We start from the raw sequence: 144179 nt of genomic DNA, 5'->3' as shown, positions 1-144179 counted from the left end.
TAGACAGTATAAATATAACCTAAAAGAAATGTATCCACTCCTTAATGTTGAATAACTCAAATCCAAAATGTTACATATGCATTTGCATAGATGTAAAATAAAATGTTGCTCTGTTATAACACAAATCCTTTTAATATTGTCAGGTTAAGAAACCCACATTACTCCATCAATCGATTAAACTATCCAAGTGAATACAGAAAAATATCATTTTATATCTATCAATTTGCTGGTTTTCTGGAAGGCTAACTTTAGCATACTTACCCCCGTGCTTGGTGTCAAAGCGATTATTTTTTTTCCATTTTAAAAAATGACCAAGGCTTGCCCTCAATGTGGCGAGGTACTTTCGAGGGTCCCTTGGCCCCCCTTTATTTATTTATGCATTTATTTGTTTGTTTTGCATCCCTCCATCCCTATTTTACACACTGCTTGTATCTATTATTTGTGCAATATTTACATTTATTTTATACATCCTCCAGAATAACCTGCTCCTTTACTGTGCACCTGCTATTTCTCTGCACAGGGCATTTCTTTTATTTCTCTTTCATATTTCTTATGTTATTTTTTTCTGTTTATATTGTACATCCTCTTGGATTGTATTTTGATCCTTGCATTTTTTTTTTATTTTTTTATTTTTTTTTGATATTACTACAAAAAATGTCCTTGTTGTGCTTGCAAGCTAGGCTATAAAACCCAACTGACACAAACACCTACCAACACAACACATTTCACTACCAGTATGGTTGTAGAATGGATTTTATCCCAGTAGATTTCGTATGATTATATTTGTATTATTATTTGCATTTTGATCATAAAATCATAATGCATCTTTGATATTGTTTGGGGGCGGCATCCGGTCCCCGGGCCGTAGTTTCGGGACTACCGCTTTAGATAGTGCCGGGATTTTACAAACTATTTTAATTGTGTGTTCCCTCCGTCCAAAATTTTGAGATCCTAAATCATCCAGACGAGTGAATGGAGGGTGAACGGTTCCACACGTTTATATGATAAGATCAATTTTATTGTAATTCTTTAGTCACAACAGCATCACGTTTGTTACCGTGGTCCACTATCTAGCAAATAATGCTATTTTTCTATACGACTTGTGATTGACAGATTTAGTCTGGACACGCTCAATTCACAGCGACACTTTTACCCAACTTTTAACATTTTTGGGGGCTTTTTTCCCCCCCCCCCACGGAAAATCAACAACGTCAAACAGTTCCACCGCGGCTTGTGTCGAGAAAAACGCCAACCGCCCGCTGCGCCAGCAGTGCCCCTTCGCCGACGGCGTCCCTTTGATTGCCTTTTGTCCTCCGGGAAGCAGCTGCTCACCACGACAGCAGAGCGTCACTGGTGCAGACAAATATCTGTAATTACGGCCCACATCCGCGCTCCACCTGGCACGCTTGAAGAAAAACAAATCTCGGCCACCGGGCCAGCTGGCAAACACTGAAAATGTGAACGCTGGTTTGCTTCGCTGGCTGCACGCGGAGAGCATGTTTTGTTTTTTTTTTGCTTTTTTTTTTTTTTTTTTTTTTTTTTTCCCCAAAGAGCCTTAAAAGCTATCAATGAAATATTCAAATGAAACCTTGAAATGTCTGCGGGCGGAGAAAGTGTCTCATAATGAGGACGATGCCCGATGTGAGGAGCTCACGTCCAGGTGGTGTAAAATTGCCTGCATAAAAATTTGTTTTGCATATGAATAATTCCCAACACCGAGGCTGAAAGTAAACGCAAAAGTTTGGATAGAATTCGCTTTTTTTGTTTCTCCCTCGGGTTCCTTTTGAGAGGAAAGTGCCAGCAAACCCATTTGCTATATTTTTGGATGCAAACTATGTCCCTGCCACTAACATACTTAGTAGACCTATATCATGCTGCATGTTTGGTTTTTTTTTTGTTAAAAGGAACAGATTTTTTTTTTTTTTTTTTTTGGTGCACAAACCGATATGTAGAAATTGTAGTAGATTTTAATTTTCATATAAAACCTGAGCCACATCAATCCACTGTTGCGTCTCTGAGTAGCAAAAATGGCTTATTTCCAGCAGGGAGATATTTTATTTTAGCATTCCTTCAGTATCAAGTCTATCCCAGCTGTAATTTGGCGAACATGCTACGCTAGTCAACTTTTTTTTAAATTTCATTCAATTCATGGAAACACACTAATAAGTCAGTCCTTTGGAGCACGTGACAAACTCAAGGCTCGCGGGCCAAATGTGGCCCACGAGAACGTCTTAAAAGGTCTGATTGTCTTGAAATAAAGACGTCAAACGCGTGCATCGACCATAAACTACATTTCCGACAACTCGCGCTGATCACGTTACCCCCAAGTTGACGGCAATACATGTATGTTCTTCAGGGGGAAAAAAAGCGGTATGTCTTTTGTGTTGCAAAAGACGGTTGTCAAAGAGTACAATCTACGTCGGCATTTTGCCACCATTTTGCCTAAGTATGCTAAAGTTAAAATCCAAGTTTCTTTCATCACTTGGATTGTCCGAGAACGAATATTATACTGTCACATGTGGCCCTTTGAGGGCAACCATGATGCTGACTTGGTGCAAACGGGTCCGACACCCGTGCTTTAGACTAACTGGTAATGATCACTCAACAGCCAACTATACATTGTCGTGGAGCTACAAGTCATTTCAATGGAGATGTAAGAGCAACCTCGGTCACTGGAGGCTTAATGAAACCGGATTTGTCCCAATAAGGGGTCACAACCTGCGCTGATTAAGTCATCAATCAAGCTTTACAGAGCAGGTCGGCACTCATTCATTACCGACTGTCATATCCGATATCGAGTGATTTATAACCGCACATCTTGAATGGGAAAAGGTTGGAGAATCCTTGCCGGACGGCAGGGAGTGACGCTGGATGGACGACCTCAACCTGATGAGGTTTCATTTTTTTGAATCACTTTAGACGGTTAATGTCGTCACCTCCGATCCACCAGCACGGCAATAATACATTTAATGACTTCGTTTTATGTGCAGGGAATCCATGACGATCTCTGAAAGATCACCCAATCTGGGTTTGAAGCCGTACAGTGAGGAGTTCAATCGTTTAAATGCATTTATAATAAGGTCAACTGGACGCCAATGCTTTCACTGTTTAAAGATGTTACTTTTATTACTCGCCGATTCATCACAAGGCCACATATCGAGACACACAACCGCATGTTCGGATGAATATTCTGACGGCGCAAGGTTGACGGCTTTAGAGAGAATCCCTAAAATCAGTCCAAAAACAAGCGAGAGCTTTAAGATTCTTTTTTGTCTTTGAAAACTCAGAACTGATCAAATCTCCGCCCGAGCCGACGGATGTAACGAGAGATGAGCTCGCGTCAAAACGAATCTTGAGGAATGTTCAGCGGCGGGTTTTTACATTCCCTATCTAACCGATTCTCCCGCTTGTATAACCTTCACTGTGTCATTATTGATTCGGATCACATTTGTATGCAGCCGCAGACGCCAACCTCAAACACCCATCTTTAATCCCGATCTATAGCGGAACATGCCGTCGTCACGAAAAGTCACCGGCGGTGGCACCGGTCAACAAATTGAGCACGGACGCCAACGGCTTTCAAAGGTCACTTCAATCCTGGAAGTTTAGCATTTGCAGATTCGGACGGTTTCAACCCAACCGGCGACGGCGGCGGATTTGCCGTACGTGAAGACTCGGGAGTTTCGGCGTCTTGCCCGGGAATTATTGTGCGATATTGTGACAATCTCCACACTTTTCGCCATTTTTTTTTTTCTTTAATATTTTTGACAGTCATTTCAAGTTCAGACTTCTTAATGGAAATAGAGCTGCGTCAAGCATGAGCACTGCTGGATTTGTTTTTTTTTTTTTAAAGCATTATACTATTATACTACACAAATTTGACCACTAGATGATGCATGAACACAGATAATAAAGAGTGTAACTGACTTGGTGTGCAACCATTCACATTATCAAGTAGTATATTTCTGGGAAGCATTTAGGCCTTTTTTTCTGATATTTCGTTGTTTTTTTCCTACGGGTCAAAAATGACCCATTGGACAATCTTCGTACCCTAGTGGTGTACAGCCTACATGAAAACATAAACAAAAAAAAAGTATCGCTTTTTCTGATTTTGGGGTCTCTTTAGGAAAAGTCATAAAATTTCAAGTTGGAAAAAATTAGGTTAAGGTGTTTTTTTTCTACTGCTAAACATGGTAATGGGTCACTTTTGACCCGCAAGACAACACAAGGGTTAAATGCAATGGTCAAATTTCTCTCAATCTATAACGGCGTTTCTTCTTCTACTTCGGTACAGCGAGAAGGTTCGTGGTTCAATTCCGACAGAAGGGCGTTTTCTGGTTTCCTCCCATTGAAGATCCTGGATTTTGCCCAGAAGTGCGAATGGCAAGATGACCGGTTGTAATATACTGCTCAAAAAAATAAAGGGAACACTTGAACAACACAATGTAACTCCAAGTCAATCCCACTTGTGTGAAATCATAGTGTCCACTCAGGAAGCAACACAGATTTATTTTGACTTGTTTTAAGGACATTACATCAAAGTTGGATCAGCCTGGAGTTTGTTTTTACACTTTAATTTTGAGTGTGATTCCTAATCCAGACCTCCATGGGTTGATACAATTGATTTCCATTGATCATTTTTGTGTGATTTTGTTGTCAGCACATTCAACTGTGTAAAGAGCAAAGTAATTCATGAGAATATTTCATTCATTTAGATCTAGGATGTGTTTTTTAAGTGTTCCCTTTATTTTTTTGAGCAGTGTATTTTTAAACCGCGCCTCTCACACAATGACGTCTGGGATCGGTTTCGGCACCCCGAGATCGATGATGTAGATAATGAATGAATGAATGCATACGTGTTGTAACGTCATTTAAAAACACTGAACATTTAGGTGGGTTAAAGGAAATGTAGCGTTTGGGAATTCAAATTTCTGAATCAGAGGCAGGAAAACTCAAAAAAAAAAAAAAAAAAAAGTTAAAGTGAAGTAAAAAACACTAAAATAAAAAAAAAATAAATAAAAAGAGACAAAAAGAATAATATTGTGATAATCTCACTTTTCTCAATTTTTTTTTTTTTTTTTATATTTTTAAGTCATCTCAAGTTCAGACTTCTGTATACGAATTAAGTTCATCGGCTAACGTGTTTGAAATTTAATAGAAATAGAGCTGTGTCAAACATGAACACTGCTGGATTTTTTTTTTTTTTTTTTAAAGCATTATACTATAATACTACACAAATTTGACCACTAGATGACGCATGAACACAATTAATAAAGAGTGTAACTGACTTGGTGTGCAACCATTCACATTATCAAGTAGTACATTTTTGGGAAGCTTTTAGGCTTTTTTTTCCTGATATTTCGTTGTTTTTTTTTTTTTCACTTTGTTTCAGTTCTCTGGGGTTTTAAAACTTGAACCCAACTTTCTGTGCTGAGGGAAAGTCAGCATTTCAAACCTCAAACGCCGCATCTATTTGCTTGAAAAACACGTCCCGCTTTGAAGAGCATTTCTTAATCCTCAAAACAAGCAGCTTAACATGATATGTCGTGCGTCAGCTCGGCTTCTTCTGACGTTTTTCGAAATGCTTTTTCATTCACCGCGAAGAAATACAGGTTTATTCAGATACCGCAAAGTTTCTGAAGTAGCCCGGGTACCGAAACTGAACTGTGACCAGTTAAGACCAAAGAAAAACTTTGCACATGGCTCTCTAAGTCGGGACAATTGTTCCAACATGAAACAAAAAGTTTTCGTGTGAGATTAGCCGTCAGAATTCAAAAACAACATAATATTGCAGTGTTCACGTATGCGCTTTTTCGGTCATAAGGCGGCCGTATTGTGACTGCTCCGCTCTCCGAGTCGTTAAACTCCTCTAATAAGGTTTATGTAATTTAGAAAAGCCGACTTGGATCGGATCATTTCGGGCGGCTTTACTGGATCAGTTTGCATGCGAGGATTAAACTGCTGGAATATTCCTCATAATTTACTGTATTAGCGCCAACGCGGGGCCCTTCCTTACACAAACACGAATCGTGAGATGGTACGGAAAGGGGAAAAAAAAAAAAAAGGAAAGCGTGTTTAAAGAAATACTGCGTGTCCCCGTTGACCTCGACAGTCCTGCGGCATGAAATAGTTGAATGTTTCATGCAAAAGCATTTACGGTTTTACACAAAAGCAGAGAATCTTCACGTTGTCGAGTCGCCGACTAATCGAACCTCAACCGAATGGACTCGGTGTGTTGATGAGTTTCATTTTACCCTGTAACTTTGACACTCATTTGAATGTCTCCCATTTAACAATATGATGAAAATGAGGTTTTTAATGGTATTGTATGAGGAAGTCTGGAGTGGCAGAGAAGTATGTTAGACTGGTGCAGGACATGTATGCTAGCTGTGAGACACTGGTACGGTGTGCTGTAGGGGTAACCGAGAAGTTCAAGGTGGAGGTGGGACTCCATCAGGGATCAGCTCTGAGGCCCTTCTTGTTCGCAATGGTGATGGACAGGCTGACAGATGAGGTTAGACAGGAATCCCCATGGACCATGATGTTTGCGGATGACATTGTGATCTGTAGTGGGAGCAGACAACGGGTAGAGGAAAATCTAGAGAGGTGGAGGTATGCTCTGGAAAGGAGAGGAATGAAAGTTAGTCGCAGCAAGACAGAATATATGTGTGTGACTGAGAGGAACTCGGGTGGAGCGGTGAGGCTACAGGGAGTGGAGATCAAAAAGCTGGAGGATTTCAGGTACTTAGAGTGTGGAAAGAGGTGGTTGGAATGGGTGGAGAAAAGTGTCAGGGGTGCTATATGATAGAAGACTATCAGCCAGAATAAAAGGAAAGGTGTACAAGACAGTGGTGAGACCAGCGATGATGTTTGGACTAGAAACTGTTCCAATGACCAAAAGACAGCAGGCAGAACTAGAGGTTGCAGAGATGAAGATGTTGAGGTTCTCTTTGGGAGTGACCAGGATGGAGAGGATTAGGAATGAGTCTATCAGAGGGACGGCACATGTTCGATGTTTTGGAGAGAAGGTCAGAGAAGCCAGACTGAGATGGTTGGGTCATGTACAGAGAAGAGATAGTGAATATATTGGTAGACGGATGCTGGAGTTGGAGCTGCCAGGCAAGAGGTCTGGAGGAAGACCAAAGAGAAGATTTATGGACGTCTTGAGAGAAGATATGAAGGTAGTTGGTGTGAGAGAGGAAGATACAGAGAATAGGGTTAGATGGAGAAAGTTGACTCGCTGTGGCGACACCTGACGGGAAAAAGCCGAAAGAAGAAGAAGAGGAAGTATACCCTTGTTTTTCGCGGGGGTTACGTTCCAAAAAGATAGGCAAAATCCATGAAGTGGAAACCTTTTTTTTTATTTTTACAATTATTACACAATTAAATACTGTATTATACATTGAAAAGAAAGAAACCATTTTACAGGCTCAATCATTTGTTTCACAAATAAAAGTACTGTACTTTAGAAACATTTTTTTCAACAAATAACTTCTGCACTGTACTGTCAAATAATAATTTTAATCATCAATGTGAACAGAAGGCTTCAAATTGCGGAGATTAGCACCGTCCACCGCGACCCGAATAATTGGATTAAATGGGAGAAAATTAAAAATGATGATGAAAAAAATTGCGGACACTTGCAACCCTTTTTGCATCCTTATTAAAACATATCGCTGCTGTCGTCCTTATGTTTTTTTTCTTCCTTCTTTATGGAACGAACGGAAGATTCATTGATTCCGTAATGCCGACCTACAGCCGCTTAGCTTTTAGCTTCCCTTAGCATGTCCAGAAGTTTAACTTTATCTGCGATAGATAGCATCTTCCGCTGCCTTTTGGGCCCTTTTGTCGCTCCAGAGCGTTTTGTCAACATTATGGGTTTTAGAGAAACTCAAAATTGCAAGACAATTTGCACGTAGGTCATGTAAATTTGGCAAGCTGTTTTACGTACGTGTACATATTAAACTGCAACGTTATTGACGCACAGGTAGAGAAGAAGCGGAGTGACTTTTTAGCCAATCAGAATGCAGAACACAATGCACGATGCAAATCCGTGAAGTAGCGAAACCGTGAAAAGTAAACCACGTTACAGCGAGGGATCGCTGTATGTTGAAATATAGAAGTGTCAGGGATACAAAGAGATCCAAGACTATCAGCCGGGATGTGAGGAAAGGTGGACAAAACTGTTTGTATGCCAGGGGTGCTAACACTTTTTAGCATGCGAGCTATTTCCAAAAAGTCCAAAGGATCTACCCACAACAAAAAAGCAAAACATTCTTTATATGTATAATACATGTTGATGTACCTTGCATAAATTGCACTACACCAAATAATGATGTACATTTTTTGTCATGACCCAAGTTCACTCTGATGACTTGCACTGAATTGAATCGTAGTCTGGACAGTTCTTGCTTCCAGCTCGTCTTATCAACCTTGACGTGACTCACTCGGAATGATGCTTCGGTCGCAGCTTTCGCTTTTGAAGTATGTTGTGTGAAAAGTGACTCCGGACAACTGAGATTTTAGTTCCTTTCTCTTTCTCCGCTCACTTCCTGGCAGGATGTCCATGTTGTATTTTCAAATAAACGACTCCAAAAATGCCGCTTCTTCGGTATTGCGTTGTTAGATCGGCAGATGAGGCGAACGCACTTCCAAAATATCATCGTGGAAAAAAAAGTCCTCCTCCCATTCGGTATGAAAGTGATACGTTTTTATCTTCGTACTTGGTCCGACTCCCCCACTCATTTTATACCCTTTCTAAAGTTTAAGAGAAAAAACCGAGGGCTAAACATTGGAGGTAACTTGCTGAGCCGCTTGTTAGTTTTGCTGCACTTCACGCCGTTGTTTGTATATCGGTATATCAGTCAAGTGACGGGATGTCATGAGATCTACCAATATTACCTTTGCGATCGACGTGTTGTGCACCCCTGTTTTATGCTCTAGAAACAGTGACAATGACCAACAGATAGATAGAGATGCAGAGATGAAGATGTTGAGGTTCTCTTTGGGAGTTACCAGGATAGATAGGATCAGGAATGAGTCCATCAGAGGAACGGCAGATGTTTCGGAGAGAAGGTCCGACTGAGATGGTTGGGTAACGTACAGAGGAGGGATAGGGAATATTTTGGGTGACGGATGCTGGAATTGGAGGTCTGGATGAAGACCAAAGAGAAGATTTATGGACGTCGGGAATAGGGTTAGACGGAGAAGGTTGAGTCGCTGTGGAGACCTGAAGGGAAAAGCCTTTTGGAGAAGAAGAAGATACTATGAGTTGAAATACTGTCATGTCAATTTTTGATGATGTTTCATTCATTACTTATATCGTTTATCCTGCCCTCGGGGTCGCAGGTGGGCTGGAGCCGATCCCAGCCGTCATTGGCCGAGAGGCGAGGTTCACCCTGGATCCGTCACGGGGCCACGTCCAAAGACGAAACAAGAAAAAGAAAAAAAACTTCCAGGGATGGAAGCTGGAGCCAAAATGTAGACTAAGTCGAGTTTGGGAAAAATCCGCACACCAAATATGCTCCAAAAAGAAAGATAATTTATCTTATATATGACACAAAAAAAACATATTTTGGCGTGATGTTTCGAGCAAACACAGGACCTCTTGCTGCGAGGCAGCGAAGCTAACAATCCTGCCGCCACATGTAATCCATGTTTAGAAATCACTTTTCCGGCTCTCCCTTTGCTTCTCTTTTTACAGACTTTGGGTACATACATGCTTTGGGGACAAACTTTCAGAAGAAAAATCGTGTTCGCTGCTGGCAGGCTGAGGCTTTAACTTTTCACCCAACTTCAAAATAATTAGACTGACCTGGTTACTGGCGACATGCGTGGCCGACACTTCTGAGGGTTCTGATGCAAAAAAGCCTGTCACTGCAGAACCAGGCAGAGGGCGACCGTTGGGCTGACAATCCCCGGGGTCCCTCACCTGTGGAATTGGAGATAAAATATGTATTTCAGAGAAAAAGACATATTTGGACCCTTTTTCTTCACCGGTTTCATTTTGTAATTTATTTAAAATTTTAAAGGTTCGTGAGCAGTAAGCACATAATGTAAATTATTATTATTATTATTATCATTATATTTTTTTTCTCCTTTATTTAACCAGGAAAGTCCCATTGGGATTAAAAGCCTCTTTTTCAAGGGAGTCCTGAACTTATTATTATTATTATTATTATTATTATTATTATTATCATTATATTGTTATTATTATTATTGTTGTTACTATTTTTATTATTATATTATCATTATTATTATCATTATCATTTAATATTGTTGTTGTTGTTAGCATTATCATCTTTATTATTGTTGCTGTTGTTATCATTGTTATTATCATAAAGTGAAAGCGGAGAGGCAAAGGGTAAATTAGAATTGATCATTTCTGGGCAGGCATACTCTGGACGCTGAGGATTCAGCCAAGATTTAGAAAAAAAAAAAAAGGAAAGCAAATTTTCAAATTTGGCCGGTGAAAAACCCACCAACTTGACAAATGGTGAGAGTGTCGCGTCGGATGGGGCTCGAATCCAAAGAAGCAAGATCGGCTCGCAGGAAAGTGGACCCTGCGGACACGCTGGACAAAAACGTGAAGAAATTGATGATTTGCGGAACGTAGCCGAAAATCCCTCAAGCGTCTTCCCACCATTACACGTTCCCAATGGCAACGATGTCAGCGTTATGCGTAAGAAACTGTCGTCCATCATGGACAACCCCGACCTCCGCCTCACACTGGAGAGACAGCGGAGCAGCTTCTCCAGCAGACTCTGTCCAATGGAAAGACAGGAAATCTTTCCTACCTCATCCCATAACTTTAAACAATAGCTCACTCAAATCTGTTATTGCGCTACTTCCTTCACATTGCCACTTTGCTCATTATTTATTCCTGTATATTAGTTAATATAGAGACATTTTTTTTTCGATCATTTTATTTAGGCGGTGATTTTAACTTGTCTGGTACTTGTATGTCTTGCTGCTGCTGCAAAACAATTTCCCAAGCATGGATCATTGAAGTACACTATATGGACAAAAGTATTCACTCGCATTTGAACTCGAGCGACATCCGCTAATCCATAGGGTTCAACATGACCTTTGCTGTTGGAGCAACTGCAACTCTTCCGGGAAGGCTGTCCACATGCTTCAGGAGTGCGTTTATGGCAATTTTTCACCATTCTTCCACAAGTGCATTTGCATGGTCACTCACTCGCCCATGTTGGACAAGAAGGCCTGGCTCTCAGTCTTTGCTCGGCATCATTTCCGAAGAGCCGCGCGGCACTGAAAGTGACTCTGACAGTGAAGAAAGTGAACCTGGCATGTTGATGGAGATTTAGCGCAGCTGTTCAAATCAGAAACAGAGGATGAGGACTTCCATGGGTTTGATTGATGACGATTACCGGTAAAAAAAATGTGAATACCAAACTCGGTTTTTCTCCTGCTCTATTTTTAAATGCGCACACTTGTATGCTTGTGTGTGTTGTTGTTGATGTAAGGCGGACGTAGTAGAGGACACCATGAGAACGTTAAAAAGGGGAAGTGTGGGCGTGGATTGTATATAAAACCCGCGCCTTATAATCAGGTGCGCCTTATGTGTGAGTTAAATACAATGATGGCACACATGGCTGCACCTTTTAGTACGGTGCGCCTCATGGTCGGGAAAATAGGGTAATCTCCAGGAGCCATAATCTTGAAGGTGGTCTTGTAACTTTCCCTTTTTTTTTTTGACTGATTCACTTTCAGCCTTTGCACCCCTTTACATGCTACATGGAGAAAAAATAAAGAAAGTCATAGTTGACCTCTTGAGAGAACGTATTCCATGTATTTCGGGACTTTGGGCAGTTTTCCATCGCAACTGCAATCGTCCAAACTCACGGGTGACGCCTGAGCTCACGGGCTCGTCTTTTGATCGCCCTCGCAAATTGACGCCTCCATCCCGAACACCTGACCAAGTCTCATGTCGGGTTTTCATTCTACGCCGCGCCTCCGAATCCTCCGTGAGACGAAACCACTAAAACCAGCCCCGCAGACGAATTATACAGATGAGCGCTATTGTGTCCCGCGTGACCAAAAAAATACGATGTCTTCCAGATGTCGTCTGCAGAAACCCGCAAGTACTTTGTGATCAAAAAACGAACATCTGTTTAACATCTAAATATCGATGTCCGCGCAGAAATGATAGTCGTCCTTCAGTACTACTTTTCTCCGGGAACCTCTTTTCATTTCTAATAACCGCTCTGAGCGACCGGCGATCTGAATCCTGTGCAGACCTGTCACGGCTGCCTTCTGTAGAGCAAAGCACGTTCATCTTCACCCGATACTTTGGTGACGATATTAACCAATTTCAATACAGCTGGTCTCGAAGACGTCAGATTGAGATCCATAGGTCCGTGCTAGGTGCTAAGTCGGTCCGGCGCCGTGTTTTCCAAGTCCCAACCGTTGGAAAGAACGACAGATGACGACTCGCGACGTCTTTTCTTTGGGATAACATGCCGGATCCACTGAGAGAAACAAGTGTCGAGTCAAAAATTCCAAACTGCTGAACCGACGGGTTGCGAGTCCGACAAACGACAGTGGACGAGGGCCAGATCGCAAAGTATCTTCTCCAAAAGACGCTTTCGAATGAAAACATACCGATCGCCCAATGGACGCCGGACTCGGGGTCCCAAATTCACATCTGTTTATATAAAATTCAAGAAGACATTATCGGAATAATGATCCGTTTCATAAGCGTCGGGTCTGAGCAGACCTCCAACCTACACCTAAATATTAGCGTTGCGTAATACAAGGATCTAAATTAGCAGGTCTTTCATGTTCCTTGTAATCGCCATTCTTCGCATGAGAGGGGAAGCAAATATTCCCGTAAACACCCTCGCTTTTTCATCTCTTCAGCGGGCAAACAGACGGTCGGCGGCGAAATTATTGAGCCGGCTTCAAGTTGTATCGACCAAACGGACGCTGGCATTTCTTGCGGTATCTTTGAAGAGAAGCGTGAGGAGCCGGCGGTTTGACGCTGGAAGTTTCCATGCTAATAAACAAACGTTCCCTCTCAGAGGCGACGCTAGAAATGCGTTAAGACTAAATCTATATCTTTCTATCTATTCATTTATTTTTGTTTGTTTATTTTGTTCATTGCTATGTATTTTGGTCGATCTATTTATATTATTGTTTCGTTCTAGTTGTGTATTTTTGTTCCTTGATGTTGCCTATTGTCATCCCTGATGTTGTTGTTGTTGTGGATTTTTCATTTTTCTTACTATCTTCTGTTTTCTACCTTTCTATTCATAGTTAAATTGATATTTATATTCATATGTTTTTCTTTTTTTGACACAACTGTTACGCTGCTGTGATAAAGGAATTTCCCTTATGGGGATCGATCGATCTATCTATCTATCTATCTATCTATCTATCTATCTATCTATCTATCTATCTATCTATCTATCTATCTATCTATCTATCTATCTATCTATCTATCTATCTATCTATCTATCTATCTATCTATCTATCTATCTATCTATCTATCTATCTATCTATCTATCTATCCATCCATCCATCCATCCATCCATCCATCCATCCATCCATCCATCCATCCATCCATCCATCCATCCATCCATCCATCCATCCATCGGTCAATCAATCATCTATCTATCTGTCTATCATTTCTAGGAATGCAGCTTCTGCCTCTGATGAATTTGAGATGCAAGTCCTCTTTTTCTGGTTGTTTCTCCTAACAATTTAATTTTCCTCCAATTTTTTTTTTCCAAAAAAAGCACAATAAATCAAGAAGAAAATCAGGCAAACATAATAATACCGTAAGAATACTTTATTTTGGGATTTGTCCTTTTGCACCAGCGTCGCTATCTGAGGCGACGGTGCAGGAAACGTTCCTTTTCCGTGGGGTTTGGATGATGGCGTTGTGCCACCCAGTGGCTCCGAACGTCACACCAACCTCTATCTTTCTCCCCTCAGCCCTGCAGAGTAATGTGATTACTTTCCACAAACACATTTCAGCTCCGCTAAAAGGACAAAATCTGCGGTTTCTATTTTACAAATAGTCAGAATCACATTTCACAGTCTCTCTCTCTCTTTTGACCGGAACGAACCGAACACTCCAGAGGTCTAGAGTGTGTTTTATTTTTTTTTCTGTCTTCTCGTCTGACAAAGAAGGAATTTCTCATATGCAGCGTATAAAGATGCTTGATAAATATAAATATAATAAATGACCCAAATTCAGACGCAGGTCGAGCGAAGCCCCCGGCAACAGTCCGAAAACATGTAGTGGGTTCAATGGATGAACTAAATTGTCCAGATGTGAATGAATAAGTGAATACTTGTATGTCTCTGGAATAAAATAAAATAAAATAAAATAAAATAAAATAATAAAATAAAATAAAATAAAATAAAATAAAATAAAATAAAATAAATAAATTATAATTAGGCTCCAGCACCCTGAGTGCAGGATAAACATTATAGATAATGAATGAATAACATTGAGGAGCGATGTTTCGGCCAGATGTTTTGTTTTTTTTACCAAAACAGAAGAAATGAGGGTTTAAAATAATAGCCTAGGTCATTTTGTCAAGGCCTTCAGAAAGCATAAAAAACTGAGCGATACGTTGAGGAATAATTTGATTTAAGACCAAAAAAAAAAAAAAATCGACTTAAATGCATGGGTGAATGGTTGTGTCTCTATATGACGTACACGAAAAAATAAAAAATAAATATATTTATATAATATTTACATATTTATATAAAAATAATCATTAATAATCATTTGAATAATTTATATTAATATTAATTTATATAACTAGATATTTTATACATAATAAAAAGTGATTAAAAAAAAAGAATAAATTGAAATAAATTAAAATGAAAAAATAAAATAAAAAAGGCAACCAGGCTGGGATTGGCTCCAGCATGACGCGCCACCCGGAGTGCACGATAAGCGGCAGAAGATGGATGGATGGAAAATAAAATGAAATAAAATGTTCTTATTAAATTCGTTCACTCACAGTCATGTACTGTCATAAAACCATTCACCCTCTCATTCACGCATTATAAAGTCGCCTGCTGAAAATAACAGCCGGTCATTTATTTCAAGGTTTTTGAAAGCATAAAAAACAGAGCCATATGTTTAAGAATTATAGAATTAATATTTGATTTAGAACAATAATAAAATTCAATGTGAATAAGTGAGTGAATGGTTGTTTCTCTATATGACGTATACATGACAAAAAATAAATTAAAAAATAAATTAAATTGTATTTTTACAGTCAATCACTCTCTCATTCACATGTCAAATCGTCACCTGCTGAAATTAATGGCCTCTGTCATTTTTTACAAGGTTTTTAGAAAACACTAAAAATACTGAGCCAAATGTTAAAAAATGAGTTCATTTAGGACAAAAAAAATGTCAAAATATGACTTTGGCCATTATTTTATGAAGGTGTTGACATGGAAACACACAACACATGCAGAAAATCGGAACTCAACCGGCGACCCTATTGCCGCTTTATATTATATAACTGTATATACGTTCCGAATATAAGATCTATTCCAATATGTAACCGCATTAATCCAGTGTAGCTGACCATTATTACTGGAAAACAACTTTTAATAATATCTATCATTGTCAGACTCAAATGGCTTGTAATATTAGAACTCAAAATTAACCAACCAACGTGTAATTTGAGTACCCTAAAAATAAAAATTATAAATAGAAAAATAAATAAAAAAAAAAAAACAGGAATATATTCCAAAAAATGAGAAAAATAATTTTTCAGCAAATATTTTCAATGTTTTATATAAATGCATCCTTTTTTTTAAAAACATATATATATCTTTTTTATAGATATATTTTTTTTTTTTTCAGGGAGCTCATCCATTTTCCCTGCAACATCCGGCGCTCCAACACACTCTTACGTTTTATAATTTACGCTGTTTTCTTTTGCAATAACAGGTTTCAAAACCCTGCCAGCACCGCTTTGTAAATCAGTGTCTACCTTGCACCCTGAATCTGACAGCACCAAAGTTGCGGTGGGAGTTTTAATTTGTTTAAAATCATCAAACCCGTAAAGCTGATTTTAACAGCCTCGCGCTGCTTCCATCGGCCCAGTGTGTGTGTGTGTGTGTGTGTGGAGGTCATTGCCGCCTCTGCTCGACACACAGTTCCCGTCGTGCCCGGGCCTTTTTTGCATGTGACATGTTGGGCGACGGTCACTGACGGCGTGCTAATGATCGACTGGCACGCAAACCGGTCGTTAGCCGGCCCGGACGAATTAGCGTCTTGCATGCAAGAGAACTTGGGATCAGGCCAGATCGCAAAATAGTTGAGTCATTTTCATTCTTCCTCTCTTTCCCCCCGGGAGGAAAGTGCCAACGCAGATAATCTCATTAGTAAAACATAACTTTAATTTAAGAGCCTTAGAGTTACGCTCCCCCTCCCTCCATGTGAACACACTGCGGAGTCTCATTTAAAACAATAAAATAAACTTTTTATGCTTCCTCATACAGTTCACGTCATATAATCATATCTTTATTTTTTGTCACAGTGTGTTAAAAAATGTACTGGACCCCTGTATGAGAATAAGAATAAGAATGACTTTATTTATCCTGAAGGAAATTGTTGTGCCAGAGTTTCAAGTAAAACATGACAATAATAAATAATAGTAGGAAATTGTATAAACAGTATAAAAAAAAGGGGGGGGGTTAAGAAATACAAATAGAACTATAAAGTGTCAAAGTAACAAGTCAAGGCTATAAAGTGCCTTAAGTACAAAGATTTTGATTTGATGAGAAAAATTTGCGTGTCAACACAAATAGATAGCTTGAGTGTATATAACTAAAATGAATTGTTTTTGTTTACCGTGCAACCCACGTGTTTATTTTTGTCATCGTTATTATCACTGTTTTCTTTTTTCAGTCTGTTATCTATTTCTATCCTATTGTTCATTTTTTGTGGATGTTTTGCCATCTTTCAATCATCTCTCTTATTTATATTTATGCCTACATTTATTGATTTTGTCATCAATAAATGACACGCGTCAAACTCCAGGCCTGCGGGCCAAATATGGCCCGCCACGTTAGTTTTTGTGGGCCTCGAAAACGTCTTAAAAGGTCTGATCGTCTTAAAATAAATATGTCAGCTATATTTCCCATAATTCTTGCCGATCAATGTTACCCGCAAAGCGGAAGTGCAATGCTATTTTTAATACGTGGATCCTTAAATGAAGAGAAAAGTTGATGCACATGGAAGGCTGTTTCAAGAAAGATGGAAATATATGTTTGCGCTTCAAGGAGAAAAAGCGGTATGTCTTTTTATGTTTTGAGGCGGTTCAAATGTCAAACAGTACAATCTCAAAAAAAAAGGTTCTTAATCTCAATGGGACTTTCCTGGTTAAATAGAGGAGAAATGAAAAATAAATAAAAAATCTACGTCGGCATTTTGACACCGAACACGGAGCTAAGTATGCTAAAGTTAGCCTTCCATAAAAACAACAAATTAATCTTGATAATAAGAATAAGATCAACTTTATTTATCGCGAAGGAAATTGTGCCAGAGTTACAAGAAAAACATCACAATAATAAATAATTATAGAAAAAATAAGAATAGAATAGATATAGATATATAATAGATATAATTCTTTATTCACATAGTTAGGTCATTAATTGATGGAGTAATGTTGTGTTTCTATACCTGACAATATAAATGGATTCATGTTGTAACGGAGCAACTAGTAAACATTTTTTTTTACATCCATGCAAATGCATATGTAACATTTATTTCACATTAAGGAGTCGTTATACTGATTTTACATTTACATTTGGTTACATTTAGCTCTATTTACACTGTTACCGTCACATGTGGGCCTTTAAGTGCAACCGTTATGCCGACGTGGCCCCGGTTTTCTACCTTAACACGGAGCCCATCTCGGCCTCGCAGACGAACGGGGGACAAATTCAGCTCTTAATTGTGTTTGACATTCATAACCTTGGAATGTTCTGGTCAACTGCCGAGAAAAAAATCTGGGTGGTCTTGAGAGTCGATGTGCCGCCGAAGGTAAAATCCTCTTAGCAGGATTCAAGCTCTTGCTGCAAAGTCTCCAGGGTGCAGGAAGGGGGGCGGGATTGAGGCTTCCAGTGGCCAGCGGAGGGCGCCGCTCGCCGTCCTCGCAACCCCTGGCGCCGCCTCGGACCGTTGATTCCCAGAGTTCAGGTGGCGTTCATGAAAGTATTTTTTTTCAAATTGTAATATTTTCCTGGGGATTGCAATGTAATATTTATAATATTATTTTAATATAAAAATATTATTATAATATTATTGTTTCTAATAATATAAATATTATTAGAATATTATTAGAATTTATAATATTTTGTATTTATATATAGTTTTTCAACATTGTAATGTATATATAAACAGTATAATGTTGTATTGTTATATTATACTTTATTGATCCCCATACAGGAAATTCTTTTGTCACAGCCCTTGCAACAATGACAGCGTCAATAAATATAAATATAAATATAAATATAAATATAAGGGGCAATTAAAAGATATCAAAAGATATTCACAAATAAATAGACAGCAGAGAGTGAACAACAAGGATATAAATAGACAACAAAATGTAAAAAAATAAGAAAAAAAACAGCAAGGGCGAGTTTAGGCAACCAAAATGACAACAAGGATATGAAAAGAAACGGAGAGACAATGACAAAAATAAAAATGATGCAAGTGGCTAGACAGTAACAGGGATAAAGAAATAGAAATTAAAAATAAAATACAATACAAAGCAAAAAAATAAAAATATAAATAAAAAAAGATAGAACAATATAACACAATCAAAAAAAATACAAATACAAATGACAGTATCAATAAATATAAATATGAATAATAGAGGCAATTAAAAGATAGCAAAAGACATTCACAAGGATACAAATAGACAACAGAATGAAAAAAAAAAACAATGGCAGCAAATTGAAAAAAAACAAATACAAATTAAAATATAAATTAGAAATACAATACAATACAAAAAATACTAATACAAATCAAAAAAAAGAAAAATACAATACAATACAAAAAAATAACGCAATGCCCCAATGGAGTTAAGACATGACATGTGCAACCTTATACAACTGTAACAGGTACGACCAGAAAAAATTAATTTGTTAATGAGATGAAAATATTCCCGCCTAATTTCATATTTATTCATGAATGTCTTCCAACTGTCTCAATATTTATATTTATTTGAATTTTTTTACAATTATTATTTATTTATTTTTCTTTTTAAATTTCCGATATTATAATTGTTATGCTGCTGTGGCAAAGGAATTGTTGACGTGTTGACGCCGATGCAAAGAATAAGAATAAGAACAACTTTATTTATCCCGAAGGAAATTGTTGTGCCAGAGTTTCAAGTAAACCATAACAATAATTAATAATAGTAGGAAGGTGGGAGAATAAGAATAAAATACAAATAAAATAAAACAAATAAAGACGATGCCAATGGAAAGCTAATTCGGACCCTTTGTCGTGACGCTCACGCAAAGTAACGTCGCTAAAACTCCAGACGGTCCGTGCCGGAAGGCGGGAACGGGGTCGGTAGGTGAGTTTCAACAAACAGCGAGCAGCAGCGGGAGGCCGGAGCCGGAGTTCCCGTCGAATCCGATACCGAGTTACGCGGGTTCGATTCCAAGCCGCGAGGTTTTTCTTGCCCTGTCCACGTGTTTTTTTGTGCCAGAAGCGAGCCAACACCAACCACACTGAGCCGCTGCGAATTCAATCAAAACGGCCGATACGGCGGACGCTTTTTTTTTTTTTTTAAAACAAAAACACGACGGCCTCCTCGCTGCGTGACGCGAGCGAACTGGTGAATTTGCGCGTCTCCGGCGGGACAAAAGGATCCCGACCGACTTTAACGCTGTTTTCCATTTTCGCCGACACCGGTCTTCATCCGACACCAACAAGTCTGTTATGTGTATTTGTAATTGATATGGTTTTTCTCCTCGGCTCATGTTTGTTTTCACGAACTGTTTTATGGATTTCGGTGTCAGGAAATGCTTGTAAAAAAAAAAATTGCAAAATAGATGAGCGCCGATTCACACGAGACCCAATTAACATTAGGTTTATTTCTAAGGGCCGGTCCGTCTAAACTGTGACATCTGCTGTCCCGTGAAGCTACAGCTGGATCCAATATCTTGCGAGACCTCAGAAGCGATGCGGATAAATGGAATTTACGCGGGAGTTGGCGCCTCTGCCTCACAGGAAGAAGGTCTCTGGTTCAAATCTGACAGCGGGCCTTTCGTTTTTTGGCGTTTGTCCCCGTGTCTGCATGGGTTTCCTCCAGGTTCTTCAGGTTCCCTCCAACAGAAAACATACAGACGAACAAATTGTGTCCCTATATGACGTTTACATGGGAGAGAAAAAAAAAATAATAATAAAATGTGATAAAAACAAATGAGATAAAATCAAATAAAATGAAATAAAATAAAATAAAATAAAATAAAATAAAATAAAATAAAATGAAATAGAATAGAATAAAATAAAATAAAATAAAATAGGGTCAGCCCTTTGTCTCACCTGATGATAAAACCCTGCAGGATAAGCTGAAAAAGTTGCATGGAAAATGAATTAAAATGTAATTGCCGTAATTTCCGGACTATTAAGCGCACCACAATATAAGTCGCACCGGCTAGCCGATCGCTATCTCGGGCTTCCTCCTGCGCGCTAAATTCGTTAAAGTCGTCTTCTTCGGTGTCGGAAGTGAACGGATTCAGAATTTCCCGGTCATTTCATCGGTTCGATTGTGACGAGGATAAAGCTCGTTAGCTCCCACACCAAAAAAAAAACATATATTAGCCGCATCGTTGTTTAAGTGGAAATAAGCCGCGGCTTATAGTCCGAAAATTACGGTAATTGATAAAATGAATAAAATAAAATGAAATCGGCAGCCGGTCCAGGGTCAGCCCTGCGTCTCGCCCAATGACAGCCTTGATAGGCTCCACTACAACACTATAGATAACAAATAAATAACATGGAAAAATGACGACCGACAACATTTTGTGGCTACGTCGCAATCTCCGATAATTTTATCAAGAAAATCTTGTTCCATTATAGTGACGTAAAAGAAATGAAAAGAAAATGTAAAGCGAAGTGGACGAATATGTCACCACGTGGCGTCGTACGAGGAAGACGCCTTTGTTTACGTTCGCCGATTGTACGCCATATTGGTTTGCGCTCTATTCGCTTTCTTTCATTTGTTTTTGTGGAAACTTTTTGCCCTTTATTATGGCTCCCAAGCGTAAATCTTTTTTTTATTCATGTCTTATTTTCACTGTACCGTGTTTTTAGGTCCTAAATTATGATTTTTAGTCAGTGATTTCCAACTTATGGGGAAAATGGTGTTACGGCGCAACATGGGAACAGAATTCCTATGTAAGTCAAAAAACCTCCTGTATTCTGATTTTCCCATTTATTTATTTTACATTAGTCCTCGCCTTTATTGTAAAAAAAAAAAAATAGAATAATAAATTATAACAAAATTATAAATTTCCTTGACGCCCAATGCTGTAGTTCAAAGGAGAAAAAAAAAAAACAAGATGCTGATTGATTCTGTTGTTAAATGGGAAGGAAAAAAAGAACTAAAAAGAATGGAAAAACTGACTGGCACTGGGGTTTGCGGTCCACGAAACACCACATACCAGCTCGGGGCCCCAGCTGGTGTCGAGCTCCGCTCCAGCTCCCATCGCTTGTCATGTCGGGATGCTAGCGCCCGTCTGATGTGGTGAAGCTCATGAAGGGTGTTCGAATTTGAAGTGCTATATACAGATTTATAATTCCATGCTTGGAGAATGTGTTGGAAGTCACGTGGTGACTTTTCCCAAACGTCTCACATGATTTCTGACTGCATCTGAACTCCAAAATGCTGGCGTGCGTCAAAAAGCCATATGTTGTATAACGCATTCCGAGGAATGTCCTGTTAGCGAAGAGTCGCTCCAGAAATGCTCAGCTCTCGGTTGGCCACTGCCAGCCTTTCATACCGCGCACACACACACACACACACACACACACACACACAACCGGGCATCTTTTCCGGTCGGTGGATTACACAGGAGCCGAGGTGCTGAGTAATAATTTGCGGTTTGAGTGATTCAACGTCGCCTTCTTAAAACAATCACTATTGTTTCAAGTTTTTAAGAAATCACAAAAAAGCTGTGGTTGAATAAGGAGTTGACTTAGGGGGAAAAATGTGGTCAAGTGATGACCGAGGTGATCATTTTAAGAAGGTGATGATATAGGAAATGCTTGCAGAATCGGTAATACGTGCACATAGGAGCACTGATCAGTGCTTTGTTTACTCAAAAAAAATGACTGGCCTTTTTAAGATGCCCCCTGAAGTGTCGACACAAGTTGATAGAATGTTTGTGCGATGCATTGCTTGTTAGAAGTAAAACATAATTAAGTACAAAATAACAGTAATTCATTCATTCATTTGTTCATTAGCTAAACTGCTTCGCATGTCCTTAGCCTTAGCATGTCCAAGCTGTCATTATGGGGTATGTTATGATCAACAAATCTGTCGTGATTTAATTGAAAGTACCTGACCCGGATGCAAGGTGTTTTAAGGGGTTTATTTAAAAAAGTAAGTGAGCCGGTGATTTGGCTGGATCCGGGTTGCCTCTGGGGTCGCATCATGGGAGTCTCAGGAACTTGCGAGGAAAGGTGATTCATAGACTGGGAGTGATTGGAGTCTCAGGAACTAACAAGGAAAGGCAGTCGGAGTCGTGGGAGTCTCAGGAAAGAGGAACTTGCGAGAAAGGGCGATCAGAGTTGCGTGAGTCTCGGGAACTACGAACTCACAAGGAAAGGCAATCGGAGTCACAGGAGTCTCGGGAACTAGGAACTTGTGAGGAAAGGCAATCAGAGTCCCAGGACTCTCAGGAGGAACTTGCAAGGACAGGTGATTGGAGTTGTGGGAGTCTCTGGGACTTGAATTTTGCAAGGAAAGGCAATCGAAGTTGCGGAAGTCTCAGGCACAAAGACCTTGCAAGGAAAGACAATTGGAGTTGCAGGAGTCTCAGGAACTAGGAACTCGCAAGGAAAGGCGATCAAAGTCATGGGAGACTCAGGAACGAGGAACTAACAAGGAAAGGATATTGGAGTCAAAGGAGTCTCAGGAACTAGGAAAGGCAATCAGAGTCGCGGGAGTCTCAGGAACTGGGAACTAACAAGGAAAGGCAATTGGAGTCACAGGAGTCTCGGGAACTAGGAACTTGTGAGGAAAGGCAATCAGAGTCCCAGGACTCTCAGGAGGAACTTGCAAGGACAGGTGATTGGAGTTGTGGGAGTCTCTGGGACTTGAATTTTGCAAGGAAAGGCAATCGAAGTTGCGGAAGTCTCAGGCACAAAGAACTTGCAAGGAAAGACAATCGGAGTTGCAGGAGTCTCAGGAACTAGGAACTCGCAAGGAAAGGCGATCAAAGTCATGGGAGACTCAGGAACTAGGAACTAACAAGGAAAGGATATTGGAGTCAAAGGAGTCTCAGGAACTAGGAAAGGCAATCAGAGTCGCGGGAGTCTCAGGAACTGGGAACTAACAAGGAAAGGCAATTGGAGTCACAGGAGTCTCGAGAACTAGGAACTTGCGAGAAAAGGCGATCGGAGTGGCAGGAGTCTCAGGAACGATGGGGGAAATACAGAATTCTGGAGAGAATAATGTGGAGAAGATGGGGATCCACCCAGAAGAGATGAACAGTAACTGTAGAGGCCGGAGGAAACCTATGCAGACACGGGGAGAACATGGAGACTCCACATAGGGAGGCCCTCTGTCGGAATGGAACCACGGTACTTCTTGCGGTGAGGCTAAGGTACGGAAACAAAATGGCCAGATCACAACTATCAACCGATTTGGATATAAAATCATTTTTATATCTAATATTCAATATTGGACTTGAGTAGCTACTGCTTTTAGGATTTCAAGTGTCCATGGAGTTATTGTTTTTTAAGGGTCAGATGTGTAACACCCCTCCATCGCCATCCAGAAGACAGCGAATTCCTGTAAAACACCCTTTTTTTTTACTCACAGTGTATAAACAACGAGTCCAATATAAACAACGATTGCAAAATGTCTCGAGCAGTAGAATGGACTCAGAAAAAAAAGACCAACGGCGGAGAGTCACATTCTTGCTTCCTACTTCGCGATCGCTCATAAATAGTCCTACCGGAGAGCGGATTCTTTATCCGAACAAATATTAGCTAACGTGTCAAGCCGACACAGAGTGGCAGGTCCCGAAGGCCTCGTCCGCTCCGGGGTCACCGAGTCCGACCAACCGGTGTTCAGAAAATTCCCCGCAATTTCTCCTGTTTCCTCAAAGTGCTTGCAGTCCAAAAAAAAAAAAAAAAAACAAGTTAGCATCTGGCAGCCTTCATGGTTGGTATTTTCCCCTCCTTCAAGAAAAGGGACCCGACGACCTCCTGATCCCTTGATCCCTGGGAAAGGTCGCTTACATAAGAAGCAACCCGCCATCAGATTCAAGGCAAAGACGCGTCGCCTCGTTTTGGAAAAAATTAGCTTACCCGCTAAAATTCCAACGGCAGCGCCTGCCCGCCGATACCTCGCACATTTGACTGTTTCACCTCCTCATGCTTCATTCATATTCCTCCTCCAGGGAACTATAAAATGTAGCATTCTGCTTTGAGTTATTCAGTCATCAGAGGTTTCTCCATCCAGACATCGACTCCGTTTCGTATTGTTCGCCGTTAAATCTCCTGGTAGATCTAATGTTGATCCTGGTGCATTCCAGGCCGCCGTCCAAGACATTCTCCATGTTAAAGGGGGCGGGGGGTTGAAGGGAGCCAGGGCTCCTCGGCGCTAACGGTGATTGACAATCCAGTTAAAAAAGTCCGAGCCGTTGTATTGCTTTACTCCCCACAGCGTCCGATGGAAACGAGATGAATTTCGCAGACGTGTTTTTCAGGTGGGAGCACAAGGCGACCCTTGAGAGCGGGAAAAGGCGTCACGGCGTTATGAGAACATCGTCGATGCTATTCACACCTCTTTTTTTTTTCTAAGATAGAACATCCGCGATGCGTGTTGTTGCTCCACTTTACTACCGCCGTGCTAAAGATCCTCCAAACAAAGCATAAAACGAACATCTGCCAGCTGCTGTTTCTTTTTAGGGGCCAGAAAGAGAAAGAAATTTCCCTCAGATGTGATCGCATGACTGGCTGGTGACAACGTTTAGAAAGGAGGCTCCGGAGGGAACACGGCGAATCCCCTTCCGAACCTCCCGGGAGGCCGAGGAGTCATGCCTGCACGGGGATGCAGACACCAGAGTGGGGTCTTACCTTAAAAGGCAGGATCCTGGAGGCTCTAGGCCACCGTGGCAGGAATGCAGGTCTCTGACCTCGACGTTCGGTGCATTCATGCACTCCCGCTTTCTCCGAGCCGTTTCGCCCCATGCTGGTCCAAAACAGCGGATCAGGGTAAAGTTATTCACCTTTTTTTTAATAAGACAGGGTCGGAGAACTGTTGCACGGGATGGCGCTGAAGCGGTTAAAGTCTTCAATCCAAACAACATCTTCTTCTCTTCTTTTGGGCTTTTCCCTTGAAGGGTCGCCACAGCGAATCAACCTTCTCCATCTAACCCTTCCTTCTCACACCAGCTACCTTCATGTCCTCTCTCACTATGTCCACAAATCCTCTAGAAGTCCAATTCCAGCATCCGTCTACTGACACTATACCTCCTCTGACCCAACCGTCTCAGTCTGGCTTCTCTGACCTTCTCTCCGAAACATCTAACATCTCCTGTTCCTCGGATGGACTCATTCCTGATCCTATCCATCCTGGTCACTCCCATGGAGAACATCAACATCTTCATATCTGCGACCTCCAGCTCTGCCTCCTGCCTTTTTGTCATTGTCACTGTCTTGTCTACCTTTTCTTTCATTCTGGCGGATAGTCTTCTATCGCATAGTGTCCCTGACACTTTTCTCCACCCATTCCAACCTGCTTGGACCAGTTTATTTACCTCTTTTCCACACTCTCTGATGCTCTGGACTGTTGACCATATGGACCTGAAGTCTTACCCCTTCTTGTTCTCCACCCCCTGTAGCCTCACCGTTCCACTTGGGTTCCTCTTATTCACACACATATATTCTGTCTCGCTGTATCGAACCATCATTCCGTTCCAGAGCATACCTCCACCTCTCAAGGTTTTCTTCTCAACATGTTCCCTGCTCTCACGATAGATCACAATGTCATCTGCAAACATCATGGTTCATGGAGATTCCTGTCTCACCTCATCTGTCACCACTGCAAACAAGTGGAGGCTCAGAGATCCCTGATGGAGTCCCACCTCCACCTTGAACTTCTCTGTTACCCCTACAGCACACCGCACCACTGTCTCACAGCGAGCATACATGTCCTGCACCATACTTCTCTGCCACTCCAGAATTCCTCATGCAATACCCCAGTTCTTCTCTTGGCACCCTGTCAGCTGCTTTTTCTAGGTCTACAAAAGCGCAATGCAGCTCCCTCTGACCTTCTCTGTACTCCTCTGCCAGCATTCTCAAAGCAAATACTGCATCTGTGGTACTCTTTGAATCCAAACAACATCCGTGGACATTATTATATGATTTGGCTTGGATTAGATCCATTCATCCAGTCATTCATCATCCCACATCCTGTGCTCAAGCTGGACCAGTTGTGATTGGACAAGAGGCGGCGGTCACTCTGGACCGGTCGTCGGTCGATCACACTTGGGACCGTCAATTTCAGTTCGATTATTTAGCTAAGTACATCAATCGGAAATTTTATTTCAAAATGAACTGTGCTGTGGTTCTTCACGTCTATTTTCATTTTCACTCGCTTTAAATTACGCTTGGACATTTATCAGTGTTTTACCAGAGACACTTTAACTCCAGCAAGGTTAAAGTTTTATAAATGTATCCAGCGGAATAAAATATGAGCAAATCCCTGGATATTGAAACCACATTACTGTGATCAACTACTGTAAAGTCTCGGCGAGGTCAGCATTGAGTCATTCCCGTTGTAATAAATAAGGCAGTCGGGAATTCGTTGCGTTATCAACAGACCAGACACAGTTCCATTGAAAAAGAACAGGAGGCTAACGTTTGAGAGCCAAGGTATTTTTCTTGCAAAGTAGATGAGTCATCCAATGAAATCTGTTGGGTTTGTAGGACGTAACCAAGAACAACGTTCACTTTTCACAGACATAAGTATTGAATAAATGAACTTAATGATGTCAGAAAGTCCACTCATTTTACTGTAAATACTCAAGTATCTATTTTTGAGGTTGTACAATGTGATAAAAATTGTCAACTCTGAACTTCAAGTTTTGAGGAGGTCACTGTGGCAACTGTTCTGACGGTCCTTTCGTACAGACCAAGAAATACTGTACTTTTAAATGTAGTAGTATCGACTTGTCCATTCATATGTACAACCTTTATCCTGAACTCGGGGATGCCGGAGCCTATCGGCGGCCGTCGTTGGGCGAGAGGCAGAATAAACCCTGGATTGGCCACCAGGCCGTTTGCAGAGACTTTCAAGCATTTACACGTCTGGGCATCATAAGGTCTCCGGTGAACCTTCTAGTTTTGACACTGATGGAGGAAACACATGCAGACATGGGGAGAACATGCAAACTCTTCACAGAGTCCAACCAGGGACCTTCGACTTTCTGCCCATCACCACCGCCATAGAAAACCAAGATTGTGATACATGTCTCTTCAAGTATTATTGTCTGCTTCATAGATGCCATTGAATTGTGGGTAATACTGACTTATTGGTGATTGAAAATGAATGAAATCTGAGAAATTCGGGGTCTCTGATGAACCTTCTGGACTGCAGCAAGTCCTACCTGTCAGAATCCAACCAGGGACCTTCTTGCCGTGAGGTTATAAGGTTGAAAAAGATACAACCGCCCTCGGGTTTGCAGATTGTCGATTTTGGGTCATCCAAGTCCGCATGAGCCTCATTTCCTGGATCCAATAACCATTTGTTTAACTTTAGCTTTTTACATTGCAGTCCGGGTAATCCCACAAAGTTGCCCCGACGAACGACGCCCCCGATAGCATAACAACACCCCTTACACATAGTTTCTGCAGGTCAACTCTTCCGTTTACGCAACAAGCCACCATAACCTAGACCCGCCCAAAACCCTGGCACTTATATCCGGAAATTTCCCATAGTTCATGAGAAGCCTCTGGGAGGAGGGATGAAACGTCTTCAAGGGAAGAAACTCGAGTCCAATTGCCCCGACGAGAAGATTTCGATAAGAATTCACCACGACCTGGATTGCTGAGAACCTCCACAGACATTCATCCAAGTCAACTCTTAAACAGTTTGGTGACGATGGAGTTTTTTTTATTAATTTGTTGAATTTGAAAACCGGTTCAGTGCATCGGGAGGTTTTGGAAGTCCTGGTTGCCTAGTTTTTTTGGGCGTGATTATGACAGACAACTGTAAACGGCAAATTATATATCCCATCTCTTCAGGTAACGTAGCTCCTCGGAATCAGACGACCGCGCTACGAACAGACGACGGCGGTTCACATTTTAAGAAAGAGCTATTCAGCAGAGGAATTACTCAGCACTCAAGTTCCAGTGACCCTTAAAAATTCCACATCGCTAAAGAGAGAATATTCAGCAACTTGGGCACTATTCATAGCCATGGCATGCATCCGCCAATAAACGCCACTCCCAGGACAACTCAGTGACCTGGCCTTGTGACTGGATCCAAGAGGTAGACTACATCTCATTAGGGTACCAGAGATGTTGTTGATCCACGGGAGGAGAAAAAAAAAAGGTGGGAGGTGATGTCACCCTTTACTATAAGGGGATATACCCCCTCGACCCCGAGCCCCTCCTTCTGCATGGCATCGGAGGAATTCGCAGAGGGGTGTTTGGAGGAAATGCTGCAAAGAGCAGATGTATAAATACCTCCTATTGGTGAATATAGACCGTCTAGGACACATTAATGGGCAGTTGCTACCCCGAGTTGGGGGGATGCCATTTGAACATAGACGCAAAATAGACGGGGGTGATTTAAGAATGACTCAAGTCATCCGAGCTTTTGGTTTTGCCTTGCACTCCCTTAGAAGGACGCAAAGAGAAAATATTACCGGCCAATAGCGGGATTAGTCACAGCCTCATTCTTCCCTGACAGGAGTCAAAATGAATAAATATAAATAACAAGGCGGGCGGTATATTTACGAATGTCGAACCGCGGCGAAGCGTCCGTTTGGAAAATTTACAGCGCCGACGATCGCACGTTGAATTCCCGGGTTAAATTAGCTTCATAGTTCATCGAAGTGTCCGACGCCACCACGTTGAATGATTCACCCTAAATACCCGGATTAGTCCGATCATCAGAGGCTGTTTGTCGGTGGAAACAAAGTCGGAGCGTAGAAAGCCGACACTTTCGGACGAATGTGGCTCCGCCGATTTTTTTAAAAAGAGCTAAGCACTGATTACCGGGTATAACTTCGAGGATACCGGCGGCTTTGTGGCGATTATGGTTAAATAGAGAATATATTCAGGGCTACGACAGCTGCTTCGCCACCCTGATTAAAAACGTGCCTGGGTTTTGTCACGGTGGTATTCCGGCGCCTGCGAGGTGACACCGCTCTGTTTAACTCTCGCCCCAGTTTCGGCACGTGCCGGAGATACAAACTTCCCCTCGCTATGGCAACCGTCAGCCCAACAACAGTCAACATTGCGCCGGACCCAAAGAGTTCCCGCCGGCTGCCGAATCGCTCGCGGACTTTCAATCGTATCTGCACTGCGTCAAACCCCTGTTGGGGTTCATTTTATCCAGGCGTCGAGAAGAAGCGCTCGCGCTCTCCTGTTGTCTTTAGCGGCGCCGGCGTTGCTAAATCAGCACATCTGAAGAACAGTTGAGTCCAAAATTCACGCTCGGCAACCCAAAGTAAACGTTCCCAAGAAAAAGTCTACAACTCGGGCCGTAGCTGTCACGGTCTTGGTATTCGATTTTGGAACCGGCGGCGGATTGATCGACACTAAATCATTTTTTTTTTTTTTCGCCAGCAAAAGAGACATTTTACCGTTATATTTCCAGGAGGGGTTCGTTTGTCACGGGCATCCCCGTGAATATTACCCTCGTTCCGTTCGGGCTCACTTTCTGGCAGAGCATTTACAGCAGGTAACTACAACAGGACCTTTATCTTGCACCCCCCCCCGTCCCCATTCGGGGGGAAATGTCTTATTAACTTTTCCCCTCTCATCCGCCCGACGGCGCTTTCGTCGGTCCTACCGGAGGGCTCCTTCGCCGACACCTCCGTGTGAAAGACAGTGCGAGCATTATGCGCCTCCGTCGTGAAGCTCGGGTGGAAAAATTTTGACGGCTCCGAGCCGTGCTTTCTTTGGCAGGCCGGCCTCCGGGCTGAAGCTTATTCATCTGTGAACTGACAACTTCACCTTAGCCGGGGAAACCGGATCACTGACCTGATGGAGTGCGGCGCTGAAATGTTTTTGAATGATTTATCCGCACCATAAAGACATATGCTCTCTGTCTGGATTATTTACTTATTATATGCATAGTTATTCGCTTCACATAAAGGTACATTTACATTGGCCGCTTACTTAATCATGATAAAACGTTTGAATATTTTGAATGTTCTTTTTAAGCCGCGTCACCGTGTTTTTATAGCGTAGCATAACAGCTCGTAATTTCTGAAATGATTACATTTTTTTATGTTTCCGGTCGTACGGCGTTTTCGCGGGAGGCGGCGTCAGACGGGGTCGTGACCGAGGACGCCGCGGCATCGAACCGCCGACCTTCACGTCGACGTCTGGAAAGCGTCCGCAAAATAACCACGACGTCATCGGAGGTTCGTCACGGGTTTTTCTGACCGGCCGCTTCGACTTCACGGGCGAGGATTCGAGAAACGGATATGAATAAAAAACGGCGGGTGAACAGAGAAAGACCGATCGTAGTAAAACAGGCGATTTATAATTCTCCGAGCCGTCGGACCGTGTTTCCGTCCGAACCCGTCTTTGGACGTCTGAGTTAAAGTTTCTTTAAACTTCAGGACGGCGGCGAGGGGGAAAAAAAAAAAAAAAACAAAGGGAGGAGAGAAAGCGGGAAACACTTCGCATGCGGCCCCTCCGGAATCCCGTGGAAACGAAAGAACCCGAGGCGTTTGTAAGGACAGGAAGTGTTCGTAAGGCAAAATTTAGCGGTGTAATAATAAAAAAATAATAAGAAAATTCCACCCTTCACTTTAAATTAGCCAAAATGTGCTGACCTCACGCGCGCCGATCGCGGCGGCGGCGGCGGCGGCGTTCGCGGAGTAGCATATGTTCGGTATTTGTATTGGGTTTCTGAAAATGCTGGAATTTCCTGGTGTGTGTGTGTGTGTGTTTTCCCGAGCCAGAGATCTTTGGCAACCCCCAGCAGAAACGCTCATATGTTACACAACGCGCAAAAGCTGCGGCGCTCGTCGTTTCTTTTGTAATCCGAAGGGAGTTTCGCTCGGGCTTCTCTCCCGACAGACGAAGCCTGTCATCAAGTCGATGATGTACGATTGCAGGTATAAGAACTGTAATTATCTTGACGGCGAAGGTTTTCATTACTCAGGTTGTCGTGTAGGTGCTACGCGAACTAAATACCGGGATTTTCCGACGGCGGGGGAGCCGTTACGTGGATTATCTCGCGACATCTGTTTTCACGACGGTCGGCGATATCGGGGAAAAATCCGCGCGGCTCCAGACGGTTTCGGGCTTCCAGGCGGGACACGGTGGCGCGTGGCGTCGGACGTTTCGAGGGTCTGGTTTGACTTACGCCTAAATGTGTCTGAGCCGACGGGCCCCGCGGGGGTTCGGAGGAGGGTCGGGTTCAAGAGAACTGAACGTTCGGGTAACCGCTCCTGCTCTTTAACACCGCTGGGTAAACATGTCTTATTTGTAACAAGACAGAAGGAAAGGGACGCATCAATCTCTCAGCGCCGAACAAAGTTTGCCTTTGGGTTTCAAGTGTGTGGTTCACACACACACACACACACACACGAGGAGGGAGGATATCGTGTCTCTAAGACCGAAGCCCTCCCTCTTCGGTCCGAACAGCTGATTTATGTCTGGTCGTGGACACTTGTGCTCTGTGGCTGGAATGCAGGGAATTCCAAAGACCGCCCTCCTCCCGTCCGCTAGCTTGTCCCATCCGCAAACAAATGTGGCCGGCGCCTGGCGGGGGCAGACGAAGGCCCACCGGTGCTCCCACTGCAGGGCAAGGAGGCAGAATGCGAGGAATGTCAGAGGCGAGAAAATAAATCCATTCTATCCTTCTTTCTGTGGCGCTTTTTTTTTTTTTTTTTTTTTTTTTTTTTTCTTCCCTCCCCTCTCGTTCCGGCGGACCCTTTTTTTTTTTTTTTTTTTTTTTTCTTCGCAAAAACTGATCCCTTGCAAGAAATCGTGCGGGATGGACCAATTTTACGAATTTATTCGTGTTACATTTTTGAAAAAAAAAAAAAAAAAAAAAAAAAAAAAAAAAACACAAATATGCATAGTGTTGAGTCAAACGCAGATGACAAACGACAAAACAAAAAAAAAAAAATAGTGCTTTGTTAAACCCGAAGGCCGCAAAACGTAACGTGTTTTCGAGGGAAGCCTGAGAATAAAAGTCCGTGTAGATAAAAAAAAAAAAAAAAAAAAAGGCAAAAGTCTCATCGAATGTCACGCGGAGGTCGACGCATAAATCTACCGCCTAGCGTATTTACAGAAATGAAAAAAAAAAAAAAGAAAAGGCACGACGGCGATGTGCTCTGGCTGTAACTCAATACTACATGCAGTTAGACATGAGAAAATAAAAAAAAAAAAAAAAAAAAAAGAAGACACTCCATAGAAGCTAGGATAGTTATATGTTTTGACAATAAAAACATAAGCAGCTCTCGCTCATCACAATGATATAACCGGACACCATTTTGATTGTTTTCTTGGATACTTGGATAATCCCCCCCCCCCTTCCTCCGGCTCCTCGCTGCAGCTCAAGGCCTGCTCTTCGCTGCGGGTTTATCCATTATGTTGAGCACGTCGTCCAGGATGGACGGTCCCAGATCGAGTTGGAGGGAGAGGAACGACCCCGCGACCTGGGCGAGGGAATCCTGCGAGGCGCTCTTCTCTTTGGAGAACTCCAACTCGAAATCGCAGATGCGGCCCTCCTCCACCCCGCTGTCCCGGTCCACCCACTCGCCGTTACACTTGGAGAGCTCCCGCTTAAATCCCGCGCTGAAGTCATCGTCCGAGACCCCGTACCCGTCGCAGTTGCCGGCGAGGCTTCCGCTACCGTCGCAGATTTTGTTGCCGAAGTCGCAGCTGTCGAAGCTGTTGCTGCTGGCGTTGCTGTTCAAGCTCCCGCCGCCGTCGATACGATGAGACGACGGCTCGTCCGTCCTCGTCTGGCTTTCGTTTATCCCGTTCGCCTCGTCCGTCGCTTCGGGCTTCTCCAGGAGATCCAGAAGCACGTCGGGCTTCGACCGGATCCCCGCGGAGGGTTCGCCGCCGAAGACGTCTATGGAGCGCAGCAAAGCGTCCATCTGAAGGATCTCCACCTCCTGGACGCTGTCGGATTTGGCGGGGGAAGCCGCGTCTCCGAGGGGCTCGGCGGGCACGGAGAAGACGGTGGCGGTCAGCAAGGGAAGGGTCAGCGCCTGACAGCCGCCGATGGTCGGGAGGGAGATGGCGTTCTTCAGAACCGGGGAAGGGGTTTCGGCAAAGGAGGCGTCGCCGGTGCTGTGCGCCCGCAAAAACTCGCCGTACTGGTGTTGGACGTCCCCCTTTCCGGGAAGGAGCTCGTACTTCCCCTGCAGAAAGGACATGTCCCCGAAGGCGTCCCTTTCCCCGCCCCTGCCGATGTGAATGGTGTGCCGAAAATCCCCGAGCGGCGGGCTGATCATGTCCGGGGAAAGGATGTCTCTCAGGCGGCACTTCTTGCCCTTCTTGTTGTTGGTCGGTTTTAGGTAAATGGGCGCTTTCGCTGGCATGGCTGCGGCGGCGGAAGCTCGGGTATGCTTGGGAGAACAGACGGACGGCGGTCTACGGGTTCTGGAAGTTACAGTTCCGCAGGGGGGGGAGGGGGGGGAGGCTCAAGTTACATTCTCGGTCGTACACGACTCCAAAGACTACGGCGGCGACTGCGGCATAAATCAGGTAAGACGACTCCAAAAAGGGGGATCGGCGGCGAGAGGTCTGCCGGGCGCTTCTCTGAAATCACAAACAAGACGGTATGTCAGTATCCTTTCGGGGGAAAACAAGACTTCTGACGAATGCCTTTCGTTTTTTTCGCCGCTGCTTCGAACTACCGGCCAAGGTCACTAACACAAGTCCCAGAAATAAACTCCTGGAAGAAAAAAAAAAAAAAATGCATCCCTTTTTTTTTTTTTTTTTGGGCGATCTTAGAAGGCAGAAAGCTGTTGCTCTATTCGCATGAGCGTCCTTTGGCCTCCGCAAATCTGGATGTGCTAATGTGGAACAGCTGGATTGCAGATCGGGAGAGGAGAAGCAAAGGGCGGGAGGGGGGGGGACTTTAGTGGGATCAACGTGGGGCGGCCTGTTTTAGAAAAGAGCTACCGCTCAGACACGCACACGATGGACGAGGAGAAAGGGGCTTTTTTTTGGGGGTTGGTGGGTCAAGGAGATCGGGCGGGAGAGATAAAGCCGAAGGATTACAGAGCAAGTGGATTCGGAGAGAAAAAGCGATGCGGACTTCGAATCGACTCGGCGGAAAAACTAGCTTTTCGCGACACCCCGCAAAACCAACCGGTTTGACCGAAACGGTGACCGGAGGAAGGGAAAGAGAGAGTGAGACGGGGGGTACGAGCGAAGAGATCTTGCCCATTTATAGACATATTTACTCGTGAGTGGTCCGTCAGGAGCGACCATCTGAGCATACCGCCGCCGAGGAAGCCACCGATAGAAAAACCGAGACGAGAAAACATCCACATTCCTGCTTCGGCCTTATCAGAGACACTTTAAGTAGGGTATGTTTATTCAGCGGTAACATTAGCGCGGTGCCGGCCTTCCCTTTTTTTCAGCCTACTTACTTCCAGGGAATGCCCTTTCTTTTTTTGTTTTTGGGGACTCTCAATCAACCCGTCACGATGGATGCGGGATACGTGCGAGTCCGAGGAGAAAATAAAAAATTTTAAAAAAGCGGCGGATAGAGGAGAGGGTTCGAATGCACGGCACATGGGTGAAGGAAGGAGCGAGTGTTTGTTTGCAAATAGTAATGAAGAGAAGGAACTGGGAGGGAGCGGAGGAGAAGGAGCTGCAGTGTTTAATGAAAAGCTGGGGGCGAAGTCAAATCCCGCACTTGTTTAGCTTAAGCTTTCCGCCCGAGTTTTTTTTTTTTTTTTTTTTTTTTTTTCCATTTCACATCTTCCCACTCGTTCTTTTCCCTTTTTTTTTTTTTTTTTTTTAATTTTTTTTCCTCCCTGCCGCTCCTCAATCCTCCCCGACCTCGACAGCTGATGTTGGAAACCGGACGTCGGATCGAAGAGGCGAGACGAATTTCGCCCGACGAGCCAAAACCTTCTTCCTGTGTGTTTTCGATCCGCCGGTTACCGCTGAATCATTTTGTAATCATGTATACTTATTGATTATTGATGGATCTATAAGCGGTGGGAGCGCATCCTACTCAAGGTCGACCTTTACGGAGGACATAAAGGTCGACCGGGCTACTTTTTGGCAAAGGATAGTGGAATTCCCAGAAGCTTCCAGCAGAAAAAGGTTGAAATAACACAACGCCGACTCGAAACACCTGCGCGGGCAAAATGTGTTGACTCCAGAATCTAAAACCTGAGCCGACCCGAGGAAATTAGTCGATTATACCACTTTCCGCCACGGCTAGCAAGTCTAAGACGGTTTTTATTGGCTGACCCGGGGCACGCCGTTTTTTTTTTTTTTCCCCCCCGGTGTGTCGTGCGTGACGTCAACAACGCCGCTTTGCGCTGGAAGGCAGCCAGGAAGAACTATATGGAGGTTAACGCTTTACACGTTTCTATCTGGACGTTTTCGAGGCGAATTCGGGAAAGTAAAGATGCCGATCGAAGGAAACGTGGGCCGATAAATACCCGCGGTGACTGCAGAGTCCATGGATCCCGGAGTTAATTCCGATAAAACATATTTCCACCGGAGGGAAAAAGCCAGATGTTATCAGGCGGCGGGGGCGCCTTTCAGATGCTTTCGGGTATCCTGGGAGGGAAGTTTATGGGATGCCGGCTTAATAAATCCACACGTGAAGAGTCGAGCAGGTGGATTCTGGGGGCGACGGCAAAGATCCGTTCCTTTTCCGAACCCGGCCCGGCACGTGAAAGCTTTTTCCCGGTTGTCGTTTACACCTCCGTCCAAAGTGGGTGTCTGACGGCGTCCCCTTAAAACGGCTCGCCGTCCAGCAGGAACGTGCACGCTCCCAGATAAAACCCACGTGTCCGCGGGCTATCAGACTCCGGGGACACTTCAAAAATGGAAGCACTGCTTCATCAGTCTGGAAGGTCGGGGGCGGTTATTTCAGGGACGCCAATAAGGTGATGAAAGTTCGGGGGCAGATAAACGCAACGTCGGTATCTCGTAATTAAACTAATGGCTCGTGATTCGTCCCGGTATTTCTGGGGCGCCTCGGGGAGTCACGTGCGATATAAATGGGTCAGTGTATTCTTAGCGGCGGCGCGACAGAAAACGCCGGCGCTGTTTTTGACCCGTACATGACTTCTCCCCATTTTTCCCCGCTAAATATTCCTACCGTCGGCGTGCTGACATTTCACTTTAACCCAGTTGGAAAGAAGTAAACTACCGGTGTCACGTCAAGTCCGGCCGTCAACGCGTGGGAGACGAACTTCCATTCCTCCCGCCGCTGCGGTCGAGGAAGTTTGCTCGAATGTCTAAACCGTGGCCTCCATTTTTGTCACGTTTCGGTACCGAAGACGGTAAACGGCAGCTTCGATCGTCGTATTAAAAAAAAAAGCCTCGATTACAACCGAAAGGCCGTCGCTTTCCGCGTCGGCACCGGAACGACGGCAAACAGCAGGGTGGAGTGTTTGTTCTGTCCTTTTTTTTCTTTCTTTCTTTGGCGTCCCCTCCTCCCTTTACCACCCGCAAGCATGGCAAATACTCCCCAACGTTATCCTTGGCAGAGACCGGGCGGAAAGCAAACAAAAGCACATGAAACGCGAAGGGAATGTCGGGATAAACGCACGGCGAGACGAAAAAAAAAAAAAGAGGTTCAAAATTAAGATAAAGGTGAAAATTAAAAGTTGTTTTTTTTACAAGCGCAGAGGTACCGGATCTTGTTTTGCTCCTCGCAGTTCGGCTTCGCACCCCCAGAGAATGTATCGTCCGGAAAAGGATAAAAGAAAACCAAGAAAAAAAAAAAAAAAATCACCTCACCTCAGATAAATCTTGACTCTCGCACAGGTTGCACGGCAACGGCTGCAGCCCTCGATCGATGCGTGTGTGTGTGTGTGTGTGTGTGTGTGTGTGTGTGTGTTCTGGGAGCTGCGGCGTTGCTCCTATGGCTTGTTGACACTGCACCGCCTTCTGCCTTCTGCCTCGGGGCTGCACTTCTGTCAAGCGGGACGTCTGCCGGACAGCTGTTTTTGAATTGCTCTTCGACTCCTATTCGCCTCTGAAGCAAAGTCTCCTCCTTCCTCACCCTTCCCCCTCTTCCTCTCTCTCTCTCTCTCTCTTCTCACCCAGCTTTCCTCTCTCTCTTCCTCTCTCCCAGCACCTGTGCACGTCCGTCCTCCCTCCGTCTTTTCCAGGCAGATCCGTGATGTCTGAGGATCCGTCTCGCTTCCCGCGACTCGGTAGAGTTGCGGCGGTGAGTGACGGCAAGCTCGCAGTAACCCGCGCTGCAAAGACACCGCCACGCGCCTCGTGTCGGGCTACCCAATGTGTGTGTGTGTGTGTGTGTGTTTGTGTGTGTCATTCTCCCTGCCTCACCCTGTCTGACTTTGCGACATCTGATAAGAGCTATCCAAAATATTGAGTCAGCAGAGTCGACCCGACTGCCTCACGATTGTTTGTCAGTCACACACACACACACACACACACACACACATGCGTCGACCGAATTATTTTTGTACATCTGGAAATCTTTCCAACTGCGTTCATCTTGTAGACGGTCCCTTTTTTTGGAGTAGGGGGGGGTTAAATCTGTAGAAGGCTGGTGCAACCAGAGCAGACTGAAGACTGCAGTGCGCTGCGGCACTGCAGCATCGGCGGAGGGACGGTGTCAGATATGCTAATATAAATATAGAAATATAGAAATATAAATATATAAAAAGGCAGCTGCGACTAATCCTGACATCCTCTCTCTCCCTTCCTTCGTGATTTCCGGCGCATGCACGGATATGTACGTAAGGCCCGAGAGTCTAGAGCGTTCCGAGTCTCGCCTCTGCATTCAATTTTATTTCAGTTTAGTTCCAGTATTAAAAAAAAAAAAAAAAAAAAAAATCATCACCTTGGTAACCGCTGCTCTGCGGTGATGATGATGATTCCCCTGAAGAGGTTTTTTTTTTTTTTTTAAAGGGGGGGGGCGGTGAGGGAAGAGGCGTGCATAACAAAGGTTACTTGTATTTCAATCAAAAATGTACAAAAATAAGAATACGTGTCCCAAAAAAGTCCCAATAATATAAAGCAACAAGCAGATACAACATGTTCCTTCTTTCCAGGGGAAGGTTTAGCCTGGCTCGCCCCCATCTTCCTAATCCACCTTCTCCCCCAAACTCTTATATTTCATGTGACAGATGCACCGCAGTAATAAGTAGCCATGTAATGATTTGCAGAGTCTTCCACTTGGATCCAATGGGAGTCTGTTTGCGCGACAACTTACGGTCGCCCCAGACGCCCTCTATTTAACTCACATAGGTGTTATTTAGCACCGGTTAAACAGCGGTGGTGAGGAAAGCGCTTTTAGCGTTTTTGTTGCGTCGCCCCCGTCGTGATCTCATCGTCGAGCTCACGCCGGGACTGGTATGCGATCTGCAAGCGGAGCGCAAACTACTATCTTCTCATTCGGGAAGACCGCTAAACCTCGGAAACTCCAGAATTTTAAATCCAGACAAAAAAAAAAAAAAAAAAAAAAAATGGAGGGTGGGAGTAGGGGGGCATCGGGAAAATAAGCCAGGAATAATTTCACAAAAAAAGATGTTGCACAATGCATTGGATTCGGGGATTGCTTAAGCCATCGGTATGTCGTGGAGTTAATTGAAGACATGTATGCTCTGGGATTCGCTAGTTGGCCCCCTGCAATGGAAGCCCTTGAGCGACACGCTTTGACACCGGCGAGCCTTTTTCGGAAGCGGACGACGCAACGTGGCAAAGCTAATGCAATGTCGGATTTTTTTTTTTTTTTTTTTTTTTTTTTGGCACCACTGCTACTTTGCGCTGTCATAGAGAAAACTGTCATGCTGCTATTGCACCATATACCGTTATGGTACTACTTACTGACCTTTGTGCTAAACTGTACAAAAAACAGACAAACAAAAAAAAAAAAAAAAACCTCTGCTGTTACTATCTCACGTCATATACTATATTCACTATTATTATTATTACTATTTTGTTTTGTCACTGTGGGATTGTGAGAAACGTGTTCTTGCCCAATTCATGTGTAGAAATTAACAGTAAAGCTGACTTTGACTTCGATATTTCCCAATATTGGTCTTTCATACCGACCACGACGCCATGAGCTTCCTCGGAAATCCGTCCAGCGGAATCTAAATTGTTTCTCCACTCCGCCATGACCGTAGATCCAATCCTCGGTTTTGATGCTGTTAAAATATCGTCTTTCTGAGGTGTTTAACACGTCTACGGCTGAATCAAAAAACGAATCGTATTCTGTGGCTTCCTTCTGGACACGTGAAGCTTGCAAGTGCTTCGCACTTCCGCCTCGCAGCGAGAAGGTCCCCGGTTCGTTTTCAGACGTTTTTTTTGGGATGGACTTTGTATGTTTTCCCCATATTTACATGAGTTTCCTCAAATTTCTCCAGTTATCCACAAGCATACCACCACAGCGTACCGCTGCTGCTAAGTTTTTTTGGATGCGGCTTCGATAAACACGTTCTGCTGCCATCGTAATTTGGCTTTTAATTCTTAGACAATTTGTTGTTTTTCTGGAAGGCTAACTTTAGCATACTTAGCTCCGCGTTTGGTGTCATAATGCTGACATTGATTGTACTCTTTGACAGCCGACGCAAAAGACATACCGCTTTTTCTCCTTGAAGCAAAGCCGTGCATCATCTTTTGCGTCTTTCTTGAAACAGCCTTCCATCTGCATCAACTTTTCTCTTCCTGGACATTCACAGTTTACGGTCAATGCATGCGTTTGACTTTTATTTTAAGACATTTTTGCGGGCCACATAAAATGACGTGGCGTTGCCTCATTTGGCCCTTAGGCCTTGAGTTTGACCTTGAGTGTCCTCTACCCTATATTGTCCAGACATGGGAATGAACAAGGAAATGTTTGTTTATTGATATATGTGAATGAATGAATGAATGAATGAATGAATGAATGAATGAATTTTTTTTCATGGAACTGGGTGACAATGTGCCCATCAGCAGTAAGATTCTCCCAAAATAAGGGACGATTTTGGGAGAATCTCCATAAAACATCTCATCTGGAGGACGTTAGGAACCCAAACACCTCAGTGTTTTGTTTTGCGGACCTTTTGAAATGTCCACAACAGAGAAAATCCACCCTAGTTCGGTCATCTTTAAACGGTCATACTAATCACCCAAATAAAACAAAATAAAATAAAATAAAATGATATAAAATAAAATAAAATAAAATAACAGGAAATAAAATAAAATTAAAAAAAATAAAATAAAGTTAAATTAAATTAAATTAAATTAAATTAAATTAAATTAAATTAAATTAAATGTCTGTGCTACTTGTCATACTCACATGTTGAAAATTCCAATTTTTCAAACACTGACGTCCCGGTCCAGGTCACTTAACAAAGTTGTAAAACAAAATAAAATAAAATAAAATAAAATAAAATAAAATAAAATAAAATAAAATAAAATAAAATAAAGTTAAAATAAAATAAAATAAAAATAAAATAAAATAAAGTTAAATTAAATTAAATTAAATTAAATTAAATTAAATTAAATGTCTGTGCTACTTGTCATACTCACATGTTGAAAATTCCAATTTTTCAAACACTGACGTCCCGGTCCAGGTCACTTAACAAAGTTGTGGTTGAAATGGTAACGCTCACAGTGATGCTTTCTCATACCACCACCAAGAGTTTGGTTTTGCATCCCGAAGGCAATTACAGGTTTGTCATCGTCAACAAGTCAGCCGTGGCATGTACTTACCAGCAATGAGTCAGGACTGCTAACAGTAACTGCCAGCATTCGGTATCAATTCTGCATTCAAAGTCAGGTATGTTGTTAAAAAACGAACAGCAGATGAAGCTGCGGGGCCGGAGTTAAAAAAGGCACGTTTTACCAATGTGGCAAACGCCAGGAGTCTTTGTGTTGAAGGTTTTCCACATCGATATAAGCAAGACATTGTTTTGGACTCCGAAGCAGTAAAAAAATGGAAGTCGGACATAATTTATTCCATGTATTACACAAGTGGTTTTGCCAGTTTCTGGCTCTTCAACATGTGATTTTTTTTTTTTTTCGTTAAAATGCTCATGAAGAGATTCATGCAAAAGAAACAAAAAAAAAAAAAAAAAAAGTTTTTCCTGAATAAAAAAAAAAAAAATTCTCAAGAAATGCATCCTTGTGTGTCCACCGGCTGAACGCAGAGGGTTGCGATTACATTAACTATTGTTTTTCAAACAAACTGCGGCGTAAAATTAAACAACACAATTCGGCAGCCGTGAGTCAGGCAGAAAAGTGCGCAAGATCGAGTGCAACGTTAATAACGGACGGTAAAACCTTCGTGTCATCGCCTACTTTGTGTGAAACGGTTATGAAAGAGCTCTCTGCTTTGGACGCGGAGCTACATCTCATTTTCGCCCCCCTCGATTTTGGAAACCTCATGATAGAGAGCTACGTTCGATGTAACGACTGTGTAAATATAGCTGCCCGATTTACCCAAATATTTTCTTTGGCATCGTGTCGCACACTTGGACAAAAGAACGGGGCATCCAGGCGTGCGGAGGCCCGAAATTATTTCTTTAATCTGGATTTACGGGAACGTCCGCCTGGACCCTGGAGGTGATTCGCAGTCAATTTCAACTTCAGTTCAAGACATCAACCCAGCAAAAATACAATATTTCACCTTCTGTACCGCTTATCCTGCACTTTGGGATCACATATAGAGAAATACAACCATTCACTCCGAATCACCATGTTAGAGCGACTTTAGGTATTTAGGTTTTTGGGGAAAAAAAGAAACAAAAATGATAAAAAAGAAATGTAGCTGTACTCTTCTCATCCTCCCTACTCTTCCTATCCCGTTACTTACATCCCTTCATCATTGCTTGATGGTCTCCTCATATCTTCTTCACTCTTGTTTATTTTGGTGTCATGATTTTTAGCAGGGAAGCTAACCTGAATGCAAAAACACTCTGAGGAGGGAAGGCGTTTTAAGGGGTTTATTTACAGGGGAAGTGAACGGATGCCGGATCCAGGTTGCCTTTGGGGTTGTGTCTCGGGAGACTCAGGAACTTGTGGTGAAAGGTGAGTCGTAGACTTCTGGACTCCGGAGTGATCGAAGTCTCAGGAACTAACAAGGGAAGGCGATCAGAGTTGGGGGAGTCTTGAACAAGGAACTTGTGAGGAGAGGCGAGATGTCAAATTCTGGAACAAGGGACCTACAAGGAGAGGGGAATCAGACTTCTGGACTTGGGAGCGATCGAAGTCTCAGGAACTAACAAGGAAAGGCGATCGGGGTCGAGGGACTCACGGGAACGAGGAACAAGGAAAAGACGAGACATTGAATATTGGAACGAGTAACTTGCGAGAAGAGGTGAGATGTCGAATTCTGGAATGAGGAACTTGCGTGGAAAGGCGAATCGTAGACTTTTGGACTTGGGAGCGATCGCAGTCTCAGGAACCAACAAGGGAAGGCGGCCAGAGTCGTGGGAGTCTCGAACAAGGAACTTGCGAGGAAAGGCGAGATGTCGAATTTCTGGAACGAGGAACTTGCAAGGAAAGGCGACTCATAGACTTCCGGCTTTCGGAGCGATCGGAGTCTCAGGAACTAACAAGGAAAGGCGATCGGGGTCGTGGGAGTCTCAGGAACAAGGAACTTGTGAGAGGAGGCAAAACATAGAATTCTGGAACGAGGAACTTGTGAGGAAAAGTGAGTTGTAGACTTCTGGAATTGGGAGCGATCGGAGTCTTAGGAACTAACAAGGAAAGGCGATCGGGGTCGTGGGAGTCTCGGGAATGAGGAACTTGCAAGGAAAGGCGGATGGTAGACCTCTGGGCTTGGGAGCGATCGGAGTCTCAGGAACTAACAAGGAAATGCGCTCGGAGTTGTAGGAGTCTCAGGAACCAGTAACTTGCGAAGAGTGGCGAGACGTCAAAATCTGGACCCAGGAACAAAACAGAAATAAGAGATCTTACTCTGGAGATGAAGACCGACCAGGAAGGTAGGACTGGGATCCAGGAGAGGGTTCTGTGTGGAGGTAGACTAGCAATCTAGCCCCAAAGGCACCGATGAGAATCTTTGGGGTTCAAGTGAGCGATGGCTTCCTTCAGGTTGTCAAGCGAGCGCCCTCTTTCATAAATGTTTCGCTGATCGGCCCACGACATCTCCAGAGGGTTCAGCAGTGAAGCGTCCCAGGTTCACTCCCTAGATGCCATCAGCTCACTTGAAGGCCCAAGTTGGATCTTCTCTCTTCAACCACAGCCACTGGCTCCCGTTCTCAGCAGAGGTCCTTGACCGCCTGTCTGTGGACCTTTTAGATATATCGTGCCCGTCCTGACCCTCGTCCTCTTGCTTTCTCCACCGACCGGTCGAGGCTGAAGAGCCGCCGACATCGAGCTGGAATCCGCCCGAAAGGTCCGCCCGGTAGCAGCTTGCGGTCCGGGCTCGCTCTACGTGTCGTGACACCACACGCAATTTGCCGGAATAAAACCGGATTCAATCGGAAAAACTGTTTAAACAAGTTAAACGTGTCTGACGCGCAGGTTCGGCTTTAAATATATCCCGGTATTTATTTTTTCAATCAATTATTTTGGACTATTTATGAAAACGTAAATTTCCCCGCCGAGAGACACGTCCAAGTATATCCCAAAAAAAAGAAGAATAAAATGACTGTGAGGTGCATTCTGCCTCCTTCGGTTCTGCCGGGAATACGCCTGTTTTTGTGTTGTTTCGTGTTGTTTTTTCCATCGGATCTCTCCGAATTTAGACATTTTCCTCGGGTTTACGCGCCGTCGCTCCAACAAGGGTGCGCTGTGTTCGCCGTCCTGTCTAAACTATTCCACTGAGGTCACTTTCCTCCCGCCACACACTGAGTTACAGGTCAGGTAAACAAGCTCGCCGGAGCCTCCTGAAGAAAAACAGGATTTCAGAATCATACATTACCCCTCCCCTTTTCTTACTTGTCGTAACCCATAAGTTGCTTTTACGGCTCTTTCCACCGTCTCGCAGATTTAGATTTAATCTCACGCCTCGCTCAGTCAACACGTCGGCCAAATACACCCTTCCTCCCCCGCGTTATGACATGCGTTCACACCCATTACGGAGCGAGCTACATCATTATCGCTCCCTCGCCCAGGGAGGCCGGGCGAGGCCGGGCCGGGAACGCGAGACACCAGTTTGAGCCGTTGTTTAAAAAAAAAAAAACGGCGATACCGTAATGGAGGTTTGCCCGGGCTTTTTGCGCTGCGCTCCATCTATCATGACATTGACGGATGGCCGGAGGATGTGGAACAATATATTTCAGCCGCTCTAATGACGGCAGCCATCACTTGCCGAAGCCATTTTCTGGGCCAAGTGCAGACATGGTGTAAATCATGTTTTTTGAATAAACCTTAGAAGGCCGACGGGTTTCAGCGTGGAACAATAAAGAGATACGTCGCAGTTGCAACAGAATTCCTCCCAGAAGGGAGGCGGCTCATGGCATTTGTCGACATGCATACATTTTAGAGCAGGGGTGTCAAGACTCATTTTCACCGTAGGCTACATCAACATCACGGTTGCCCTCAAAGGGACACGTGAAACGGCAACGGTATAAATGGAAGGACATACAACCAAATGTAATGTGAAATGAACATAACTACTCCTTCATGTTAAATACTCCAAAATGTAACATTTGCATAGATGTAAAAAAACATTGTTTGCTAGTTGCTCTGCTCCAAAGCTAGCTTTCACCGCTGCAGTGTTTTTTTTTTTTTGTTGTTTTTTTTTTGGTGCACACATTCTGCTGTTGTCATCTATTGGCTTTTAATTCTTGGAAAATTTGTTGTTTTTTATTTGCATAAAAACAATGTTTGCTTGTTGCTTAAATACTCCAAAATTTAACATTTGTTTAGATGTATAAAAACAATGTTTGCTAGTTGCTTAAATACTCCAAAATTTAGCATTTGCATAGGTGTATAAAAACAATGTTTGCTAGTTGCTCTCTTCCAAAGCTAGCTTTCACCGCAGCAGTGTTTTGTTTTGTTTTTTTTATTTGGGTGCAAACATTCTGCTGTTGTTATCTATTGGCTTTTAATTCTTGGAAAATGTGTTGTTTTTTATTTGCATAAAAACAATGTTTGCTCGTTGCTTAAATACTCCAAAATTTAACATTTGCATAGATGTAAAAAAAACATTGTTTGCTAGTTGCTCTGCTCCAAAGCTAGCTTTCACCGCTGCAGTGTTTTTTTTTTTTGTTGTTTTTTTTTTGGTGCACACATTCTGCTGTTGTCATCTATTGGCTTTTAATTCTTGGAAAATTTGTTGTTTTTTATTTGCATAAAAACAATGTTTGCTTGTTGCTTAAATACTCCAAAATTTAACATTTGTTTAGATGTATAAAAACAATGTTTGCTAGTTGCTTAAATACTCCAAAATTTAGCATTTGCATAGGTGTATAAAAACAATGTGTGCTAGTTGCTCTCTTCCAAAGCTAGCTTTCACCGCAGCAGTGTTTTGTTTTTGTTTTTTTTTTTTTTGGTGCAAACATTCTGCTGTTGTTATCTATTGGCTTTTAATTCTTGGAAAATTTGTTGTTTTTTATTTGCATAAAAACAATGTTTGCTCGTTGCTTAAATACTCCAAAATTTAACATTTGCATAGATGTAAAAAAACATTGTTTGCTAGTTGCTTAAATACTCCAAAATTTAACATTTGCATAGATGTAAAAAACATTGTTTGCTAGTTGCTTAAATACTCCAAAATTTAACATTTGCATAGATGTATAAAAACAATGTTTGCTCGTTGCTTAAATACTCCAAAATTTAACATTTGCATAGATGTAAAAAAACATTGTTTGCTAGTTGCTTAAATGCTCCAAAATTTAACATTTGCATAGATGTAAAAAAACATTGTTTGCTAGTTGCTTAAATACTCCAAAATTTAACATTTGCATAGATGTATAAAAACAATGTTTGCTAGTTGCTTAAATACTCCAAAAATTTAACATTTGCATAGATGTAAAAGAACATTGTTTGCTAGTTGCTCTGTTCCAAAGTTAGCTTTCACCGCTGCAGTGTTTTGTTTTGGTTTTTTTTTTGGTGAACGCATTCTGCTGTTTTCGTCTTTTGGCTTTTAATTCTCGGACAATTTGTTGTTTTTCTGGAAAGCTAACTTTAGCATACTTAGCTACATGTTTGGTATCAAAACCCCGACGTAGACTTTACTCTTTGACAAGCGACGCAAAAGACATAATGCTTTTTCTCCTTCAAGAACAACATGTTTTTTCAAACTTCCATCTGCAGCAACTTTTCTCTTCCTGGACATTTCGGGATTATTTGTAATTCTCAATTCCACTTGTTGAAAATAGCGTTGACGTGGATCCACTGCGATGCCGTTACGTGATCGGCATGAATCGTGGGGAAATGTAGTTTACGGTTAAGATTCAAAGAGTTTATCGTCACTATTGTTTCTACTTTGCTGTCCGAAGTGGGATATGCGCCAGTAGAAGAGTGTAAACATTATTATAAGTATGATTATAGATATGACTGTCGATGCACGCGTTTGACTTATATATTTTAACAAAATCAGACCTTTTAAGACGTCCTCGCGGGCCACATTTGGCCCGCCGACCTCGAGTTTGACGCCGACAGGTTTGTCTACGACGCTAATCGCAGATTTCTCCTGAGCCGAGCCGATTGCGGCCGGTCTAAACAGCGTCCTGCTCTGCGGCTCTACCCAAGTGTGTTTTTTAGCATCTGCTGGCGGGTAACATTACAGCAGACCACACACACCAGACTTAGCGCCTCGGCTTCGGCGTCTATTTTAACGACTGAACAGAATAAACTTGACAAATGGTCGTAGGTGGAGTTCAAGAGGAAGGACGGCGAGGGGTCGACGCTCTCGGTCGAAAATTCGGGATTTTAAAACTGTTATTTGCTGGTGGGCCTGAGCAGGACACCTTCCCGAGTCGTTTGTTTTATTAGTTTTGATTTTTTATTTTAATTTAACTCCTTTAAAACTTTAATTCCTCTTCCTTCAGCCGAAGGGAATATTCAAATCTTTGTGCTTTTTAAGACCTTAAAACACTTTATAGCCTTGACTTTGACACTTTATAGTTTTATTTTGTATTTCTTATTCTCCCTCCTTCCTACTATTATTTATTATTGTTATGTTTAAGTACGTAAAAAGATAAACTTATTGATCCCCATAAGGGAAATTCCTTTGCCACAGCAGCGTAACAATTATAATATCAGAATTTCAATGATAACAATAATAATAATAACAGTAAAAAAATAAAAATAAATATAAATATTGAGACAGTTAGAAGACACTCATGAATAAATATGAAATTAGGTGAAAATATTTTCATCTCATTTACAAATTTATTTTTTCTGGTAGTACCTGTTACAGTAGTATAAGGTTGCACATGTTATGTCTGAAGTCCATTGTGTTTTGGTTTTTTTTTTGTATTGTATTGTATTTTCCTTTTTTTTTTAATTTGTATTAGTATTTTTTTTGTATTGTATTGTATATTTAAATTTGTTTTTGTATTTTTTTTTTTTGTATTTTATTTTATTACTTATTACTAATTTTATTTTATACTTAATTGAATCATTTTTAATTAAATATGGGAAAAACTACCTCGGGTGTGTGTAAAATGTGATTTATTTTTTTTAATTTATTTTTTTTAAATAAGTTAAAGATCTGCCTTAAAAAAAATGCAATACTGTCACAATTCCTCTCAAACCCACGTTTATTATTTGCCATAGGGAAATAATTGTCCATAGGCTGCGGCTGCATGTTTATGTCTCAAGTTGGAAATTACAACAGAACCGTCGATTGTCTGGGGTTTTAGAGTGTAAACCGGGGTTGAAGCTGCAGCAGACCTTTTCAAACCGGCTGCCAGGCAGACTTCCTTTATTTTATACCTTCGGACGAATATATGTGATGTTTATTATTAAGCAGGAGACGATGCGGTCGGTACGATTGTTAAGTTTCACACTTATCTTGCAGAGCCGGGATGGATAAAACCCTCGGTTGGAAAAACGCACAAGCATTTTTTTTTTAATCTTTTTTTTTTCTTTTCGGATTTTGGCACCGCAGTTGTGTCGTAACTCTGCCGGACAGACAAAAACATACGAGACCATGTTTGAACAGGGATTGTTCCGAAAGCAAGGAAGGTTAAAGAAAGGTGCGACTTTGCGGCAAGATTACAAAAAATCCACACGGTGAAATCCACGGAAAGGAAATTAAATTGTAAATAAATTGTCCACATGTGTGAATGAGACCGTAAATATCTGTGAAAGTCGTATATTTTTTTACACAATATGCAATATTGCTCTGTAATATTACTCTTCCCTTTTCAATTTTGAAGGCGGCCAGTGCAAGAATTTTCAGAATTAACAATAATCTTACCTTGTCTTATCATATTTGAGATTTCGTGGACGCAAAGAAACAGTCAAAGTTGTTTAAAATGTATTTTATTTTCATTAATCTTCCCAGTTTTTTCATTTTTCAAAAAAAAAAAATTAAAAAAATGACACTTTGAGCAAACAACAGGAGGGACTCCAAGTACCGGCAAATAGATTTAAAAGTAAATACAAAGAATCCAATTATAAAATTAAAAATAAAAAAAATAAAAAAAAAACAGATCCTGCATGATGGTGAGTAGATATTGGTTTGATAATCATTTAGCAGATATAAAATTGCAAAATAGAAGGAGGGATTACTTACATTTTTCTTTTTTTAAGATAGATAGATAGATAGATAGATAGATAGATAGATAGATAGATAGATAGATAGATAGATAGATAGATAGATAGATAGATAGATAGATGGCAAATCAATGAAATTATCGAGATCATGAATGAATGAATGAATGAATATAACATCTTGAAAGAAATGAGCAAAACAAAATTGTTTATTAAAAATTGTTTTTTATTATAGATAGATAGATAGATAGATAGATAGATAGATAGATAGATAGATAGATAGATAGATAGATAGGAAATCAATGAAATTATCAAGAGAATGAATGAATGAATGAATGAATGAATGAATGAATGAATGAATGTAACATCTTGAAAGAAATGAGCAAAACTCAATTGTTTTGTTTTTATAACTTAAGGAAGACAAAATTCCGATCTTGGTTTCGCGTCATGCTGGTCGTGTTCGATATGTTTCGAGCCAATCGGGCCCTGAACCTTGTGTAACCTATGGAAACTGATTATCCACTTAACTCTGTTGTTACAAAGTTAATGGCCAGCTAAAGTCAATCTGCGGTTCTCGCTGGTGGAAAAGAGCCGTCTTGCCAAAACGCAGTCAGCTGACCAGGACGGACGATAATTACGGTCGTTTCGTATCAGTCGGACGCCAGATGTCGGAGCGTGTTGGAGGACGTCGGATCATCAGATACGACGTTACGTAAGCAAACAACTGGAAGTCTTCATGTAAACATCATCCTCATAACAACATGTGCAACTGAGCGCAACTTTTCTTCTCATCAATTGCTTCATTTGGATTGAAATTGGATTTCTGACAAAAAAAAATAAAAAATCGCGTGTATCGGTATGTTGTCTGAAAAAGAGGGCTTTAAAAAATGAATTAAAAGAGGTGACATGAAAATAAAAACTGACAAAAATTAAGATAAATGCTACTTTTTTTTACAGTTACTTTCAGTTGCACTTTGGTCATTACACCAAATAGTCAATCATGTTAAAAACACAAAACAAAAAATAATCTACTTATTGATTCATTATCTATAACGCTTATCCTGAGGGTCTACGTTTAAACGAGTTGGTTTTGCATTGGTTTAGGATGAGTTTATTTAGTTTCAAACTAACTAAATGGAACTACTCCTTCATGATAAATACTCATTCAAATCCAAAATGTCACAAATGCATAGATGTAAAAAAAAATGATGTTTAGTAGTTGCCGTTCTTCTGCCATCGTAGTTTAGCTTTTAATTCTTGGACAATTTGTCGTTTAGCTTTAGCATACTTAGCTCCGTGTTTGGGGTCAAAATCTCTCTGTCAATCGACGAAAAAGACATACCGTTTTTTTTTTTGCTGGTAACATGATCGTCATGAATGGTGGGAAATGTAGTTTATGGTCAATACATGTGTTGGACTTATTTATTTCAAGACAATCAGACCTTTTAAGACACCGGTGGGCAATTATTTTAGCTGGCGGACCACATTTCCTATTAAATTTTTATCTGCAGGCCAACTCGGCATCATGTAAATTGAACATTATGAAAATTGCAATTTATTAATAATATTTTTAAATTTTTTTTTCATTTTATTTCAACTTTAAAATCATTACCGATCATATAAATGTAGCAACATTATTTTGTATGTCATCATCCATACAAAATGAAACAAAAGGAAAAAAATAAAGGGTTTGGAAATTCAATATGGATTGAAAATACGTGTTAAAATATTCAAAGAAAATAGTTTGACGAACCGATAAAAAAGTAAAATGCGTTTAAGATGTTCTGGCGTGCTACATTTGGCCCGCGAGCCTTGAGTTTGATCAAACAAAAAAATCAAACGAAAAGAAAAAAATAAGGAGTTTGGAAAATTCAATATGGATTGAAAACACTTGTTAAAATATTCAAAGAAAATAGTTTGACGAACCGATAAAAAAGTAAAATGCGTTTAAGACGTTCTGGCGTGCCACATTTGGCCCGCGAGCCTTGAGTTTGATCAAACGAAAAGAAAAAAATAAGGAGTTTGGAAATTCAATATGGATTGAAAATACTTGTTAAAATATTCAAAGAAAATAGTTTGACGAACCGATAAAAAAGTAAAATGCGTGCCACATTTGGCCCGCGAGCCTTGAGTTTGACACGTGGACTCTAATAGTGAGACTTTACATTCATTCACCAGCCGTCGTCGGGCGAGAGGTGAACTTTCGGACGTTCTCACGTCTGAAAAGCAGAATCCAACCCGCAAAACAAGATTTTTATTGTTTTATTGTTCTATTGGTTTTGTCCGCTTCATTGATGCCATCGAACTGCAGGTGATACCGAGTTACAGGCGATCGAGAACGAATTTGGATTCACCGGAATTCGGGTCGACGCGTCCGCCGGCGTTACACGCTTGCGCTAAGAGGTCGCGATCACGTCAAGTATTTCTGAGCGATTGTGTTGACTTTTCCACTGACAGCCTCGATTTACCGAGATGCAACGCACGCGGATCATTACGAAGAAGTTTCCAGCGCTCGCTCCTTAATGTCACCGCTCGCTATCATTACCGCTATTCCTCTCCGCAACGACGTGATTTCCATGTTCAAACCGCAACGGCTGCAAATTAAAAAAAGATGGAAACAGCCGGCTTTGACGGAAAATGTACGACGAGCGAAAGACGGCTAACGTAACATCTCATCGGAGAATAACTCGAGGAATGCGTCTCGCGGTGGGAGAATACACCAGGACGGCTTTTTTTTTTTTTTTCCTGAACTCGCAGAAACAAACTCTCGCTTCTACAATTAGACCATCCGACCGCATCCGCGCTAGCGTGTCGACGTCTGGCGCGCCGCCTTTTTTTTTTTCGAAAGACGACGGCCGATGCGACGGAATTCCAGTAGCCGTTCGGCGGGGCCCGTCCTCGTGCGAAACACGCCGCGGTTTCTCCGTTTCCACCGGCCTCCGCAACCGGAGCGCCATCGTGTCAAGAGGGAGTTGGCGTTCTGCCGACGCCCCGTATCACCGAGGAAGAAAACCAGCAGGCCGGGAGCAGCCGGAGGCCCCCGGACCTCGGGAGGAACCGAAATGACCGATGGCGCCGATAGATCTTTCGATAGCGTGTACTGTACAAGGGGTCTCCTTAGAAGATTGATTATTTTTCTACCGCCGGCGGTGTCTGTTTTTCATTAGAAGTGTTTTTCAGGCAACGTGTTCTACCGGGTCGGAATGCGGAGAATGTACACAGCGGCGGCGGCGGCGGCGGCGGCGGGGGGGGGTTATATAATGCATGATGTTAGCGGACGTTGGGAATCCGCGCAATTAACGTCCGGGAACGTGGATGCCGCCGGATTTTCGAATTCGATGCAGAATATTCAATTCGCAAATCAAACGGCGTGTTTTCGGCATCGCCGCCGATACGATCTCGTGATTACTTCCTGTTTCTCGTCATGCCGGGGGTCCAAAGGGAATTCGCGTCACATCGGTTTTAGTTTATAAATAAACTATCGGTTAAGGACGGGAGGAATTCCTTCGGGGGGGTGCAAACATTTCCACACTTTATATTTAGTTTTACAGCTCCGGGAATTAGCGCAGAAAATGATAATTTACCGTCCGAAAAGGCTTTTCATCTCATTTACCCGTAGTTATGTGACAACGTTCAGAACAATAAAGTTATTTACGGTATCTGGAACTGTTTTGCGCCACTTGACATTATCAGGCTCGGGAAATTTGTTGGAAACCTTCTGCGGCTTTAGTTAGAAGCATGTGTGGGTTTTTAATTTCCAGCGACTGCTACGCGCTCCGCAACATCTGGCCAGATTATCTCCGAAATCTCGGGTCATTAGAAGCGGCGGAGGCTTCCAGCGGGCCGGCCGGGGTTTGATTGCGTTTTCGTTAGTGCTTTGAAAAATTGCTTAATTGCGTTTCTTTTTGAAACGAGAGACATTCTCCGGGATTTATTCGCGTATTGTTGTTCATTGAAGTGGCAGCTCAATGAATGACAGGCGTCCCGCGGATGAAAATATGATTGGTTTCAAAAAAACAAAAAAAAAAAAAGGACAGACTTTTTTAAAAAACATTCGAACGCCATCTGTTGTGATTTTGGAAATTTGCAAAGTGTGCATTTGACTGGCTTTGCATCGCCTATATTTCAACGGATCCCCATTAATCCTCTCCATGTCACCTCGGATCCAGCTGGCGCCGGATGAAGCCTTGCGGATGTTCCAAAATGAGCTGTTTGACAAAAAAAAAATAAAAAATAGCTGGTAATCTATCGCCCGCATAGTCAGGATTTAAGATTTCATATTTGTCACAAACGTATTTCCCGTGATATATGACGAGATTGATAGGCGGACACAACATTAATAAAAAAAATAGATAGGATGTGAAATAAAAGCGATGTAAGAGCGAGGGAACAACAGAGAAGAATGATGGAAGAAAAGTGAATGGATTTTGAGCGATAAATCTGAATGAACTTGAAAAAAAAATAAAAAACATAATAGAAAAACTAGGAGCACTAACTCAAGGATTTTTTATGTCATTATGCAAGGGTGACAACAATTTGTAGGATATCTCAGCAAAACAAGAATTACTATAATTATTATTATTATTATTATTATTATTATTATATATTATATATATTATATTATATTATTATATATTATTATTATTATTATTATTATTATTATTATTATTATTATTATTATTATTATTCATACAGGCATTATTATTATTATTACTATTATCAGTAGTTTAATTTATAATATTATTAACAATAACAATAATAAAAGCATTATCATTATTATTCATAATAAGATCATTATTATTGTTATTATTATTACTACTTTCATTCATAACAATAGTAACAATAATTTTAATTCAAGCATTATTATCACTGTAATTATTATTATTGTTGTTGTTGTTGTTGTTGTTGTTGTTATTGTTATCAATAATGATAATGACAAAAATGATATTAGCATTATTTTTATTATTAGTATTAGAAGTAGTATTAGTGGTAGTAGTATTCATAATAATAATAAAAATAACATTATTATTATTATTAGTAGTAGTAGTAGTAGTAGTAGTCGTAGTAATAATAATAATAATAATAATAATAATAATAATAATAATAATAATAATAATAATCACAATAAACTTGCACTTTATGAAGTGGTTGCAGCATGAAAAATGATTTGAAAAAAAAAAAAAACACAGATACAGGATAATAAATTTGTTGAAAACAACCTCCCCTAGTTGCCTTAATTTGCTCTTAAGTTGAACTTAATTTCGTTCAAAGATGCAGAGCACATTCACATTTTCCAATATTTTCTTGGTTGAAGGTTCTGTGTTTTTAATATCAGGTGAGAAGAAAAATAAGGTGTATGTTGAGCCTCATTCAAGCCTGGTAACGTTACACTTGCAGGAATCGGAGGCAAAACAAGAAGTAACCACTTTGCAATTACGTCCTACTGAAAAAATTCTATATAAGGATCCTTTAAAAACATATTTCAAATGTACCTCCCTTTTAATTGTAAGGTCACATCCACCCACGACCCCAACCTTAAATACATTTAAAAAAAAATTTAATTTTGCCACGCAAGAAGTCTGTAAACCGTAAAAGAAATGTCCGCAGTGGGGTCTTTAAATATTTTGAAAAGAATCGGGGGAAAAATGTCCGGATTATTTCACTGAGGGCCCTTGTGAAACCTCCGGCGAAATTAATGAAATCCAGTAGACGGACAGAACGCAAGGAAAACACAGACTTCCTCGGCAGACGGCTGGAATGAAACGGCTGCGCGCTGGGACTGTTTTTAGAATCTCAAGTCATATTTTATAACCTTGTATTTGCCTTCATAAACAGACCTCTGGCCTGTAATGAGATAAAATTTGTTTACTTACATTACACCATGATATATATATACACACAGCAGCTGATATTATCTTTCAGCTTGCGCTTGAAAAGTGATGATGAATAGGAAGCTTTGACCTACTATATTATTCAAAATAATATATATATGCTGTGCTAAAATGTAATATTCTGGAATCTAAAACCAGAACAATCATCAATCAGGAAATCATTTTCTTTGTTTTTTAAAGCTAATACATATATATTATAATAAGTATGAATACTATGTAGCATAAATATGTAATGAATTAAATACCCTTTAAGCATCAGAAATAAATGTATCAAAAGTAAACAATGCCTTTGAGTTAGTAAAGAACATTATGATTAACTTGCAAAATAATTGTACATATTTAGATGATTTTCATATCCCCTTTTTTTGTTTTCACACATTAAAGAAAACAAAGAGCAAAAAAACTTTTTTTTTTATTTTTATTTTATCTGATAATTTTTATTTATTTTATTTTAGCACATTTTATTCATATCTATATCACAGCATTTCACTATAAAGTTGTCTTATGACGCTCACTTTTTATGACTCACTTCTTTAAAAACGATGACATAATTTTTATAAGTGAGGGTGCAACATGTTTGTACATATTCTGATGATTTGCATATATATATATCAAGTAAGTTTATCTTATCTTATCCTATATTATATTATCTTATATCCCCTTTTTGTCTTCACACAGAAAACAAAGATTTTATTGTTGCAATCTATTTATATTCTATTTATTTCTATCATTTTTTTATTTTATTTTAACATATCCATATCTATAGAGCACCATTTCACTCCAGAGTTGTCTTATGACGCTTTATATAGAAGTCCAGAAGTCACTCTTTGAAAATCATTATATAATTATTATATAATGAAAATACATATAATTTTCCCAAAAATCAAGGAGATGTTTGTGATAGATAGATAGATAGATAGATAGATAGATAGATAGATAGATAGATAGATAGATAGATAGATAGATAGATAGATAGATAGATAGATAGATAGATAGATAGATAGAAATGCAATTAAATGAATTTTCCGTTGTTTCTTGATTTACGTTCTCCCGGTTTATCATAATCAAGTGATTATTCTGACCATTATTTTATCCATAATTTCCAACTCCCAGCTGTAGCAACTTGAGTGCTTATTGGATCGAACATCATGTGATGTGTATTTGTGTAACGAGGGTGCGGCTTGAGGAGATCAAGGTGTGTATGATTATTTGGCGGCTTCTTCCAAAAAGGAGATTTAACTGATTCTGAATATTTGTAAAAAAGTCTTTCGGAGGGATGCAGCGTTCTTGAAATTTCTAAAATATTGGTGCGCGATCACAGAACCATCAAATGTTTTGTTGTAAATAGTCAACAAGGTCGCGAGAAACGTGTCTAGGAGAAAATAAACCGAAGAATCCAACATGGAGCTTCAATTAAGACGTTATCGTGACGTTTTCCACGGCCGAGAAGGACGACGTGTTGGCTTCTCAGACGCAAGGCCGAGGTAAGAAACCTCGGAACAAGACGCTTGTTGTTGAAACGTCAAGAATGAGCTAAGAAACATGTGAAGACGGATTTTTTACAAAGGTTTTTGTGGACTGATGAAAATGGTTGGGTTGAAAATAGACTCAAAATCATCTCTCAGCCAATTTTTTATAATAATGATAATCAATTAATTCGTTAATTTGTAAGATAATTAATGAATTGGTTAGTTAGTTAGTTGATTGATTAATAAATTAATTATAAAATGTCCATATGGATATTCTTTTCAAGCCAAAACTTGACCAAGAGCGCTGTAGTTGGACAATAAAAAAAAAATGAAACCAGAAAAATACAACTTTCCGAATAATTGTGCCTGGAGTGTGTGCCTGGAGTTATCATAATCAGCAAATGGTTCAAGTTAGTCCGGTGAAAAAAATGTTTTTATTTTTTATCATTTCCAAAGCGCAAAATTTAAGCTAAAATATTAGGAATAATTTATACTTGGCTAAGAATGCTATTTCTAACTGTGATAAAACACCATTATCTGTTTTGTGAGATAAGTGTCACAACAAATGAATGCGTTTTGAAAAAAGCTTAACCATAAGGACATTTTTATTGCTTCAGTGTCTGAAGAAGAAACTTTACTTATATACAATATTTAACATAAAAATAAAAGGAATTAAAATCCAAAATTTGTGTTAATCTGTGTAAATGGCCGCACAAGTGCTTATTATCATAAGCTACTTGTATTCACCATTTTTCGCTTTTCGGTGAAACGTATTCATCAAATTTAAGTGCTTGATTGATATCTTTAAAAACATGTTTTTTTTTTTTTTTTGGAAAACAAGGTCAGGAGTTAAACATCAATGAATCCATTCTTGTCGTTTGAAAATAATTCAATTCGAGGTTGGAAAAGGGGATAATAGGTGTAGTTATTCTAATAAGTGCAGCAAAAACATATGGTGGTGTTTCATGAACAATGCTTTCTTTACTTGCTGTCATTTAGCACAAATTATGAGGTCCTGAAGGGGGAAAACTTCTTTTTTTTTTCCACAGTGCATCTGAACTTTGACTGCAAATCAGAGGTATTTATCAGCTGCGAAAGGTCCCGTCGGCTAACTTCTGCAGCTCTTCCCTTCCTCCACCTCATCCATCTCCGTCCTGCTAAACTGCTAAACTGCTAAACGTTCCTGCTTAGCAGAGCCTTTAATGGCTGCTGACGTTGAAAGAGCATCTGAAGTTCAAATATGTCGGTCGGTGAGCCTCCACAAACTCACTCGTGATGATGAGGCTGCGACGCAGAACGTGCGCGCTGGCATTTGGTGAACTTAATGTGTCGTAGATCTGAGAGTTTGATATCTCAGCCGGAGCAGAAGAGAGACAGAAGAAATGAAAGTATAGAACGCGATTCATAAAGTCGCTACTTCTATAAACTTCTATGCAGTTCGTTCAGAACAATTGGTTCAAATAACATGGATATACATTTACAAAGCAAAACTGCATGTACTGTCAGGATGGATGGATGGATGGATGGATGGATGGATGGATGGATGGATGGAAAAATAGAAAAAGTTGACAGATGGATGGAAAAATTATGGATGGATGGAAAAAAAGATGGATGGGTGAGTAGATGGATGGATAGAAAAATAGGAACAATGGATGGATGGATGGATGGATGGATGGATGGATGGATGGATGAACAGACAGACGGATGGACGGATGGATGGATGGATGGCCGATCGATCGAAAAATAGGAAAGATAGACTGATGGATGGATGGATGGATGGATGGATGGATGGATGGATGGATGGATGGATGGATGGATGGACAAAGAGACAGATGGATGGATGGGCAGATAGATGGATGACTGGAAAAATAGGAAAGATAGACTGATGGACGGATGGATGGATGGATGGATGGATGAACAGACAGACGGATGGATGGCTCGATCGATCGAAAAATAGGAAAGATAGACTGATGGATGGATGGATGGATGGATGGATGGAAAAATAGAAAAAATTGACAGATGGATGGAAAAATTATGGATGGATGGAAAAAAAGATGGATGGGTGAGTTGATGGATGGATAGAAAAATAGGAACAATGGATGGATGGATGCATGGATGGATGGATGGATGGATGGATGGATGGATGGATGGATGGATGAACAGACAGACGGATGGACGGATGGATGGATGGCCGATCGATCGAAAAATAGGAAAGATAGACTGATGGATGGATGGATGGATGGATGGATGGATGGACAAAGAGACAGATGGATGGATGGGCAGATAGATGGATGACTGGAAAAATAGGAAAGATAGACTGATGGACGGATGGATGGATGGATGGATGGATGGATGGATGGATGGATGGATGGATGGATGGAAAGAACAATATGAAGGATGGAAGGATATACAAAAAATAGGAAAGATAGTGGATAGATGGAAAAATAGTAAAATGGACGGATGGATGGAAAAAAGGAAGAAATTGATGGATGAATAAATTGATGGATGGATGGATGGACAGAAAAATAGGAGAGATAGATGGATGAGTGAGTAGATGGGATGGAAAAAGGAAAAAATGAATGGATGGATGGGAAAATTAGAAAAAAAAATAAAGGGATGGATTTATTGATGGATGGAGAGCCAGGAAAGATGGATGAAACAATGTAGATGGATAGATAGACTGAATAACAGGACATATAGATGGAAAAATGGATGGACGGACAGAAAAATCAGAAAAATAGATTTAAATAGAAAAAGAAATCCAATATAATATATAGAAAAACAGTAATTTTGATGTTTATTCAACACCGTAGCCACAAAAGCGTTTATGATAAAGACAAATAAAAAGAGTTAGTCGGGAAAAACGAAGAAGATCCAGCGTCTCACGGTGAATCCGTGCACCTTTGAAGGACCCAGAGATTATTTTATATCTCTTTATATTGTATATTTTAGTATTTCTTTACGCGGCCACCGACCTTCCCAGTGTTTCCAGCGCTCAAGAACAGAAGCCGTCCAGTTTCCGTGGGAGAGAAAGAGCGAAACGAAGGGAGGCGTCCGGCTTTTCTCTCCCCTTCGCTCGGCGTGTTTGGGCTTCGCCAGGTGTCGGAATGGATCTGGACATATTTCACCCTCGCCGTTTTTTTTTTTGTTTTGAACGCGGCGCATTTAAGTCAAGAAAGAAAGATGGAGGACAGAAACGTGGACGGCGGGCCTCCCTAAAATAACACATCCATGCGTCTGCGGAATCCCCCCCCCCCCCCCTCCGATAGCCCGTTATTGCGCTCGGCTCGGATTATATTTCCCAGCGGGGCCGTTTGCTGACGCGTCCAGATACCAGGCGGGAGGAATGTCTCGCATTAATTTCAGATTACGCCGCCCGGCCCAAACATCCATTAGAAACCCGTTCAGACTTAATCATCTGCACTTATTTGTGCAATTATGAGCGGTAACGACTCAGGAATGTCAGTGTGTTAGTGTTACCATCAAGACTGCGCTTGACACCAATGACGGGCACCCGGCACACACACTCTTACGGTTTAACACACTCTTGCTGTTTAACACACTCTTGCTGTTTAACACAATCTTACAGTTTAACACACTCTTAGGGTTTACACTCGGACATCTCCACTTGTGTTTCAACATCAGTTCATAGGTGCATCCATGCATGCAAAGATGGATGGATGGACTCACAGATGGTGGGTAGATGGATGGATGGATGGATGGATGGATGGATGGATGGATGGATGGATGGATGGATGGATGGACAAAGAGACAGATGGATGGATGGGCAGATAGATGGATGACTGGAAAAATGTGGGATGGATGAATGGATGGATGATAGAAAAATAGGAACAATGGATGGATGGATGGATGAATGGACAGAAAATGGCAATGATGGATGGATTTAGGGACGAATGATAGATGAGTGAATGGATGGATGGATGGATGGATGGATGGATGGATGGAAAAAAAGGAAAAAGATCAATGGATGGATGGATGGATGGATGGATGGATGGATGGATGGATGGATGGATGGATGGATGGATGGATGGAAAAAAAGGAAAAAGATCAATGGATGATGGATGGATGGATGGATGAACAAATATGTAGCTGGATGTGTAGATAGATAGATAGATAGATAGATAGATAGATAGATAGATAGATAGATTCCTCCAGGTTTACACCATTTTTCAATCTTCTTCGTGTTACCAAAACTAATTGTAACAAAAGTAATATCAATGTTTTTGCCCTTTTTTCCTCAGTTTTTATGATTTTACAAGTCCAGACAATAATCCATTTCGATTTGCCCAAAAATCCAATTTCAATTAGCAGATAAGCGGTATAGATTATAAATGAATGTTCTGTCCATACGACAGTTTCCCATCCTACATAATGCTTGCTTCACAAAAATAATATCACAGCGATACATTAAAAGTGCCTGATATATCAAGAACTATATAAAGTTTACTTGTGTTTTATTTAATTCCACTTCCTCTGCCGACAGAAAAAGCTATTAATGTTATTCTCTATCCCGAGCAATAATATTACATGTTTAAAGAGACACGGATTTCACATTGTACGCCTTAACAGTGTGTGTGTGTGTGTGTGTGTGTCCGTCAGTAGCTATATTAGTGTAAGTGTGATGCTTTATAACCCAATAGATAAAAACTGAAGTGACAAGTTATAGATTTATGATTACATTATCTCTGTTTTTATGGTTTTTGCCTAAACCGCTAATGCTATTTCCAGATCGTAATGTCACATTCGTTTATCACACAAAGCGCAATAACGCGTCTTAACATTAGCATTCCGTGTCACGACTACAAACAAAGACGCGAGTTTCCGAAGGGAAAACACAAACATTTTTGTTTTGTGGGCGTTTTTGTTTTGTCTGTAACTCCCTTTTCTGGAATTACAGCTGAATAAAGGCCAACATATATCATCCATTTCCAAAAAAGAGAAAAATGAGCATCGCTACTCCTCCTCCTTTCATCTCGCTGCGTGCCTCCCCTTGAATTTCCAAATATTTTCACGATGCTAAAAGGCAGCTGCACGAGGAAAGAAAAAAGGTAGAGAAAGAGAGAGAGAGAGGGACGAAAATAGTTGAGGGCGTGAAGGCGCGTCTGCGACCACCGGCATGCATGAGGAAGCAGCCTCCTTGGTTTGGGAGTCCGCAGCTCAGAAGCCCACATGCAAGTCCGCCGTCCTTCCCCGCCCTCTGCTATTCTGGGGCCCAAACGGCGGCTTTTCGCTGGCCGACCGCACCAGAAAACCCAAAAAAAAGAGTGAGACAACATGAGAAACTGAAGAGGAGCCCGAGTATTGTTTACTTGTTTTTTTTTTTTTTTTTTTTTTTTTTTTTTACTACATCTTGTCATGGGGTTTGTTTTTGTCGAGTTGCTTTATGGCAGCCATTTTTTTTTTTTTTTTTTTTTTTTTTTTTGTTTTTTTGTTGTTGTTTTTTTTTCGCTTATTACGTCTCCGTCACTTCCACTGGTTGTGGCGAATTTTTTTTTTTTTTTTGAGATCTGGGAAAAATCAAAAGTAAGTGCAAACACATTGCCAAAGATCCCCCCCCCCCCCCCCCTGCAGAGGTCCAAGGAGGGTCAAAGCTGGAAGGCATTTTTAAAGGTTTTAAATTACATTTTAATGTTTACTCTCATATCTCAGTGCAGATTTACCCAAACTAAACGCTGACTTGCTATATTTTTATTATGTTTTTTTTTTTTTTTTTTTGTGTGTGTGTGTGTGTGTGTGTGTGTGTGTGCATCCCACATAGCATTGTCCATTTCGCCGGCATCTGGTCACGGTTCAGTTCCCTTGCGGCCCACGTTCAGTCTGGAATAATGGCGGCGACCCAGCAGGGCGAGCGCCGCCGCCGCCGCCGCCGCCACCGGCCCGGCTCGCTTTATTACAAGGCCGACATCTGGCCGAGTCGAGCCCCGGTCATTACGTTCGGGCAACATCTGCGCCGCAAACGCTGGAACCGGCGCCTCAATCCGTGAGACAGAGGCCGCTGATTTTTTTTAGAAATTATTTTTCAATTACAACTGATTAGTTGTGTTTAAAGATAGAAATGACCTGAAGATGAACAATAAATCACCCAAAAAAAATCAGCAAATATTTATCCAAGAATGAACAGGAAGTTGTTCCAAATGTTGGATTGGACGACTTATGAATAATAATGACCGCTTTCCAGATTTCAGCGGCTTTTGTCGCGTGGTTATCGAAAACCTTGGATGCCGAAACCGAGGCGTAGTAATCCACCGCGACCCGTCGAGGAAGCACCGCCCAGACTTAAATACCCGCTGGACTAAAATAACGCAGCACGTTGTGGTTTCCTGTGGGGGGACGGTAAGAAAAGTTTTAAACGTAGGATCTAAAGATACTCACCTGGAACCCCGCAAAATGAGAGTGGACGCCCAAAGGGTTTTAAGACGGTTTTCGTAGAGGTTTTGAAAGAAATACAGGTCGTCCTCACTTGATGACGACTCGGAGGTACGACGGGTTTTGCGACAATATTAAAATAGCGGAGTTTTGATTGAGTTTGTTTTGTACACGCTTAAAAGTGGCTTATATTCGTGCAAATATGAAAATGTCTGATATGTATGCAAATACTGGATGGAAGAAACGGTGTTTCGATTAACGACTAACTCGCTTTTCCTCCAAAAAAAAACCAATGCAGATCCCAAATTTCAAGAAATCTGTGAACGAAATTTTGTCCAACCATGAGAGCAGGAAAAGCGCTCGCTAATGAATGAATGATCACAAAAACAAGATGGAGCATTTTAACTTTTATTTGACATCACGGTTAGCGCAACTGTCACAGCAATGCTTGAATTATGATTTACTCTAATAATCCAAATGCTATTTTATGAAGTTTGCTTTGTCTCAAAGTTGTGGAGCCTTTCAGAGCTATTGAATGTTTCAAAGGAGCATTTTTGAATTGAAACTTTGGTTAAAAAAAAAAAAATATATATATATATATATACCGTATTTTCCGCACCATAAGACTCACCAGATTATAAGGTGCACCTTTAATGAATGGCCTACTTTAAAAAAAATTAATATATAAGGCGCACTGCATTATAAGGCGCATATCATAGAAGCTACAGCAGTGGCTGGGGTTGCGTTTAGCATCCACTGCGCAAAACACTCAGATTAGTGCATTCACAATTTGGCACCGTACGTATCGGTAGCTCTTACCGGTATTTACGCCGCCTTCATTGACACCAATGTATTTCCAGTGTTCACGTCGCTAGCTAGCGCTGTTGCCGTCATTGGAATTTGATCCATATATAAGGCGCACCCGATTATAAGGCGCACTGTCGGTTTTTGAGAAGATTTAAGGCTTTTGCGTGCGCCTTATAGTGCGGAAAACACGGTATATATGGAAAAACAAACATAAAACAAAAAAAAAAACAGCAGAAGGTTCGTGCAAATACATGAAAACATGACAAAAGGCATAATTGGCGGCCGTGAGTCATCGTTTGCTGCCGGCCTGGACCTGCTTCCTGCGTCTGGGATCTTCTGATGACGTCATTTAAACATTTTTTTTCCAATTAAATGATCATGATTACATCTGGAATACCACAAGCAGCACGAAACAGTTTTTTGGAGGGAAATCCTTTGCTTTCAAAACGCTTTTCTTTATTATTGAATAAAAACATGAGAGCTGCTGATGAAGAATCAGCTTTCAACATATTTTCTTTGCCACTGAAAATGTATTGTATTGAGTATTTTGAGGAATATGAGTTTTTTTGTTTTTTTTGTGGGGGTTTAATTTTGTTGTTTTACAACTACAAAATGAACATTTAAGTCATAAAAAAGTTTGGCTTTCTGAAGAGAGTATCTATTAGTGTGCAGAATTATTATACAACTAAATGAAAAAACAAATGTTTTCCCATCTCACCTGTTTATTTTCATCTGTTAAAAAGGGAGAATAATAAACAAACTCAGATTTTACAAATAAACATTTCTGAAATTTAAAAAAAAAAAAAAAAAAAAATCAGAGAAGTCTCAAGCCTCCCATTCGCAGAGTTCCAGTTTTTTAATCTGGTCTGAATCAACTTTTTGTGCAGCTGCAAACCCTCAGTAGGGTGAAGAAGGCGGCCGTGTTAATCATTTTTTTGTTGCCCTGCATAAAAATTCAAAGCTTCTTGAAAGATGCCGACATTTTCCCAAAAAAATAGTCTTCTAAATATCAGCAGTCGGTCTTAGAGTCGATTTTGAGTCCATTTTCAACCCGAAAGGTCCAACTAGCTCATTTTTAATAATACCAGTACCCCACCTCCACCTTGCAAGAGTGATGCAACCGTCTGAAAGACTTTGTTTTTACAATTTTTCACTTCTCAGAGTCACTTAAAATCTCTTTTTTTGGCCCATTTTTCCTGAGGAGAAGAATCTGCCCCGTAATTATGCATCATCTGATATGCATTAAATCCAATAAGCAATCAAGGCTCTGCAGCTCAGAGTCGGAAATAATGGATAAAATGATGATATTGTCAAAATAATAACGAAACACAGTGCATGTGATTGACAGGATCTGCAAGCAGATTCTCAAAATGAAAATGTTGAAACTAGGTTTTTCCCGTTCTGCACACTGACATGTCCTTGGGTGAGACACTGAACTTCCATGTTCCGTGTGTGTGTGTGTGTGTGTGTGTGTGTGTGAATGTATAGCGCTTTACAGCAGTATATAAGTAGACTATTTACAATGACTATCAAATCTTATATGAGAATCCCAGCAATGTTTATAGAGCTGTTTGAATACAAATTAAGATTTATAAGTCGGAAAAATGTTTTTTTGTTTTTTTTTTTAACTGAGGTTTTAACGGGTTACCTTTGGTATTATTAAAAATCATTTACGTTTGCGGTAAAGACTAGAATCTTGACTCATCGCAGTGGTTAACGCTTTTGCCCTCGCAGCAAAAACAGCCAAATTTCTTATTTAATTTTTATACACCGGCCAACTAGGTATCATGTGAATTAATGAAAATTGCAATTAAAATATTCCAGTTTTTTGGCATTTTATTTCAATGTTAAAATCACTCATGGTCATATAAATGTACCAACATTATTCCGTATGTAATCATCAATATAAAATTAAACAAAAGGAAAAAAAATAAGGAGCTTCAACATTTAATATCAATTGAAAATACTTGTCAAATATTCAAAGAAAATAGTTTGGCGAGATGGATAAAAAGGCAAAATTTGTCCTTTGACTTTTTCTGGCTCCGAAAAACACAATGCACTTTTTGGATTTTTTTTAATGGGTTTATTTGTGGAAAAAATACAGAAAGAAATGAAAGATAATCCTTTTTATTACTGTGTTTCTGCTGCTCTTTCCTTCTTTCTTTGTTCTTTGTAGTTTCACCATGTTGTCACGTTAAGTGATTACAGGACTGTCTCAGAAAATGAGAATATTGCGATAAAGTTCTTTATCTTCTGTAATGCAGTTACAAAAACTAAAATGTCATACGTTCTGGATTCATTACAAATCAACTGAAATATTGCAAGCCTTTTATTATTTTAATATTGCTGATTATGGCTCACATCTTAAGAATAAACAAAAACCCTATCTCAAAATATTAGAATATCATGAAAAAGTAATTTTTGTTTCTTTCATTGAATTGCAGAAGATAAAGAACTTTATCACAATATTCTAATTTTCTGAGAGGGTCCTGTATTTCCATCTTCAGATCCACTCTCATTCTTAACTTATTTTTATTTTTTTTATTTTATTTTTTTATTTTTATTTTTTTATTTTCTTAATGTCGCTAGCACTCTTAATTTTTGATAGCCATGATGAGGGATAACTTACTGGAAAAATTAATAAAAATTAATATTGTGTTATAAATAATAATAATATAAATAGATAATAAATAAGCAATAAATAATAAATAATAATAAATAAATAATAAGAATAAGAATAAGAATAAGAATAAGAACAACTTTATTAATCCCGAAGGAAATTGCAGTGCCAGAGTTACAGAATATAAAACAGTAATAAATAATAAAAGAAAGGCAGAATTAGAAATAAAAATAAACTATAAACTATAAAGTGTTTCAGTGAAACTATAAAGTGTCTTAGTTAGCAGTGATAAACCTATAAGTGTCTTAACATTATAATGTAGCAGTTATGAGATGAGATGAAATATTGCACAGTGTAGCTGTTATGAGATGAAATAATGCACAGTTCCGAATATTGCACAGAAATGAGATATTGCACATTTTGTTTGTTTTTAAGTTAAAGATAGGTTGTTATGGTTGCCGGCGGCTGAATGGAGAGGAATTAAAAAGTCTGATCGCCTCGGGGAGGAAAGACCTCCTGTGGCGTTCAGTGGAGCTCCTCGGTGGTATCAGTCTACAGCTGAAAGAGCTCTTACAGGACGTCAGTGTGGCATGCAGGGGGTGATGGATGTTGTCCATGATGCTGAGGAGCTTCTTCAGCATCCTCCTCTCTGACACCTGCACCACAGACTCCAGCTCCACGCCCAGGACAGACCCAGCTCTAATAAATAATATAAATATAAATATAAATATTAATTATTGTGTTATTATTAATTACGGCATAATAAAATAATGAATATAGTCTTATATTATCAGACATGCAATCATTATAATAAATAATGAAAATGAATGAATAAATTATATTTTAAAAGCATACGTTAAACATGCACTGATTCAACACTAAGGATAGATACAAATCCAAGCATTAGTCATAATTTGTGGACATTATTACCCCTCCATTATATATAAGTATACACAGTATTATGTTTTCCATTGTTTAACGCTGGTTAAATGTCATCTAGCAACACATGCTTTCTACTTTCCACCTTGTAAAGCCATAAAGAGTGAATGCGTGACATGTTATGCGAAACAATAAATAGATGTTTTCCGTTGAGCGGTAAAGGTTTTGTTTTTTTTTGTTGTTTTTTTTTTTTACATTATTACCTCCATATGCTCGCCGGCAGCTTTTATTGTCTGACGCGATGGAAACTGCAAAACGCTTTTTCCTCTCAGACAGAAAACGTGCTTCGGACGCTCGTCGAAGGCCGAAAGTGTCACGAACAGAAAAGCGGCTTCGCAAACTCCCTCCGTGTTCTGAAGAGCATCATCATCATCGTTCTGTTAAATCCATTTCTTATTTTTCGACCGCAGACACCGACAATGGTAGTTGATTTTCCTGCCTTACTACCTTTCAGAGCCGCTGAAACATTGATCAAAAAAAAGCGAGAGAACAAACAAATTCCCATTCTGTTTGAAGATGATGGATGTTCTGCGGCGCCGCCTCCTGGGATGCGTCCCACAATTCACGCTCTCCAGACACAGAAGTGCTCATTTCGTGTATTTTTGAAAGGAAGGTGGGTTATTTCAGAGACAATGCTGGTTTACTCGCTTTATTTTTCCCTTTGGGTTCTTACCCTTAAATAGTTAATGGGATTTTGTGATTTTTGTGGGGGATTTTTATGATTAATGGGGGAATTTTGTAATTCTATTATAGATAGATAGATAGATAGATAGATAGATAGATAGATAGATAGATAGATAGATAGATTTATCATGTGTAAATATTTTTTTATGTATTTTTATATTTATATTTATATTATATAAATATATTTTATAAATATATTCATGATGTATTTATGCAATATAAATATATTATATATAATATAAAAACTACAACTATTTATAATATTGTATATATATATATACATATCGTATATCAATATTTTTTATATATTTCCAAATATATAATTATATCATATAAATATATTATATATATACAAATCACAACTATATAATATATATACATATAGAAATATGTAGAAATATATTCTGATTTCTATTTTATATATATATATATATATATACTTATTTTTTTTTAATTATTAATTCTTTTTATTTATTTTTATTTTATTCTTGATGCTCAAATTTGATGCTGCTACCCCATAAGACCCCCGATCGCCACTCGAGGGAAAAGTCATTTTTCTTCTGATTCTTCTGATTTTAAATTGAGACGTGTAAAAACCATCACTAACACCTTCCGTTAGACCACCGGGTCGCTGAAAGCACGCCAATCTTCCATTCTCGGCATTGATTATTTTTCTTCTCATTATTCTACATAATGTTGAGCTTTATCATTTTTCCCGTTGCAATGTGACTTTTTTTTTTTTTTCATTTTCTGCTGATTTAATTTTATTTCATCATTTATTTCTTTTCAAATCGATCCCGTACTTTTTTTATCTTTTTTTTTTTTTTTCATTTTTTTATATCCTTTTTTTTTTTTCCACACTTTCTCCCGGCGTTTTGGAGTCAACGGTGTGCAAACAACGGGACGTGACTCACGTTTCCTTAGGATGCAACCCAGGCAGCGTGTCTGGAGACGTCCACATCGAGCAGACGTGATTGTGATGTTTTAAAGCTTCATGCACACACACACACACACACACACACACGCACACACACACACAATTTTTTTTTTCTTCTTTTTCATTTTCTTCTTCAAGGAGGATGCTAAGAGTGACAGCTCCATCCAGTGAGAAGGTCTTGTGTGTCTGCTCACATCTGACATGGATAATAATTGTTGAGGTGCCTCCTGCTGGACAAGAAGTGTAAGCTGTGAAAATAACGCAAAAAAAGTATTGCGTTCTTGCTGGAGGTTTTTTTTTTTTTTTTTAATTGGAAGGTTCATATTAATGGCTCTGGAAACCCAAATGTACCCTAGTTTGTGGTTGGATTGCAAGCGGTGAGAAATGAAGGTTAAAGTCAGCCGAGTTTGTCGTGTAATCCTTTATTTTGTTGATTTTTTTTTTCTTAAATCCTTATTTGTTGAGAAAGCGATGCGTATCTGAGGAATGCCCAACGTCCGATGGAATGACAGATTGTGTCGCAAAGTCCCAAAGAGGGGAAAGAGAAAAAAAAAAAGCCAGAGAGGAAGAAACCATCATCTTCGTTCCCGGAGTCGCAGAAAGGTCACTGATGTAATCACGCGGTTTTGAATTTTCCCAGGTCTTGTTATGTTATCGGAAAAAAACCCATTTAACAGTAAAACTTTCAATTTTTCCAACCATATTTTGCTATCAAACTGTCAACTGGTGTTTTGTTTTTTTTTTTTTTCCTCCTAATTTTACGACAGCCCTATATTATCAAGTAAAAAAAATCAATGAGAAAAATAAAAATAAAACACACGCTGTAATGCTGGGGGCGTCGTTTGTTTCGAGATTTGGCTGAAGATCGGGAAACACGGAAAAATGCGGTGGACACACACACACACACACACACACACACACACAGACAGGGTGTGGCCCCTCCGATGCTGCAGAGAGCGAGGCCGCAAGGTTCCCGAGGGATGTTTGTCGCCGATAAACAAAATATTTGAATACTTTGACGTTTCCGGCCAATCGCATGTCTCGATGCAGCGTCTCGCCGCTGTTTCAGATGAATCTGTTATTAGTTCAAGGATCTAAAACCGGCAGTTCAGCACGTGTGTTTTAGGAAGAAAAACAAAAAAAAAAGGTTGTTTGGTGTGTTTGCTCCTTTTTGGAGTCAACTGTGACTCAACTGTTAAGATTATCCGGGGACAAATATTGTAACTTTGTGAACCAACGGACATCAAACTCGGTAAATTTTAGGGCTGAAAAAACAAAAAGTTTGGTGTAAATATGATGAAAACAATGTATAGATAAATAAACATAAATGTTTCTCATTGTATTTGATATATTGTTTCAAAGGGACCCCAAGAAGGTCTTAGGTTCTCCATATTCTTCCCTGGATCCAAAAATTATTATAATTTCTTTATAATTTTGCCTTGAGATGGCTGACAGTGGCCGCCCACTGAGTTTGCTTCATTTATTTTTTTTAATTTCCCCTTTATATATTATTGATATCGCAATACATTGCAAAGTCAGACGAGAAAAGTAAAAAAAAAAACAAATGATGTGTTTATATATCTATATCCATATACACTGCTCAAAAAAAATAAATAAAGGAAACACTAAAATAACACATCCTAAATCTGAATAAATGAATTATTCTTATAAAATACTTTGTTCTTTACATCCTCAAATGTGCTGACGACAAAATCACACAGAAATTATCAATGGAAATCACATTTATTAACTTTGGTATCAGTATTTTGAATAAAGTGTTCAAGCAGAGATTTATATGTATTTTAAAGCTGCATCTGAAAAATGCAGAAAAAATGAAAGCAAAAATCAACCATTTGTTCGGAGACTGCAACCACAATCCAAAATACTGACCTTTTTGTCTCTTGTCACTACATTAATAATAACATTATACTGTTAAAAAAAATAAAGGGAACACTTAAACAACACCATGTAACTCCAAGTCAATCACACTTGTGTGAAATCAAACTGTCCACTGATTCATTTTGACTTGTTTTAAGGACTTTATATCAACGTTTTTGTGTTTTTCCACTTTCATTTGGAGTGTGACTCCAAATCCAGACCTTTATGGGTTCACACATTTGATTTCCATTTAAAATTTAGTGTAATTTTGTTGCCAGCACATTCAACGATAGAAAGGACAAATTATTTAAGAAGAATATTTAATTCATTTGGATCTAGGATGTGTTATTTTAGTGTTCCCTTTATTTTTTGGAGCATTATGTATCTATGTGTGTGTGTGTGTGTGTGTGTGTGTGCAGCTTTTATCTGTGTATCCAGCATGGCCACCATTGTTGACATGTTGATGGTTATTTTAAATAGACTGAAACTGATCAGTAGATTATTGAGAGTCGAGTGGTTCATTGAATTCCATTCATCTTTTTAAGCGACGCCTCCCGATCAATAACCTGAGTCGCTGAAACTTCAGCTTCTGAATGTTGCCCCGCCTGAACCTCCGGCCCCCAGGCTTCATCTCACACACACACACACACACACACACAAATACTTCAGATTCCTTTCATGAAACCATTTGACCGCAGAAAATACTGTGTTATCATCGTACCATATTAGTTTTGTTTTTGCTGTATTCATAATTTTTGCTTGGTTGTTTGTTTATTTGTATCTTTGCATTATGCCAAGTGCCAAGTTAAAGAAAGAAAAAAAAAATGGATTTTTTTTCTTATTATTTTTCCTATTTTTCTCTTCTTATATTTTTCTTATCCTTTCCTTCTTTGTTTTTGGTAAATTCCACAATCACCCTTTTCGTTCTTCTTTTAAATCGATAATCACTGATTTTGTAAAAAAAAAAAAAGTAAAAAGAAAAACTTTAATATTGTACCTTGAAATAAGAAATGTGTCAGAATTAATTTAAATACCTGAAAAAAGCTAACCTGAAATCAAATAGAAATTAGCCAATAATTATCCGAAAAATTAAAATAAAAAAACACCAAGATATTTTCAACAAAATTGGAGAAAACATCCTGAAAAACTGGTAAATTTGCTGGAAAAAAAAGACAGAATAAAACAAAATAGCAAACAAAAGACGCAAACATTCAGCATTTCAATAATTACTGCCGCTTCAAATATTTCAAGCGAGCTGCACATTTTGCCGTTCATATATTTACAAAAGTTAAGAAATTAAAAATAAAAAGTAAAGCTGGCGTGGGCCCGCAAAAGGCTGTAATCAACCTTGAGATTCATCTTGTTGAAATGTGATTATCTCAACAAGATACACAGTTAGTGGAAATTGCGTCTGGCAGGGCGTTGACAGGACCGTCTGTTGATTTTTCACTGCAGTTTTGGTTTCCTTGGCGACACACCCTAAAACATCAACTCTGCGAGAGCCTCTGGAGGCCCGGGGGGGACAAAAACAGTCAGTCCCTGCAACTTGGATTGACATGAAGGAAGTGAGTAGCCCCGCGAGTCGGACTTCCCCGCCTGATATTACATCTCCTGTTACACAACGATTACCACATCATTTTTGGCTGGTTTTTTTTTTTTTTTGGAGATATTCGTAAACAGAAAACAACTGAAACAGATGTCGAGTTTTCCTCCCGCTTGGGTTCGCAATGAGGCTTTACAGCAATGCTTTATTTTCACCTTGATTCTCCTCGTACGCCTTGTTTACAATAATAACGGGGCTGGTTTTCGGGGTTTTTTTTTTTTTTTTTTTTTTTTGGACTCAGAAGCCATGTGCGGTGGGATGATAGAACGACAAGGTTGTCGTCGTAATCTATCCGGCACTGACCTGATGAGAGCGGGGTCACGGCTGGATGCGTCTCCCTTATCGTCACATCTCTGACCGCCGGGCCAAAACCAAAGGGGTCGACACCCGAGTTGTTCCGCCTCCTGCTTTTTTGGACGGGTTTCTGTGCTGGCGGATTAGAGGTTGTGGTGGAAAAATGCTGCATTCAGGGAGCAAGGGGGAGAAACAGCAACCTCTCGATCCACCGATGTAAATAAGTGTCTTATTTACGTTGCGTAATTTGGTTTGCCGCGTTCAAGAATATGCACAATTTTTTGATTTTTTTTTTTTTTTTTTTTTGTATTTTTGTTTTTCCTCCAAGCCATATTTGATCCCTTTTATGTGTGGATTTACATGCAAGTGTTTTAACTGAAAAAAAAAAAAAGAAAGATATGTATCAGTGTAAGATTTGCGTCACCGCGGCAACCACTTGCAGGTTCTGCAAGCTGCTTGAAATATCTCTCTCATCCATCTTGTCAGTTAAAAAAAATAATAGATGCACTTTTAAAAATGATAAGAACGTCAAGCTATACAACCAGATTTGCTTCATTATTATCACCAGCCGGTCTAGTCAAGTCAAAACTAATATACTGTCTCTCACTTGATGGATTCAAGTTACTTAAACTTCAAGTTACTTAAACTTCATGTCTTTGTATCAATTTGAATCTTTTTCAGAATTATCTTTGCTATTTTTCATGTGGCTCACATATTGAATAAAAAAGAAAAAGAAAAAATAATTAATTAGATTTAAATGTAATGTAATTAATTGTTTAATTCATTAAAAAACTGACACTTTTAGGTTCTTTCCACTTTTAGCAGCTGTTCTAAGAAACTAGTAGTACAGTTTTAAAATGTTCACAGCTTTTCTGTGTTTGAAAGATGTTTTAAATTGGTAGCAGTGGGTCTAACATGCTAAAAAAAAGTAAAATCCAAGGTGGAAAATAAAAAGTGTTTCAGTAAACATTGACAGTATACTAGTAAATGTTGATCGGAGACACGCAGAGTTGTAACATCCTGTAAAGGCCCAGCGAGGACAGGATGTCGTCAGTGACGACGAGTCCAAGGTTGATGTGGTAATGTGTGCAATCGCTAATGTTTTAAAGTCAAAGTTTGCAGGGACACGTTTGTCCGAGGAGCAAATCTGCAAGGTCTCCAACGTGAGTGTTTGTTTGCAGCTTTTAGTTTTGTGCTATTTTAATAGAAAAGCATGGAATTCAAATTTTGAAACTAAATGCACGCTGAGATCATTTTTGATGATCTGTTTTATTGTCTAGCTGATTATAATATTTGATAATATTTGTGTAAACCTGTTGTTTGCTGCCCAGATCGGTCATTGGCGTTTTCCCATACGGTGCATTTGAACTTCACCCATTTATTCCAGAAGGTGTTTTCTGTTAATTCATTTGATATTCTGTGAATAAAAAAAAACACTCATTTACGATAACAGGAATACAACGGACGTTTCCTTCTTGTTATGCACATATCCTTGAAAAGAAGCACCGAAAGAGGAAGCAGTGGATATTTAAACATGTAAAAGATATGCAGAGTAGTTTGAAGGTGACAAAAGGCACTATTGCTATGACACATCACACATCCCGCGGCTGCCTCAAGGTATTTTGCAGGTTGAATCTGCAAAGTTTTTTAAAAAGTGCTCCTTCTTGCATGTAAAACTCTCAATATCCATCTGATCAAACTCATTTTAATGTGAATTTTCCACAATATCCTCCATGCATTTTTAGTCTGTTTTTTTTCTGTCAATGTTCAAATTTTTTTTAAAGTGCCATACGAAGAAAAATGCAGAATATGTCCACGAATTATAAGCAAACAAACGTGCAAAACGGATATTCGTCTTGCAGGAACGGACCTTCGTGGAGTCTGAATTCACACGGAATGGTTTAATAGTTGCACCAAAAGACCTGTCAGACCACCTCCAGCCAGGTGCCTCCTCCTTAAACAGCTGCAGTAAGGTCATTTTTATAATGTAAAGTTTAATAATAGTGTTGCGAGTGAGGCATTTGCATGTTATATTCGTGACGCTGATGGATTTATCGTGTTTTAAACCGTGTCGCCTCGGCGGCTAACTTTGTTTTGATTCTTGCTGCTGCTGCTGCTGCTGCACTGGACCCACAGATAGCAGGGCTAATAGTGTCATTTGCGTGTTGACAGTCAATAAAACCTTTTATTTCTGCTTTTTTGGGAACCAGTTTGCTTGAGACACACAGTCACACACACGCACTGCACGTTTCAGGTTGCATATTTCGTCCCAGCATCTGAGCGAAGACACTTGCTAACGAAATGTGTTAATCCAATTTTCCGAGCAGGCTAGCTTGGAAAAGCTAGCTAGCTAACAAGCTAGCTTGCCCCACCTGATAAGCTGTCCGTAATCACAAAGCGTCTGACCTTAAATAGATATGTTTTATACCGACTGACTCAATCATATCGATCTAGATCGATAATATTTATCCTGGAGAGATGTCTTTCTCACAAGCATTGCAAACTATTTAGGTAGAATGAACCCCCCAGCTTGTATATGGTTTATGTCTGTTTATGCAGCTTAGTATTTGACTTCCTTCTAGATCCAGCACTGACACTTGCAGGGCTGGATCTACAAGTCAACATAAGTTTCCTCTCCAGGTGCTTTGGCCAAACCCGCTATCTAGTTTAAAGCAGCTCCGTTGTAGAAACTCTTTGCGTTTCGGACGGTCCCACTTGTGCTGTACGATGTCTCAATGTTTAAACTTGAAGACGTGGTTGAAGGACTATCAGGTCAGTGATCAATGATTCGCCGCCGGGTCGACAGACTGACTGGATGATTATTTCCTCATTCAGCTTTTCTGCAAATGTCTGTTTTTAGTTAAAGATTGCGAATATTTTCCTTCAAGATGAGAATCATTGCTAGAATTGTACAAACCTTATATGACATGCTTTTATTGGCGCTTGGATTCCTGATGTTCTGTGTATTTTACTGGTTTGAATGGCGTCGTCAGCCAGTGTTTTTAAAAATGACTTTTTGTCTACGATACATAAATGGGCTTTTAGATTTAAATATGGATTTTTATTTTCTCTGTAATCTGTGCATCATTCGCTCGCGCCCGAGTACGTTGTTGATGATAATAAGCGTATTGCTGTATCTGGTACGACAAATGTAACCTGCATTTTCTACTTAATAAACGGAAATAGTGAATGCTTGTAAATTGTAAATGGATGGGAGTCAGAGTCCAGTTGGGGGAGGATATTTCTGGCCGAGCCACAAGTTGCTCATGCCAAGAGCAGTACAAAGTACATTCCTTTTGTCAAAACATTGAACACTGACTGCACATCCTCTGTAACCGCAAGCCATTTGAGTACAATGTATGAAAATGTAGTATGTATGCAGAAGATACGGCATCGTGTGTTTGCAGCAGTGAAATTAAGAGCCACTTTTGTCGTCCAGATCGGGGCGGGCAATCATTTTGGCCGTCAGGACGCATTTTTAATTTAATTTTAATGCGGGGGCCAACTAGATATCGTGTGAATTGAACAAAATGAAAATTGCAATTTTCATATTTCAATATTTGGGGGCATTTTATTTCAACTTTGAAATCATTTGTGATGGTATAAATGTACCAACATTATTTTGTATGTAATCATCCACACAAAATGAAACAAGGGAAAATTAAGGAGTTTTGAAATTCAATATCGATTGAAAATATTTGTTAAGATATTTAAAGAAAATAGTTTGGCGGGCCGGATAAAAAAGCAAAACGGGTCGGATGCGGCCCGCGAGATTTAAAATGCCCAGGCCTGCAGTAGAACCTCAGCTTACAAATTAGATTTGTTCTTTGACTCCGTTTGCAAACTGAATCTGTTTTCCCCGTTGATGATAAGAGTAAGAATAAGAATAAGAATAAGAATAAGAACAACTTTATTTATCCCAAAGGAAATTGTTGTGCCAGAGTTTCAAGTAAAACATAAGAATAATAAACAATAGTAAGAAATTGTATAAACAGTATAAAAAAAAAGGGGGGGGAAATGACAAATACAAATAAAACTATGAAGTGCCTAAGTAACAAGTCAAGGCTATAAAGTGTCTTAAGTACAAAGATGATGATGAGCCTTTAGCTGTATCTGGTACGATAAATGTAACCTGCATTTTCTACGAAATAAAAGAAAACGTGATCCGTTTTCCGTCCACGAAAAACACTTTGCACTTTTCCTCTTTTCCTTCATTTTGAGTTTCTCAAGTGTTTTGATCACCATTAGCTGCACAGTTATTATTTGTTCCAAACGAATCATTACGTTCCTTGTGATAAATCCTATAGATGTAAATTCTTGGATATCGCTGTCTGTAATCTTTGATACAGTAAACCTTTGTTTTTCGCGGGCGTTACGTTCCAAAAACAATCCGTGATAGGCAAAATCCGTGAAGTAGAAACCTTTATTTTTTTTTTACAATTATTATACAATTAATCAATCATTTGTTTCACTAATAAAAGTACTGTACTTTAGAAACCTTTTTTTCAACAAATAACTTCTGTACTGTACTGTCAAATAATAATTTTAATAATCAATGTGAACAGAGGGTTTCAAATTGCGGAGATTAGCACCGCCCACTGGGACCCGAATAATTGGATAAAATGGGAGAAAATTAAAAATGATGATGAAAAAAATTGCAGACCCTTTTTGCATCCTTATTAAAACTTATTGCTGCTGTCGTCCTTATGTTTTTTTCTTCCTTCTTTATGGAACGAACGGAAGATTCATTAATTCCGTAACCTACAGCCGCATAGCTTTTACCTTCCCTTAGCATGTCCAGAAGTTTAACTTTATCTGCAATAAATAGCATCTTCCGCTGCCTTTTGGGCCCTTTTGTCGCTCCAGAGCGTTTTGTCAACATTTTGGGTTTTAGAGAAACTCAAAATTGCAAGACAATTTGCACGTAGGTAACGTAAATTCGGCAAGCTGTTTTACGTACGTGTACATATAAAACTGCAATGTTATTGACGCACAGGTAGAGAAGAAGCAGAGTGACTTTTTTAGCCAATCAGAATGCAGAACACAATGCACGACGCAAATCCGTGAAGTAGCGAAACCGTGAAAAGTAAACCGCGTTATAGCGAGGGATCGCTGTATTTGATACAACACCTGCAAATGCAGTTTAGACGCATGTATGTTATGTTCATTATTCATGAAACCTGTGAAATTAGGCTAAATATTCCGATGCTGTTTTTCCTTTCCAGGCCTCTAAGATGGCCCACGCTGATGGTAAGGTGCTGGTGCTGGGTGCTTTCGTCGGTGTGGCGGGTCTTGGCCTGGCTTTCTCTTGGTACCGGGATCAGAGGTCCCGACGGCGGCGATCCTACCCCGGTTCCTACCTCAACCGCACCAATGAGCAGACGGCAAGCGTCGTGTTGGCGGACGTCCCGAACCTGCCGAGGGGCCAGGCGGAGGTGCTGGAGCGCCTGGAGGCGCTGATCCAGAGCGTTTCGGAGTTGAAGGATGAGATGAAGGCTTTGAAGAACGCCCTTCCGGCCCTGCAGGGTCAGGTCAGGGAAGAACTCGGGGGACGGGACGGGGCGGAGGCACGCAGAGGGAGCCCCCACAGCAGGAGCACCCCGACCCGCAGGAAAAGGCCCGCCGGCAGCGCCTCGGGGACCAGAGCTGCACATCCAAGCTCAGAGGAAGCAGAGAGTGAGGGAGGGTGAGTAATAATGATTAAAAAAAAAAAAAACAATTCTACACAAACAGTTTCCCGTTTTAAACCAAAATGATTACATATCATACAGACGTGGCGTCACTTTTCTAAATCGGACAGCTTTGTTTTTATTTCCCTTTCGTGAATATACCGCGATTTACACCAGTGTCCCCCCGTGCAAACCTTTTTCGTCCATTTGAACCCACTCGTCTCACAGATACTCGTTCCGTTCTGAGAGCTTCGTATCAATGTTGGCCACATTGATCACATCCCGTCACTCAGCTACGATAGACGGGGTATGAAAATATTGTTAAACGCCACTTAAGTCCGAGCCGGTTCGACATTTTGCATTGCAATACCCTGAAGGGGGGCAACTCGTGTTGACTCTCAGATCCGGCTGCGCAGTTTGCAGTTATAATAACTTAACTATGCCTATATAGATATGTTAAGGACTGTCTCAGAAAATTAGAATATTGTGATAAAGTTCTTTATCTTCTGTAATGCAATTAAAAAAACAAAAATTACTTTTTCATGATATTCCAATATTTTGAGATAGGATTTTTGAGTTTTCTTAAGATGTAAGCCATAATCAGCAATATTGAAATAATAAAAGGCTTGCAATATTTCATTTGATTTGTAATGACCCAGATTGTATGACGTTTTTGTAATTAAAAAAACTAAAATTACTTTTTCATGATATTCTAATATTTTGAGATAGGATTTTTGAGTTTTCTTTAGATGTAAGCCTTAATCAGCAATATTAGAATAATAAAAGGCTTGCAATATTTCAGTGGATTTGTAATGAATCCAGAATGTACGACATTTTTGTTTTTGTAATTGCATTACAGAAGATAAAGAACTTTATCACAATATTCTAATTTTCTGAGACAGTCCTATACGCCAGTATATCTCCATGTCTTTCTATACATACTAAATATATGTATGCATGTGTGTATGATAAATCGACATCACCTACTTTTATTAAGCCAGCACCGGCCAGAAACATAAACATTTCAAATGTAAGAATGCGGACGCTGATGTTGTCAAGGTCACCGAGATCATTCAGTTCCCTTTATCAACTTATTGGGGGAAGCAAAAAAAAAAAAAACTCTTAAGACTATGACGTGATGACATCTTTACTGTTATTCACTAATGTGTTGAACACACTTGATCCACGGCTGACGCAATTCATTTTCCACGACGGACGTTTTCTTTGTCGCTAATTCTTTCTAAAATGAAAATACTTTGAAACTCTACTATTCCGATACCAAGCAAATAAATAGAGAGGTTACACACATGATGTCGATGCAATATACCTGTCTATTTATTATCCTGTATATACACCGAGCCGGGAGTTCTCACTGCAAAATTTCACTGTTCCTGCACAATGAGAATTAAAAATCTTGAATCTTATCAGGTCAGCAGCAGGTCAAGTTCCTGCACACTTGAGCAGCGCTCTCTGGTGGAGGACGATGCACATTACATTTTCTGGTCGAAACTCGTCAATCCAGCGCTCACGGCCACGCTGCACACTTTTCAGTTTCCAAAATGCACGCTTTTGAATGACTGAGGCCACAATTACAGGCTGCATTTTTTCATGGAGTCTGAGAAAATACTGCTCGACATAATTGCAAGTTAAAAGGGAAACTATAGATTTTACATTGATTTGCCGCAAAGGGAAACGAGCAGAAACTTAATAACTGAGCCCGGGTTAAGCTGGCAGGAAGAGTGTGTCGAAATACTACCCGTGGTTAAATGGCTATTGTAAATAGCCATTTATAGTAAATATTTGAATATAACTAAAGAAATAACAAAAAAGAAAAGAAATTTGTCAGTGAACAGTTGATTTTCTGAGGGAAGAGAAGGAAAAGAATGAGGCAAGAATTTTTAATAATCCTTTTTGTGACTATACTCTGTTGTGAGAGTGGTGTAAATTAATGTTTTCATCGTAGTTTTTTTTTTCTTTCATATTAACATTGTCTTTTGAAAATTAATTTATCAGATTTTAAAAATCACTGTCTATCTTGGCCCGTAGAACACTCCAAAAGTACCCAACAAAAACAAATAAACCAAAAGTGAGAAATAACCTGCGAAATCTGCAAGAAAATACCTTTAAAAAAAAAAATGAAAAAAAAAACACTGGGATTCATTTATTTGATTATGTATCCTAGTAAATGCATTGCTATCACTATTTGTTGCTATATTAGTCAGCGGTGTGACAGTGCACTTAAAAAAAATACCTTAAAATACCTTAAAAAAAAATAAACTAGGATTCATTTATTTGATTATGTATCCTAGTAAATGCATTGCTATCACTATTTGTTGCTATATTAGTCAGCGGTGTGACAGTGCACTTAAAAAAAATACCTTAAAATACCTTAAAAAAAAAAATAAATAAACTAGGATTCATTTATTTGATAATGTATCCTAATAAATCCATTGCTATCACTATTTGTTGCTATATTAGTCAGCGGTGTGACAGTGCACTTAAAAAAAATACCTTAAAATACCTTAAAAAAAAATAAACTAGGATTCATTTATTTGATTATGTATCCTAGTAAATGCATTGCTATCACTATTTGTTGCTATATTAGTCAGCAGTGTGACAGTGCACTTAGTTGTGCAATGTTCCTCTTCAGTTTCAATGTGACACATTGTAGGTCTGTCTCCATGCGGAATCGCTTTCCTCACTTTCTTTTGTGGTAAACGCTACGCACTGAAATATATTTCCGGTTTTCCGTGCCTGCGGTGCGGTGATGAACAGCTGACTAATGGAGGACCACATGCCCAGTCATTCACCTCCCTCCCCAGCCCATCCCTTGAACTCTCGCCAACCCGAGCTAACATAAACAACAGATGTGTCTGTTGAATGGGCTACCATTTGAATCTCCGCTTATAAAAACAAATATTTCCAGTTAATTGACGATGATTAAGAAAAGATTTTCTAGCGTTCAGCCGCCAGGGTGGACTTTTTTTTTTTTTTCTTGGACTCGATAGATTCGAAGATCTGTCTTGAATCCGGCGATCAAGGAAGAGAATCGCAACTTGAAATAGTTTAGATATTTGTAGATTTCAGATGTCGCTGAAATCTCATCTTGTCGTTCGTACTTAAAGTCCTGACATTGTTTGCATTTCTGCAGAGTCTGCAAAATTGCCAAAACGTGTGAATGAGACTGTGAATAGATTAACATCTCTATGTGACGTGAGTGAAAGAATGAACGCTTGTAAGCGAATAGGAGAGTGAGTGGTTGTTTGTCTCGATTTAGTAGTTTTGAAAAAATCCACATACCAAAAATGCCCCAAAAAGAAAAGATGATATATTTTACATATAACACACACAAAAAAAAAAAAAAAAAAAAACGTATTCGAGCAATATGATGTTTGTTTACCGGCGATACCAGATGAAGAGCCTAGTTTTTTGCTCGGAATGTCACGCATGTGAGGATGCATTTTTTTTGTGTTGTATTCAAAATAAATCAGCATTTCTGGTGCACAGATTTTTTCAATCCGTACACTAATTTCAATTTATTTATTTTTTTGATCCAGAACCCATCCCTAACTGGGTAGCAGATATGCATGGGTTTTTCTTTTCTAATAATAATAATAATAATAATAATACATCGGATTTGTATAGCGCTTTTCATGGTACTCAAAGACGCTTTACATGTGAAAGACAGAAGAAACATACACACAGTTTTCTAGTTATTTGACATGTGAATGATGCATGTCTATGTGATGCGTAAATTAAATGTTGCGTCTCTAAATGCCACGTGGACGAGAGAGTGAAAAGTTATGTTTATATCAGTGAATGGTTGCACGTCTATTGATGAAATGCATGACCATCATGCTGTTATTGGACCAATAAACCATCATGGTATTACTTACTGACCTTTTCCACAAAAAAAAAAAAACTCATCCCATCCGTCATCTCCTCATCTTATCAGCAGTTTGTATCTGCATGCACTTTATACTTTATAGTTTAACATGACTTTTTAATTTACTGTTAATTAATTTAATTACTGTAATTTACTGTTTAATTTGCACTCTTAATATTTGCATTTTCTTCATTTCATGTCTTTGGGAATGTGAGAAATGTTTTCTCAATTCTTCTGTACGTCCAGTACATGTGGAGAAATGAAAGCAAATTCAAAAACCTGTAGTTCACCTCAAATGAAACATCTGTGTCGTTCTGTACTCTGTGTTCTCTTAGAATCATTTACAGCGCATTGATTGGAAATTATTTTCAGCAACAAACAAACCTTACTTACAATCGCGGTGAGAACAGTTTTTTTGATATATGTGCGCTTTATATAAAATCACTTATCCGTGCAGAAACCAGCGAATGCGGCTTTCCCATAATTTCTCACCGTTTGAATTTTTTCAATTCATTTATCAGGCGTCTTGAAAATAAAAATAAAACGAAAGTTAGCAATAAATAAAACAAACAGCAGAAAGTCCAGCCCAACCTTTTATCAGAAACTAAAATTACCCGTCACAGCTTTAAAATAAGGATACAAATCCATCATTTATAGATTATAATGGGATGCAACCTGTCTTCAGACATTAGGAATAAGCATTTCAGTTTATTTTCCGCAGGTGTTACCAGCGCCTCCTATTGGTCAGGAAAAAGCTTTTCCGGCTTCCCTCTAGCACAGGGGCGGGCAATTATTTTTTCCATGGGGCCACATAAGAAACATAAGATATTGTGGAGGGCCGGGCCAAAAGGCTGAACTCAATTCTGCATAATATTAATTGTATTTCTTTATAAAAAGCATTAAATAGCACTGTTTTGAAAAGCTGGCAAGAGTATATGTTAAAGTTAAGCAATGAAAAAATGAGGTTGCCTTACAAAAATGTATTCATTCAAATTTCTCAACACAATGGTAGACAAAATTTTAACATTTTTTACTATTTGTGACTCATTAGTGAACATTTTCAGTCACATTCACTTCAAAACACATTTTGAGTTCCATATACTGTTGGATAGTTGTGTAAAGGTTCTGAGCATTTTAAAGACATCACAATATCGTCTTTGTGCACCAAACATTAAGTAAGATACAACATATTGACTGTCACTGAACTGTGATTTTGAGAAAAAGTGTCCCAGTTCACTGTTATCTGGTGCCTTAACATGCCTACATTTGTGGTCTGACTACCTCATTTGGTGTTTTAAAGTTCTTTTTTCTTGTTCAGTGAGAGAAATCTGATCTCTGCTGGGCTTTAACGAGTGCATCAAAGTCAGGTTGAATGTCTGAAGTGGAGATGCGAAGCACAGCTGACAGATGATCATCAGTGAGAGAGGATCTATACCTGGATCTATACATCTGCTAGAGTCTAGCAGATGTGCCGCGCAGTCTTTGAGACTGTCGGCTGCATCGAATGTTCATAATTACTGCGAAGGTTATGATTCATAAAAATCACGTCACACCACCTGTAATTAGAGAGCCTTTCCTGATTTTTTTTTTTTTTTTTTTTTTCTATTTTGAGAAGAAGGGCAAGAAATTCATGGCCCTTCACCGATCACAGTGTTTCACTTATGGAATTTTGATTTATGGATGGGGCTCATTTTATCTTGAAATTAAAATGTTGATTTATTAAGTTATCATACGGAACTCAGTGAATGTGTGCGAAAAACGATATCACTCCTGCTTGGACGCCGGGTCTCGTCATGTACTTTTTTCCCGGGATGTCATTCTAGAAAAACTAATCTTTTCAAAGTAGTTGTGCAGAGTCTTTTTTTTTTTTATTATTATGGAATCAGAGCAATAACAAGACAGGTTTAAAAAAAAGAAAAAAATATTTGCAGAGATCTTTCAGTCGGGACCAGTGTTGGCATGTTATCTATCTTGGTATTCTCACCCTCGCCGGAGAGCATACTTTCTGCAGAAATGCTCACCGGCTGCACGGAACACGGCGTGGCGTGACATCCCACGTCGTGGAGCGTGACAGCGTCCATCTAAACCCCTCAGACGCTCGAACCCACCGAGTGAAAAGGTTAAGAGTTCGAGCCGTTCCGTAAACTCCTTATGCCTCGTATCAGCTCCTTTTTCGAGCTGCGTCTCTCCAGGTAAGACCCATCAATCAGCCCACCGGTGTGCCAAGCTGTCAGAGGCCTCATTTCAAAGTGTCTTGTCGGAACTTGTAATTCCTCGAACAGTATCCACTGGCTTTTTTTCACATCTCTTGCGTGTAGCTCAAGGATATTACCGCTTCCCATCCCTTTTACAAAAAAATTGCATTTACAGCTATGGATCAAGTTGTTGATTTAAGCGGCGGTTTAGTTTGGTCGGTGACGGGCAAGCCCGATCAACACACGTACGGATTTTTTTTTTTTTTTTTTTTTTCAAAGGCGAGCCAAAGAGGTCCATTGTCTGCGTTGCGATTAAGAGCTTTAGTTCAACATCCCTCCGACGTCTTGGGAGGCTTTGCTCCACGGCTCTCGATACCCGTGTCATTCACATCTATGTCCTCAAATTCGTGTTTTGGGTGAGAGGCAGCGAGACGGACGGCTTGGTTCACTTGGGTTTCAGTGGGCAGTGATTTGCATTACAGTCGTTTGGCAGACGCTTTTATCCAAAACGACTTACAAAAAGTGCAATTCAGTCACCGAAGATCTGAAGCACCAGTAGTCGGGAGTCAGAAGTGACCACTCAGCCAAGGAGCCATCTCAGAACCATATACATACATTCATTTCATCGTTCATTTCTTTTTTCTGGGGTGGTTTGGGGGCTAAGTGCGATTAGTAGGGTAGTGCTTGGTGAAGAGGTATGTTTTCGGTTCTGACCTCTGTTCCGCCGCCGAGGAGCCGAGCTCTGAGTGTTGGGGTGGACGGTCGCCCAGAGGTGGCAGATCGGAGGGGACGGGTTGGGACATGTGGCTCGACCATACCCTGGAGATAAGACCGGGCTGTCCGGTTGGCGAGCACCAGGGTCTTGAACTTGATGCGGGCGGCTACCGGGAGCCAGTGTTGGGACAAAAGAAGGGGAGTTGCGTGGAAGACTTCGGGATAGCTGAACACCAGGAGGACTGCCGCTTTCTGAATGAGCTCCAGAGGCCTGATGGTCAACCGCTTGGGCGCCGGCAAGGAGGGAGTTGCAGTCGTCCAAACAAGAGATGACGAGAGCCTGGATGAGTATCTGCGCTAGATTTAGATGTTGGATCTGGATTCATGGAGTTCCCCTTTGACTTGTCCTGCACAACTTTATCCGAGGAGGCTAATTGAAATGTCTATCTTCAGTCATTCATTATCTGTCAGGTGTCAAACTCGAGGCCCGCGGGCCAAATGTGGCCCGCCATGTTATTTTAAGTGGTCCCGGAGAACGTCTTAAAAGGTCTGATTGTCCTAAAATAAATCAGTCAGACGTATGCATCGACTACAAACTACAATTCCCGCCATTAGATTGCAGTGTATTGATATCAACAAGTGGAATTGAGAAATACAAATAATCCCTAAATGTCCAGGAAGAGAAAAGTCGATGCAGATGGAAGGCTGTTTCAAGAAAGATGGAAATGCATAAGAAATATTTTGGATTTGAATGAGTAATAAAATCAGAGTTATTTAACATTAAGGAGTAGTTATACTTATTTTACATTGCGGGCAATTTATGGTAACGCTAGCCGTTGCTTTATTGGGCTTGTGTTCGTTTTCTCAGCCATTTGAGCAATTCTGGGAAAATATGAACTGGGAAAGTATCTGTTTGTCACATTTCTGATTAATCATTTTGTTTAACACACTCTGTATCCAAGGAGCAGATCGGGAACCACAGCATTTCTACGCTTACATTTAGAATATCAGCTCTTGTCACTTTCTTAATTATTAAGCTGTCATCATTTGGCATCTTTGTACTTGCATTGGCATCACATCATACGTCAGTGTTGACATGAGCTTGTATTTCCGTTAGAAACGTTCAATCAGCTGAAATTACATTTTAACATTGAATTCATTTTTGTTTTCTTTGACGACGATACGCGGTCGAGTTTATCGTTGGCTTATTTTGGGTCGTTTTACCAATCAGCCTCTTCGTGAACCAGTGTGAGTGCAAGAGCACCACCGAGATCATTATGTGATAAATTAGTGACATGCTATTTTTCCTCCCAAGTTTTATTTTTGTTTTTTTCCCCTCCTTTGGCTCTTCAGAAACCAAGCGGAGCAGCATCGGCGAGGTGGTTCGGTAGCCGATCGGTGGGAAAGTTCACCTTAATATGGAGTGAATCAGTCCCAGCCAAGCCTTTGGGGCAGGGGGGGGGGGTTTAAAAAAAACAAAAAACAAAAACTGAACTCTGTTGTCCTTTCGCTACTGCTGTAAAAGAAGGCTCTCATTGGTCCTGTCGGTAGAGCAACACTTTGATTAAGCTGCATGCTCCGAGGGACGGCTGCGTTGGGATAGTAACTGGCTTTTTTTTTTTTTTGTTTTCAAACGGCGTAACCGAGGAGACTGCTTTTGCTAAAGACTTGAGAACTCCCTTCATAGCCCCTTGGGTTCCCTTTTTTTGAATAGACGATTTCCTCTTGGGAGCTGCTGAAAAGGAAGGTTAGAACCTTGGAGACTCGGATAGATTTACACTGTTTAGAGAGTGTTTCAGGATGACTTTGCATCAGAAGAAGCACTACGTTACGAGTACACAACGGCAGTCCTTAAAGTCCATAAAGATGACTTTTATAGTACAACTTAGCTCAGCCAGAATTAAAAAAAAATCATTATTGATGTTCTGACAATAAGATAATGTCACAGCTTAAAAAAAAAAAACCTTCATGCCTCAGAAAATACACAGTGTCCCTTTTTTCAATAAAAAGTAAATCAAAGTAAAAGCCAAAGGCATTACAGCTGAGCATCAAGACACGTATGATTTTATATATTTATATTAAAAATCATATATGTCTAGATATACACACATACATACGTATGCATATATATATATGTGTACACATATAAACATGTGTATGTCTATATACATAAATATGTGTATATGTATGTACGTATGCATATAGGAGTATGTATGTACGGATATATGTTTATACATATATATGAATATATATATACATATATGTGTATGTATTTATACATACATATATATATATATATATACACACACACACATATGATTCGTTGTGGCAACCCCTGAAGGGAAAAGCCAAAAGAAGACACATATGTGTGTGTGTGTGTGTGTGTACGTGTGTGCGTGCGTGTGTATTCTGCCATTGCATGCACTTACTTTCAGTTTTTAACTATGTACATATTCATATTCCAGTGTCACTTGCAGATTCATGAAGAATGGCAAATGGTCTCCTCCTATATCGTGCTTTACTTTGATTTTTGAGCATTTAATAGTCATTTTCTAATTTCATCTGTCCTCTTTTAAAACATTCGATCACATTATCATTTTTCAATCAACCATTTTTTCCATTCTTTGCAGCAGGATATTATATATATCGTATACTATTGATCAAGGTATCGCCGTCCCATTCAGTTTCATCCGTGTTGAAATGACAATATGACGCTCAGCGTGTAATATTGTTATGATAACGCCGGTTCTCGCGGAGGCCTAAGTATATGTCGCATAAACGCTTGCAGTGAGACGGAGAATTCGAGCGTCCTTCGTCTTTCAAGTGATTGATGAGCCATGGAATGGCGTGACAGGAATGTGCTGATCACTCAGTGCTGCGCCGCCTGACTCTCGAGCTCCGCAAAGTAAATAAGTGCAGAGAGGCAGGTAAAACGCACCGCTGAATGAATAAACGGACAAAAGAATGAATGAATTAGGGAATGAATGAATGACACAAGTCCAATAGTATGACTGTCATAACGAAGCCCAGCCCTGTTTTTTTTCGCCGGCGTGTCTCTGTTTTAAGCTGTAGGCAGACAAGGAGGAAGATCATACTCGTCAGAGTAAACACACCAGAACATCCATTCAGGGTTTTTTAAGCCACGGCACAATGGCCAATAAGACGTTTAAGCCTCGCGCGCAGCTTCCGAGGTTTACTCAGGGGTTAGAGTGGAGAGGGTTTTAGAGCTTTGGCCAAACATCTTGAAACGAAGGTTTAAAAAAAAAAAAAAAAAAAAAAACAGGTTCAGATTATAAATGCTGAAATGCCAAACGCTGGATTTGAATCGTTTGCTCCTGGAATTGCTCTTAACCGTTATTATCGTTAGGCCGTTTATTAGTAGAAAATATTGTTATAAGCTTGAAATGCATGATTTCTGTCGCAAATGCAGAGGTGTAGTATAGTTATATGTGTAATGTTTACATTATATATCGCTTGGACATCATGGTAAGAATGCAAAATTATGACTTTATAAGATAGGATAAGATAAGAACAACTCTATTAATCCTGAAGGAAATTGTTGTGCCAGAGTTACAGAAAATATAACAGTAATAAATAATAAAAAGAAAAAGGCAGAATTAGAAATAAAAATAAACTATAAACTATAAAGTGTCTCAGTGAAACTATAAAGTGTTTCACTGAGTGTTTATGGTCTGTGCGTCAGATGAAAAATAAAAAATCAATCTTTGAATGATAGTGCATATCCAAAATTTGTGCAGACCTCATATGCATGTTCCTATGCATCGTGTATTTGCAAGTGTATTTGCAGTCCCTATGTCCTCTATTGTAAGTCGCTTTGGATAAAAGCGTCTGCCAAATGTAACATAATGTAATATGCACATGCGGTTGTGCGTCTCAACCGCGCATTACGTCCTGACGGCTGCGCTTCTGACCGGTGGAGAATCTCTGCAGCTCAAAAGCCCTCATGTCACTCATCTAATCACTCGGGGTTGAAGGTGTGTGTGGCGGGGCGGAGTCATGCATTGCCCTGCGGCGCGAGGCACCTGTTGGCTCTGTTGTGTTTGTGTCTGTGGCTCGCTCCAACACATCCCTGCAAAACCATGGCTCACAGCTCAAAATATTCCCCCCCTAACCGCCGGTGACGCACACGCAACCGCCGCCAACTGGCTGTTCATATTTTCACCCCTTGTCCGTTTTTCATTTCTGACCGTTGGCTTAATATTGTATTTTTTTACTGCCGTTTCCTAAACGTCGCCACGAGGTGTGTTAGTACATATTTACAGAAGTCGAAAGAGCATCATAAAAAGTTTCAAAGCAAGCGCTGGCGTGCCTCGCCCTGGGAAAACAAGCCTTCATGTGTTTTTGTAAAAAAAAAAAAGCCTTCAAGTGTCCACGTTGAGATGTCAGAAGTCTCTTAAAAGCTAGTATTTATAAACAACCCGATGACCAACTGGTGCAAACAGACGAAGCGCTGTTAATCCCTTTACAATCAGCACCTGGAAAACAAAAAAAATTCACCCCTAAAACATCGCGCTTTGCAATTATCTTCAATGCTGGGTGGTTTTGCACAAGCAGGAAACGGTACCATCTAATTGTCTAATTCGTTTTTCCATCTCCGTGTTATTCATTTACTTGCTTTTTAAACTTTATTCTGCAGCAGTCAGTAGCAATGACATATCTCTGATTATAACACAACACCGCGATGTTAACTTCCACCCACAGCCGCTACAGGACACGCCACACCCTGCAGACTGTTATTCTTGTGTCTGCCATTAAACAGAAAAAAGTTGTTTATTATTACTTTTTTGAATGTTTTCCAGGGAGCGGTGGAACTGTTAAATATGTACCAAGCGATGTCGGCCAAAGAGAGCAGAAAGGAAGCCAAGGAAGCGCCATTTACAGTGTGTGGGGGGGTGTTTTTTGCATTTAAAGGGGAGATTATGCAAGGAGCGCTGCTGATCTGGTTTTTATGAATTTGGGAAGGAATAAATTGGAAAAAATACGTGAAAAACATCTCACTGCTTTCCAACCACTGTGACATCGCCCCCCCCCCCAAAAAATTCAATTTAATAAGCTGTTTTCTTGACATGTCCGTTGGTTTCATGGAGAAGATAGGAAAATATAAAAGGAGAGGTGTTAGCATACAGGAATATGTTTAGGCCCATTTGTGAAAGCTGGATGTGTGTGTGTCAAAGGTTGTTTTTGTTTTTCAAAGAAGTTAAAAACAACACACATAAATACTTATACGCATCGATAATCTCCCTCTCATTCCGTCCACGTGTGCACAAATCAGCGGGAAACGAGGATCATGTCGAAACCAGCGACACGGTGACGCTTCCAGTACGGTTGAATACGTCAACAGCGATGGCGGAGGAACGGGGGCCGGGTGAAGCTTACTGGAGCTGCTTCATCTGCATCTGTGCTTTCAGGTACATGACCGCCCTGACAGACTCGGAGGAAGGAGAGAAAAGCGAGTCGGAGGAAAGCGGCGACGCTCTGCGGACCCCCGACGAGCTATCGGCGCTCCTGGAGAGGATCGATCTCCTGCATCGGGGCACCGAATCGGACAAAAGGGAGAGTCTCAGCATCCTGCAAGAACAGCGAGAGGAGGTGCGTTAAATCGGGTGTTTAACCCCCCCCCCCCCCCCCCCTTGTTTTTTTTGTTTTTTTTTTTTTCTTTTTTACATTGAATATTTCCTGTTTGCGATCCCTCGCCGCTGAGCGCAGAGCCGTGCAGCTTAACACATGTACTTTTCTAGTTTGGACAGAACTCAACATTTCTTTGGCGGCTAATCAGAGCTCATTGTGATGTTCATGACATCAGTTCTGCTTTGGAGGAAAAGAAGACGCATGCAGCAACAGGTAATGTACGACTATCGCCTTCATTTTGTAGTATTGCTCATCCACCGACCTGCTCATTCTTAATTTACGGCATGAGCCCGTCCTAAAAATGACAGTATTTAAGATTGCACAGATATGCGCGACCCATGCTTAATTTTTAATGCGCACACATTATTTTTTAAAATGAAGGGATGAATACGAGCAAACTAAATGTATGAGTTTCCATGTATAGCAGTTTGGGGAAATAATTAAAATACAATCATTTGCTCCATCAGCCCCCATTTTGGCCATTTTTCATAAAGATACAATTACATCGCATGAAATCTTCTCGTAGCTCGCTTCAAAAGGCGTGAAATGGCATTTCTTAAGAAATGACCTGAAACCCGAGATGCTATTTTCATAGAGGGATGCCCGACTGTTAGAAAACAACACAAACACCACCAATTGCATTTTTAATATGTTTGTTTCAAACATCCTCAATAACTCTTTTACTCTTTCGAAAGGCATTATTCTCGTTGTGTAAAGAAACAAATGTGATTATTTTCCAATTGATTTTCAAACCCAGTTTCAGTCACTCTTCCTATTTCACACTTCCTATTTTTTACTAAGTAGCATATAATCTGTTTTCCTCTCAGAGGCCGCAAAACGCTCCCAGTTAAATGATGTTTTCTCTGTCACCCTTCCCCGTAAGCGTGACAGGAAATGCAAAGCACAGGACGTGCAGAACATATTGAACATTCACTTCATCGCTAACAGAGCGGAGGAATAAATAGACCTCGACCTCCTTCTGAGTTACATGTCGTTCCTCTGCCGCAAATTAACGCATTATGTTTTCGTTGTGAACGAACTCCCCGGCTAATTTTCCCCTTTCTCCTTTTGTCGCTCGGGTTTTGGGTTTCACTCATGCCATCAGTGCAGATTTCCTATCTCTTTTTTTTTTGTTTTTTTTTTTTCAGGAAAAAAGGTCGGCGAGGAGGCGGTAACGCTGAACCCGAGATGCGCGGAGAGCCATCAGTGGTAGGTTGGAACCGTCGGCGCTTTTTTTTTTTGTTTTTGTTTTGTTGAGCTGAAAGTTTGACTTTCAGCTAAAGCCGTGAGATGTGATAAAAAAACGCAATCGCGGGTACTTTCCCCAGATTGACACCGGCGTTTGTTCTGAGCGGCACATAAGCCCTGCAGCGTCAGACACACAAGTGCATTTTTCCTTCGAAAGGTCGAATGTTTTCAGTCTCCGGAAAGCGCGGCAGAAAATAGTGGCTTTCAGCGGAGCGATGAGGCGCGCTCCGTAGGCATGCACATTTGTGAGATAACAGGTTACCTCATAAATATCTTCCACTCGCACCGCGCCCCCTCATCCACCTCGTAGTGTCACATCCAGTTTCAGGAATGTAAACAAAGCCTAGTGTAGCCTCCCTCTGGTAGAATGACAGCTATATAAGCGCCGTTGCGCGTCTCCTCTGTCGGTGGTTGCCTAACAGCCGCCGCTCTCATTCACAAAAATTGGCCTTTTTTGCAGAATAACAAGTACGCGGAGCCGTGGCGCTTGTTATTATTTTCACATAGCGTCAAATCTGAAGAGTTGATGCAAAATCCCGAGGCGGCCCTCTGCCTCAATCGGCTGACGTAGAAGGAGAGATGGGAAGGCACAAAAAACATACATATAACAACGGCAGTGCTAACAGCTACAAAGTTGTGGCGCTAATATAATATTGAAATAATGACGGCCGCCAGGCACGGCCGCTGCAGTGGATCAAGCTACGCTCACCTGGAATCTGCGAAAATGCATTGGTTTATGGAAGAGTGAAAGGAATTAGAGAAGTGGGCGGTAGGGTTCTGAGAGTTTTTAAAGATATATGGGGCGTCTGGATATTTAGGGCTTCATTGGCAAGGAGAATGATGTTTAAATTCCACTCTGAATTATTATTATTATTAATAATAATTACACAGGGAGCCAGTGCTGGGAAGCCTATACAGCAAAGACGTGATCAATCCCTCATGTCAATCAAACCTCAGTCGTTCCTCAGCGGGGAAAAATGATTATTTTTAGAGCCAAAAGCCAATTCTAAGTTAAATTAAAAGGCAAACCAGCAGAGATTTTTTTTTTTTTTTTTTTTTTTTTTTTTCTTTATTTTCCCGTTTTCCTTCCTGGTAGCTTGTGAAATCCCCGTGTTTTTTTAATTAGTCGTGCAGAGTGGGCCTGGTGGCATGAATCCTGTTAGTATTTGTGCAGGCCCCAGTGGTGCATTCCAACTCTGAAATCATTGCTCGTGTCAAAACTTGACTGTTGATCACACATGGAATCCACGGGTGGACTAGAGGTACAGATTGCACCAGATGCAACTGCATGATAAGCTTTCCAACCGCTGGAAGAAAAACACAGCTAGATTATCTCGATTGCCCGTCGCACTTTTGTTTCCCCCTTCCGATGTTGTTTATTATTTTAATTAATTTTCTGCCTCGCTCGCTTGAAATCATGTGATTCCTTTTTTTTTTTTTTTTCCTCTCTGCTTTATAGCCTCGTGAAGGTTTTTTTTTTTTTTTTTTTCCTCCAGGAAAAACAGACCCCTCCACCTGCCAGCGTTCGCTCAGTTCGTTAGGAAATAATTAGCGTTAGCTCATGCACATACCGCAGTACTTGAGACGTCAAGTGAAATAGAAGGCATGTGTTTGTTTAGTTAATTAAGAGTAACAGCTTTAAAAAAGCTTAATGTTTAATCCTATATCCACTAATGGAATTTGTAAGATCCTTAAACCGACCGGTGAGTTGAATGGACAGGACGGAGTACGTAAAGCCGCATTTGGAGACGGGGGAGGCGGGCCGGGACCTGGGACAGCGTCAGGCGCTGTTGCAAGGAAGCGACTGTTTCCTTAGCGTTCCAATGCCGTGAGAAAAACTTGTCACTTCTTTTCCTCTGCGACGCCCAGATTCTCGCTTCTTGGCAGAGACGCGTCGTCAGTCAGTTTCTGCTCTCCTGCTGGAACTACTGGAAAAGTAATTTACATAACCCGAGTGAATAAATAGCGCAACCTTCGTCATCCACCCTCATTTCTGGACGGGGGTCAAAATGGACGCTTGCCATTTTTTTTTTTGTTTTTATTTTTTTCTTCACTTTTCCCATCGTCTGCGAGTCCAATCTGATGCAGATGCAGGTGGAACGCCGCCAACCTGGTCGCGGGACGCGACGTTTGTTCAGAGGCGCTATTTGGCAGTTTGCGATGACCTGCTTTTGTTAAACCAGTTTTGCACGGCCCGTATTTTCAAGTGACACAAGTATCAAGGATAAATATCTTCGTGGTGCGAGCGGTCCGCACACCGCCGCACGCTCGCACATTCCCAAAAACCGATGCCCTGAATAAATAACTAATGCGAGCATTCTAAGACGCTGCTTAGCCGGAGTGTTGACAAGTACAGCTTCAACAAACCTGATTGTTTTCCTTCACTTAGGGGCCTTTTTGAGTGTAGAATCTGAATCTGAATCGCGGTGGCCTCAATTCCCTGACCAATCGTTTGCCGCGGGGAACTGTTGAGCACCAGTAGCTTACTCTGGCATTCAAGGCAATAAGCCCTCTGCTCCCAGTGGTATCCCTGACAACACACACACACACACACACAGTTTTCGAAAACACAGCTCGGTAAGATTTTATTTAACTTGAACAAATTCTGACAGACCCAGCTCATCATGTACATATGAAGCGGCCAACTCACTTTAAGCGTCCCCACGGATCCATCGGATGCCTTCGCTGTCCTGTTCTGATAGGCCTTGAGACTTAACGCTTCCTCTTAAGTCATCCGTTCATCATCTATACCGCTTAGCCTGCCTTCTTCTGTGTTTCTTGGGTATGTTTCTGCGCGAGAGGCACGGTTCACCCGGGATCGGTCACTCAGTCGATCACAGAATCGCCTATAGAGATAAACAACCGTGCCCGAGTTGTAACGTCTGACATTGATGGAATTTGTACATATATAAAATTGGAATACCTACAAAATTTCTCAAAAGTAACTTTGTTTTGGGCAGATTTGTATGCTATTGGTGTTGGTTAAATAATAAGCCTTGGCGATACATTAGCTCAGGGGTGTCAAATGTAAGGGCCGCGGGACGACAACGGCCCACAAGGGGGTCCGATCCGGCCCGTGGAATAAATTTACAATTTGAAAAAATACATAAAACTACTTTTTTTAAATCAAAAATGCAGTTTCCTACATTGTCTGCACGTTGTTTTAGTCAGCGTTAGCAACATGACGCAACACGATGCGACTCAGAACTTACAGCAGATGGCAGCGATGCAGCTTCCGGGTCTTTAAATACCATTTTCACTTATTGTTAGAAATGTATCCGCTTTTCCATCGGCTCCGACACCTTCGTCAGCAAGATAATGTTGTCAAAAAAGGAAAAGTGGACATGGAGTGTCGGGGTTTCTAAGAACAATCGACCACTCCTTATTTGTTTCTGGAGGTTAATAAGAAACCTGTGTGCTCGGTGTGGACGCAGCAAGTTTCAGTGCCACTGTGAGACTCGGAAAGGCAAAAAATACAACAAATGCATTTTTTCTTCATGAATCTCAGATTGTTTATCATGTTTGGTTTAAAAGAACAGTTCATCACATCGAAAGATTTTTATCATTCACCTGTTAGGTAATTTCGCTATTATTATACTCGTCCGGCCCCCTTGACATCTCATTCCTAGCAACCCTGGTCCAAAATTAAGGAAATCAAAATCCCACCGAGCTGCCTTTTATACTTCAAACGATAGATTTGCATCCCACAAGTTGGGAGATGTTTACGAGCCTCAGAGTTAAAACTACCTCCAGCTTCCTTTTCTGGTCGGCCGTTTGAAGACCCCGGGGTGATGAGTGAATGCAACCTCTGCGTAAAACTCATCACTTCACGAGAGATTACGCACACTTTCCCCCTCGCCGCCGTGCACAAAACGCCTGAAGTCCTTTTCCAGGAAATCTGGATAAGGCCTATTCTTGGGAGCGTTGTTTATGAGGGTACCCGAACCAAAATACAAAAAAAGTACAATTTAGATCGACGCGATAAACGTCTCAAAAATATCGTGGAACTAATTTAACTGAGGAACAGTGCGCTTATTGCTGAATTTGTTTTTCGAATCGCCGCCTTCGTCTTTCAAGGAATATTCAAAGCGCCTCAACTTTTGCACACTTAGAGATGAGATTAAGACATTTAAGATACAGCTAATGTTTTTTGATCATGTTATATGAGAATCCGAAACCAGCAACTAATAAAATAACATCCCTCATTTCAGAGGACGTGTTTCCAACACGCTTCGTCCCTCAAAAGCACTGAATAGAAAGCGTTATTCTTTTGGCTTCAGTGCTCCCTGGGACTAAATCATCATCATCGCATTATTAAATAAACGTGTTTTTTTTTTTTTATCTTCACGAGGAATACAAAATATAATCCACCGCCGTGAACATTTTTTTTTTTTTTTTCATCCCCCCCCTCCATATTTCTGACTCGACAGCGGCTTGGCACCACCAACAGCACCAAAGGTGTTTATCATCATCCAGGCCTCTGCAGCGTTGACTCATTCACCGCAAACTTCTGCAGTCTGTCATTCCAGGCTGGATGTTTGACTGCTCCGTTTCCCTAAAGTTACAGGGAGTGGAATTACGGGAGATTAAGAAGAGATGACGACGGTTTGGAATAACCGTGCAGTCTTAGATTACCAGGAAGTGGAGTCACGGGCGACGCGTCCCTTTGCTCGACGCATTCGTCCGTGGGTTTTAAACGGGATGGTCGCGTTCTTGTTTTTTTTTTTTTTCTGATAGCTGTGTTTTTCCCCTTAATCCCCACCGTGTGAATGCAGCCCATGAAAATCCAGTAGCCGCCAGTGGTACAATTACCTGTGGATTAAGGGGAACCAGCGGGGCGAGGTGGGGAGGTGTTTCGCCTCCACCTCTGCAAACACAGCTATAATTTTAAAACACGGGAGCCCCCTCTTGTTGTCACCACGACGATAGTGTCGCTTTGTCCCTCACCCCGGTCGCCATGGAAACTCCCTCCCTCTTTGAATGGACTCAATGTTTGGATTGAAGGCTGAAATCAATCTGCTGTTTCCTTCTAGCAGCAGACACTCAGGGCTTTTTTTTTTTTTTTTTTTCGTTGTTGTTGTTGCCCGCTAGAGCCACGGTAAAAACAAGAACCGACCTTGCGTAAGTTAGCGTTACGTCTTTCCTCCCACCCTGTCAAGTTTTCAGCCTGCCCACCTTTCCTGCTCCTGATATATCCCCTTTTCTTGCCCCAGACAGTCGGAGGGAGAGTTTTTTCCCCAACACAGAGAAGAAAGAACAAACTGTTGAAAGGCCCCTGAGGGTAGAAACACCTTTTTTTTTTTTTTTTTAACACTTTCACAGAACTTCTTTTAAGCTCCTTCACCTCATTTCTCTCCCTATTTTCACCGGCCGTTGAAAGGTTCTCTCTAGCGCGACGAGACCAAAACTTCCCGCGTCCTCCTCGTCGGCGCAGCCAGACGTGACGAATTCACGAGTAGCGCTCAGACACAATTACTGGATGTTTTTTGGATGGTTACGAACGCCCCCCGCGGTGTAAATCTACCGGGGGAAAGTCCAGGTAGTCGGACGAGCCGGGGATGAACCGCTCCGCCACTGGCGTCCAGAAGCTGTCTTACTCCGCGAGACAGATTGAGTTATTACCCGCTGAATAGTTATGTCTCCTATCAATCTGCGGCGAGTAGATGACATCGTCAACATTGAGCAATCCTTTCCCGCAACCTCCACCTGGGCTCACACACCGACGGGATCTTATGACATAACTCCTCAGCTAACTTATTTATTGCTTACTGATTTATTGGAATGAAATGACAGTTAAACAACAGAAACAACTTTTTTTTTTTTTTTTGACCTATTAATGTTTAAGGTTTCTCCAGTGTCAAATTTGCAACATTTTGCATGTCATATAGAGACAAACAACCATGAACTCTCTCATTCATATTATAGATTTACAGCCATTTATACTCTTTTTCACAGATTATATAGAGACAAAAAAACATTCATTCTCTCATTTACATCATGGACAACCAGTATTAGCTGCAGCGCAGAGCAGGAAATATGAAGCGCATTGAAGAAACCCTCAAGAGACACCATGGAAAAATATTTAACAGGGATGGTAAGAAAGGCGGCGAGAGACGGAGATAATGAGACGAACGAAAGTCACCCGAAAGTTTAGATGAGGAAATATGGCGAAGCTTTGTAACGCTTGGGAGACGAGGAAAGAGCGGTGTGTTTACCGCGGCTAAAAACGTTAGCAGCGGACAGCATGAAGCCAAATATCATAAGGCGTCACCTAAAGACATGACAACCCTGTTACGTGCTGAATATTGGCAACAACCAATCTACTTCAATAAACCAGCCAGCGCTGTTATGCTAATAGTTATTCTTTGTTGCAATTTGATCTAAATTTCTTTATTTTTTCTTTTGTTTTATCTTAATAAGGATACAATAATGTGCAGAAGTGTACATAGATTAATTTTATAGACAAATGATACTATGTATAGTTGCGTTGGAGAGTGGTGGTGAAGGGGCGCGAAATGTTTTCTTCTTCCAAACGGGGACGTAACAGAACATAATTCACGCTGGTGCATATTTGCATAAAACCAACATGCAAACCCCACACGGAAAAGCCCCCCTTTACAGAATCGAACCAGGGATCTTTTTGCTGTAGAACTGCAGTAGCGTCAAAAGCGTGCAAATATCAAGCCAATCACAGTAGATGATCTTGGATCATTTGGTTGACCTTCAGAACAATATTTTCCTTGCAGATGACAGGTGTGACTACCGAAATTGAAGCGTCTCACTTTACAAGGAATCCAACATTTACTTACAGTTATTCAAATGTCTCAGTTTGTATATTTAGTCCATTATATGTGGCTCATCCTGACATTGTCACCACTATTTTCCCAACATCCCATTTGCAAGCGGGAGATGTTTTGTTTTGTCACGAAGCCAGTAGTGTCTTGTATATTTTGATTGCTTACTGATTGTCTTTTTTTTTTTTTTTTTTTTTTAATCAAGTGATATAAAAAAAAAAAATCAGCCGAAACAACATCGTCTCAATTTTGTAATTCCTTTTAAAAAAAGCTGAGAAAAGATTTGGAATATTTCACACCTGCTCACATCTAAAGACAAGTTTTTACAGTTTATAGTTGCATTCTAGTCTCAGACTTAGATTTAACAAAGGTCACTATTTACAAGACTATGGCTATTTTTTTTTCCCACCATGAAATGTTTTCACTGGGTATTTGCAGAGCCTCTGCTATTTCAGTCCATCGCTTCCCTTCTCCACTTGGTCGTGATACTTTGGAGAGTTGATGTCGTACTTTTTTTTTACATCTTTCTAGATGTACATATTAATCAGGACGTCCAATGCCACTCTGGTCTACCAGATTTCCTTTTGCCGGTTTTGTTAGCACTCATCTATTGGTTGTATATTGCGTCATGTCACTGTTAAGACTTGCAATAATATCAAACCCTATTGTCGTAAGCTTGAGACTAGGAAAAGACAGATCCAGAACAGCTCAGATTACCACCTTATGCTGCAACTCCCGTAAAACTCCCTAAAATTTCCTTCCGACTTCCAGTTTTTCCAGTCTGAGATCGTGGAAATCTTTAGATGTAAGGCCAGCATTATCCAGCGTAACCATAGTCTCACCGAGCAGTAGCCCGCCGCTGAATCATACCCTGCAAAAAAAACAAAAAAGAATCCACTAACACAACTCTCTCTCACACACACACACACACACACAGATTTAATCTACCATTAGCACCACCATGTCAGACGACACTGTCAGATGACCTTTCTACTCGCTGATCCTTCGTATGAAAAGGTGTTTATGTCTCTGCGAGGTGTTTGACCGAGCACCAGCAGGATTAAAGCAGCCTCGCGGTGCAAAACACTTTGATCAGCCTTCTTCGCTCCTCTGCAAACCCCCAGCGTCCTGCTGACTTCCAGATCCCGAAGCTGAAATCGCTCTTTGTCCCTCCCCCCCCTCCCTACTCTTCACCTGCCCGTCGGTCTGAATCGGCCATAATTGGTAGCGAGGGAAGAAGGTCCCCGCCAAGGAGGTCCGATGGTGACCCAGAGGAGAGGCGGTGTGGCTTGATCATGTAAAACTAGCTGTTGGTGGCATTGCCATCCAACATTAAAGAGCGATAAATCCTCAAAATAACATATAAGACACGTGGAGGATGTGGGACTTGATTTTTGGTAGCATGATGTCAAACTCTGGCCCGCGGGCCAAATTTGGCCCGCACAGTAATTATATTTGGCCCGCAAAGCCATACCAGCTGGCCCGCCGGTATGATCTGCAGTGCATGGATCGCTAATTCTACAAATCCCAGAATTTTCTGCTGGTGTTTTGGCACGAAAATCACCACAGGACCCATAAATGCCCTCTCCTCAGTTTACAGTAGTCATAGCGACCTTATGCTAATACTGGCACCCTGCTACTTAGCCAGAAAACAGGATTTGCATGTGTGCAATATTAAGTTATATATTGTATAGCATTAAGCTATGCTTGTTCCATATTTAGCTTTGAAGCAAAACTTGTTCGGGTCCATATGAAAAGGTTCATTGTTAATGTTGGCCCGCGACTTTGTCCCAGTTTTGAATTTTGGCCCTCTGTATTTGAGTTTGGGTTAGCTGATGATCTACAGACCCGGCTCCACTTCCTCCTCCGCTGTCGACGAACGATAAAGAAACCAGAAACGTCCCTGAATCGCCCTCCTCTTACATCTTGGATGGATGTCTTTCAGGTACGCCATCATGTGTGGAATTATGGCAGAGTACGACACGGTGCAAAACAAGATAAAGAACGGCTACATCTTCAAGGCAAGTGGTCGCCGGCGCATCCCTCCGCAACCCCTGCCGGCTTAAACCTCACGGATAATTCCGGCAAATCCGTCACTGCATCAGGATATTGTCGACTCAGCTGATGCGTAGTTGCATTTTTGTTTTTTCGCACCCATCTAGGAATCCTAGTATATCCTATGCAATGGATCGTCGTTTATGTGCTTGAGCCCAATCGGTAGGAACTCGGGTTGAAAGTGTGGCCTGCATTTTTGTGCTAATATATTTTGGAAATGTCTTCTCCTGTTTGAGGAGTAGTGGGAAGTATCAGTAAAGCGAGTGAACCCCTCCCACGGCCTCTCAGTTGCATAAGACCGTGTTTGGAACAACAGCACGTAGCATTTTATCTCCTGTCAGCGGCTTCCTCTAAACACAGTGTACCTGCAAAACTCTTTGACAGGTGAAAGAGAGAGATAGAGTGCCAGAGAGGGAAGATATGAGAAGAAGAGAAAAAAAAAAAAAAAAAAAAAATCCCGTAGCGAGAGCGAATGGAAAGGAAAGGAGGGAGTGTGCGTGACAGGCAGGTGTGTGTGGTCGAGATCGCGTGTGTGAGAGGTGCTTGTGAAATACTTGTGGGTTGGTGAAGCAGGACAGATCAGGTCAGAACAGAAGGCGGTGGAAACAGCAGCCGTGTCGTGAATCAACAGCGAAAATCTGCTCTCTTGTCTTCTCGCTTCCCCTCCCAGGATCATCTGGACAAAGCCATCCAGCTGAAGCCCCAAGACCCCATGTCCTACTACCTACTGGGCCGCTGGTGCTACGCCGTACGTGACCCCCTCCACCGCCACCGCCGTCCAAACGTGCACGACCTCTCATCTCCTTTTTGCAAACACGCCCACGGTTTCCGGTTCCCCCGACGTTTGTTTTCCCATCTCGGATGTTGACCGAGCGCCGCATGAGGTCAACACCAGCCATTGTTAGCCGTAAATCAGATCGGAGCGAGGAAATATTTTCATCTCGTTTCTGTTTCGCCTCATGCCGTGCCGGGCCGGGGGAGTTTTTTTTTTTTTTTTTTTTTTTTTTGCAAACGACCCGCCTTGTCATCCAGTCGGTACAATGGCTGTTTAGATAAACTAATTTGATTTAGCAATAGGATTTATGGAAATATGTGTGTCGGTTGCCAAAGTAGCTGCCAGATAGGAAGAAAGATATCAGACTGATTGCTTTCTGGGAGCGCAAATTTGGAACAGCAACACCTGATGTTTTGAGGGATTGAGTTAAATGGCTCGCCTTTGGTGTGTGTGTGTGTGTGTGTGTGTGTGTGTTCAACAATGATCTACTGTTTGTGTTCAGCAAGCGGTCCGGTTTGAAAGCCCCCACGATGACGCCAAAGGAACGCTACACCTGCAATTAGACGCCGCGTGAACCAAGCGTTCCCCAACCCGTGGAAAATAATGCAAAGTCACAATCTGGAATTTGTTTTCTTGGTTAAAAACAATTTTAGAAAATGATGCAAAATGTAACACATGCCCTATCTTCCGACATATTTCAATTGATCTTTGCAAATTTTCAGACTCAAAAACGGTGTAGCATCACTGACCTGGGCTGGATTTCCATTTTTTTTTATTTTATATATACCTTAATGTCCTAGAAAGGTGTGCTGAAGTAAAAACTGCCAGTGTTTCACGAGTGACGCAGCTGCGGGTCGCTGTGGTTCCAGTCGGCGGCAGCCGAATGCGTCGTCTAACTGTTTTTTTTTGTTTTTTTTCTTTTTAATTTAACAGCTGATCACCTTGTGACAATCTAATATCGCTCATGTGATGCCAACCTGTTTTCGTGGCACAAGGAGCCACACAAAGCCCGCTAGATGTTCGCGCTTTTCCCGGCATAATGGCGATCTGTCGACGAAATAACAAGAAGCCTTATTTTATTTAGAAAGTGCCGAATCCCGAGTTGTGAAATGAGTTTTTCCATGTAGAGCAAGTCTGGAATGCACACTTTAAAGTTCTTTGCAGAAAGCAAACACCAATCACCCCAATATGAAACATAAAGACAACTCATAATTAATAGAATTCTATAAAAATATTGATTTTTAGGCATTTAAGAAAATCTTCCCCGTTTTGATTTAATTCCACATTGTAGATTTACCTGAAAAAGGACAATTTATCCATTCGTCTTTACAGATTATTTTTTACACACGAGGAAATGGAGAAAATTAAATGGCATCAATCGTACAAAAGTCATAAAACTTTATATACATCACCCGTCCCGTGAAGGACTTCCGACTCGTAAGGAAATGCCTCAACTTTTTTTTTTTTTGGTTTTGTTTTTTAAAGGCCAGAATGTCCCGACGGAGTGCTCGGGAGAAATTTCTGAAATATCTGAGCGCATCCGTCAGGAGCTCGAAGCACCCGAGGTCATAAAAAGAGTTTGTAAATGCTCTTCCTCTCAGCGGGGATGGGTTTCCTCCCCGCCGGCAGCACCGCGCCATTTCTGTTATTGTGTCACGTGTCGATGTTGCAACTGAACATCGCATATGTGCACGCATGTGTGTGTCGTGTGTGTGTGTGTGTGTGTGGTCTTTAACTTCTTTAACGTCATCCCTGTCTTTTTTTTTTTTTTTTTTTTTGTTTTGCAGGTGGCCCAGTTATCCTGGCTTGAGAGAAAAGTCGCCGCCACGTTGTTCGGAGAGCCTCCGAGCGCCACAGTGGAGGAAGCCCTGATAAACTTTCTGAAGGTGCCTCGTTCGGATCCCGTGTATTTACCGTCGGCTTAATGCGCGTTCCCACATTTCGAATGTTTATATAGTTCAAAGTTGTTGCTTCTGGCTGATGTTCCTGCCCACGCCACCCCTCCCCGCCTCCCGTGTCTCATGTATCTTACCCATCAATTTCATTTAAGTGTTCTCTGTTGCAACACGTCGCTCGTGACCTCACCGATGCCTACAGAAAAAAAAAAAGCCTGTCAAAAAAAAACTTCCTGCTGCAAGGGTTTTGGGGGGAAAAAAAAAAAAAAAGAATCCGTACCCGGAACAAGTGTTTACCTTGGCCCCCTGAGGTAGAGATTTTATATACTTATATTTTATGTAACATATATGTTACATAATATATGTATGTAACATATATTTTATAACATAATTTTATAACATATAATTTTTCTAACCCTAACCCTAACGCAACGTCTTAAAAGGTCTTATTGTTTGAAAATAAATAAGCCAAACTCGTGCATTGATCATAAACTACATTTCCCACGACTCATGCCCATCATGTTACCCGCAAAGTGACGGCATCCCGCCATGACATTGTAGTTTATACACATAATGCACTTTTCGACAAAAATACAAATGATCCCTAAATGTCCAGGAAGAGAAAAGTTGATGCAGATGGAAGCTTGTTTCAAGAAAGATGGAAGATTTTGGATTTGAATGAGTAATACATTCACATTTGTTTAACATGAAGGAGTAATTTCATTTATTTTACATTTACATTTGGTTTCATGTTGTTCCATTCATACTGTAATGTTGCACTGCAGCTGGTCAGGGGTGTCAGTCAACCTCGTAGCCCCGACCGTCACCTGGTTATCGGTATTTGGAATCGTTGTAGTTTCTAACAGAAAATTACTACGATATTTTCCGAATTAGCAGCCGCTACTTTTTCCGCACAGTTTGAGCACGAAAAAAAATAAATGAATAAATAAAATAAGGTATGTATTTAATTAGAAAAATCTTTGTGTAAATATCTTATATTAGAAATGGACGCTCGCAACCTATAGACAAGTGCGGCCTTTATATGTATGACTTTTGTTTTTTCTAATTTAGTGGGTTGTGACTTATTTTCTCAAAAGTCTGACTCAATAGTCGACAACAACTTTTTTTTACCAAATAAATCCGACCCTTTTTGGTCAGAATTAAAAGAGGATATTTGTATGTTTCACTCCAAAAGCATCAACTGTTACCAGCGTCTTGTCCACCTCCTGCTTCATAATAAGAATAATATCTGATTCAACACTAATCCAAGAGTCGACAGCGTCCAGAATCCAGTCTCTGGACTTTCCCCTTTTTAATTCAGCGTCCTTTATTTATGGATGGAGCGAAAGACGACGTGAGGTTAGTTGATGTCGGAGAGAAGAGGATGCAGAGAAGCGAGGTTGGACGGAAGGAGGCGATTGGCTGCGATCATTTCAGTTCGCATCGGATCCAGTTTAAAACAACATGCCTGCTTTTATTCTTGTATCCCGTTTAGCCGTTTCCCGCGGGAAGCTGAACAGAACCTCTCTCCTCCTGTGTTTGGATGCAGGTGGAGGAGATCCAGCCGGCGTATTCCAAGCTCAACTACGTATTCCTCGCCAAGGTCAGTGGCGATCCGCGTCCGGCATGCGATCGGTGACGTTTTTTGTCGTTTTTGTTTTTTCCCAATGTGCCGTCTGCTCGTCCTTCAGTGCTACAAGGACGTGGGTCAGAAGGCCAGGGCCAGGGAGATGTGCGAGGCTGCTCGTTCCATGAAGGGCACCTCCAAAGAGGTACGAGCCGTCCCTCAACATTATAATCAGCCGCATCGTCGGAACTCAGACTAAACACAGCCTTCGCAACTATCTTGATTGTCGCTATGGAAAAAGGAAGAAGAGGCGCAGAAGGAGCTGGAGCTGCTCTCCCTGGCGCTTGGAATGTGACCTCCCCTTCTTTTGAGACATTCTGTACGCCTGCATGGGCGTGGAGACGACGTGGTGATAATTCCCTCTGTGAGTGGAGAGAAGTCGGTACGTCGCTATCGCGCGGTCGCCGGGTCGGGGAAGTCGGAATCGTCCTTTTCCGCTCGCGAAAAGAGTCGACCAGTCAAACCAAAGCCAGTGAAATTATTAGCTCAGATGGTCTGAAATAGCAAAGTGTGTTATGTTGTTTTTTTTTTTGATTTATTTAAATATCGTGCGTAAATCGAATCCGACGGACGCGTCGCACAAACGCCCGACGACGACGTCGGTGGGCGCGAAACCTGAACGTAAAGGACGTTCTCAAGTCACTGAAGAACATCCGGAGAAGGAAGCAAGACGTTCCTCAAAAACAGCCGTCGTCGACCGAGAATCAGTCTCGTCATCTTTTAAATTCGACAATGAGTCCAATCTCGAGGGATCATGTGTTTCGATTTGTGGGGAAGAACCCTTTCAAATAGTCCAACGAAGAATCGGTTTTATTTCCGGATTCAAAAAAAAAAAGAAAGAGAGTCGGGGACATCGTTCCCGCTAATCCGCGCATTAGCGCAATCGCGCACCGCTCCAGCGTTCTCCAGTGTAAACAAACACTGCAGCAATGCGCGGTTGCGCAAGCTAGCAGCTTAACAGGAACACCGATTATCGCTGAATGTGGGAAGTACGAGTGGTTGTTTTTTGTTTATATGTAACATTTCTGTCAACATGACAGAGCGTCGAATGGCCGTACGTCTCTATATGACATGTGAATGATTGTTTTTCTCTAGATGTGATTTGTGAATGATTGTTTACGTCCTTATCACATGTGAATGAGTGCGTTAATAGGTTTTTTTGTGTTTATGACACGTAAATAAGGAGGTTGTTTGTCTCTATATGACGTGGGAATGAGCGAAGGAGTGTGTGTTTGGACGGTGAACCCCATCTTTCGCCCAGTGACAGCTGGGATTGGCGAATGAAGGAATGAAAAATGGTTTTCCAACAGTTTGCCTTTTTTTTTTTGCTTTATTGTACATGATAATCAAGCAGGAATATTCCCTGTAAAGCAAAAGGAACGTGTTGTTCACATCGAACTCCTCTTTCCAACGTCTTGACGAGGTTTGCGTTCCCGGATTCTCTGGAACGCGGCGGTTAAGATACAAAACTCGTGTCGTGAGTCACGTAAACCCCCCAAAAAAAAAATCATAACCGCAATATCATAAATGGTTTTAATCTCCCGTCCGTCACACCCTCGGATGTGAAGAAGGATCCACGCACGCAGCCGGAGCACCAGGATACTGTCTAAACTTGTTTTTTTGCAATTTCAATAATTGCAAAGCGCGCTAACAGTCCAGGAGCGGCAGCGATAGGCTTTTTGAGGGCCGTCGGAAATATTTATAGGCAAACTTAAAAGCGCCTCGGATCGTGCTCGGAAGGAGGGGAAAAAAAAAAACAAAAAACGTTGGGCTCTTTTATGATCAGCCTTGTGAAAAGGTGTGCGCTCGGCGCTTTGTTGGCTTTGGCGCTACTCCAGGTAGGAAGTGTATGACATTCATCGTAAACTTGTTCTCCGGTGTGACTGCAGTTTATGGAAGTGCAGGAGCGGGACGTAATTGGCCTCCGCGAGGCTTCCTTTCACTTAAAAATGTCACCGGGCCGTTTCTCTTCCTCTCCGTCGTCGCTCGCTTCCTCCCGCCGTCGTGTCTTTGCACAACATTTGCATTTTCATCGCCTGTCGGACGTTCTCTTCAAGGTAGAACGCGACGACCGGATCAAATTGCTTTTTTTTTTTTTTTTTTTAACAGTTCATCTCAATGTGGACCGTTTGACTCTGGTTTTTTACGGTTCCTGCATTTGAGTGTTTTTTTTTTTTTAATGTGAAAGAAATCGCGCTTCCGCCTCACAGCTAGAAAGGTCCTCGGTTCTGTTCGGGTTCCCCGTTTTCCTCCCGCAGTGCAAAAACATGCAGGAGGTTCTGATGTGTGGAATAATGGGTGAATAGTTGTATATTTATACGACGTGAATGGTTATATGAGTTTAGAATGAGGGTGAATGTCGGAAAATATCTTATGCGCGATGAGAGGGTGAATAGCTGTGCGTCTCTGACTTGTAATTAAAGAGTGAATGGGTGAAAATCTAAATGACGTGTTCATAAGAATGAATGGCTGATTATTTATCGGAGGTTTTAATGAGAGGGTGAACATCAACATGATGTGAGTATTTTTATGTCTCTTTATGACAAATAAATAAGAGACGGTTAGAAATCTATATGTTGCGCGAGCGAGGGCGAATACTTGTATGTTTCCACATGACGTGTATCCGCCTGACCGCAGGATAAGCGATTCAGATCATGAAGGAGGAGTTCGAGGAGCGGGAGAAATAATGCATAAAGAAATAAAACATGATAAAAGTAGTACCGTAATTTCCGGACTATTGAGCGCACCTCAATATTAGCCGCACCGGCTAGCCGATCGCTATCTCGGGCTTCCTCCCGCGCGCTAAAACCGTCAAAGTCGTCTTCTTCGGTGTCGGAGTTGAACGGACTCAGAATTTCTGTCATTTCACCGGTCCGATGTGACGAGGTTAAATGTTTTAGCGGCGTGAAGCTCGTTAGCGTCCCCCCCCCCCACCCCCCCAAAAAATGTCCATATATTAGCCGCAGCGTTGTTTACGTGAAAAAAGTCGCGGCTTATCGTCCGGAAATTACGTTAGGTGCCTGGCAACCGTTGTTTTTATCGAATCAGAGAGGATTTATATTCATCATGTCGCTTGGGAAAATCCATTTAAACCCTATTTTGTTTTTATTACGTCGAATCCCGTCCACCGGAGCAGAGGATTACGACACGCCGAAGCTTTTTCTCAGTCGGGATCGAATCGTTCACGCCGACGCTCGGCCGTTTGCACCTCGGTGATTTATTATAGATAAATATCTCCGTCGGCGAGGGGGTGCGAGAAGCAGAAAGGCAAGAATGCCTTGATCTTGTTCCGTGTGTGGTCGTCGTCGCTGTTATTCGCGGTCCCTTTTTAGACGGAGGTGACAAATTGCCTCCATGAAGATGGAGGAGGTCGAGGGGTCGGGAGTGGGTTTCGCTCTCTTGTGTGCAGCAGGAATGCTGTCCTCCGGATGCCCTCTGAAAAAAAACCCGTGAAAATATATAAATTTTAAGTACCCGTCAACCATATTGACTTTTTCCACTACATTCCCAATGAGCTTGCGCAAGGTTTGTTCTTCTGCGGGAGGGAAAAGGATCCAAAGGATCCAACGCCAGTGTGTTTTAATGTTTTAATGGTGATTACAATAATGAATAATTTATTTCTCACAACTGATTTTTTTTTTTTTTTTTTTACCAGCACAATGAATGTATTATTTTTCCAAATACTTTTTCCGGGCACACACACTTGACTTTACATCGTGGAACTGGAGTCTAATTAAAATCCGTGCAACCCTAACGTGTGTCTCCTGTGTTGCCAGTTTGTCATTTCCAGTGTTTATATGACAACATTAGCCTGTTTGTGAGCTTAATAGTGTCAACGCTGTTTATAAGTAATGCCCTCCGGCAATAAAGATGGGGCTCTGTGGAGTTTTACAACATTTGTTTATTGCCAGAGTGATTAAGAATTTTGTCACTGGATCAAATTCAACCTCACTTCCCGGCAGTCGGGTCTTGTCTCGGCATTTCTTTCCATGTTGGAACCGCTCGCAGCCGCCGCCTCCCCAGACGAGCGCAGGTGTTCGTTTATGCCGCGCTTCGCTTTTCTATTTTTTTTAATTTTTTTTTTTCTCTCTCCGGCGTCCCCCCCGCTGCTCGCGTTGCAGCGTTCCATTTATTTCTTTTGTTTTTTTTTCTTTTCGCATCTTCGCCCGACGAGCGAAATTGACTCAAGGGACGTGAAACCTTTTGGATTCGAACCAAAAATAAAAAAAAACACGATGAAACCGTCGAGTCGGCCCTCAGTCCGGATCGATCGGAGTCGATAGAAAGCAAGAGTGTCGCAGAAATCGGACTAGCATCGATCCGGCGTCGATTCGAATCAAGAAATCAGCCAAAAATCACGATCTTTTGCTCATTTTTATCGTCCATTCAAACTCTTTCCCCGTTTTGTTTCAGGTAAACGCCCCCCTTCCGATCCCGTCGCCCCCCCCCTGGTTTTAGCAGGTTTTTAGCCGCCCTGTGTTCTGCTAGCGGGGCCTGCGTCTAATAACAAATTTCAATCCTCGTTGGCCCGGAGAGACGGACCAAGCGGCGTCTCCAAAATCCCGGCGAGATGCTCACGAAGCCGGGCGTCATCTCCTCTTACGTTCCTCTATTAGCCTCCTCTCAGTTGTGATTAATGTCCCTCCGCTCTTCCACTAAAGTTTACTTTTTTCTTTTATTTTTTTGTCATTGGTACCGCAACAAAGGATTTTTTTTTTTTTTTTTTTTTTGGGGGGAATTTCCTGTTCATTTTCTTGATGGACTCCGGCCTGATTTTCCTGGCAGAGTTGCCGCTCGCTGACGAGATCGCGCAAGAACCAAAGCCATCCGGAGCCTCTGCTATTATTGTATCGGGCGAATCAAATGAATATTGATTATTAGGATGATTTCCCACCTCCGTGCGCCGTCCTCTTACCTTTTGTCTTTGCGTATTTAAACACTTGGACACCTGCGGTCTCCATGTTTCTACGTGAACATCCTTCGGTTTCCTCCGACGGTCCAAAAACACGCGTTGGGTTCATTTGAGATGAACTCCCTTGCATCCTATCTATTTGTTTATTTCTTCTTGACCTTCTCCGGTGGCACTTTGAGCTTCACCCGGCTTCCGTCCGTTCGTGACCTTACGTTACGTAACAGCGTGGAGTTTTTTTATCCGCAGCCGGTGCCGAGATCAAACAAAGAGATCCACGCTAATCTCGCTAATTCGGTCTTGACAGCCGAAAGCCGCGACGACTGGAGATACGCTTTCGCGTTACTTCATGCAATATCTCGTCTTACGACATGTGTGCGCCAGCTGCTTTATCACCCGAGAAGTGACGTCTCCCGTCCTATGGATTTGCCCGATCCGGCCCGGCGGTCATGTAAAAAAATATCCTCCCCCTCAAGTCATCGCCCCGCTAGATCTGGCGCATTAGCCGCCGCTTTTGTTGTCAACTTGCAACTCGACTCCCTATTTCATCAGCGGCGAAATTTCGGTTTTCCTTTCCAACGTCAGAAATATTTGGACGCCGGCCACGCGGTGCTTCTCAGCCTTCATATTTCAGTCTGTGCCAGCGAGACGCGGGAGAGCCATATCAGTAATCATCCAGCGTAGTTTTATCTGAATTTGTCACGCACTCCAAGAGTTGTCCGGCCTCTCGCTGATCGAGAACAGGATGTTCTGGCACGCCGCGATAAAGGCTGTGCGGGGAAAAAGGATCTCCCAAACACTTCCCCTTTGTTCCCACCTGACCTGGAGGCATCCCAGCATGTTTTTTTTTTTTTTTTTTTTTTTTTTTAAGCAACTCATAGTCTCACCTTGAAATGTAACAGGAATCCGTTATGGCAGAAAACTACAAACATGGCCGCCAAATGGGAGTCGTCGCTTCGTCTTCTATTTAATTCCCGATTTCCAGGAACGGGGTGTAAAAGAAACCAAACCACCAGACGAATTAATATTCAATTTTTTTTTTTTTTATTATTTCAATGATCGCTATCATCATTTGCATTGTTAATTCATCATGTCAGCAGAAAAAAAAAAAAGAAAAATATAATTGTACAGTTTCATTTAGCACAATTTCCGTATTTCTACCTGTAGAAATATATATCTTTAATTTTTAACGATATGGAAAGAGGTACACGTGTGACATATAATTTTTTTAATTTATTTCACGCTTTCCGTTGGTTTTTGTTGTAAATAGCAGGAACGCGCGCTTGATACCTCACTAGCATTATGTCATACTCTACATCGTTTATCTATCAAGTCAGTCATTACATCATCCTGGAAAACTACAAACATGGCCGCCGAATGGGAGTCGTCGCTTCGTCTTCTATTTGATTCCTGATTTCCAGGAACGAGGTGTAAAAGAAACCAAAACACCAGAGGAATTAATATTCAATTTTTTTTTGATGAATTAACAATGCAAATGATGATAGCGATCATTGAAATAATAAAAATTTCAATGATCGCTATCATCATTTGCATTGTTAATTCATCATGTCAGCAGAAAAAAAAAAAAAGAAAAATAGAATTGTACAGTTTAGCACAATTTCCGTATTTCTACCTGTAGAAATATATATCTTTAATTTTTAACGATATGGAAAGAGGTACACGTGTGATACCTAATTTTCTTAATTTATTTAATGCTTTCCGGTGGTTTTTGTGGTAAATAGCAGGAACGCGCGCTTGATACCTCACTAGCATTATGTCATGCTCTACATCGTTTATCAAGTCAGTCATTACGTCATCCTGGAAAACTACAAACATGGCCGCCGAATGGGAGTCGTCGCTTCGTCTTCTATTTGATTCCCGATTTCCAGGAACGAGGTGTAAAAGAAACCAAACCACCAGAGGAATTAATATTCAAATGTTTTTTTTTATTATTTCAATGATCGCTATCATCATTTGCATTGTTAATTCATCATGTCAGCAGAAAAAAAAAAAATATATATATATATATATAATTGTACAGTTTCATTTAGCACAATTTCCATATTTCTACCTGTAGAAATATATATCTTTAATTTTTAATGATATGGAAAGAGGTACACGTGTGATATCTAATTTTTTAAATTTAATTCACGCTTTCCGTTGGTTTTCGTGGTAAATAGCAGGAACGCGCGCTGGATACCTCACTAGCATTATGTCATACTCTACATCGTTTATCTATCAAGTCAGTCATTACGTCATCCTTGGCGCCACTTTCGTGACGAACACGGGAAAAGCCTGATCACGACGACGCCGCGTTATAATACATCGGAAATATTCAGAATCAGGGTCGACCGTGTGAGAAACTGGCGTCAGCGGCTATCCTTAAATACTCTGGGAGGGGAAAGAGATCATCTTTTTTTTCTTACGTTATTGTTATTTCCTGAGAATATTCGACTCGACCTTTCCACCGACGGGTTTTCTGTTATGATATTAGTAGTGAGAGAAAGCACGTCGGCGTTCTTTTTTTTTGAAGATCCTACTCACGTCTGTGAATTTAAAGCTTATTACAGAGACATGAAAAAATATACCTTGATAGGAAGCCAGCCGACATTTAAGTGTCTGTAATGAATGTTGGGCGCAGGCACTTGGAAGGAATCTCTTCTCTTTGCGACAGTAGCTTCCCGCGAAACCCCAGCGTTGTTCACAAACGCGACGAACCACTGAGAAATCGTCCCGTCAAGCGGCTCAGTGCATCTTTTACCTTTTTTGAAAACAGTAGATTTCCAAAGCAGGTTCACTTAAAATAGCATTTGGCGTGATGGCGGCCATTTTTTTATTTTTTATTTTTTTATTTTTCATATATACACTGTGGAGGAGGATCGGGGCCTCGTTTGGCATTCTAGAATTTAAAAAAAGAAAAAAAAAAAAAACGTATGAATTGTTGTTTTTTGCGATCTGATGTGTGAATGAGAGGGTGAATATTTGAACGTCTATTACGTGTGAATGTTTGTGTCTATATGAGGTTTAAATGAGAGAATGAATGTTTGTTTTTTTAATGTATCAAAAAGTGAATGAATGTGAAGTGACTGATTTATGAATGACAGGATGAATGTTTTTTATCTATATGACGTGTTAATGACAGGGTGAATAACTACATCTCTAAATGTCATGAATGAGAGGGTGAATGTTTAAACATCTATGACAGGATTAATGTTTTTTAATGTTTTTTTTATATAATTTAGGAATGAGTGAATGGTTGTATGAGGTTTGAATGAGAGGATGAATGGTTGTTTTTCTTATACAATGTGGGAATGAGAGGATGAATAACTACATGTTTACATGACGTGAATGAGAGGGTGAACTGTTGTTTGTCTCTATGTAATGTAATAATAATATGAATAATAATGAATAATATAGAATAATAATGTATTGTTCTAAGTCACTCTAAAATGGGGACAATGCAGCAAAAAAAAAATTAAAAAAATAATAATAAGAAAAAATTAAAATAATTAAAAAATAATGGAAAAAAAAATTTAAAAATTAAGAAAAAACCTCCGATCGTAGCTTTGTCCTTCCAGAATTTTCCGCCCCTCGACAAGGCCCCGATCCTCGTCCCCAGCTTTCCTGAGGAAACTACGCTTGACTCTATGAAGAAGAAAAGGCTAATTTCATTTGAGTCACTGTGTGAGCTTATTCACCTGGTCGTGCGAATCGCCATCCGACACACTCTTCGCTCCGCCTCTCGTCTACCTCTCGTCGTGACTCCGACTCCGGGTCGTCGCCTTCACGCGTCAAATCGTCCACGTGACGCGGTGAGAAAGTTGGATTCAAAGCATTTTGTGCTTTTCATGCATCTCTTATCTCGCGCGGCAGCAAATACGAAGACAAAAAAAAAAAAAAAAAAAAAAAAAAAAACGCTTTTCAGGTGCCAGGTGAGGCGACGGGCGCCTTTGCCTCCGCGTCCGGCGGCGTAATACTTCAGAATAAGTCGACCCGGCGCCGATTTCTAAACTCGGGGAAAAGCGTTGTTGCCGTGGCGACCACCACAGAGTCCGCCTGAGATTCCAGCTTATAGACGTCGGCGGTTGATACTTCATTGAGGATAATTAAAAGGGCGGGTTTTATTTGTCGGGCTCGGACCCCAGCAGCGCGCCGCCGTCCCGCAGGGTGACGGCGATGGAGAAAGTTCTGGGCTTGAGAGTCAGACCGTAGATGTAGTCCAGCTTCGGCGGCGCCGCCGGGTCGGCGTGGATGCGGCACTGGTGGACCAAGATGGTGGTGAAGACGAAAAGCTGCAGCTTGGCGAGCTCCTCGCCGATGCAGCGCCGCTTTCCCAAGGAGAAGATGAGCACGCTGCCGCACAGGTCCTTGTCCAGACGGCCGTCGTCCTTGAGGAAACGCCGGGGGTCGAAGGTCTCGGGGTCGGCCCAGATCTCCGGGTCGTGATTGATGGACCACTGGTTGACGAACACCACCGTGTTCTTGGGTATCCCGTAGCCCAGGATGGAGGTGTCGGCGGTGGTGGCGTGGGGGATGGTCAGCGGCACGAAGGACGTGAAGCGCATCACCTCGTAGATGAACGCCATGACGAACGGCAGCCGGAGCTGGTCCTCCATGGAGGGCAGCTGGCCGCGGCCCACCACCTTGTCCACCTCCTCCTGGAGACGCCGCTGCATCTCGGGATACCTTCGGTCACAGACGAGAGGCGGGTTGGTTTGTTGTTTTTTTTTCTCAGGAGAGAAAAACCTCGCCTCATCCCGCCGGACAAGTTTCTAGGATTCGGGTATCGGGAGACATCGGATCTCGCCGCTCTCTTTCAGCAAGTGTGTGTGTGTGTGTGTCTCTCCTTTTACAGGTGTATCACGCGGGGGGAAAGAGAAACAACAAAAAAAAAAAACGAGTGACGGGTCGCTCACCTGATGAGTACGAGTATGATCCACTGCAGCGCCGTGGACAGCGTGTCCTGGCTGGCCCCGAAAATGTCCCCCACGGTCGGGGGGACGTAGTCCTTCTCCGGCGAGGCCCCGGTCGTGTCTCGGAGCTGGTCCAGCGCCACGATCAGGGCGTCCGTCATGTCTCGGACCCGGCTGGACTCGATGGTCTTCCGGTGCTCCAGCACCTTGTCGCGGATGAAGAGGTTAAACTCCAGGTTGAGCTTCTTGAAGTTGTCGAACATGGTCTTGATGGGGTTGGGGAAGTACTGGAGCCACGGCATGACGTCCACGATGCTCCCGGCGCCGACCGTCTGCGTGAACTGGTCGTTGCGTCCGACCACCTGCAGGAACTCCTCGTCCTCGTAGGCGTAGCGTTTCCCGAAGCAGACGGCGCTCATGATGTTGGCGGTGGACACCACCAGGTAGCTCATGGGCCGGAAGTGTCCGTGCCGCTCCGTCTTGTCCAAGAAGAGCCTCAGCAGCTCCTTCACCTCGCAGACGATGTGTTGCTCGAAGGTGCGCCGCGTCTGCGGGTTGGCGGTGGAGAACATCCGCACGGCCGAGTGCGTGACCCTCCGGTGGACCTTCCACCAGTCGCTGATGGTGCCGAACGCCAGGCTCTGCCCGTTGGAGATGTACCGGAAGGAGGTGAAGTCCGGTCTCCCCGCAAACGCCGGCCCCTGACGCACCAGCGCCTGCTTGATGGTGTTCCCGTTCAGGACCACCACCGTCCTGCTGCCCAGCTTGATCTGGAAGATGTTTCCGTACTTCTTGGCCATGCGTGTGAAGTACAAGTGCGGGGACTTGCCGATCTGCGCCGCGTTGCCGATGAGGGGCCACGGGAAGGGGCCCGGCGGGGCTCCTTCCCGCAACCGGCGCTCCCGCAACCAGCGCGCTACGCACAGCGACAGCAGCAGGGACACGCAAGCCAGCAGCAGCGTCGTCACCGCGTCGTCTTCCATGGCGGGGAACCTGACGGGGGCGCACGGATGCGTCACTGACACCTGTTTGCGGGACGAATTCACCATCCGTGGTCGTGGGGCGGGGGGGCGCGATTTCCGATCGGGTGCGGGTTTTTTTTTTTTTTTAATCGACGCGATCGATCCCTTCCCTTCCAAAACCTCGTGTGGATAAAGTAAAAAAAAAAAAAAATTAAAAAAAAAAAAAAAAGCTGTGAAAAATCGCCCGTGTTCACCCGCAATCTCCGGTGAACGCTCGCCGACGGCGGTTGCGCGCACACACGCACACTCCCGCACACACGCACCGTTGCCTCATGTTTCCTCCCGCGTCGAGTGGAAGCGGCGTCTGCGCCCTGCTTTGTCACAGTGGGCAGGTTTGTTGCAAAGTTGTCACCCCACCCTCTTAACATCAACCCACCTCCTCCAACCTCCACCTAACAAACACCATTTTCAGCTGATTTAATATTTTTCATCATTGTTATTATCATCATCATCAATTTTATTATCATTATTATTATTATTATTATTATTAGTGGTAGTAGCGGCCGCTGCAGAAATTTAGTAGTAATGTCGGTGTTATTATTATTATTCGTTGTGTTGGAGTCGGAAAGGGAGAAAAAAATGGGAGAAAATAAACAAAATACTCGTTATAATTATGAGAATGATTTTATAAGTTAAGATTTTCTGAAAAAAGAATATTTCGTTGCGGCTTAAATGGCGAGCAGAGACATCGTTTTTCATCTAAATGTGTTTTTCTTCCTGTATTATTATTATTGTTTTATGATTAGCATTTTTTTCATGTATTAAATATTAATCTCAATTATTTGCGGATTTTATGTGGTTTAGAAGTTCCGTGCAAACATCACGCTCAGCGCCGCGGCTCTGCAGCCTTTCAAAGTAAAAGCCCTTCGCTCAAATTCTTAATTAAAAGCATATATATTACATAAAACACACACACACACACACACACACACACACACACACACACCTCCGCATGATCAGACGAGATTTCCTTTTTCCCCCAAACCTGGAATCACTTCTGATCTTCTGTCCTCTTCCTCTCCTTCATCCCCGTCCAGTCTTCTGCTGGAATTAAATATGTAAATATATACATTTAATTTCTAAAAATTAAGATTTACTTTTTATTCCATCTTTTTTGTTTTTTTTTCTTTCTTCCCGCGGCCGGAGCTTCGTTTCTCCCCTCAGGGCTTTTTTGATTTGAAAAGTGATTTCATTTTTCACTTCCCTCCTCCTCCTCCTCCTCCTCCTCCCTCTCCAAATCACGGTTCTGCCCTGCCCTGCCCCTGCGCTCCTCCCCACGCACACACACACACACATACACACACACACACGCACACACACACATACACACTTGTTTATGCATATTCATTCACACGTTTGGTTTGCGCTCCCTGCAAAAATAAAGGAAAGTTGGAGTAGGTGTGTGTGTGTGTGTGGGTGTGGTGTGTGTGTGGGGGGTCTTGCGTGGGTGGAGGGGTGTGAAATCCCCATCACTAGTTTCCCGTGCCGTGGATCGGAGCCCACGGCCTCCGGGCTGCAGGGGTTCGGGGTTCCTCTCCTTCAGCACCGCGGACAGCGGCGCGTCTCCCCCCGCCTCGGGTGTCCTCTGACCCCCGGACACGGCCGTGGGAATCCCGTCCCCACCCACACCCACGCAACCCCGCGATCGGTTCGGTTGGTTGGATTGGCAGGATGGGTGGGGGGGGGGGACAAGGAGGAAATATTTAACAAATAATGTACATGAGAACGCAAGAGCAATTTTTTTAAGTGAAACCAAAGTATTTGAGTGATATCATTTTTATTATTTGCATTTTTATTATCATTATTCATTTCGTAATTTCATACAAACAGAATTTTGGTGCTGATAGTCGATATATAAATTGACTAATATTCCTGTATATTGGTAAATATTGAGATTTTTTTTCATCATCATTATTATCATTATCATTATTATTATTATTATTAATTTAGTAATTTCATAAAGACATAATGTTGCTGCTGATAGTGTATTTATATGTGTATATATATTTACTAATATTCCTGTATATTACTTAATATGGAGAGCCTTTTTTATAATACTTTTAGTTATTTCATAAAGACATAATGTTGTTGCTGATAGTGTATATATGTATATATATATTTACCAATTTTCCTCTATATTGATAAATATGGAGACAGTTTATTATTATAACTATTATTATTATTATTTATGTAGTAATTTCATGAAGACAGAATGTTGCTGCTGATAGTGTGTGTGTGTGTGTGTGTGTATATATATATATGTATATATATACATATATATATATATTCCTGTATATTGGTAAATATGGAGACACTTTTTTATTAGTATTTATTAAATACTTTCATGAAGACAGAATGTTGCTGCTGATAGTGTGTGCGTGTATATATATATATATATATATATATATATATATATATATATATGTGTGTGTGTGTGTGTGTGTGTGTGTGTGTGTGTGTGTATGTACATATATATGTGTGTGTGTGTGTGTGTGTGTATATGTGTGTATATATTCCTGTATATTGGTAAATATTGGGATACTTTTTTATTGGATAATACTTTATACTTTTCAACTTCAGATCTTGTTTATTTTATCAATTTTTTACGTGTATTTTTTGCTTTGTCTGTTTTGCTGCTGCTGTGAAACAATTTCTCAAGCATGGGATCATTAAAGAACATCTCATCTGTCATCATATATTTTATATACATATATATATATATATATATATATATCATTATTATGATAAATGATATATATATTATTGCATTTTGTTGCCCTCTACTCGTATATGTGTCATGAAAATAAATCAAATCTAATCTGATGTATACATTTACACATTTAGTCTAATGAGAGTAAGGAAAACATGCTTTTGGAAAATTGTTAAAAAAGAATATAGAAATATTGTGAAATGCTTAAATATCAACACCCATTAAGATGTATAAATTGATAACCAATCTAGTCTTTATATTTGCCAATATGTTTTCTAAAACATCATATATTATATTATATTAAATTATATTATATTATATTATATTATATTATATTATATTATATTATATTATAATCCCATGTGTTTGCTCCTTGCTGCCATACTACAGCACGCACTATTTTCCTATTTATTCCTATTTTTCAGCCGCTGTATCACTATTTAATTATTGTTCCCGCAAAGAGACGTTACCTCTACAAAAACAGTCCAAATACAATCTAAATATAGTCTAATTGTAATCTGTATTTAAAAACAGACAGAAAGATGCATCAAAATATACATGACATTTTCATGTAAATATACCGTAAATACATGTAAATGTAGAAATGTGGAAGTCAGACTCAGTTGCTGAGGTCTGCAAAAAGTGCTTTTTCCTGAGGTATAAAGGTGCGGAGCGATTAAAAATATGAATTCATTCTCTTATCTGTGTGGTTGCATTTGTGCACGCATCAAACAAACACCACATCTAATGCAGCCCATCTGTGGACAGGACACACTCGTGCTACAAAATGCATTATTCACTACTTTTCCCAATATTATTATATAATAAAAAGTTATGCTGAGGTAGAGGTGGTTAGGTTTGATTTTTCAAGTGACAGGAGTTCAGGAGCAAGAAAAAAAAGATAAAAAACTAAAAGAAAGAAAAGTGATAGCATTGCTAATAAAAAAAATGATTAAAAAAGAAACAAATGTGTAAACAGTGCAAATAAAAAAGTTAAAAAAAAAATGTGACAGCAGTGCAAATAAAGAAAGATTGAAAAAAATAAAATAAAAGTGATAGCAGTGCAAATAAAAAAAGATTAAAAAATAGAATAAAAGTGATAGCAGTGCAAATAAAAAAAGATAATATCAAAAAGAAAGAAAAGTGATGGTAGTTCAAATGTAAGAAAATAAAGAACAAAATGATGTAAAAGTGATTGCAGTGCAAATAAAAAAAGATAAAAAACAAAAAGAAAGAAAAATGCTAGCAGTGCAAATGAAAACAAGATTAAAAAAAAAAACAAAAATGACAGCAGTGCAAATAAAAAATATTAAAAAAGAAATAAATGTGACAGCAGTGCAAATAAAAAAAAGATCAAATAAATAAATAAAAGTGATAGCAGTGCAAATGAAAAAAAGATAAAAACAAAAAGAAAGAAAAGTGACAGTAGTGCAAATGAAAAAAGACAAAAAACAAAGAGATATAAAAGTGATTGCAGTGCAAATGAAAAAAAGATTAAAAACAAAAAAAAATGATAGCAGTGCAAATGAAAAAAAAATAAAAAAAAAAGGAAATAAAGTGATAGCAGTGCAAATGAAAAAAAGATTAAAAAAATAAATAAAAGCAATCGCAGTGAAAATAAAAACAGACTTTAAAAGAGTGATAGCAGTGCAAACAAAAAAAGGCAAAAAAAAAAAAAGAAATGTGATAGCAGCGCAAAATAAAAAAAAAAGAAATAAAAGTGATAGAAGTGCAAGGGAAAAAAAATATAAAAAGGACACACTCATGCTACAAAATGCATTATTCACTTCTTTCCCCAATATTATCATTATCAATCCGCGCTATTTTTGCAGCATGTGCATCCCAAACACGGCTATTTTTGCAGTTTGACCCGTGTGGACGGGGCCAGAAGGTGCCCCGACCCCTTGTTCTTTTCCAGCGTCGACGAAGCTCCGCTGGAACACCGGTTTCCCTTCCTGCTTTCTTGATTGACAGCTGAATTGCTGATCGCGTGTGAGTGAGAATGAAGGTCAGGGAGGAGCTCGGGGAAGGTGTGTGCAGGCCATCGCCTGCTCAGACACTACAGTTACGTCGCCGGTTTACCGGCCGTCACGCGTGATTCTCGCGACATTTCCCTCCCTGTTCTTTGTTTTTTTTTTATTTATCTGTTTGTTTTCCTTTTTGAGGAAGTGACATCACCTGCAAAACAAAAGAGGAAGCGGACGCTTTTTTTTTGATTTACGAGTAGCCGCGCACCTTTCGGAGCCCTCGCAGGGCTTATCTGCTTCTCCGGATCGACGCTGTGAACTCGCAGGGAGGGAGAAGGGGGGGGGGGAAGCGATGCCCGAGGGTGTTTTCAAGGTGCAGAGCAGTCACGCACATGTGCTCCATCACCGTGGTGACAACTTGAGGGAAAAACCGCTGACAACTCCGTCAGGCGTTACCCTGCCTCCTCCTGTCGACGCCGGCTTCCGGTCATTCGTGCTTTTCAGGAAATCCCTGCAGGCCGATGAGTTTTCAACAACACCAAAATCAAGACGACTGTGCTATAACCAGTCAGGGGGAAAAAAAAAAAAAAAGAAAAAAAATGGTCTTTATTTTTTTAAGATGAATGAAAATACTAAAAATGTGTTCCCACGCCAGTCTAAGTGCCATGTGTTCAAGCTTACAGAGCATTGAAATAGCGTTTGTCTACAAAAGTGCAAAAGAAATTATCTAGAATTTGTCAGAGAACAACAAATGAGTTATGCTGAGGTAGAGATGGTTGGGTTTGAATTTTCCAGTAGAGTCCAGTAGCAAGAAAAAGATAAATTAATAAAAAGATTTAAAAAAAAAAAAGTGATAGCAGTGCAAATAAAAAAAGATAAAAAAAGAAATAAAAGTGATCGCAGTGCAAATGAAAAAAGATTGAAAAAATAAATAAAAGTGATCGCAATGCATTAAAAAGATTAAAAAAGAAATAAATGTGATAGCAGTGCCAATAAAAAAAAAGATAAAAACAAAAAGAAAGAAAAGTGATAGCAATATAAACAAAAAAAGATAAAAAAAAAAGAGATGGGGTGCAAATAAAAAGGTTTTAAAAAAGAAATAAAAGTGATGGCAGTGTAAACAAAAAAAAATATTAAAAAAAAACAAAAACGAGATGGGAATGCAAATTAAAAAAAAAGATTAAAAGATAAAGAAATAAAAGTGATTGTAGTGCAAGGAAAAAAAAGTAATCCAAAATAAAGTCATTCACAAGGAATATTGAAAAATATCATCGATGGCAACTGATGTAAGTGACCAAGAAGCTAATGGCAGTAATAGTATTATTATCATAAAGCCATACAAATGCACATTTGCAGGTGAGGATGAATAAAGTACCTGTAGTACTCATAAATAAAGGTGGATTTAAGGTAAAAGAAATTAAAAAATAAATTTAAAAAAAACACCATCTGTAACTTCATACTCGCAGTAATGGCGCTTAAATTTCCATTTAATTAATATAATTTTAATTTCGAGCAATTAACGTCTTGTCCTCATTAAGAAAACAAATATCCGAGTATTAACTAGCACCTGGTGTAAATGATCACCATGTTAGTACCAGCAGCTTTTTATCAATTTTCCATTTGGTTTTTACAAAATACCATGCAGTAGAAATGTTATAGATCATAAAAACTCAATTATTTCAGTAAAATAAGTGATACTTTCCCCAGAATTGGACTTACTGGATCCCTCTTATGGCTGCATTTGAAGAATCCATCCAATCTCTAATCAAAAACTCTATTTTTCTCTTTTTTTTTTCTATTATTCTTTCGTCGTAATTCAATTTTAGTCATTATTTAATTGCCTTTGCTGTTATTTTCATTACTATGGACAGCATTCCATAATCACATCCGCGCCAGGAACAAACTATTGACCCCTGCACCAAAACATCAATAGGAACGATATTAATAATATTAATAATCGTGATTATTGGAATTATAATTATGATGTTTGTTATGGTTAATTATAACGATAATGGTGATTATAATAACAATGATAATGAAAATAATATTAATTATGATGATGATGGTGATAGATGATAATAGCAACAACAGTAGTGATGGCAATAATAATATAATATATGATTATAAAAAAATAACAATCGCAACACTGATAATATACGATGCTGATAACATAACTAATCATCCCCATGACAAAATAATAACTAAATGTTTCAGTGAAGCCCAAGACAATGCAAACTGCACCTGCGATATATTTGTCAAGTGTGTTAAAACGTGTGTGTGTGTGTGTGTGTGTGTGTTTGCTCTGCAGTCACAGTTGACCATTCATCCGCATGACGACCTCCATAGAAACACCATTTAATCACCGCTGTGCAGTCGACTGTGTCCGTTTGTTTACATCCTGGATTCTAGCAATTAGCCAAGCTAGGCAAAACTAGCATAACTCTAATCTTTTTTTTTTAAAAAAAACAAAACAAAAACAGAGACTCACAGATCGGGATAGTCCGTGCCGTGTGGTCCCTTCTTGTTAATTACTCTCCATTTGGGATGAATCAACCTGCCGCTGTGAGATTGTTCTGACCGCCACCAAAACCCAAGCGTCATCTGGCTTGGCGGCGAGTCAGTGCGGGTTGAGCGCCAGGGCAAAGCCTTTCACTTTGGTCCGACCGCGAGCGCCTCATTACAAGTGAATGACCCCAGTCACTCCAAATGTCAAACCGTCCCACAACAACCCCCCCACCCCCACCCCCCCTTCCCGACCGCCGCTCGACAAATTCTGCGTTTTTATTCTATTCTTTGCGCAGGCTGGAAGGAAAAACGAAACAAAAAAAAAAAACGCCGTCTAAGTTCATGAGAATGATGCTAATGAGTGTTTCAAGAATCCTAATGACCTTGCAGATTAACTGAGCGTTCATTAAGGAATCTCCACGGTCTTTTTCTTGTCCGGCCAAGTACCACGGAGGCCCTTTGCCAAAGCGTAGTCAGCCGCCCGTGAAGGCGTCTCCCGTCTGTTCTCCATTCACGACCATTGATTTCTGATTTTTTTTTTTTTGTCGAAGGAGAACCTCCGTGATGTCCAGCCGAACTGTCGGTACGTCTCCGGCGGGGAACAAATGGGGAAGCTTATTACGCGTTGAGCCGCATGACTGCGCCCTTCAAAACCCCGCGGTCGCTCGAAAAAAAAGGCATCTTTGGTAACCGTTCACCGTCGGTCATTGTTTTTATCGGTCTAATTGAAGAGACCGACCAGAAATCAAACAGTGAATAGATTGTGAATAGTCTTTAACAAGGGCGAAGCGGCGAGGGTACCGTGTGAAAGGGAGTATTATGTGAAAATGAATGACGCGGCGAGCGCGTATTTTAGAGCTTAAAGGAGTTTGTTTGTTTTCCGCTCTGCACGTTTGCGTGGAAAAAGCGGATAAATCCGCCGAAAATGCAGCGACGGTCCAACGCAGGGAAAAGCGGCACCGTCGGGCCTCTTTCTGCTCCCTGATGAGACCAAAGTTTACGTGAGTCCCGGCGCGATGACAGGGTCGCTATTGTAACCCGAACCAGGTCCGTCATTAAAAGTCACTGAAGCCTAGCGACCCCCCGCCCCCCCCCCCCCAAAAAAAAAAAAAAAAAAAACGCTGGTGTTTATCTCTCTCCTCCTGTGAGAGGTCGGAGGTGAAACGGCGCTCAAAGGGAAGCCGGGCCTCTCCCCGCCGACCCCCTCGCCTTCCCGTCTCTGGTGTTTTTACAAGGAGGTAATGATGATGGATAGACCTTGAAGACGGAGCTGGAAGTCACGCAAAAGTACCCGGTTTGGTACGAGGACCAAACATTAAGCAGCTGCTAGTTAGTTCATCCAAAAACAGCTTTGTTTACATGCTGCTCTATCCATCTATCTATCTAGATAAATAGATAGATCTTTTTAGATATATATTTTTATATGATTTTTTTTTAATTCATATTTACAGATAATAATAATAATAATAATAGTAATAATAATAACAGTATATATATCACAATAAATATAATAATAATAATAAAATAATGATAATAATAACAGTATATATATCACAATAATTAATCATGATAATAATAATAAATAACAGTATATATATATCACAATAAATAATGATAATAATAATAATAACAGTATATATATATCACAATAATTCATAATAATAATAATAATAAATAAAATAATAACAATGATAAATAATAGTAATAATAAAGCAACCTGCATACATATATTCATCCCTTTTTTTTGCTTAATTAACATTTTAATTTACCTGATAACACTTCTAAATATATCTATATATGTGTGTATACTTGTTTGGATGTTACATATATTATGTATACATATACGCATATATTACATGTATAAAATTATAAATTATAAAATTCCCTGCAGCAAAAGTTGGTCCCTGCAGTTTATTTGCATTTCTTTCTATAAATAAACAAAAATGTCTGTGTTTACATAGGTATTAGATATATAGAGAGATATAGATATAGATATAGATATAGATATAGATATAGATATAGATGTTCTGCAGCTGCAGTCATAGAGAAGAGGGAGGACTTTGTGAAGGTCACCGAAGGTTATGTTTCCATATTTCACACAATCCCAAACGTTCATTTGTTTTCGATATCGTTTATCGTGCGATCCACCAGAAAAACGTGCAAACTCCACCCGTCGGGATCGAACTAGCAATCTTCTTGCCGTTCTTGAACCACCGCAAAAGGAAAAGAGAAAGTTCTCACGAGGCACATTCGGACAAAACAACCAAAAATCCGCCAAGTCTGTGAAATCATGAAGAGATGATTTCGTGTTTGGATGACGGTTTTGGTCGGGGTTTACGAGCGCCGAACACCAAGAGCGGATTCCGCGGCGATTAAAATCGTACTGTTTGCCGTCTCCCGCTCTTTGGACATAAAACTTTAAACAGAATTGAAAGCCTTTACGCATCGGGAAGCTTTCTAGCAACAAAGATAGCGTAAATATGAGTTGCGGGCCACCCAATTATGCGAGAGCTCTGAGTGTCTGTATCACTTTACAATCTATTGTCCCGTGTTTGTGTCTTCATGGCTGGAAAAACCCAAACAAATCCGGCATCAGTCCTCTGAAGCATTAAACTGTGACTTATTTTGCCAGTCATGTGAAAACAAAGCGTGTATAAAACTGCTCAGCCACAACAACGGGAGCACCGTTTCCTGGGGTGGCGGCCGAGACAGCGGACGCCACGGACGGTACGCTCGCTTTTGAGGGGATGTTTTTGACCGTCGGACGTTCGGCTCTACCGACGATTTCTCCTTTTTTTTTTATTCGCACCCGCGTCCGGAACCCGACACTTTTTCGTTTTCGTCCGGGAATCCAACTGGAAGCGCAGCTTGTTTTAAGAAATCCCGGGAATCGATATCAGCGTAACCGTAACCGATCCTTTTCATCAATTCTTTATTAATAATCAACAGATGAAAAGATCTCAGTCAGGAACCCCATCGTGGGATCGTGTCTTTTTTTTTTCTAAAGCCTTTGGATTTTCTTCCCCATCCGAAGCCGCCAGCTCATCAAGAGGTAGATCCTATTCGTCTTTTTTTTTTTTTTTTGGGATGCGGCTTGAAAAACACGCACGCACACACGCAAGACCCGTTTTTCCATATATTTACCGAACACCCTCGCAAGACAGCACGCTATCGTACGGCTTCCTTACGGCTATTAAGAAATTTTAAAGTTATATTTTGTTATTCACGGCAGAATCCGCCTTATCAAATGTAGGTTCTGGCCACGAGACATCTAGCAGGAAGCCACGTGAACCACCGCCGCCCCCCCTTATAAATCCCATATGAGTCTATTCATGCTCTGAACTGTATGTTCTGAGCCATTGTTTCACTCGGGGAGAGGTTGGTATTTCCTCTGGGCCTGCAGTTCCCTCTGATATGGCATTCTCAGTCCATCAGATAGCATCATATGGAGGCAGATTAGGTCACGGAAGACACTTTTCTTCCTGGCATCAGGTGGTGGGACCTTTTTCGGGCATTGTGTTGCAACACGCTAATACGCTAATAAATCGCCCATGGCATGACAACATGCACAGCAACGCCTGACGGGTGATTATTTCGAGAAATAAGTTTGCAGCTTTTCGTGCAACATCTCACAGTCGCTCTTTCTACTGCGTTTTGATTATTCCAATCATTCCAAAACAATGATCAAAATTCTTTGTTTTATTTCCCCCTTTTCTCACTGCCTCCTCTAAGCCGACTTGCCGGTTTGAAAAACCAGCATAATTCATTATTGAGTGTGTTTATAAAGAGCTTTATGGGAGGTGAGATACAAAAAAAAAAAAAATCGATTAAAAAAATCAGTTTTAAGCACCATTCGTGCATTCAATATTGAATTATAGAATATAATATTCAATATTCCTGTCAGTTCTTTTTTTAATGACAAGAAGAGTGCCGTTAATGTTTTGTTTTTGTCTTTTTTTCCAGTTTATCTCATTATTCAAGGAATTATCCCGCTTTGAAAATATAACATATGATGCTAACTGGTGAAGTTCATACACATGCGTGCATTCACACACATGCACACTCAACCATCATCTGATCCCGTTTTGAATCACCGTTATTAGAATTGTCATGATTAAGCAAGAGTTTTTTGTTTTTTTCAAATCTTAGACGCACTTATTTTCATATCTTGTTGTGACCAGATGAGTTTTTTTTTTGTCCTGGAAACACCTAAAGAGATGTTTAAATATGGCGATGGGATTTAACAGTGGAAAAATATTTCCTTCCAAACTACATCCTCCCTGTGCAGAAAGACCAAAACCCCCCTGACAGAAATAGAGTCCCAGTGGATCTGATTCTATTGAGAGAAGGAAGGGTGGAGGGATACAGACAGCGCTCAACATGGCAAAACACACGTTATCGTCTGAGCTAAAACCACCAAACCGCACGCGCGGGTGCCAAATATGCACACACACACACACACACACACACACACAGAATTTGCACGAATGCATTAAATCCAATACTGCACCGCGCCTGCCGCAATGAAAGGTGATGCTGATTGACAACAAACCATTTTATGTGTTTGTTTTTTTCACTTTCAGAATGTTCCCTTTTATTTTATTTTTTTTTTTGAAAAATATATCAGAAAAGAAATTGTGAAATACCTCTGAAAGCAAGAGTACATTTTTATGAGTAAAATACTTTAAAATGGGAACCAAATATGTCTTCTTCTTTTTTTTAAAGCAGCATTTTCTAGTTCTTTTTCCTATCCTTTTCGGTCCTTCCAGTCTCAGGATAGGACGGTATGTCTGCCGGCCAGCCCGGTGGGAATGACGTGTTTACTTATTTAATGTTTACAGAGGATGTTGTATATTTTGGTTGACATTCTTCCTCCAATAATGGCTCCGATATATCCAGTGACAAAAGATTCTTGTCACTTCCTGGGTACATATGGAGGAGGAGGAAGCTAAACAAATATAAATGAGCTGTAATTGTCATGTCTGGATCCAGACATGTGGTAGAATCACTTATTAAATGATATGCAGCGGTTAGTGTGTAGTTTGCATGTTCTCCTACGGTCCAAAAAAATCTAGGAGGTTCATTGGAGACCCTAAAGTGCCCAGATGTGTGAATGAGGGAGGGAATGGTTGCATGTCTTGATAAGAGCTGTGATTGTATGAGTGAATGGTTATGAATGAGTGGTCTGAATATGTATATCTATATATGGTGGTAATGGAGAGTGCTTGGTGTGTCGCCTGGAAGGAAAGAAATAAGGCGTCTTGGTGGTGGAACGGGGAAGTGCAGGAGGATAAAGCAAAGAAGAAGTGGGACACTGAGGGGACTCAAGAGAACAGACAGGAGTGCAGGGGGAATAAGTGTGAGGTAAAGATAGAGGTAGCAAAGGCAAAACAAAGGGTGTATGGTGACTTGTATGCTCGTTTGGACGGTGAAGATGAAGGGAATGGCTGATACAGATTGGCAAAACAGACAGATAAAGATGGAAAGGATGTACGGCAGGTCCTGGTGATTAACGATAGAGAGGGAAATGTATCGACAGATGCTAGAAGAGTGATGGGAAGATGGAAAGAGTACTTTGAAGAGCTGCTGAATGAGGAAAATGAAAGAGAGGCAAAGGTAGAAGACGTGGCTATTGTAGACCACAAAGTAGCAGAGATTAGTAAAAGTGGAGTGAGGAAAGCATTGAAGATGATGAAGAGTGGAAAGGCAGTTGGTCCTGATGATATACCTGGGGAGGTGTGGAAGTGTCCAGGAGAGACAGCAGTAGATATTCTGACTAGATTATTCAACAGGATCTTAGAGCGTGAGAAGATGCCTGAAGAATGTAGAAGTGTGATGGTGCCCATTTTTAGTTTAAGGGGGATGTGCAGAACTATAGAGGGATAAAGTTGATGAGCCGTACAATGACGTTATGGGAAAGAGTAGTGGAAATTGACTGAGAGCAGAAGTCAGCATTTGTGAACAGCAGCATGGCTTCATGCCTCGGAAGAGAACTTCAGATGCAGTATTTGCTTTGAGAATGCTGGGAGAGAAGAACAGAGAAGGTCAGAGGGAGTTGCATTGTGTTTTTGTAGACCACGAAAAAGCAATTGACAGGGTGCCAAGAGAGGAACTTTCATATTAGATGAGGATGCCTGGTTTGGCAGAGAAGTATGTTAGACTGGTGCGGGACATGTATGCTTGCTGTGAGACACTGGTGCGGTGTGCTGTAGGGGTAACAGAGAAGTTCAAGGTGGAGGTGGGACTCCATCAGGGATCAGCTCTGAGCCCCTTCTTGTTCGCAATGGTGATGGACAGGCAGACAGATGAGGTTAGAAAGGAATCTCGAAGGAACATGATGTTTGCAGATGACGTTGTGACTGTAGTGAGAGCAGGGAACAGGTAGAGGAAAATCTAGAGGTGGAGGTATGCTCTGGATGAAGCAATCAAGAGTGTGGAAAAGGGGTAAAGAGACGGGTCCAAGCAGGTTGGAATGGGTGAAGAAAAGTGTCAGCTGTACTATGAGATAGGAGACTATCGGCCAGAATGAAAGGAAAGGTGTACAAGACAGTGGTGAGACCAGCGATGCTGAGTGGCCAAGAAACAGTTACAATGATGAATAGACAGGAAGCAGAGCTGGAGGTCGCAGAGATGAAGATGTTGAGGTTCTCTTTGGAAGTGACCAGGATGGAGAGGATCAGGAATGAGTCCATCAGAGGACCAGCACATGTTAGATGTTTTGGAGAGAAGGTCAGAGAAGCCAGACTGAGATGGTTGGGTCATGGACAGAGGAAGGATAGTGAATATATTGGTGGACAGATGCTGGAATTGGAGGTCTAGAGGAAGACCAAAGAGAAGGAGAAGGTTAATTCGCTGTGGCGACCCCTGAAGGGAAAAGCCAGAAGGAAAAGAAGAAGTCGTATGTCTCGATTTGATCTGTGAATGAACGAGTGAATGGTTATGACTGGATGATTTGTTGTTTGTCTCTACATGACAAGTGAATTAGAGGGTGAACATTTTTGTTTCTGCATAACGTATGAATGAATGAGTGAATGTTTGCATGTCTCTCTAAGAGGCCCCTGAGATCAACTGCTGACCGGTCCATTTTGAACCCCATTTTGACAGCTCGGATTGGCTCCAGCACGAATGAATCAATGAACGAAGACTTTAAGAAAGAAGTATCTGAAAATCCTTCTCCACATCTCAAAGTATATCTTGAGTCAACCTCATGTTTTTCTGCATTAAAGCAGAACTTGCATGAAGGAAAAGGGTGGATATTTGGCCTCTGCAGACCATAGTAACCCCCCGGGCCAAAGGCGAAACCCTTAAAGCGCCGCGGTCCCCCGCGGTGTCGGGGGGGGAAACACACATACACCCAAATTAAAGGCTCCGAAGCGACCGCGAGACTGATCTCTCAAGCATGACGTTCTCATCATGTTGCCACAACACTGTCACGAGGTCAGAATCCCCAACATCTTGCAGATAGAGGTGACAAAGGGGGCCGCCGCCGACGAACAATCGGGCAGGGAAGAATTTCTCGGGGGCCATGGGAGAGTGAGCAGCGGAGAGCGCCGGCTGTGTCGCGCAACAAAGCTTTGCTTCATGAAGTCTCTCGACACAATTCGCATTCCTAAACTCTGCACCGGAGATATATGGCGTTATTATTTACATGCCGTCGTTTAATGTTTCTCTATATGATAACCGTCTGCAGGTGAGCTCAGCTGTGTGTCGGGTTTTGGAGCTGATGCTTCTGGATCATTCTGGGGTCCAATCAAGACCGATCGATAAATAAAATTAATATTAAATACATCATAAATCATTATAACGCATGAATCAATATATGCAAACGATGTGAAATAGATTATAAATAGAAATCCATAATCGTAAGATACCGAAAAAAAAAAACCAGTTTATTTTCAGATATATGCATGGATAGATACTTGTTTGTGTCTTTTAATTTTAATCGATAATATCCATTGGCTGGCTGATATTGGCACAATTTATACAAAAATATATATACTATATATATATATGATGCAAAAGTATATGTATATGTTTGTGTTGTATTTCTTTGTATGTCTTGTATTAAGACATACAACCATTCACACAACATTTGAGAAATATGTAATGGATAACGGTTGTATCTATCAAATAACATGTGATGGAAATATATAATGTATAATGGAAATATGTAATGTAATATATAATGTATAATTATATCAACGGCATATAATCATCCATTATGACATTATGACAAAATATACAATATATAAAATGAATATTTATATATATATATCCATTATACATTACAATATATCCATAATATACATACAACAAATAAGATGAAATGAAATATATAATGGATAATGGTTGTATGTCTCAAATAATATGTAATGGATATTTATAGTATGTGATGTAAATATATTATGAAATATATAACTATATCAATTACATGTAATCATCTATTATATATAAAAATATGCACGCATCCACACACAAACATGTAAAATATCCATTATATCCTATAATATATTCATAATATACATACAATGGATAATATATACTGAAATATATAATGGCTAATGGTCTCTATATAAGATATACAACCATTTACTCTGTCATAAACACAATATATAGAGACATAAAACTATTCTAGTCCAGATTTTTTATTGTTCTGTACGTTTATAAGATGGTTGTGATTCAGACAATTCAATTCTGACTTTGTACATTTCCAACACAAGACAGTAGGAACAAATTATTGCACATTATCATTTTAGATACATGAACATATAGATTTTTTTTCTCTACAATGCTCGTGATAATCTTTTTAATCAGAATAATCAGAATAATAATTTCGCCATTTAGTTACAACTCATTCGGGCGTCGGTCTTGTTCTGTTTTTCGTAGAAACCCACCAAAACTGCCTGTTTACGTCGCCCAAAACAAAAAAACAAAAAAAAAAAACGCAGACGGGTCATTGGGGTTCGGTTGAACCCGCCGCGACGAATGTTGACGGGTTTAATTGAGGATAAATGTACGTTCCCATTCTTCTGCTTTTGTTTGTGTGTCTTCCTGACAGTTGACGGCACAAATAGAGACATGCTCTAATAATTCGGGCTGGATTATAATTAGGGATCGCGGCCCTTCCGTCCGTCCCTCCCTCTTTCCCTTCAGTCAGCTCCGGCCCGCCAAACGGGCCTCGGACGTGCGTTGCAGTTGCCAAGGCGCTGAGGTGTACACAGCGCTTCCAGGGTTGTGTTTTGTTTCTCTTAAGTGTGTGAAAAAAAACAAGAAGCGCCGTCACTGCGTTGGTAGGTGAGAGTCTGAGCTGTCAGTCTGGATTATGAGAACATCTTTGATGCGCGCTGACAGCCCCGGTGGAGTTTACCTAAACAAACACTTTTTTTTTTTTTTTTTTTTCTTTACGACGTTTAAAAATCAAAGAGGAAATGAACAGCTTCCTGTGCAAAGTCCTGATTTTTTTTTGATTTTTTTTGATTTTTTTGTTATCGTCCTTCTAATTCAATACGCGGCGCGGTCGGATTCTGCAAAGCTTCCGGGATTCATGAATGAAGTTTTTTTTTCATTCATAAAAAAATCTCAGTGTTCTCGTCTGGCTGACTTTTTTTTTTTTTTCTCGATCAACATTCTTTGTAGTTTACATTCCATTTTGTAAGCAGGTAATAAGCATGTGTGTGTGTGTGTGTGTCAGAACACACCAAACTGGATAGACAAGGTTGTTGTCACAGAAGCACATGATGCTCTGTAATTGTCAAACTCTTGCAGGCACATATGTTCTTCACACAAACACACCTGCTTGTTTTTGTTTTTTTTTTTTTACTTTTTTAACTGTAAAACATCTTTTTTTTTTTTTTTTTTTTTGGCTTCTGAATGCTTCCAGATTGCATATGATTTCACAGGTGGCAGGATTTGGCCCCGGCTGCTCAGCAGAAGGAGCAGATGAGGGTGTTTGCAAGGTCGGTCGGCGAGTTATTGTTATGGCTCCATCATCACAATCGGCGGCTCTGCCCTGACAACTCACTGTTGTACCGTCTTCTCACGAAAAGATCGCGCGAGGGAGGGGAAGATCTGCACGGCGGCGCAATATCTAATGAACCATCTCTCAGAAGTAGCTATTAAGAGACTGTAACATCAGATAAATGATGAACCCGGGTGAATAGATTTCGCTGAAAGCCCAACTCACTGTGTCAGAGCCGGAGGAATGTAATCATATTTTTTCAAAAATATTTGTGTGTGTGTGTGTGTGTGTGTGTGTGTGTGTGTGCGTGTAAATTTTTTTTTTTTTTTTTTTTTTTTTGCTTTTTAAAAATTTTTTTAATCACATTCAAGTACAGTAGACATGCAGAGCGCTTGTAAACCAACTCAGTAACACCCTTTTTAATCTTGTTTTACCAACCATTATTTGGTCTTTTTTTTTTTATATGAATTATAAAACAATGGGAGAATAATAACAAGTCAGTTTTTTTTTTGTGTGTGTGTCTGGTTTCAGGGGTGAAATAGTGGCGGGGACCAAATATTCCAGCAGCAAGGAGACCATATTGTCTGGGAATAATCAACATCATTTGGGACACAAACTTTTTTTTTGTCGGTTTCTTTGGTTCTCCGAACACCATGCAAAGTATCTTGGCGACGGGATGTAAAAAAACATCCTGGATATTGTATCAAATGTGGATATAGTAACTCGTTTTATCTTGTACCCAATTTTACCACCAATATATATATATATATTATCCATCCCGCCGAACTATTTTCTTTGAATATTTTAACTGTTTTCAATCAATATTGAATTTAGAAACTCCTTATTTTTTCCTTTTGTTTAAATTTTGTATGGATGATGACAAACAAAATAATGTCGGCACATTTATATGATCATGAATGAGTTTAAATAAAATGCCAAAAATTTTTAAATGTAATTTTTGTTCAATTTACACGATACCTAGTTGGATACCCGCGCATAAAAATTAAATATAAAATACCCACCCCTGATATAGAGCATAATCCATCCATACCAGAGATGTAAAACTCAAATACACAGTGGGCCAAAATTCCAAATTGGGACAAAGTTGCGGGCCAACATTGATATTTATTGAAAAAAAAAATCTTCCTCCAGATATAAAAATGAACCCAAACCAGTTTTGCTTCAAAACTAAATATGGAACAAGCATAGCTTAACACTATACAATACATAAATTAATATTGCACACATGCAAAATCCTGTTTTCTGGCTAAGTAGCAGGGTGCTAGTATTAGCATAAGGTCGCTATGACTACTGTACACAGAGGAGAGGCCGTTTATGATCTTGTTGTGATTTTCGTGCCAAAATACCAGCAGAAAATTTTGTAGAATTAGCGATACATGCACTGTAGCCAGCATTAATAGTCATTTGGTTTGGCTTTGCGGGCCAAATATAATTACAATACGGGCCAAATTTGGCCCGCGGGCCAGACTTTGACACCTATCTATACCTTCATTATTTATACCTTTGGTGACCTTTAGTTGGAGGCGAAGTTTTGTGTGTCGCACAAACGCACACAGTCATGTAACGGTGCTTTGCATAAACACCCCGGCCTCTCCTCCATTAACCCCCTCGTTTCCAGACGGGCCGTTTTAGAAGAGTCGCTCCGGCTCCATTATTCCTGCTTGACTGGCAATTCTGCTTTTTATGGCAGCTGATTATTCAAGCAGGTTTCGCTCACCAATGTAAACTCCTCGCGGTTCGCGTTTGAGCTTGAGAGGAGAAGCTTTTACGTGAACGCCAAACTTTTTTTTCCAGCGTCGAAGCATTTTATTGAGTGGAATTTTTCCACGTGCTGGCAGGAATTAAAAAGAACCGCCTGATACTGCAGCTCCTTATTTCATTCCCATTGGCTAGAAGAAGAAAATAACTACAATATTCACTTGTTTTCTATTTGGGTCAGGCAACCAATGTCCCTTCAAAATATGATGATTTCTGTATTGAAGCTTACAACCGTAAAAACAAGAAAATCCAATTTAGTTGTAACGTCTGTCAACAATCCATAGTACACAACGTTTATCCAGTACCTTTAACCCAACAAACACATTAAATGAAATTAAATGAAATTAAATGAAATTGAATGAAATTAAATTAAATTGAATTAAATTAAATTAAATTAAATTAAATTAATTTAAATTAAATTAAATTAAATTAAATTAAATTAAATTAAATTAAATTAATTACCCAGTCCCACACAAAGCAGATATTCTGATCCGCTGATGCTCAAGCAATTTTTATATCAATTAAGATTAAATTAAATGAAATGAAATAGATTAAATGAAATGAAATTAAATTAATTACCCAGTCGCACACAAAGCAGATATTCTGATCCGCTGATGCTCAAGAAATTTTTATATTAATTAAGATTATATGAAATGAAATGAAATGAAATGAAATGTTTATATCAATTAAAATTAATTAATATTATTATAATTTATATTAATTGCCCAAGTGTGTGAGGGTGTTTCTTTTTCTCTTCCAACAATCCCAATAAAGTAAAAACGCAAACCATATAAACTCGGGAGGCTCTAGAATCTATCGGTATCATATTGAGGGTTTTCCAAGAAAACAGCGCCGACGTTTAATCAAAAACATAGCAGTTTTGGGTTCAGTGTAAGTTTCCGCCAGATGGATTGCCTGAGCATTCGATGTCGTTTACGTAAGCAGGTCGAACTCGCCCGCCCTTCGAGTGTAATTGGCGGTCGCCAAAAAAAAAAACCTGTTTTCAATATACATTTACTGCAAAGAACGACCGAGTACAGGTACATCTATTTACATTGTTTTCAGTTTCGGCAACGTTGCGTCGTCTTTTTTTTTTTTTTTTCACACACACACCCTTTTCCCCGATCGGTTGCACGTCGCGTTTGGTGTGAAACCGATGCCGACGACCACGGGGAGTCTACGACCTGCTGAGTGAAACCGGACCTGTTCAACTGGCCGATTTGGTTTTGCATGCCAGGAAGTGAGATTTATTCCTTTATATATAGCAGTAGACTGCAGACATGATAATTATAATGGTAATAACATTTAAAGTGTGAGTAAGCGCGCTCAACAAAACCTGACTATCATGTGTGAGTGAGTTCGGCGGAGCTTGACCCTGGCATGGAACAACTGCAGGAGTATTCTTCTTCTTTGAGCAGAAGATAAATGTGATTTTCAAAATTTTATTACCTTTTCCCTCCAGAAAGGTGTTTCCATGTGTTTGCACTTGCAGCAAATTTAGCATTTCACTGCGTGCAGAGACACAGCATGTATTTTTCACGTCAAATATACTGAACTGGGTGTTTTTCTCATTTGCACACATTGGCTACAAGATAGATATATAGATTTTGAGTGATTTTGCGCTTGATAGGACTATTTACTGCGCTTCAGGACTACTTACTGTGCTGAAGCTTGAGCTGCCCCAGATCAGGTTAGGCACCAAGTTTAGGCTATGCAGTGTGTGTGTGTGTGTGTACGTATGTGTACGTCTTTGTCTTAAAAAAAAAAAAAGAAAAAAAAGCAGCTTACTGTTCTGCATATTTCCTGTGCATCTTGTATTTGCAAGTGTTATTTGCAGTGCTTATGTCCTCTATTGTAAGTCGCTTTGGATAGAAGCATCTGCCAAATGTAATGTAATGTAATGTAATGATATGAATCAGCAGCGTCGTCAATGGAGATGCTCCTTCCTCCAGGCCTCCTCCCACAATACAAATGAAATAAATGCTCGGTAATTACCGGACGGCTGATGGTGTCGCTGGCAGCCTCCCATTGTGTTGTGTAAGTCCGGACAGTCTTCCTCGGAGTTGACATGGGTGTGCTGAATTTAACACTTTCCTCAGAGACAAATCTTTGTTTATCGTTTGTTTACCGGTTGCTAATTGATGTCAGCCTTAGCTACTTTTCTTTCTTCCCTGCGGGTTAAATATAGCCTGAAGATTTCAGTACGATAAGAAACGACACATGAGACGTACCGGCCCGACGCTCGACTGTGGGAATGTAAAATAAACAATAATCATTTTGAACTAATAGCTAAGACGCGGCTGTGACTACATGCGATTATGTCAGTATTTATTGATAAGCGTTCAAGTGTAGCCTTCTTTCTCCTCCGCTTTGCACGTCATGTGGAACCCGGCGTGACAGAACAACAAGAAAAACCTCCGCGGTCTGCAAGACCGGCCTTGACATCCGAGTGATTGTCTAACGTTGCAGTACGTGATATTGCCACATTTCTATTTTTAACATGGCCGTAGCTTGTCGGCGGTTGCTATTGTGTTTGCACAGTTGGCTCAGACTTGTTTCTTTCATGCTTGGTTGGAAAAAAAAAAGAAATAACCACCAGCCCAGGTAAATAACAATGTGGTGCCATTTTGTCTGACTCTATCAAACCATTCGCGGCTTCCTGAATTTTCACTTGAGGGACGACGGGGGGGGGGGGGGTTCGGGGACGTCCGACGTCCGACCTATTTTTTCCCGTATTTCCGCTTCTGTTTCAAATCAAACTGCTCTCCTGATCAGACGAGTGGAGTCTCCGTCGTCGCTGCTGCCCGGGTTGTTTTGATTAAGCCAAATCAAATGCGTTTAATCCATACGTAAGGGATAAACGGGGTCGTGTTACTTCCAATTGGCTTTGTCGGCGTGTTGAAACGTCCCGTTTGTTATTCCCTACATGAAATAACTCCCAGGTCAATCTGATACATATTAACCGTACGCAGACCCGCAGACTGATACATGTCATGAGAAAGATAATCCGGTAGCAGGATTAGGCAATAAGACCCAATAATTATCTGCTCCAAACACGCCGTTCCGCCTGCGAGCCAGTTTGGGTGACTAACGTGATTCCAGGAATGTAACCGTAGCCCGGTCATCATTAGCTCACTAGCGCAAGTGAACCTTTTTTTAAAAAAAAAAAAAAAAAAAAAGAAGAAGAACACTCCGAGTCCCAACTCATCATCACGACGTATCCGCCGCCGCGTCCCTTAGTCATGGAAAATGATCTAAGCCGAAAATAATTTGCGGTACCCGCGGGTTACATCATTCGCAGCAGAAGTGGAAATTCTGGAAGGTTCCTGTGACCAAACAAAATCTGTAAAATGGAGAAAATGTATCATATAAATGTTAATTATACAAACAGCTGCGGAGGACGGTGGTATCATGGAGCCGCGCCAGTACTTGCTTCTTGTGTCATTACTGTGGTTTTCTTTTGAAACACGCAAGTGTTTATTACATTCATGCATCTCAATGTTGAAGATCCCGATCATGCTTCAACAATAGTCTGGATAATATGCATACATGTGTGCATATATGCATATATATATATATATATATATATATATGTATGTGCGTGTGTGTGTGTGTGTCTGTGTGAGTGTGGGTATGTGGGTGTGTGTGTGCTTGTGCGTATTCCGACAATAGTCTGGATGATATATGTAAATACAGACACACATATACAGGTAGATTTGTGTTGGAAGGTCTATCTGCAAGTGTGTGTGTGTGTGTGTGTGTGTGTGTGTGTGTGTGTGTGTGTGTGTGTGTGTGTGTGTGTGTGTGTGTGTGTGAGTGTGTGTGTATAATAATGATGTATAGGTATGTCTGTGTACTCAATATATATAAATACAGACCCACATATACAGGTAGATTTGTGCTGGAAGGTCTATGTACATGTGTGTGTGTGTGTGTGTGTGTGTGTGTATGATAATGACATACGTGTATGTCTATGTACTTGTGTATGCGTGTATTTGTATGTGTATATATATATATATATATATATATATATAATATTTATTGTTGACATTGTTTATATATATGTATTTATATGTATGTCACACACTAATAGAGAGGTATGTATGTGATGTCTGTAAAAGGATGTATGTAGGTGTGTGTGTGTGTGTGTGTGTGTGTGTGTGTGTTTGTGTGTGCGTGTGTGTGTGTGTGCGTATTGCGACAATTGTCGGGATAATATACATACAGATATATATATATATAATTATCTGTATGTATGTGTGGAAGGGTCTATATGTGTGTGTGTGTGTGTGTGTGCGTGCGTGCATGTGCGTATTGCGACAATAGCCTCGATAATACAGTATGTATACGGATATATAAATATACACACACACAGGCATTCATGTGATATATTTGTGTCGAATTGTCTATGTGTGTGTGTGTGTGTGTGTGTGTGTGTGTGTGTATGTGTGTGCGTGTGTATGTGTGCATATTGCGACAATAGCGTAGATAAAATGTATACACAAACACAGGCATACGTCTGGTAGGGTCTTTGTACGTCTGTGTGTCTGCGCATGTATCTGTGTACATATATATATGTGTGTGCGTGTGTGTGTGTGTGTGTGTGTCTGTGTGTGTGTGGGTATGTGTGTGTGTGCGTGTGTGTGCGTATTCCGACAATAGTCTGGATAATATATATAAATACAGACACACATATACAGGTAGATTTGTGTTGGAAGGTCTATCTGCGAGTGTGTGTGTGTGTGTGTGTGTGTGTGTATAATTATTGTTGACATGTATTGTCCATATATATGTGTGTGTGTGAGTGTGTGTGTTTTGCGTCAGTAGTCTGGATAATATGTATACATATATATACACATACTCATATACAGGTATAAGTGTGTGGAAGGTTTGTGTGTCTTTGTATGTGTGTGTGTGTGTGTGTGTGTACGTGTGTGTGTGTGTGTGTGTGTGTGTATATGTGTGTGTGTGTGTATGTGTGTGTGTGTGTGTGCGCGCGCGCGCACTTCCACCTCACATCAAGAATATCCCCGATTCTACTCCGACAGCTGACATTTGTGTGTGAAGCTTGCACGTTCTCCCCACGTCTTTTTGGATTTCTTCTCGGATCTCCTGTTTTCTCCAAAAATCCAGAAACATGCAGGAGTTCAACTGGAGACTCTAAATTTCCCCGGACATGAATAAAAGGGCGAATGGTTTTATGTCGGCATATTTGGCCCTGCGATCGTCGGGCAACCGGTCCAGCGTGAGCCCTGCTGCCGGATACACACCGTACATAATGAATGAATTCATCATTTCCATACCTTCTATCCCACGAGCCTGATTTTTTTTTTTTTTTTGCATACCTGTCATTGAACTTTTTCCAGAAGGAACCATATAATTTCCTGGCGGACGCTCGATCGCGCCGACTTGGCGCTCAAGGACGAGAAGACAGACGCAAAGGGGTTCCATCCTCATGCGGCGTCCGATTGGTTCATGATGTGCGGCGCAGAGATGCCGTCGGAAACAGACGGCAGCTTGACTCTGGCTGCGCCAGGTGCCGGCACTTTTCCGTCTGAAGTGTAGTTTTTTTTTCTTTCTTTCCTTTGTGGTGGCTTGTTGAAGATACCTCATGCCCCTTGTCGATTGCAGAACTTTGACAAGAGGTGAGCAGATGCAGGGTCTGGCATTGACGTGAAGGAGATGTGACCCCCACAGGGTACGTTGTGTGTCTTTACTGCCTGGCCTTGTATTGCTTTGCAGTGAGATCATCCACCAGTCACTCTCAGCCTCTTATTTTCGGGTAATTTCACCGAGACATTTTAAAGGATGGTGGAGTTTTCTGATTTGCTAAAGCTTAGGACGTGGCACCTCTGCTTCTTGAGTTCGTAGGGTACAACTTCTGGTACAACGTCCGCATGAGCCTCAGTTCATGTGATCCAAAAGGTTCACTACCTTGTTTAGCTTTACCTATTCAACTTCCAATCCAGGTCGTCCCACAGAGTTGCTCTTTTGTTCCAACGAACGACACCCCCATTAGCATAACACCCCCCTTACACCTAGTTTCAGCAGATCTACTCTACACGCCCAGAAACTCCACATCGGTCCACATCCAACGAGGGCTGAATCGGACGGCACATGAGGATGGAACTCCTTCGCATCTTCAAGTGAAGAAACTCAAGTCCAGTTGCAAGACAAGAGATCACCCATGACCTGCATGACTGAGAACCTCCGCAGACATACAACATCTGGGGACTTACCTGAGTTAAATTTGAAAAGGAATTTAAGCTCGTCTATCCAAATTTGTGAGGCGTTGGTGGCTGGTTTCAGTTGTGATGGCCAGTGATGTTAATGGGAGAGTTGTTTTGCAGAAATGGGTTAAAATGGGTGGTTGTGTTAATGGGTGTGTGTTTAGTGGGGAGCGAAGGTACAACTTCTGGGGTCTTACCCTAGTTTCACTTTAAAAGGGTAAGCTAAAAATTCCTTTTCACATATTAACTCAAGTAAGACCCCAGAAGTTGCACCCAGAAGCCTCGCAGATGAGAGGTGAAACATCTCCCAAAAGATGTTGACAAGAAATTGCCATGACTTGGATGACCGAGAACCTCCAGAGACATACCAGAAGAGTCCTTCAATCATCCGTTATCTGCCCCGTTTACTTTGCTCGGTTCGCCGTGAACCGGTTACCGGTCGATTTCACGGACACATACTGAGACGTACAATTTTTCAAATTAAAACCTCAGATAGAAAGGCTCCTGTGGGAATCAAACAAGGGATCTTCTTGCTGAGGGAAAAGCGCAAAGCACATCGAACGGTTGTTGGTCTCCATATGTGGCCCTGTGACCGACCAGCTCAGGGCGAACTCCACCTCTCACCCGATGACACCCGATGATGATGTATCAATGAACGATCAATTGATAAGAAGCTCTCTATGAATGGCCCTTCGACTGCAGCCTATCGTGAACATTTTTAGCGCTTTCTTAAAAACTCGGTTCCTGTTGGAGCCACACATAAAACAAAATTTCTCCTTCGCTCGAGAGCCTGCAAAAAGGGACGTGAAATTAAAATCCAGCCTGTGCCGGACGGGTAGATAAATAACAACTTCAGGTAGCGTCTGAGGAGCCTCTCAGTTGCATTCCACCTCGGGTTTTCTTTCTCTACCTTTGGCGCCGGGACCGAGCAGGATCCCAGATGCCGATAACGTCTTTTGACAGATCGCCCTACAGTGAGGCCGTTTGCCGGACCCTTCCTTTATCTCACCTGGCAGAGAGAAACGGGACCTCGAAACCCTCCCGCAGATGCTCAAGGGAACCTTTGTTGCCCCTTTTGCATGGGACCACTAATGGAACACAAAGAGGCTTTTTCTGCCAGGAAAAGGCCTCCTCTTCACATTAGGAAGCCGCTCGCTGAACACAGATACACCTGTGTCTGCCTGGGATGTGAGCCGAGCTGATGCATTTATCTGCCGTTATCAAGATGGAGGGGTTCGCCCTGCTCCGGCTCACTGGCTGTGCTTATCATAGTATAGCTAGAACAATAAACTAAAGCATGTGGATCTCACTGTGCAACAGGTCTTTTTGAAAGAGATGCAGCAGCCGTAGAAAGTAATGGAAATAATATAATTTATTATAATAATATTATATTTTTAATTTAATTATTTTAATCTAATTTATTTTCATTTATTTTATTATTATATTATTATATTATATTATATTATATTATATTATATTATATTATATTATATTATATTATATTATATTATATTATATTATATTCAAATTTCGAATGGGAGAAAGTTTTTTTTTTTTTTGTTTAAGGCAATGGAACTACAGAAAAATATCCCCCAGGTTATGTCTCATCATTGGAATTTCAACAGTCCTATTTTTGTGCACGCGAACTTGATCTCAATGGTATCACTTTTCAGTTTTCCCCGGTGTGCCTCTCAGGTGTGTCTCGAAGCAATAGAACAAATTGAAATAATAAATCATGGTATATTTTGCTGAATTCAAAATAAATACAATCATTCTTCACCACAAAAGTATTGGTGTGCAGGTTTTGGACTGTTGGTCCTAGCAAAGTCAATTATCGTTTATATCTGTATGTATGTACATATGTGTGTGTGTGTGTGTATGTGTGTGTGTGTGTATGTGTGTGTGTGTTGGTGTACAAATACATACAAACATACATACATACATACATACATAACATACATACGTACCTACATACATAAATACGTACACATGTAAATACATACATGCATAAATACATACATACATTTACAGGTACTTACATGCATGCATGTACATATAGATAGAATGTGCATATATACATACATCCATACATACAAACATATATACATACATACGTTCATACATACATACATACATACGTACATAAGTGTATACACATGTAAATACATACATACAGGTATGCATGGGTAAATACAACATACATACATACATACATACATACATGCATACATACATACATGCATACATACATGCATACATACATACATGCATACATACATACATACATACATACATACATGCATGCATACATACATACATACATACATACATACAAACATATATGCGCACATATGTACATACATACATACATACATACAAACATATATGCATACATACGTACATACATACATATGTACACATGTAAATACATACATGCATAAATACATACATACATTTACAGGTACTTACATGCATGCATGTAAATATACATAGAATGTGCATACATACATACATACATACATAAGTGTATACACATGTAAATACATACATACAGGTATGCATAGGTACATACATACATACATACATACATGCATACATACATACATGCATACATACATACATACATACATACATGCATGCATGCATACATACATACATACATACCTACATACAAACATATATGCATACATACGTACATACATACATACATATATACATAACATACATACGTACCTAAATACATAAATACGTACACATGTAAATACATACATGCATAAATACATACATACATTTACAGGTACTTACATGCATGCATGTACATATAGATAGAATGTGCATATATACATACATCCATACATACAAACATATATACATACATACGTTCATACATACATACATACATACGTACA

General features: G+C 40.8%; 3 protein-coding genes across 8 annotated transcripts; 1 reads left to right on the top strand and 2 right to left on the bottom strand.

Annotated features, from left to right (window-relative positions):
* Nucleotides 1–32449: 32449 nt before the first annotated feature.
* Nucleotides 32450–37625, bottom strand: cdc42ep3 (CDC42 effector protein (Rho GTPase binding) 3). The gene is made up of 2 exons (XM_086164246.1): nucleotides 37406–37625; nucleotides 32450–34225 (listed from the first exon to the last, which is right to left on the bottom strand). Exon 2 carries the CDS (start codon nucleotides 34003–34005, stop codon nucleotides 33010–33012), a length of 996 nt encoding a protein of 331 aa, XP_086020372.1. The 5' UTR covers nucleotides 34006–34225; nucleotides 37406–37625; the 3' UTR covers nucleotides 32450–33009.
* Nucleotides 37626–73914: 36289 nt separating this feature from the next.
* Nucleotides 73915–116290, top strand: rmdn2 (regulator of microtubule dynamics 2). Of its 5 annotated transcripts, none has more exons than XM_086164295.1 (11): nucleotides 73915–73933; nucleotides 77996–78456; nucleotides 90664–90844; nucleotides 90994–91096; nucleotides 92032–92092; nucleotides 100871–100946; nucleotides 101651–101728; nucleotides 103543–103641; nucleotides 105200–105253; nucleotides 105342–105422; nucleotides 105519–116290. In XM_086164295.1, exons 2-11 carry the CDS (start codon nucleotides 78005–78007, stop codon nucleotides 105570–105572), a joined length of 1239 nt encoding a protein of 412 aa, XP_086020421.1. In that variant the 5' UTR covers nucleotides 73915–73933; nucleotides 77996–78004; the 3' UTR covers nucleotides 105573–116290. The 5 variants fall into 5 exon arrangements, with proteins under 5 accessions (XP_086020421.1, XP_086020403.1, XP_086020438.1 ...); XM_086164277.1 differs by lacking the exon at nucleotides 73915–73933 and adding an exon at nucleotides 74695–74738; XM_086164303.1 differs by lacking the exon at nucleotides 73915–73933 and adding an exon at nucleotides 74704–74714.
* Nucleotides 112112–117287, bottom strand: cyp1b1 (cytochrome P450, family 1, subfamily B, polypeptide 1). 2 transcript variants are annotated; one of them, XM_086164267.1, is made up of 3 exons: nucleotides 117068–117287; nucleotides 115103–116092; nucleotides 112112–114872 (listed from the first exon to the last, which is right to left on the bottom strand). In XM_086164267.1, exons 1-3 carry the CDS (start codon nucleotides 117073–117075, stop codon nucleotides 114308–114310), a joined length of 1563 nt encoding a protein of 520 aa, XP_086020393.1. In that variant the 5' UTR covers nucleotides 117076–117287; the 3' UTR covers nucleotides 112112–114307. The 2 variants fall into 2 exon arrangements, with proteins under 2 accessions (XP_086020393.1, XP_086020384.1); XM_086164258.1 differs by lacking the exon at nucleotides 117068–117287 and having other exon boundaries at nucleotides 115103–116316.
* Between the last annotated feature and the right edge of the window lie 26892 nt (nucleotides 117288–144179).

This window comes from Fistularia commersonii, chromosome 2, assembly GCF_037954325.1.
Source record: "Fistularia commersonii isolate RoL2024-O1a breed Wild chromosome 2, RoL_Fcom_v1.0, whole genome shotgun sequence".
Classification (NCBI taxonomy): Eukaryota; Metazoa; Chordata; class Actinopteri; order Syngnathiformes; family Fistulariidae; genus Fistularia; species Fistularia commersonii.
The sequence above is the reverse complement of the archived record's forward strand: the minus strand, read 5'-3'. Positions and strand labels throughout refer to the sequence as shown.

Excerpts from the sequence above, each read along its gene's own strand:
- cdc42ep3 (XM_086164246.1), bottom strand. The coding sequence starts at position 34,005 with ATGCCAGCGAAAGCGCCCATTTACCTAAAACCGACCAACAACAAGAAG.
- rmdn2 (XM_086164295.1), top strand. The coding sequence starts at position 78,005 with ATGGCCCACGCTGATGGTAAGGTGCTGGTGCTGGGTGCTTTCGTCGGT. Across the intron at positions 90,845-90,993 it reads TGCAAGAACAGCGAGAGGAG|TTTGGACAGAACTCAACATT; the intron begins GTGCGTTAAATC and ends GTACTTTTCTAG. Across the intron at positions 105,423-105,518 it reads TGAAGGGCACCTCCAAAGAG|GAAGAAGAGGCGCAGAAGGA; the intron begins GTACGAGCCGTC and ends CTATGGAAAAAG.
- cyp1b1 (XM_086164258.1), bottom strand. The coding sequence starts at position 116,148 with ATGGTGAATTCGTCCCGCAAACAGGTGTCAGTGACGCATCCGTGCGCC. Across the intron at positions 114,873-115,102 it reads ATCATACTCGTACTCATCAG|GTATCCCGAGATGCAGCGGC; the intron begins GTGAGCGACCCG and ends CTGTGACCGAAG.